The 137,771-nt window shown below is 56.6% G+C and overlaps 22 non-coding genes across 22 annotated transcripts; all 22 read left to right on the top strand.

The window, feature by feature from the left end:
• Positions 1-3,795: 3,795 nt before the first annotated feature.
• LOC129137806 (U2 spliceosomal RNA) lies at positions 3,796-3,986 on the top strand. The gene has a single exon (XR_008540597.1). It is a non-coding gene; the product is annotated as a U2 spliceosomal RNA (small nuclear RNA).
• A 5,920-nt stretch (positions 3,987-9,906) lies between these two features.
• On the top strand, positions 9,907-10,097 carry LOC129137805 (U2 spliceosomal RNA). The gene has a single exon (XR_008540596.1). It is a non-coding gene; the product is annotated as a U2 spliceosomal RNA (small nuclear RNA).
• Positions 10,098-16,024: 5,927 nt separating this feature from the next.
• LOC129137804 (U2 spliceosomal RNA) lies at positions 16,025-16,215 on the top strand. The gene has a single exon (XR_008540595.1). It is a non-coding gene; the product is annotated as a U2 spliceosomal RNA (small nuclear RNA).
• Positions 16,216-22,125: 5,910 nt separating this feature from the next.
• Positions 22,126-22,316, top strand: LOC129137803 (U2 spliceosomal RNA). Its single transcript, XR_008540594.1, has one exon. It is a non-coding gene; the product is annotated as a U2 spliceosomal RNA (small nuclear RNA).
• A 5,913-nt stretch (positions 22,317-28,229) lies between these two features.
• On the top strand, positions 28,230-28,420 carry LOC129137802 (U2 spliceosomal RNA). The gene has a single exon (XR_008540593.1). It is a non-coding gene; the product is annotated as a U2 spliceosomal RNA (small nuclear RNA).
• A 5,904-nt stretch (positions 28,421-34,324) lies between these two features.
• LOC129137801 (U2 spliceosomal RNA) lies at positions 34,325-34,515 on the top strand. Its single transcript, XR_008540592.1, has one exon. It is a non-coding gene; the product is annotated as a U2 spliceosomal RNA (small nuclear RNA).
• Positions 34,516-40,426: 5,911 nt separating this feature from the next.
• Positions 40,427-40,617, top strand: LOC129137800 (U2 spliceosomal RNA). Its single transcript, XR_008540591.1, has one exon. It is a non-coding gene; the product is annotated as a U2 spliceosomal RNA (small nuclear RNA).
• A 5,914-nt stretch (positions 40,618-46,531) lies between these two features.
• On the top strand, positions 46,532-46,722 carry LOC134809003 (U2 spliceosomal RNA). The gene has a single exon (XR_010153428.1). It is a non-coding gene; the product is annotated as a U2 spliceosomal RNA (small nuclear RNA).
• A 5,921-nt stretch (positions 46,723-52,643) lies between these two features.
• Positions 52,644-52,834, top strand: LOC134809002 (U2 spliceosomal RNA). The gene has a single exon (XR_010153427.1). It is a non-coding gene; the product is annotated as a U2 spliceosomal RNA (small nuclear RNA).
• Positions 52,835-58,770: 5,936 nt separating this feature from the next.
• Positions 58,771-58,961, top strand: LOC134809001 (U2 spliceosomal RNA). The gene has a single exon (XR_010153426.1). It is a non-coding gene; the product is annotated as a U2 spliceosomal RNA (small nuclear RNA).
• A 5,911-nt stretch (positions 58,962-64,872) lies between these two features.
• Positions 64,873-65,063, top strand: LOC134809000 (U2 spliceosomal RNA). The gene has a single exon (XR_010153425.1). It is a non-coding gene; the product is annotated as a U2 spliceosomal RNA (small nuclear RNA).
• Positions 65,064-70,986: 5,923 nt separating this feature from the next.
• Positions 70,987-71,177, top strand: LOC134808999 (U2 spliceosomal RNA). Its single transcript, XR_010153424.1, has one exon. It is a non-coding gene; the product is annotated as a U2 spliceosomal RNA (small nuclear RNA).
• Positions 71,178-77,105: 5,928 nt separating this feature from the next.
• Positions 77,106-77,296, top strand: LOC134808998 (U2 spliceosomal RNA). Its single transcript, XR_010153423.1, has one exon. It is a non-coding gene; the product is annotated as a U2 spliceosomal RNA (small nuclear RNA).
• A 5,928-nt stretch (positions 77,297-83,224) lies between these two features.
• Positions 83,225-83,415, top strand: LOC134808997 (U2 spliceosomal RNA). Its single transcript, XR_010153422.1, has one exon. It is a non-coding gene; the product is annotated as a U2 spliceosomal RNA (small nuclear RNA).
• Positions 83,416-89,340: 5,925 nt separating this feature from the next.
• Positions 89,341-89,531, top strand: LOC129137799 (U2 spliceosomal RNA). The gene has a single exon (XR_008540590.1). It is a non-coding gene; the product is annotated as a U2 spliceosomal RNA (small nuclear RNA).
• Positions 89,532-95,457: 5,926 nt separating this feature from the next.
• LOC129137798 (U2 spliceosomal RNA) lies at positions 95,458-95,648 on the top strand. The gene has a single exon (XR_008540589.1). It is a non-coding gene; the product is annotated as a U2 spliceosomal RNA (small nuclear RNA).
• Positions 95,649-101,562: 5,914 nt separating this feature from the next.
• Positions 101,563-101,753, top strand: LOC129137797 (U2 spliceosomal RNA). Its single transcript, XR_008540588.1, has one exon. It is a non-coding gene; the product is annotated as a U2 spliceosomal RNA (small nuclear RNA).
• Positions 101,754-107,672: 5,919 nt separating this feature from the next.
• LOC129137796 (U2 spliceosomal RNA) lies at positions 107,673-107,863 on the top strand. Its single transcript, XR_008540587.1, has one exon. It is a non-coding gene; the product is annotated as a U2 spliceosomal RNA (small nuclear RNA).
• A 5,936-nt stretch (positions 107,864-113,799) lies between these two features.
• LOC129137795 (U2 spliceosomal RNA) lies at positions 113,800-113,990 on the top strand. The gene has a single exon (XR_008540586.1). It is a non-coding gene; the product is annotated as a U2 spliceosomal RNA (small nuclear RNA).
• Positions 113,991-119,901: 5,911 nt separating this feature from the next.
• On the top strand, positions 119,902-120,092 carry LOC129137794 (U2 spliceosomal RNA). The gene has a single exon (XR_008540585.1). It is a non-coding gene; the product is annotated as a U2 spliceosomal RNA (small nuclear RNA).
• A 5,923-nt stretch (positions 120,093-126,015) lies between these two features.
• Positions 126,016-126,206, top strand: LOC129137793 (U2 spliceosomal RNA). The gene has a single exon (XR_008540584.1). It is a non-coding gene; the product is annotated as a U2 spliceosomal RNA (small nuclear RNA).
• Positions 126,207-132,135: 5,929 nt separating this feature from the next.
• LOC134808996 (U2 spliceosomal RNA) lies at positions 132,136-132,326 on the top strand. The gene has a single exon (XR_010153421.1). It is a non-coding gene; the product is annotated as a U2 spliceosomal RNA (small nuclear RNA).
• The last annotated feature ends 5,445 nt before the right edge of the window (positions 132,327-137,771 follow it).

Raw genomic sequence — 137,771 nt, 5'->3', positions numbered from 1 at the left:
CACAGGATGAGTACCGGGGGCAGCCCCGTGATCAACAACTGCTGCAACAGGGGCCGTTTGTTCGACTCGCTAGTCTTCTGTGGCTCTATGCGGTACTCAAGAGCAGAAGACAGAAGATACAAAAACCACAAAAGGTAGCCGGGCGTGGTGCTGCCCGTCAATAATCCCAGCTACTCGGGAGGCTGAGACAGGAGAATCGCTTGAACCCGGGAGGCGGAAGTTTCAGCGAGCCGAGATCACGCCATTGCAGTCCAACCTGAGCGTCCGAGCGAGACTCTATCTCAGAAAATAAAGACAGAATGAAAGAGCCCGGCGCGGTGGCTTACGCCTGTAATCCCAGCGCTTTGGGAGGCCGAGGCGGGCGGATCGCCTGAGGTCAGGAGCTGGAGACCAGCCTGGCCGACATGGCGAAACCCCCTAAAAATACAAAAATGAGCCGGGCGTGGTGGCCTACGCCTGTAATCCCAGCTACCCAGGAGGCTGAGGCAGGAGAATCGCTGGAACCCGGGAGGTAGAGGCTGCAGTGAGCCGAGATCGCGCCACTGCACTCCAGCCTGGGCGACAGAGCAAGAGTTTGTCTGCCAAAAAAAAAAAAAAAAAAAAAAAAAAAAAAGCCAGGGTGAGCGGTGGCTCAAGCCTGTAATCGCAAGCAACACTTTGGGAGGCGGCAGCTGGGCGGATCACCGGAGGTCGGGAGTTGGAGACCAGCCTGACCAACATGGAGAAACCCCATGTGTACTAAAAATACAAACTTAGCCGGGCGTGGTGGCACATGCCTGTAGTCCCAGCTGCTCGGGAGGCTGAGGCAGGGGAATCGCTTGAACCCGGGAGGCGGAGGTTGCAGAGAGCCTAGATCGCGCCATTGGACTCCAGGCTGGGTAACAAGAGCGGAACCTCCGTCTGAAAAAAAAAAAAAAAAATTGGGAGAATTTTGCTCCCACTGCCGTCAAAATCCCATGTGTATTTCACACTTACAGCACAGCTCCATTAGAACTGACCACATTTCCAGGGCTCCCTAGATACCTGTGGCTAGCGGCTGCCATACTACACCGTGCTGGGCTGTAGAATGGGGATGACAAGACAGGGCGGCGGAGATTGGGTTGGCGTGAAGCGAGGGAAACACTCGGCCGCAGGACAAAACTAAAACAGCAAGGGGGCACCGAAAGACTCAGTAGTCCACATGAATATCTTGATTATGTTGTAGCCGAGATAATGTAGGGTCCACCCCTACCGGGTCTGTGGGTTTTCTCTTCGTGTGTGTGCGCGCGGAGACGAGAGATCGAAGAGATAAAGACAGAAGACAAAGAGATAGGAAGAAAGACAGCTGGGCCCGGGGGACCACTGCCACCAAAGCGCGGAGACAGACAGGTAGTGGCCCCGAATGCCTGGAGGCGCTGCTATTTATTGTAGTCAAGGCAAGGGGGCAGGGTAAGGAGTGCCAGTCATCTCCAGTGATCGATAGGTCACGCGAGTCACGTGTCCACTGGACAGGGGGCCTTTCCCTTTGTGGTAGCCGAGGTGGAGAGGGAGGACAGCAAACGTCAGCGTTTCTTCTATGCACTTATCAGAAAGATCGAAGACTGTGGTACTCCTACTAATTGTGCTACTGCTGTCTTCTAAGAACTTAAAAGGAGGAGCCAGGTGTACAGGCGGAACATGAAAGTGAAGAAGGAGCGTGCCCACTGAAGCACAGCATCACAGGGAGACGTTGGAGCCTCCGGCTGACTGCGGGCCGGCCTGGCTAATGTCAGACCTCCCACAAGAGGTGGTGGAGCGGAGCGTTCTCTGTCTCCCCTGGAGAGAGGGAGATTCCCTTTCCCGGCCTGCTAAGTAACGGGTGCCTTCCCAGGCACTGGGGCCACCGCTAGACCAAGGCCTGCTAAGTAACCAGGGCCTTCCCAGGCACTGGCATTACCGCTAGGCCAAGGAGCCCTCCAGCGGCCCTTCTCTGGGCGTGAATGAGGGCTCACACTCTTGTCTCCTGGTCACCTCTCACTGTGGCCCTTCAGCTCCTAACTCTGTGTGGCCTGGTTTCCCCCAGGGTAATCATAATGGAACAGAGATCATTATGGTAATAGAACAAAGAGTAATGCTACAAACTAATGATTAATAATAGTCAGATATAATCCTATCCGTTTCCTATCTCTAGTAAAACTTTTCTTATTCTAATAATTTTCTTTACTATACTGGAACAGCTTGTGCCTTCAGGCTCTTGCCTGGGCACCTGGGTGGCTTGCGGCCCACAAGATAAGATATATTGCGTTGAACTATAGTTTATGTTGATTGCTGAATGATTTAGGGCGGGGGGGTGGGCACCCTCTGAAATTCTGCCCTGGAGGAGAGGCCTCACCCTAACCCTGGCCGTGGCTAATAATAAGGCCCACCTCTTAGGGCCGTGGAGTGAAATAAGTTTTCCAGGTAATGCGCAGTAGAGCCCTCAGCCCTCCGCTGAAGTTGCGTTAGGAAGGAGGAAGGGAGAGGTAAATGCTGAGCCCGCAGGCGGCAGTCTGTGCCTCGGAGAGAAACTTTATCCCAACCTTGCTGGGGGCCTTGACGCCCACCTTGCCCCAAGAGCACCCCGGCAGTCACCCCTGCCCTCTGGGGTCCTGCCACCCCGAGCCCGACCTTCCCCCTTTTCCCCCGCGCCGGGCCAATAGCCTCCTAACTGCGTCGTGCTCATCACGGTCTGCCGTGCTCATCACCTTTGCGTCGTTTCTTCGCTCCACAAACGTTTGCTGAGCGCCTTCCACACGCCAGGCGCCAGACTCGCGCGGGGAAACAGGGATAAGCACTGAGGAGGGGTCCCAGCCCTCAGCGATGGGATTTCAGAGCGGGAGATAAAGGGTTGCCCAGAAGGGTGGTGAGTGGAATAGCTGATATAAACAACGGGGGCGCGATGAAATACACAGGAGGGCTGCTAGTCACATACGGGGCGGGTGCCGAGGGCCCTTGACTAAGGGAGGCTTCCTGGACGCGTGACACCCAAGCGGAGTCCTGACGACCTGCGTCAGAAGTAGCCAGGCGAGGAGGAGGGGAAGGGAATCCACGTCCCGAGCAGGGAGGCAGCTTTCCCTACACAGCACAGGACACGGTCCGCGCACAGAAGCCGCAGGAGACGCAGGCACAGGGGCTGGGGAGAATCCTTGCTGGGCCCTCGCCGCCTCCCTCTGCTGGGTGTCTGGTGCCAGCCTCCTGCCTGGCCGAGGAACTCCAGCCCCTGCTCCCGGAAGCCCCTCCAGGCCTTCGGCTTCCCTGACTGGGCATGGGCCCCTCGTCCCCTCGGGTACGGGGCCGGTCTCCCCGCCCGCGGGCGGCGAAGTAAAGGCCCAGCGCAGCCCGCGCTCCTGCCCTGGGGCCTCGTCTTTCTCCAGGAAAACGTGGACCGCTCTCCGCCGACAGGTCTCTTCCACAGACCCCTGTCGCCTTCGCCCCCAGTCTCTTCCGGTTCTGTCTTTTCGCTGGCTCGATACGAACAAGGAAGTCGCCCCCAGCGGAGCCCCGGCTCCCCCAGGCAGAGGCGGCCCCGGGGGCGGAGTCAACGGCGGAGGCCACGCCCTCCGTGAAAGGGCGGGGCATGCAAATTCGAAATGAAAGCCCGGGAACGCCGGAAGAAGCACGGGTGTAAGATTTCCCTTTTCAAAGGCGGAGAATAAGAAATCAGCCCGAGAGTGTAAGGGCGTCAATAGCGCTGTGGACGAGACAGAGGGAATGGGGCAAGGAGCGAGGCTGGGGCTCTCACCGCGACTTGAATGTGGATGAGAGTGGGACGGTGACGGCGGGCGCGAAGGCGACCGCATCGCTTCTCGGCCTTTTGGCTAAGATCAAGTGTAGTATCTGTTCTTATCAGTTTAATATCTGATACGTCCTCTATCCGAGGACAATATATTAAATGGATTTTTGGAGCAGGGAGATGGAATAGGAGCTTGCTCCGTCCACTCCACGCATCGACCTGGTATTGCAGTACCTCCAGGAACGGTGCACCCCCTCCGGGGATACAACGTGTTTCCTAAAAGCAGAGAGAGGTAAGAGACAGTAGCAGCTGCGGGGCGGCTTGCACGCCGAGTGCCTGTGACGCGCCGGCTTGACTTAACCGCTTCCCTGAAGTACCAGTGAGGGAGGTTCCTGATCTGCAGGCGGTGGGCGGTAGACGGTAGGCTTATGCGGCACGCTTCCGTTTCCACCGTGACTACTGCGCTTTGGGAAGGCCACGACCTCCTCCTTTGGGGAGGTCCTTAGGATCTCAGCTTGGCAGTCGAGTGGGTGGCGACCTTTTAAAGGAATGGGATCCACCCGGAATTGAACTTCTTTCTCCTCTCTCTCTCTCTCTCTCTCTCTCTCTCTCTCTCTCTCTCTTTCTCTCTCTCTCTCTCTCTTTCTCTCTCTCTCTCTGTCTCTTTCTCTCTCTCTTCACCCCCCCCCCCGCCTCTCCTCCGTTCTCTCTTTTGGTTTCCCCCACCCCCTCCCAAGTTCTGGGGTACATGTGCAGGACGTGCAGGTTTGGAACATAGATACACGTGTGCCACGGTGCTTTGCTGCACCTATCCACCAGTCGTCTAGGTTTGAAGCCCCGCACGCGTTGGCCATTTGTCCTAATGCTCTCTCTCCCCTTGCCCCCCACGCCCCGTCAGGGCCCGGCGTGTGATGTTCCCCTCCCTGTGTCCCATGTGTTCTCACTGTTCAACTCCCACTTAGGAGCGAGAACATGCGGTGTTTGGTTTTCGCTTCCTGTGTCAGTTTGCTGAGAATGAGGCCTTCCAGCTTCATCCACGTTCCCGCAGAGGACATGAACTCATCCTTTTTTATGGCTGCGTAGTAATTCCATGGTGTATACGTGCCACACTTTCTTTATCCAGCCTATCATTCATGGGCATTCGAGTTGGTTCCAAGTCTTTGCTATTGTAAATAGTGCTGCAGTAAACATACGTGTCCACGTGTCTTCCTAGTAGGAACTTCTTCCTCTTCAGCCCGCTGGGTAGCTGGCACTTTAAGGCAGGTGCCAACGCACCGGCAGCAAGCTTCCTTTTTTGCCCGGGAAAAACTGAGGTGCAGGTAGTATAAGCCATTTATCACGGAACGCACAGGAGCAGAGCTCGAGTCCAAGCATCGTGGCTCCACCCGTCATGCTTGATGCATCTTTAGGCTCCGCTCTAGGTATGCGTATCCTTTACGGGATCAGCCACCGGCAGTTGCCTTGCGACCACGATGACAAACCTCTGCCGGCTCTTTTGGGTCTCATCCCTGTATCTATTATACGTTGCATCCCAACATAAAGATCGGAATGTTCCTTTCGCTGACCCAGTCTCTCACCCTTTCCAAACTCCAGAAACCTTGTCTGTCCTCGGAAGAACTCCCCCTGCTTCTTTCTCTAAAGGCTGTCTTCAGGCCGGGCACAGTGGGGGGATCGCTTGAGCCCAGAAGGCCGCAGTGAGGTGAGATCGCGCCATTGCACTGCAGCCCCGGCGGCAGAGCCGGAGCCCCGTCTCGAAAGAAACAAACAAAAACCAACCGACCAACCAACAAACAAACACAGACAAAGAAAGAAAGAGCCCAGGCAACCTAGTGAAAACCTGTTCGGGCTGGGGCGTATCTGTACCCCAGCTGTTCCAGAGGCTGAGGCCAGGAGGATGGGTGGACGCTGGGAGGTGGATGCTGCAGTGAGCGGTGATCGCACCACTGCACTCCAGCCTGGGTGACAGAGCCAGACCCCGTCCCAAATAAATAAACATGAAAATAGAGGAACCAGTTTGTAGAAAGCGGGAGAGGGTCCCATTGAACTTCAAGCCTTCGAGCAACAGCTGTGGCTGGACAGGTTGGACCAGCAGGCTGGAGCAGTCGCCATCTTGGCAGGGATCATTGACCCTGATCTATCGCCGGGAGGAGGAAGAGCTGATCTTACGCAGGGAGGGCAGGTGGACTATGCGTGGACTCTGGTGATCTGTTTGGGTGCCAGGTGTTACTCCCAGGGCCACCCGTAACTGTGAATGTGCAGGAACCCTGACTTGAGAAGGGCCTGGCCACGGGGGGCTTAGGCCCCTGGGGAATGAGAGTTTGGTTCCCGGTACCCAGGGAAACCACCAGCATCGGCAGAGGTGATAGCTGGGGAGGAGCGGGGATTTGGACGAGAGACACAGGATGAGTACCGGGGGCAGCCCCGTGATCAACAACTGCTGCAACAGGGGCCGTTTGTTCGACTCGCTAGTCTTCTGTGGCTCTATGCGGTACTCAAGAGCAGAAGACAGAAGATACAAAAACCACAAAAGGTAGCCGGGCGTGGTGCTGCCCGTCAATAATCCCAGCTACTCGGGAGGCTGAGACAGGAGAATCGCTTGAACCCGGGAGGCGGAAGTTTCAGCGAGCCGAGATCACGCCATTGCAGTCCAACCTGAGCGTCCGAGCGAGACTCTATCTCAGAAAATAAAGACAGAATGAAAGAGCCCGGCGCGGTGGCTTACGCCTGTAATCCCAGCGCTTTGGGAGGCCGAGGCGGGCGGATCGCCTGAGGTCAGGAGCTGGAGACCAGCCTGGCCGACATGGCGAAACCCCCTAAAAATACAAAAATGAGCCGGGCGTGGTGGCCTACGCCTGTAATCCCAGCTACCCAGGAGGCTGAGGCAGGAGAATCGCTGGAACCCGGGAGGTAGAGGCTGCAGTGAGCCGAGATCGCGCCACTGCACTCCAGCCTGGGCGACAGAGCAAGAGTTTGTCTGCCAAAAAAAAAAAAAAAGCCAGGGTGAGCGGTGGCTCAAGCCTGTAATCGCAAGCAACACTTTGGGAGGCGGCAGCTGGGCGGATCACCGGAGGTCGGGAGTTGGAGACCAGCCTGACCAACATGGAGAAACCCCATGTGTACTAAAAATACAAACTTAGCCGGGCGTGGTGGCACATGCCTGTAGTCCCAGCTGCTCGGGAGGCTGAGGCAGGGGAATCGCTTGAACCCGGGAGGCGGAGGTTGCAGAGAGCCTAGATCGCGCCATTGGACTCCAGGCTGGGTAACAAGAGCGGAACCTCCGTCTGAAAAAAAAAAAAAAAAATTGGGAGAATTTTGCTCCCACTGCCGTCAAAATCCCATGTGTATTTCACACTTACAGCACAGCTCCATTAGAACTGACCACATTTCCAGGGCTCCCTAGATACCTGTGGCTAGCGGCTGCCATACTACACCGTGCTGGGCTGTAGAATGGGGATGACAAGACAGGGCGGCGGAGATTGGGTTGGCGTGAAGCGAGGGAAACACTCGGCCGCAGGACAAAACTAAAACAGCAAGGGGGCACCGAAAGACTCAGTAGTCCACATGAATATCTTGATTATGTCGTGGCCGAGATAATGTAGGGTCCACCCCTACCGGGTCTGTGGGTTTTCTCTTCGTGTGTGTGCGCGCGGAGACGAGAGATCGAAGAGATAAAGACAGAAGACAAAGAGATAGGAAGAAAGACAGCTGGGCCCGGGGGACCACTGCCACCAAAGCGCGGAGACAGACAGGTAGTGGCCCCGAATGCCTGGAGGCGCTGCTATTTATTGTAGTCAAGGCAAGGGGGCAGGGTAAGGAGTGCCAGTCATCTCCAGTGATCGATAGGTCACGCGAGTCACGTGTCCACTGGACAGGGGGCCTTTCCCTTTGTGGTAGCCGAGGTGGAGAGGGAGGACAGCAAACGTCAGCGTTTCTTCTATGCACTTATCAGAAAGATCGAAGACTGTGGTACTCCTACTAATTGTGCTACTGCTGTCTTCTAAGAACTTAAAAGGAGGAGCCAGGTGTACAGGCGGAACATGAAAGTGAAGAAGGAGCGTGCCCACTGAAGCACAGCATCACAGGGAGACGTTGGAGCCTCCGGCTGACTGCGGGCCGGCCTGGCTAATGTCAGACCTCCCACAAGAGGTGGTGGAGCGGAGCGTTCTCTGTCTCCCCTGGAGAGAGGGAGATTCCCTTTCCCGGCCTGCTAAGTAACGGGTGCCTTCCCAGGCACTGGGGCCACCGCTAGACCAAGGCCTGCTAAGTAACCAGGGCCTTCCCAGGCACTGGCATTACCGCTAGGCCAAGGAGCCCTCCAGCGGCCCTTCTCTGGGCGTGAATGAGGGCTCACACTCTTGTCTCCTGGTCACCTCTCACTGTGGCCCTTCAGCTCCTAACTCTGTGTGGCCTGGTTTCCCCCAGGGTAATCATAATGGAACAGAGATCATTATGGTAATAGAACAAAGAGTAATGCTACAAACTAATGATTAATAATAGTCAGATATAATCCTATCCGTTTCCTATCTCTAGTAAAACTTTTCTTATTCTAATAATTTTCTTTACTATACTGGAACAGCTTGTGCCTTCAGGCTCTTGCCTGGGCACCTGGGTGGCTTGCGGCCCACAAGATAAGATATATTGCGTTGAACTATAGTTTATGTTGATTGCTGAATGATTTAGGGCGGGGGGGTGGGCACCCTCTGAAATTCTGCCCTGGAGGAGAGGCCTCACCCTAACCCTGGCCGTGGCTAATAATAAGGCCCACCTCTTAGGGCCGTGGAGTGAAATAAGTTTTCCAGGTAATGCGCAGTAGAGCCCTCAGCCCTCCGCTGAAGTTGCGTTAGGAAGGAGGAAGGGAGAGGTAAATGCTGAGCCCGCAGGCGGCAGTCTGTGCCTCGGAGAGAAACTTTATCCCAACCTTGCTGGGGGCCTTGACGCCCACCTTGCCCCAAGAGCACCCCGGCAGTCACCCCTGCCCTCTGGGGTCCTGCCACCCCGAGCCCGACCTTCCCCCTTTTCCCCCGCGCCGGGCCAATAGCCTCCTAACTGCGTCGTGCTCATCACGGTCTGCCGTGCTCATCACCTTTGCGTCGTTTCTTCGCTCCACAAACGTTTGCTGAGCGCCTTCCACACGCCAGGCGCCAGACTCGCGCGGGGAAACAGGGATAAGCACTGAGGAGGGGTCCCAGCCCTCAGCGATGGGATTTCAGAGCGGGAGATAAAGGGTTGCCCAGAAGGGTGGTGAGTGGAATAGCTGATATAAACAACGGGGGCGCGATGAAATACACAGGAGGGCTGCTAGTCACATACGGGGCGGGTGCCGAGGGCCCTTGACTAAGGGAGGCTTCCTGGACGCGTGACACCCAAGCGGAGTCCTGACGACCTGCGTCAGAAGTAGCCAGGCGAGGAGGAGGGGAAGGGAATCCACGTCCCGAGCAGGGAGGCAGCTTTCCCTACACAGCACAGGACACGGTCCGCGCACAGAAGCCGCAGGAGACGCAGGCACAGGGGCTGGGGAGAATCCTTGCTGGGCCCTCGCCGCCTCCCTCTGCTGGGTGTCTGGTGCCAGCCTCCTGCCTGGCCGAGGAACTCCAGCCCCTGCTCCCGGAAGCCCCTCCAGGCCTTCGGCTTCCCTGACTGGGCATGGGCCCCTCGTCCCCTCGGGTACGGGGCCGGTCTCCCCGCCCGCGGGCGGCGAAGTAAAGGCCCAGCGCAGCCCGCGCTCCTGCCCTGGGGCCTCGTCTTTCTCCAGGAAAACGTGGACCGCTCTCCGCCGACAGGTCTCTTCCACAGACCCCTGTCGCCTTCGCCCCCAGTCTCTTCCGGTTCTGTCTTTTCGCTGGCTCGATACGAACAAGGAAGTCGCCCCCAGCGGAGCCCCGGCTCCCCCAGGCAGAGGCGGCCCCGGGGGCGGAGTCAACGGCGGAGGCCACGCCCTCCGTGAAAGGGCGGGGCATGCAAATTCGAAATGAAAGCCCGGGAACGCCGGAAGAAGCACGGGTGTAAGATTTCCCTTTTCAAAGGCGGAGAATAAGAAATCAGCCCGAGAGTGTAAGGGCGTCAATAGCGCTGTGGACGAGACAGAGGGAATGGGGCAAGGAGCGAGGCTGGGGCTCTCACCGCGACTTGAATGTGGATGAGAGTGGGACGGTGACGGCGGGCGCGAAGGCGACCGCATCGCTTCTCGGCCTTTTGGCTAAGATCAAGTGTAGTATCTGTTCTTATCAGTTTAATATCTGATACGTCCTCTATCCGAGGACAATATATTAAATGGATTTTTGGAGCAGGGAGATGGAATAGGAGCTTGCTCCGTCCACTCCACGCATCGACCTGGTATTGCAGTACCTCCAGGAACGGTGCACCCCCTCCGGGGATACAACGTGTTTCCTAAAAGCAGAGAGAGGTAAGAGACAGTAGCAGCTGCGGGGCGGCTTGCACGCCGAGTGCCTGTGACGCGCCGGCTTGACTTAACCGCTTCCCTGAAGTACCAGTGAGGGAGGTTCCTGATCTGCAGGCGGTGGGCGGTAGACGGTAGGCTTATGCGGCACGCTTCCGTTTCCACCGTGACTACTGCGCTTTGGGAAGGCCACGACCTCCTCCTTTGGGGAGGTCCTTAGGATCTCAGCTTGGCAGTCGAGTGGGTGGCGACCTTTTAAAGGAATGGGATCCACCCGGAATTGAACTTCTTTCTCCTCTCTCTCTCTCTCTCTCTCTCTCTCTCTCTCTTTCTCTCTCTCTCTCTCTCTTTCTCTCTCTCTCTCTGTCTCTTTCTCTCTCTCTTCACCCCCCCCCCCGCCTCTCCTCCGTTCTCTCTTTTGGTTTCCCCCACCCCCTCCCAAGTTCTGGGGTACATGTGCAGGACGTGCAGGTTTGGAACATAGATACACGTGTGCCACGGTGCTTTGCTGCACCTATCCACCAGTCGTCTAGGTTTGAAGCCCCGCACGCGTTGGCCATTTGTCCTAATGCTCTCTCTCCCCTTGCCCCCCACGCCCCGTCAGGGCCCGGCGTGTGATGTTCCCCTCCCTGTGTCCCATGTGTTCTCACTGTTCAACTCCCACTTAGGAGCGAGAACATGCGGTGTTTGGTTTTCGCTTCCTGTGTCAGTTTGCTGAGAATGAGGCCTTCCAGCTTCATCCACGTTCCCGCAGAGGACATGAACTCATCCTTTTTTATGGCTGCGTAGTAATTCCATGGTGTATACGTGCCACACTTTCTTTATCCAGCCTATCATTCATGGGCATTCGAGTTGGTTCCAAGTCTTTGCTATTGTAAATAGTGCTGCAGTAAACATACGTGTCCACGTGTCTTCCTAGTAGGAACTTCTTCCTCTTCAGCCCGCTGGGTAGCTGGCACTTTAAGGCAGGTGCCAACGCACCGGCAGCAAGCTTCCTTTTTTGCCCGGGAAAAACTGAGGTGCAGGTAGTATAAGCCATTTATCACGGAACGCACAGGAGCAGAGCTCGAGTCCAAGCATCGTGGCTCCACCCGTCATGCTTGATGCATCTTTAGGCTCCGCTCTAGGTATGCGTATCCTTTACGGGATCAGCCACCGGCAGTTGCCTTGCGACCACGATGACAAACCTCTGCCGGCTCTTTTGGGTCTCATCCCTGTATCTATTATACGTTGCATCCCAACATAAAGATCGGAATGTTCCTTTCGCTGACCCAGTCTCTCACCCTTTCCAAACTCCAGAAACCTTGTCTGTCCTCGGAAGAACTCCCCCTGCTTCTTTCTCTAAAGGCTGTCTTCAGGCCGGGCACAGTGGGGGGATCGCTTGAGCCCAGAAGGCCGCAGTGAGGTGAGATCGCGCCATTGCACTGCAGCCCCGGCGGCAGAGCCGGAGCCCCGTCTCGAAAGAAACAAACAAAAACCAACCGACCAACCAACAAACAAACACAGACAAAGAAAGAAAGAGCCCAGGCAACCTAGTGAAAACCTGTTCGGGCTGGGGCGTATCTGTACCCCAGCTGTTCCAGAGGCTGAGGCCAGGAGGATGGGTGGACGCTGGGAGGTGGATGCTGCAGTGAGCGGTGATCGCACCACTGCACTCCAGCCTGGGTGACAGAGCCAGACCCCGTCCCAAATAAATAAACATGAAAATAGAGGAACCAGTTTGTAGAAAGCGGGAGAGGGTCCCATTGAACTTCAAGCCTTCGAGCAACAGCTGTGGCTGGACAGGTTGGACCAGCAGGCTGGAGCAGTCGCCATCTTGGCAGGGATCATTGACCCTGATCTATCGCCGGGAGGAGGAAGAGCTGATCTTACGCAGGGAGGGCAGGTGGACTATGCGTGGACTCTGGTGATCTGTTTGGGTGCCAGGTGTTACTCCCAGGGCCACCCGTAACTGTGAATGTGCAGGAACCCTGACTTGAGAAGGGCCTGGCCACGGGGGGCTTAGGCCCCTGGGGAATGAGAGTTTGGTTCCCGGTACCCAGGGAAACCACCAGCATCGGCAGAGGTGATAGCTGGGGAGGAGCGGGGATTTGGACGAGAGACACAGGATGAGTACCGGGGGCAGCCCCGTGATCAACAACTGCTGCAACAGGGGCCGTTTGTTCGACTCGCTAGTCTTCTGTGGCTCTATGCGGTACTCAAGAGCAGAAGACAGAAGATACAAAAACCACAAAAGGTAGCCGGGCGTGGTGCTGCCCGTCAATAATCCCAGCTACTCGGGAGGCTGAGACAGGAGAATCGCTTGAACCCGGGAGGCGGAAGTTTCAGCGAGCCGAGATCACGCCATTGCAGTCCAACCTGAGCGTCCGAGCGAGACTCTATCTCAGAAAATAAAGACAGAATGAAAGAGCCCGGCGCGGTGGCTTACGCCTGTAATCCCAGCGCTTTGGGAGGCCGAGGCGGGCGGATCGCCTGAGGTCAGGAGCTGGAGACCAGCCTGGCCGACATGGCGAAACCCCCTAAAAATACAAAAATGAGCCGGGCGTGGTGGCCTACGCCTGTAATCCCAGCTACCCAGGAGGCTGAGGCAGGAGAATCGCTGGAACCCGGGAGGTAGAGGCTGCAGTGAGCCGAGATCGCGCCACTGCACTCCAGCCTGGGCGACAGAGCAAGAGTTTGTCTGCCAAAAAAAAAAAAAAAAAAAAAAAAAAAAAAGCCAGGGTGAGCGGTGGCTCAAGCCTGTAATCGCAAGCAACACTTTGGGAGGCGGCAGCTGGGCGGATCACCGGAGGTCGGGAGTTGGAGACCAGCCTGACCAACATGGAGAAACCCCATGTGTACTAAAAATACAAACTTAGCCGGGCGTGGTGGCACATGCCTGTAGTCCCAGCTGCTCGGGAGGCTGAGGCAGGGGAATCGCTTGAACCCGGGAGGCGGAGGTTGCAGAGAGCCTAGATCGCGCCATTGGACTCCAGGCTGGGTAACAAGAGCGGAACCTCCGTCTGAAAAAAAAAAAAAAAAATTGGGAGAATTTTGCTCCCACTGCCGTCAAAATCCCATGTGTATTTCACACTTACAGCACAGCTCCATTAGAACTGACCACATTTCCAGGGCTCCCTAGATACCTGTGGCTAGCGGCTGCCATACTACACCGTGCTGGGCTGTAGAATGGGGATGACAAGACAGGGCGGCGGAGATTGGGTTGGCGTGAAGCGAGGGAAACACTCGGCCGCAGGACAAAACTAAAACAGCAAGGGGGCACCGAAAGACTCAGTAGTCCACATGAATATCTTGATTATGTCGTGGCCGAGATAATGTAGGGTCCACCCCTACCGGGTCTGTGGGTTTTCTCTTCGTGTGTGTGCGCGCGGAGACGAGAGATCGAAGAGATAAAGACAGAAGACAAAGAGATAGGAAGAAAGACAGCTGGGCCCGGGGGACCACTGCCACCAAAGCGCGGAGACAGACAGGTAGTGGCCCCGAATGCCTGGAGGCGCTGCTATTTATTGTAGTCAAGGCAAGGGGGCAGGGTAAGGAGTGCCAGTCATCTCCAGTGATCGATAGGTCACGCGAGTCACGTGTCCACTGGACAGGGGGCCTTTCCCTTTGTGGTAGCCGAGGTGGAGAGGGAGGACAGCAAACGTCAGCGTTTCTTCTATGCACTTATCAGAAAGATCGAAGACTGTGGTACTCCTACTAATTGTGCTACTGCTGTCTTCTAAGAACTTAAAAGGAGGAGCCAGGTGTACAGGCGGAACATGAAAGTGAAGAAGGAGCGTGCCCACTGAAGCACAGCATCACAGGGAGACGTTGGAGCCTCCGGCTGACTGCGGGCCGGCCTGGCTAATGTCAGACCTCCCACAAGAGGTGGTGGAGCGGAGCGTTCTCTGTCTCCCCTGGAGAGAGGGAGATTCCCTTTCCCGGCCTGCTAAGTAACGGGTGCCTTCCCAGGCACTGGGGCCACCGCTAGACCAAGGCCTGCTAAGTAACCAGGGCCTTCCCAGGCACTGGCATTACCGCTAGGCCAAGGAGCCCTCCAGCGGCCCTTCTCTGGGCGTGAATGAGGGCTCACACTCTTGTCTCCTGGTCACCTCTCACTGTGGCCCTTCAGCTCCTAACTCTGTGTGGCCTGGTTTCCCCCAGGGTAATCATAATGGAACAGAGATCATTATGGTAATAGAACAAAGAGTAATGCTACAAACTAATGATTAATAATAGTCAGATATAATCCTATCCGTTTCCTATCTCTAGTAAAACTTTTCTTATTCTAATAATTTTCTTTACTATACTGGAACAGCTTGTGCCTTCAGGCTCTTGCCTGGGCACCTGGGTGGCTTGCGGCCCACAAGATAAGATATATTGCGTTGAACTATAGTTTATGTTGATTGCTGAATGATTTAGGGCGGGGGGGTGGGCACCCTCTGAAATTCTGCCCTGGAGGAGAGGCCTCACCCTAACCCTGGCCGTGGCTAATAATAAGGCCCACCTCTTAGGGCCGTGGAGTGAAATAAGTTTTCCAGGTAATGCGCAGTAGAGCCCTCAGCCCTCCGCTGAAGTTGCGTTAGGAAGGAGGAAGGGAGAGGTAAATGCTGAGCCCGCAGGCGGCAGTCTGTGCCTCGGAGAGAAACTTTATCCCAACCTTGCTGGGGGCCTTGACGCCCACCTTGCCCCAAGAGCACCCCGGCAGTCACCCCTGCCCTCTGGGGTCCTGCCACCCCGAGCCCGACCTTCCCCCTTTTCCCCCGCGCCGGGCCAATAGCCTCCTAACTGCGTCGTGCTCATCACGGTCTGCCGTGCTCATCACCTTTGCGTCGTTTCTTCGCTCCACAAACGTTTGCTGAGCGCCTTCCACACGCCAGGCGCCAGACTCGCGCGGGGAAACAGGGATAAGCACTGAGGAGGGGTCCCAGCCCTCAGCGATGGGATTTCAGAGCGGGAGATAAAGGGTTGCCCAGAAGGGTGGTGAGTGGAATAGCTGATATAAACAACGGGGGCGCGATGAAATACACAGGAGGGCTGCTAGTCACATACGGGGCGGGTGCCGAGGGCCCTTGACTAAGGGAGGCTTCCTGGACGCGTGACACCCAAGCGGAGTCCTGACGACCTGCGTCAGAAGTAGCCAGGCGAGGAGGAGGGGAAGGGAATCCACGTCCCGAGCAGGGAGGCAGCTTTCCCTACACAGCACAGGACACGGTCCGCGCACAGAAGCCGCAGGAGACGCAGGCACAGGGGCTGGGGAGAATCCTTGCTGGGCCCTCGCCGCCTCCCTCTGCTGGGTGTCTGGTGCCAGCCTCCTGCCTGGCCGAGGAACTCCAGCCCCTGCTCCCGGAAGCCCCTCCAGGCCTTCGGCTTCCCTGACTGGGCATGGGCCCCTCGTCCCCTCGGGTACGGGGCCGGTCTCCCCGCCCGCGGGCGGCGAAGTAAAGGCCCAGCGCAGCCCGCGCTCCTGCCCTGGGGCCTCGTCTTTCTCCAGGAAAACGTGGACCGCTCTCCGCCGACAGGTCTCTTCCACAGACCCCTGTCGCCTTCGCCCCCAGTCTCTTCCGGTTCTGTCTTTTCGCTGGCTCGATACGAACAAGGAAGTCGCCCCCAGCGGAGCCCCGGCTCCCCCAGGCAGAGGCGGCCCCGGGGGCGGAGTCAACGGCGGAGGCCACGCCCTCCGTGAAAGGGCGGGGCATGCAAATTCGAAATGAAAGCCCGGGAACGCCGGAAGAAGCACGGGTGTAAGATTTCCCTTTTCAAAGGCGGAGAATAAGAAATCAGCCCGAGAGTGTAAGGGCGTCAATAGCGCTGTGGACGAGACAGAGGGAATGGGGCAAGGAGCGAGGCTGGGGCTCTCACCGCGACTTGAATGTGGATGAGAGTGGGACGGTGACGGCGGGCGCGAAGGCGACCGCATCGCTTCTCGGCCTTTTGGCTAAGATCAAGTGTAGTATCTGTTCTTATCAGTTTAATATCTGATACGTCCTCTATCCGAGGACAATATATTAAATGGATTTTTGGAGCAGGGAGATGGAATAGGAGCTTGCTCCGTCCACTCCACGCATCGACCTGGTATTGCAGTACCTCCAGGAACGGTGCACCCCCTCCGGGGATACAACGTGTTTCCTAAAAGCAGAGAGAGGTAAGAGACAGTAGCAGCTGCGGGGCGGCTTGCACGCCGAGTGCCTGTGACGCGCCGGCTTGACTTAACCGCTTCCCTGAAGTACCAGTGAGGGAGGTTCCTGATCTGCAGGCGGTGGGCGGTAGACGGTAGGCTTATGCGGCACGCTTCCGTTTCCACCGTGACTACTGCGCTTTGGGAAGGCCACGACCTCCTCCTTTGGGGAGGTCCTTAGGATCTCAGCTTGGCAGTCGAGTGGGTGGCGACCTTTTAAAGGAATGGGATCCACCCGGAATTGAACTTCTTTCTCCTCTCTCTCTCTCTCTCTCTCTCTCTCTCTCTTTCTCTCTCTCTCTCTCTCTTTCTCTCTCTCTCTCTGTCTCTTTCTCTCTCTCTTCACCCCCCCCCCCGCCTCTCCTCCGTTCTCTCTTTTGGTTTCCCCCACCCCCTCCCAAGTTCTGGGGTACATGTGCAGGACGTGCAGGTTTGGAACATAGATACACGTGTGCCACGGTGCTTTGCTGCACCTATCCACCAGTCGTCTAGGTTTGAAGCCCCGCACGCGTTGGCCATTTGTCCTAATGCTCTCTCTCCCCTTGCCCCCCACGCCCCGTCAGGGCCCGGCGTGTGATGTTCCCCTCCCTGTGTCCCATGTGTTCTCACTGTTCAACTCCCACTTAGGAGCGAGAACATGCGGTGTTTGGTTTTCGCTTCCTGTGTCAGTTTGCTGAGAATGAGGCCTTCCAGCTTCATCCACGTTCCCGCAGAGGACATGAACTCATCCTTTTTTATGGCTGCGTAGTAATTCCATGGTGTATACGTGCCACACTTTCTTTATCCAGCCTATCATTCATGGGCATTCGAGTTGGTTCCAAGTCTTTGCTATTGTAAATAGTGCTGCAGTAAACATACGTGTCCACGTGTCTTCCTAGTAGGAACTTCTTCCTCTTCAGCCCGCTGGGTAGCTGGCACTTTAAGGCAGGTGCCAACGCACCGGCAGCAAGCTTCCTTTTTTGCCCGGGAAAAACTGAGGTGCAGGTAGTATAAGCCATTTATCACGGAACGCACAGGAGCAGAGCTCGAGTCCAAGCATCGTGGCTCCACCCGTCATGCTTGATGCATCTTTAGGCTCCGCTCTAGGTATGCGTATCCTTTACGGGATCAGCCACCGGCAGTTGCCTTGCGACCACGATGACAAACCTCTGCCGGCTCTTTTGGGTCTCATCCCTGTATCTATTATACGTTGCATCCCAACATAAAGATCGGAATGTTCCTTTCGCTGACCCAGTCTCTCACCCTTTCCAAACTCCAGAAACCTTGTCTGTCCTCGGAAGAACTCCCCCTGCTTCTTTCTCTAAAGGCTGTCTTCAGGCCGGGCACAGTGGGGGGATCGCTTGAGCCCAGAAGGCCGCAGTGAGGTGAGATCGCGCCATTGCACTGCAGCCCCGGCGGCAGAGCCGGAGCCCCGTCTCGAAAGAAACAAACAAAAACCAACCGACCAACCAACAAACAAACACAGACAAAGAAAGAAAGAGCCCAGGCAACCTAGTGAAAACCTGTTCGGGCTGGGGCGTATCTGTACCCCAGCTGTTCCAGAGGCTGAGGCCAGGAGGATGGGTGGACGCTGGGAGGTGGATGCTGCAGTGAGCGGTGATCGCACCACTGCACTCCAGCCTGGGTGACAGAGCCAGACCCCGTCCCAAATAAATAAACATGAAAATAGAGGAACCAGTTTGTAGAAAGCGGGAGAGGGTCCCATTGAACTTCAAGCCTTCGAGCAACAGCTGTGGCTGGACAGGTTGGACCAGCAGGCTGGAGCAGTCGCCATCTTGGCAGGGATCATTGACCCTGATCTATCGCCGGGAGGAGGAAGAGCTGATCTTACGCAGGGAGGGCAGGTGGACTATGCGTGGACTCTGGTGATCTGTTTGGGTGCCAGGTGTTACTCCCAGGGCCACCCGTAACTGTGAATGTGCAGGAACCCTGACTTGAGAAGGGCCTGGCCACGGGGGGCTTAGGCCCCTGGGGAATGAGAGTTTGGTTCCCGGTACCCAGGGAAACCACCAGCATCGGCAGAGGTGATAGCTGGGGAGGAGCGGGGATTTGGACGAGAGACACAGGATGAGTACCGGGGGCAGCCCCGTGATCAACAACTGCTGCAACAGGGGCCGTTTGTTCGACTCGCTAGTCTTCTGTGGCTCTATGCGGTACTCAAGAGCAGAAGACAGAAGATACAAAAACCACAAAAGGTAGCCGGGCGTGGTGCTGCCCGTCAATAATCCCAGCTACTCGGGAGGCTGAGACAGGAGAATCGCTTGAACCCGGGAGGCGGAAGTTTCAGCGAGCCGAGATCACGCCATTGCAGTCCAACCTGAGCGTCCGAGCGAGACTCTATCTCAGAAAATAAAGACAGAATGAAAGAGCCCGGCGCGGTGGCTTACGCCTGTAATCCCAGCGCTTTGGGAGGCCGAGGCGGGCGGATCGCCTGAGGTCAGGAGCTGGAGACCAGCCTGGCCGACATGGCGAAACCCCCTAAAAATACAAAAATGAGCCGGGCGTGGTGGCCTACGCCTGTAATCCCAGCTACCCAGGAGGCTGAGGCAGGAGAATCGCTGGAACCCGGGAGGTAGAGGCTGCAGTGAGCCGAGATCGCGCCACTGCACTCCAGCCTGGGCGACAGAGCAAGAGTTTGTCTGCCAAAAAAAAAAAAAAAGCCAGGGTGAGCGGTGGCTCAAGCCTGTAATCGCAAGCAACACTTTGGGAGGCGGCAGCTGGGCGGATCACCGGAGGTCGGGAGTTGGAGACCAGCCTGACCAACATGGAGAAACCCCATGTGTACTAAAAATACAAACTTAGCCGGGCGTGGTGGCACATGCCTGTAGTCCCAGCTGCTCGGGAGGCTGAGGCAGGGGAATCGCTTGAACCCGGGAGGCGGAGGTTGCAGAGAGCCTAGATCGCGCCATTGGACTCCAGGCTGGGTAACAAGAGCGGAACCTCCGTCTGAAAAAAAAAAAAAAAAATTGGGAGAATTTTGCTCCCACTGCCGTCAAAATCCCATGTGTATTTCACACTTACAGCACAGCTCCATTAGAACTGACCACATTTCCAGGGCTCCCTAGATACCTGTGGCTAGCGGCTGCCATACTACACCGTGCTGGGCTGTAGAATGGGGATGACAAGACAGGGCGGCGGAGATTGGGTTGGCGTGAAGCGAGGGAAACACTCGGCCGCAGGACAAAACTAAAACAGCAAGGGGGCACCGAAAGACTCAGTAGTCCACATGAATATCTTGATTATGTCGTGGCCGAGATAATGTAGGGTCCACCCCTACCGGGTCTGTGGGTTTTCTCTTCGTGTGTGTGCGCGCGGAGACGAGAGATCGAAGAGATAAAGACAGAAGACAAAGAGATAGGAAGAAAGACAGCTGGGCCCGGGGGACCACTGCCACCAAAGCGCGGAGACAGACAGGTAGTGGCCCCGAATGCCTGGAGGCGCTGCTATTTATTGTAGTCAAGGCAAGGGGGCAGGGTAAGGAGTGCCAGTCATCTCCAGTGATCGATAGGTCACGCGAGTCACGTGTCCACTGGACAGGGGGCCTTTCCCTTTGTGGTAGCCGAGGTGGAGAGGGAGGACAGCAAACGTCAGCGTTTCTTCTATGCACTTATCAGAAAGATCGAAGACTGTGGTACTCCTACTAATTGTGCTACTGCTGTCTTCTAAGAACTTAAAAGGAGGAGCCAGGTGTACAGGCGGAACATGAAAGTGAAGAAGGAGCGTGCCCACTGAAGCACAGCATCACAGGGAGACGTTGGAGCCTCCGGCTGACTGCGGGCCGGCCTGGCTAATGTCAGACCTCCCACAAGAGGTGGTGGAGCGGAGCGTTCTCTGTCTCCCCTGGAGAGAGGGAGATTCCCTTTCCCGGCCTGCTAAGTAACGGGTGCCTTCCCAGGCACTGGGGCCACCGCTAGACCAAGGCCTGCTAAGTAACCAGGGCCTTCCCAGGCACTGGCATTACCGCTAGGCCAAGGAGCCCTCCAGCGGCCCTTCTCTGGGCGTGAATGAGGGCTCACACTCTTGTCTCCTGGTCACCTCTCACTGTGGCCCTTCAGCTCCTAACTCTGTGTGGCCTGGTTTCCCCCAGGGTAATCATAATGGAACAGAGATCATTATGGTAATAGAACAAAGAGTAATGCTACAAACTAATGATTAATAATAGTCAGATATAATCCTATCCGTTTCCTATCTCTAGTAAAACTTTTCTTATTCTAATAATTTTCTTTACTATACTGGAACAGCTTGTGCCTTCAGGCTCTTGCCTGGGCACCTGGGTGGCTTGCGGCCCACAAGATAAGATATATTGCGTTGAACTATAGTTTATGTTGATTGCTGAATGATTTAGGGCGGGGGGGTGGGCACCCTCTGAAATTCTGCCCTGGAGGAGAGGCCTCACCCTAACCCTGGCCGTGGCTAATAATAAGGCCCACCTCTTAGGGCCGTGGAGTGAAATAAGTTTTCCAGGTAATGCGCAGTAGAGCCCTCAGCCCTCCGCTGAAGTTGCGTTAGGAAGGAGGAAGGGAGAGGTAAATGCTGAGCCCGCAGGCGGCAGTCTGTGCCTCGGAGAGAAACTTTATCCCAACCTTGCTGGGGGCCTTGACGCCCACCTTGCCCCAAGAGCACCCCGGCAGTCACCCCTGCCCTCTGGGGTCCTGCCACCCCGAGCCCGACCTTCCCCCTTTTCCCCCGCGCCGGGCCAATAGCCTCCTAACTGCGTCGTGCTCATCACGGTCTGCCGTGCTCATCACCTTTGCGTCGTTTCTTCGCTCCACAAACGTTTGCTGAGCGCCTTCCACACGCCAGGCGCCAGACTCGCGCGGGGAAACAGGGATAAGCACTGAGGAGGGGTCCCAGCCCTCAGCGATGGGATTTCAGAGCGGGAGATAAAGGGTTGCCCAGAAGGGTGGTGAGTGGAATAGCTGATATAAACAACGGGGGCGCGATGAAATACACAGGAGGGCTGCTAGTCACATACGGGGCGGGTGCCGAGGGCCCTTGACTAAGGGAGGCTTCCTGGACGCGTGACACCCAAGCGGAGTCCTGACGACCTGCGTCAGAAGTAGCCAGGCGAGGAGGAGGGGAAGGGAATCCACGTCCCGAGCAGGGAGGCAGCTTTCCCTACACAGCACAGGACACGGTCCGCGCACAGAAGCCGCAGGAGACGCAGGCACAGGGGCTGGGGAGAATCCTTGCTGGGCCCTCGCCGCCTCCCTCTGCTGGGTGTCTGGTGCCAGCCTCCTGCCTGGCCGAGGAACTCCAGCCCCTGCTCCCGGAAGCCCCTCCAGGCCTTCGGCTTCCCTGACTGGGCATGGGCCCCTCGTCCCCTCGGGTACGGGGCCGGTCTCCCCGCCCGCGGGCGGCGAAGTAAAGGCCCAGCGCAGCCCGCGCTCCTGCCCTGGGGCCTCGTCTTTCTCCAGGAAAACGTGGACCGCTCTCCGCCGACAGGTCTCTTCCACAGACCCCTGTCGCCTTCGCCCCCAGTCTCTTCCGGTTCTGTCTTTTCGCTGGCTCGATACGAACAAGGAAGTCGCCCCCAGCGGAGCCCCGGCTCCCCCAGGCAGAGGCGGCCCCGGGGGCGGAGTCAACGGCGGAGGCCACGCCCTCCGTGAAAGGGCGGGGCATGCAAATTCGAAATGAAAGCCCGGGAACGCCGGAAGAAGCACGGGTGTAAGATTTCCCTTTTCAAAGGCGGAGAATAAGAAATCAGCCCGAGAGTGTAAGGGCGTCAATAGCGCTGTGGACGAGACAGAGGGAATGGGGCAAGGAGCGAGGCTGGGGCTCTCACCGCGACTTGAATGTGGATGAGAGTGGGACGGTGACGGCGGGCGCGAAGGCGACCGCATCGCTTCTCGGCCTTTTGGCTAAGATCAAGTGTAGTATCTGTTCTTATCAGTTTAATATCTGATACGTCCTCTATCCGAGGACAATATATTAAATGGATTTTTGGAGCAGGGAGATGGAATAGGAGCTTGCTCCGTCCACTCCACGCATCGACCTGGTATTGCAGTACCTCCAGGAACGGTGCACCCCCTCCGGGGATACAACGTGTTTCCTAAAAGCAGAGAGAGGTAAGAGACAGTAGCAGCTGCGGGGCGGCTTGCACGCCGAGTGCCTGTGACGCGCCGGCTTGACTTAACCGCTTCCCTGAAGTACCAGTGAGGGAGGTTCCTGATCTGCAGGCGGTGGGCGGTAGACGGTAGGCTTATGCGGCACGCTTCCGTTTCCACCGTGACTACTGCGCTTTGGGAAGGCCACGACCTCCTCCTTTGGGGAGGTCCTTAGGATCTCAGCTTGGCAGTCGAGTGGGTGGCGACCTTTTAAAGGAATGGGATCCACCCGGAATTGAACTTCTTTCTCCTCTCTCTCTCTCTCTCTCTCTCTCTCTCTCTCTCTTTCTCTCTCTCTCTCTCTCTTTCTCTCTCTCTCTCTGTCTCTTTCTCTCTCTCTTCACCCCCCCCCCGCCTCTCCTCCGTTCTCTCTTTTGGTTTCCCCCACCCCCTCCCAAGTTCTGGGGTACATGTGCAGGACGTGCAGGTTTGGAACATAGATACACGTGTGCCACGGTGCTTTGCTGCACCTATCCACCAGTCGTCTAGGTTTGAAGCCCCGCACGCGTTGGCCATTTGTCCTAATGCTCTCTCTCCCCTTGCCCCCCACGCCCCGTCAGGGCCCGGCGTGTGATGTTCCCCTCCCTGTGTCCCATGTGTTCTCACTGTTCAACTCCCACTTAGGAGCGAGAACATGCGGTGTTTGGTTTTCGCTTCCTGTGTCAGTTTGCTGAGAATGAGGCCTTCCAGCTTCATCCACGTTCCCGCAGAGGACATGAACTCATCCTTTTTTATGGCTGCGTAGTAATTCCATGGTGTATACGTGCCACACTTTCTTTATCCAGCCTATCATTCATGGGCATTCGAGTTGGTTCCAAGTCTTTGCTATTGTAAATAGTGCTGCAGTAAACATACGTGTCCACGTGTCTTCCTAGTAGGAACTTCTTCCTCTTCAGCCCGCTGGGTAGCTGGCACTTTAAGGCAGGTGCCAACGCACCGGCAGCAAGCTTCCTTTTTTGCCCGGGAAAAACTGAGGTGCAGGTAGTATAAGCCATTTATCACGGAACGCACAGGAGCAGAGCTCGAGTCCAAGCATCGTGGCTCCACCCGTCATGCTTGATGCATCTTTAGGCTCCGCTCTAGGTATGCGTATCCTTTACGGGATCAGCCACCGGCAGTTGCCTTGCGACCACGATGACAAACCTCTGCCGGCTCTTTTGGGTCTCATCCCTGTATCTATTATACGTTGCATCCCAACATAAAGATCGGAATGTTCCTTTCGCTGACCCAGTCTCTCACCCTTTCCAAACTCCAGAAACCTTGTCTGTCCTCGGAAGAACTCCCCCTGCTTCTTTCTCTAAAGGCTGTCTTCAGGCCGGGCACAGTGGGGGGATCGCTTGAGCCCAGAAGGCCGCAGTGAGGTGAGATCGCGCCATTGCACTGCAGCCCCGGCGGCAGAGCCGGAGCCCCGTCTCGAAAGAAACAAACAAAAACCAACCGACCAACCAACAAACAAACACAGACAAAGAAAGAAAGAGCCCAGGCAACCTAGTGAAAACCTGTTCGGGCTGGGGCGTATCTGTACCCCAGCTGTTCCAGAGGCTGAGGCCAGGAGGATGGGTGGACGCTGGGAGGTGGATGCTGCAGTGAGCGGTGATCGCACCACTGCACTCCAGCCTGGGTGACAGAGCCAGACCCCGTCCCAAATAAATAAACATGAAAATAGAGGAACCAGTTTGTAGAAAGCGGGAGAGGGTCCCATTGAACTTCAAGCCTTCGAGCAACAGCTGTGGCTGGACAGGTTGGACCAGCAGGCTGGAGCAGTCGCCATCTTGGCAGGGATCATTGACCCTGATCTATCGCCGGGAGGAGGAAGAGCTGATCTTACGCAGGGAGGGCAGGTGGACTATGCGTGGACTCTGGTGATCTGTTTGGGTGCCAGGTGTTACTCCCAGGGCCACCCGTAACTGTGAATGTGCAGGAACCCTGACTTGAGAAGGGCCTGGCCACGGGGGGCTTAGGCCCCTGGGGAATGAGAGTTTGGTTCCCGGTACCCAGGGAAACCACCAGCATCGGCAGAGGTGATAGCTGGGGAGGAGCGGGGATTTGGACGAGAGACACAGGATGAGTACCGGGGGCAGCCCCGTGATCAACAACTGCTGCAACAGGGGCCGTTTGTTCGACTCGCTAGTCTTCTGTGGCTCTATGCGGTACTCAAGAGCAGAAGACAGAAGATACAAAAACCACAAAAGGTAGCCGGGCGTGGTGCTGCCCGTCAATAATCCCAGCTACTCGGGAGGCTGAGACAGGAGAATCGCTTGAACCCGGGAGGCGGAAGTTTCAGCGAGCCGAGATCACGCCATTGCAGTCCAACCTGAGCGTCCGAGCGAGACTCTATCTCAGAAAATAAAGACAGAATGAAAGAGCCCGGCGCGGTGGCTTACGCCTGTAATCCCAGCGCTTTGGGAGGCCGAGGCGGGCGGATCGCCTGAGGTCAGGAGCTGGAGACCAGCCTGGCCGACATGGCGAAACCCCCTAAAAATACAAAAATGAGCCGGGCGTGGTGGCCTACGCCTGTAATCCCAGCTACCCAGGAGGCTGAGGCAGGAGAATCGCTGGAACCCGGGAGGTAGAGGCTGCAGTGAGCCGAGATCGCGCCACTGCACTCCAGCCTGGGCGACAGAGCAAGAGTTTGTCTGCCAAAAAAAAAAAAAAAGCCAGGGTGAGCGGTGGCTCAAGCCTGTAATCGCAAGCAACACTTTGGGAGGCGGCAGCTGGGCGGATCACCGGAGGTCGGGAGTTGGAGACCAGCCTGACCAACATGGAGAAACCCCATGTGTACTAAAAATACAAACTTAGCCGGGCGTGGTGGCACATGCCTGTAGTCCCAGCTGCTCGGGAGGCTGAGGCAGGGGAATCGCTTGAACCCGGGAGGCGGAGGTTGCAGAGAGCCTAGATCGCGCCATTGGACTCCAGGCTGGGTAACAAGAGCGGAACCTCCGTCTGAAAAAAAAAAAAAAAAATTGGGAGAATTTTGCTCCCACTGCCGTCAAAATCCCATGTGTATTTCACACTTACAGCACAGCTCCATTAGAACTGACCACATTTCCAGGGCTCCCTAGATACCTGTGGCTAGCGGCTGCCATACTACACCGTGCTGGGCTGTAGAATGGGGATGACAAGACAGGGCGGCGGAGATTGGGTTGGCGTGAAGCGAGGGAAACACTCGGCCGCAGGACAAAACTAAAACAGCAAGGGGGCACCGAAAGACTCAGTAGTCCACATGAATATCTTGATTATGTCGTGGCCGAGATAATGTAGGGTCCACCCCTACCGGGTCTGTGGGTTTTCTCTTCGTGTGTGTGCGCGCGGAGACGAGAGATCGAAGAGATAAAGACAGAAGACAAAGAGATAGGAAGAAAGACAGCTGGGCCCGGGGGACCACTGCCACCAAAGCGCGGAGACAGACAGGTAGTGGCCCCGAATGCCTGGAGGCGCTGCTATTTATTGTAGTCAAGGCAAGGGGGCAGGGTAAGGAGTGCCAGTCATCTCCAGTGATCGATAGGTCACGCGAGTCACGTGTCCACTGGACAGGGGGCCTTTCCCTTTGTGGTAGCCGAGGTGGAGAGGGAGGACAGCAAACGTCAGCGTTTCTTCTATGCACTTATCAGAAAGATCGAAGACTGTGGTACTCCTACTAATTGTGCTACTGCTGTCTTCTAAGAACTTAAAAGGAGGAGCCAGGTGTACAGGCGGAACATGAAAGTGAAGAAGGAGCGTGCCCACTGAAGCACAGCATCACAGGGAGACGTTGGAGCCTCCGGCTGACTGCGGGCCGGCCTGGCTAATGTCAGACCTCCCACAAGAGGTGGTGGAGCGGAGCGTTCTCTGTCTCCCCTGGAGAGAGGGAGATTCCCTTTCCCGGCCTGCTAAGTAACGGGTGCCTTCCCAGGCACTGGGGCCACCGCTAGACCAAGGCCTGCTAAGTAACCAGGGCCTTCCCAGGCACTGGCATTACCGCTAGGCCAAGGAGCCCTCCAGCGGCCCTTCTCTGGGCGTGAATGAGGGCTCACACTCTTGTCTCCTGGTCACCTCTCACTGTGGCCCTTCAGCTCCTAACTCTGTGTGGCCTGGTTTCCCCCAGGGTAATCATAATGGAACAGAGATCATTATGGTAATAGAACAAAGAGTAATGCTACAAACTAATGATTAATAATAGTCAGATATAATCCTATCCGTTTCCTATCTCTAGTAAAACTTTTCTTATTCTAATAATTTTCTTTACTATACTGGAACAGCTTGTGCCTTCAGGCTCTTGCCTGGGCACCTGGGTGGCTTGCGGCCCACAAGATAAGATATATTGCGTTGAACTATAGTTTATGTTGATTGCTGAATGATTTAGGGCGGGGGGGTGGGCACCCTCTGAAATTCTGCCCTGGAGGAGAGGCCTCACCCTAACCCTGGCCGTGGCTAATAATAAGGCCCACCTCTTAGGGCCGTGGAGTGAAATAAGTTTTCCAGGTAATGCGCAGTAGAGCCCTCAGCCCTCCGCTGAAGTTGCGTTAGGAAGGAGGAAGGGAGAGGTAAATGCTGAGCCCGCAGGCGGCAGTCTGTGCCTCGGAGAGAAACTTTATCCCAACCTTGCTGGGGGCCTTGACGCCCACCTTGCCCCAAGAGCACCCCGGCAGTCACCCCTGCCCTCTGGGGTCCTGCCACCCCGAGCCCGACCTTCCCCCTTTTCCCCCGCGCCGGGCCAATAGCCTCCTAACTGCGTCGTGCTCATCACGGTCTGCCGTGCTCATCACCTTTGCGTCGTTTCTTCGCTCCACAAACGTTTGCTGAGCGCCTTCCACACGCCAGGCGCCAGACTCGCGCGGGGAAACAGGGATAAGCACTGAGGAGGGGTCCCAGCCCTCAGCGATGGGATTTCAGAGCGGGAGATAAAGGGTTGCCCAGAAGGGTGGTGAGTGGAATAGCTGATATAAACAACGGGGGCGCGATGAAATACACAGGAGGGCTGCTAGTCACATACGGGGCGGGTGCCGAGGGCCCTTGACTAAGGGAGGCTTCCTGGACGCGTGACACCCAAGCGGAGTCCTGACGACCTGCGTCAGAAGTAGCCAGGCGAGGAGGAGGGGAAGGGAATCCACGTCCCGAGCAGGGAGGCAGCTTTCCCTACACAGCACAGGACACGGTCCGCGCACAGAAGCCGCAGGAGACGCAGGCACAGGGGCTGGGGAGAATCCTTGCTGGGCCCTCGCCGCCTCCCTCTGCTGGGTGTCTGGTGCCAGCCTCCTGCCTGGCCGAGGAACTCCAGCCCCTGCTCCCGGAAGCCCCTCCAGGCCTTCGGCTTCCCTGACTGGGCATGGGCCCCTCGTCCCCTCGGGTACGGGGCCGGTCTCCCCGCCCGCGGGCGGCGAAGTAAAGGCCCAGCGCAGCCCGCGCTCCTGCCCTGGGGCCTCGTCTTTCTCCAGGAAAACGTGGACCGCTCTCCGCCGACAGGTCTCTTCCACAGACCCCTGTCGCCTTCGCCCCCAGTCTCTTCCGGTTCTGTCTTTTCGCTGGCTCGATACGAACAAGGAAGTCGCCCCCAGCGGAGCCCCGGCTCCCCCAGGCAGAGGCGGCCCCGGGGGCGGAGTCAACGGCGGAGGCCACGCCCTCCGTGAAAGGGCGGGGCATGCAAATTCGAAATGAAAGCCCGGGAACGCCGGAAGAAGCACGGGTGTAAGATTTCCCTTTTCAAAGGCGGAGAATAAGAAATCAGCCCGAGAGTGTAAGGGCGTCAATAGCGCTGTGGACGAGACAGAGGGAATGGGGCAAGGAGCGAGGCTGGGGCTCTCACCGCGACTTGAATGTGGATGAGAGTGGGACGGTGACGGCGGGCGCGAAGGCGACCGCATCGCTTCTCGGCCTTTTGGCTAAGATCAAGTGTAGTATCTGTTCTTATCAGTTTAATATCTGATACGTCCTCTATCCGAGGACAATATATTAAATGGATTTTTGGAGCAGGGAGATGGAATAGGAGCTTGCTCCGTCCACTCCACGCATCGACCTGGTATTGCAGTACCTCCAGGAACGGTGCACCCCCTCCGGGGATACAACGTGTTTCCTAAAAGCAGAGAGAGGTAAGAGACAGTAGCAGCTGCGGGGCGGCTTGCACGCCGAGTGCCTGTGACGCGCCGGCTTGACTTAACCGCTTCCCTGAAGTACCAGTGAGGGAGGTTCCTGATCTGCAGGCGGTGGGCGGTAGACGGTAGGCTTATGCGGCACGCTTCCGTTTCCACCGTGACTACTGCGCTTTGGGAAGGCCACGACCTCCTCCTTTGGGGAGGTCCTTAGGATCTCAGCTTGGCAGTCGAGTGGGTGGCGACCTTTTAAAGGAATGGGATCCACCCGGAATTGAACTTCTTTCTCCTCTCTCTCTCTCTCTCTCTCTCTTTCTCTCTCTCTCTCTCTCTTTCTCTCTCTCTCTGTCTCTTTCTCTCTCTCTTCACCCCCCCCCCGCCTCTCCTCCGTTCTCTCTTTTGGTTTCCCCCACCCCCTCCCAAGTTCTGGGGTACATGTGCAGGACGTGCAGGTTTGGAACATAGATACACGTGTGCCACGGTGCTTTGCTGCACCTATCCACCAGTCGTCTAGGTTTGAAGCCCCGCACGCGTTGGCCATTTGTCCTAATGCTCTCTCTCCCCTTGCCCCCCACGCCCCGTCAGGGCCCGGCGTGTGATGTTCCCCTCCCTGTGTCCCATGTGTTCTCACTGTTCAACTCCCACTTAGGAGCGAGAACATGCGGTGTTTGGTTTTCGCTTCCTGTGTCAGTTTGCTGAGAATGAGGCCTTCCAGCTTCATCCACGTTCCCGCAGAGGACATGAACTCATCCTTTTTTATGGCTGCGTAGTAATTCCATGGTGTATACGTGCCACACTTTCTTTATCCAGCCTATCATTCATGGGCATTCGAGTTGGTTCCAAGTCTTTGCTATTGTAAATAGTGCTGCAGTAAACATACGTGTCCACGTGTCTTCCTAGTAGGAACTTCTTCCTCTTCAGCCCGCTGGGTAGCTGGCACTTTAAGGCAGGTGCCAACGCACCGGCAGCAAGCTTCCTTTTTTGCCCGGGAAAAACTGAGGTGCAGGTAGTATAAGCCATTTATCACGGAACGCACAGGAGCAGAGCTCGAGTCCAAGCATCGTGGCTCCACCCGTCATGCTTGATGCATCTTTAGGCTCCGCTCTAGGTATGCGTATCCTTTACGGGATCAGCCACCGGCAGTTGCCTTGCGACCACGATGACAAACCTCTGCCGGCTCTTTTGGGTCTCATCCCTGTATCTATTATACGTTGCATCCCAACATAAAGATCGGAATGTTCCTTTCGCTGACCCAGTCTCTCACCCTTTCCAAACTCCAGAAACCTTGTCTGTCCTCGGAAGAACTCCCCCTGCTTCTTTCTCTAAAGGCTGTCTTCAGGCCGGGCACAGTGGGGGGATCGCTTGAGCCCAGAAGGCCGCAGTGAGGTGAGATCGCGCCATTGCACTGCAGCCCCGGCGGCAGAGCCGGAGCCCCGTCTCGAAAGAAACAAACAAAAACCAACCGACCAACCAACAAACAAACACAGACAAAGAAAGAAAGAGCCCAGGCAACCTAGTGAAAACCTGTTCGGGCTGGGGCGTATCTGTACCCCAGCTGTTCCAGAGGCTGAGGCCAGGAGGATGGGTGGACGCTGGGAGGTGGATGCTGCAGTGAGCAGTGATCGCACCACTGCACTCCAGCCTGGGTGACAGAGCCAGACCCCGTCCCAAATAAATAAACATGAAAATAGAGGAACCAGTTTGTAGAAAGCGGGAGAGGGTCCCATTGAACTTCAAGCCTTCGAGCAACAGCTGTGGCTGGACAGGTTGGACCAGCAGGCTGGAGCAGTCGCCATCTTGGCAGGGATCATTGACCCTGATCTATCGCCGGGAGGAGGAAGAGCTGATCTTACGCAGGGAGGGCAGGTGGACTATGCGTGGACTCTGGTGATCTGTTTGGGTGCCAGGTGTTACTCCCAGGGCCACCCGTAACTGTGAATGTGCAGGAACCCTGACTTGAGAAGGGCCTGGCCACGGGGGGCTTAGGCCCCTGGGGAATGAGAGTTTGGTTCCCGGTACCCAGGGAAACCACCAGCATCGGCAGAGGTGATAGCTGGGGAGGAGCGGGGATTTGGACGAGAGACACAGGATGAGTACCGGGGGCAGCCCCGTGATCAACAACTGCTGCAACAGGGGCCGTTTGTTCGACTCGCTAGTCTTCTGTGGCTCTATGCGGTACTCAAGAGCAGAAGACAGAAGATACAAAAACCACAAAAGGTAGCCGGGCGTGGTGCTGCCCGTCAATAATCCCAGCTACTCGGGAGGCTGAGACAGGAGAATCGCTTGAACCCGGGAGGCGGAAGTTTCAGCGAGCCGAGATCACGCCATTGCAGTCCAACCTGAGCGTCCGAGCGAGACTCTATCTCAGAAAATAAAGACAGAATGAAAGAGCCCGGCGCGGTGGCTTACGCCTGTAATCCCAGCGCTTTGGGAGGCCGAGGCGGGCGGATCGCCTGAGGTCAGGAGCTGGAGACCAGCCTGGCCGACATGGCGAAACCCCCTAAAAATACAAAAATGAGCCGGGCGTGGTGGCCTACGCCTGTAATCCCAGCTACCCAGGAGGCTGAGGCAGGAGAATCGCTGGAACCCGGGAGGTAGAGGCTGCAGTGAGCCGAGATCGCGCCACTGCACTCCAGCCTGGGCGACAGAGCAAGAGTTTGTCTGCCAAAAAAAAAAAAAAAAAAAAGCCAGGGTGAGCGGTGGCTCAAGCCTGTAATCGCAAGCAACACTTTGGGAGGCGGCAGCTGGGCGGATCACCGGAGGTCGGGAGTTGGAGACCAGCCTGACCAACATGGAGAAACCCCATGTGTACTAAAAATACAAACTTAGCCGGGCGTGGTGGCACATGCCTGTAGTCCCAGCTGCTCGGGAGGCTGAGGCAGGGGAATCGCTTGAACCCGGGAGGCGGAGGTTGCAGAGAGCCTAGATCGCGCCATTGGACTCCAGGCTGGGTAACAAGAGCGGAACCTCCGTCTGAAAAAAAAAAAAAAAAATTGGGAGAATTTTGCTCCCACTGCCGTCAAAATCCCATGTGTATTTCACACTTACAGCACAGCTCCATTAGAACTGACCACATTTCCAGGGCTCCCTAGATACCTGTGGCTAGCGGCTGCCATACTACACCGTGCTGGGCTGTAGAATGGGGATGACAAGACAGGGCGGCGGAGATTGGGTTGGCGTGAAGCGAGGGAAACACTCGGCCGCAGGACAAAACTAAAACAGCAAGGGGGCACCGAAAGACTCAGTAGTCCACATGAATATCTTGATTATGTTGTAGCCGAGATAATGTAGGGTCCACCCCTACCGGGTCTGTGGGTTTTCTCTTCGTGTGTGTGCGCGCGGAGACGAGAGATCGAAGAGATAAAGACAGAAGACAAAGAGATAGGAAGAAAGACAGCTGGGCCCGGGGGACCACTGCCACCAAAGCGCGGAGACAGACAGGTAGTGGCCCCGAATGCCTGGAGGCGCTGCTATTTATTGTAGTCAAGGCAAGGGGGCAGGGTAAGGAGTGCCAGTCATCTCCAGTGATCGATAGGTCACGCGAGTCACGTGTCCACTGGACAGGGGGCCTTTCCCTTTGTGGTAGCCGAGGTGGAGAGGGAGGACAGCAAACGTCAGCGTTTCTTCTATGCACTTATCAGAAAGATCGAAGACTGTGGTACTCCTACTAATTGTGCTACTGCTGTCTTCTAAGAACTTAAAAGGAGGAGCCAGGTGTACAGGCGGAACATGAAAGTGAAGAAGGAGCGTGCCCACTGAAGCACAGCATCACAGGGAGACGTTGGAGCCTCCGGCTGACTGCGGGCCGGCCTGGCTAATGTCAGACCTCCCACAAGAGGTGGTGGAGCGGAGCGTTCTCTGTCTCCCCTGGAGAGAGGGAGATTCCCTTTCCCGGCCTGCTAAGTAACGGGTGCCTTCCCAGGCACTGGGGCCACCGCTAGACCAAGGCCTGCTAAGTAACCAGGGCCTTCCCAGGCACTGGCATTACCGCTAGGCCAAGGAGCCCTCCAGCGGCCCTTCTCTGGGCGTGAATGAGGGCTCACACTCTTGTCTCCTGGTCACCTCTCACTGTGGCCCTTCAGCTCCTAACTCTGTGTGGCCTGGTTTCCCCCAGGGTAATCATAATGGAACAGAGATCATTATGGTAATAGAACAAAGAGTAATGCTACAAACTAATGATTAATAATAGTCAGATATAATCCTATCCGTTTCCTATCTCTAGTAAAACTTTTCTTATTCTAATAATTTTCTTTACTATACTGGAACAGCTTGTGCCTTCAGGCTCTTGCCTGGGCACCTGGGTGGCTTGCGGCCCACAAGATAAGATATATTGCGTTGAACTATAGTTTATGTTGATTGCTGAATGATTTAGGGCGGGGGGGTGGGCACCCTCTGAAATTCTGCCCTGGAGGAGAGGCCTCACCCTAACCCTGGCCGTGGCTAATAATAAGGCCCACCTCTTAGGGCCGTGGAGTGAAATAAGTTTTCCAGGTAATGCGCAGTAGAGCCCTCAGCCCTCCGCTGAAGTTGCGTTAGGAAGGAGGAAGGGAGAGGTAAATGCTGAGCCCGCAGGCGGCAGTCTGTGCCTCGGAGAGAAACTTTATCCCAACCTTGCTGGGGGCCTTGACGCCCACCTTGCCCCAAGAGCACCCCGGCAGTCACCCCTGCCCTCTGGGGTCCTGCCACCCCGAGCCCGACCTTCCCCCTTTTCCCCCGCGCCGGGCCAATAGCCTCCTAACTGCGTCGTGCTCATCACGGTCTGCCGTGCTCATCACCTTTGCGTCGTTTCTTCGCTCCACAAACGTTTGCTGAGCGCCTTCCACACGCCAGGCGCCAGACTCGCGCGGGGAAACAGGGATAAGCACTGAGGAGGGGTCCCAGCCCTCAGCGATGGGATTTCAGAGCGGGAGATAAAGGGTTGCCCAGAAGGGTGGTGAGTGGAATAGCTGATATAAACAACGGGGGCGCGATGAAATACACAGGAGGGCTGCTAGTCACATACGGGGCGGGTGCCGAGGGCCCTTGACTAAGGGAGGCTTCCTGGACGCGTGACACCCAAGCGGAGTCCTGACGACCTGCGTCAGAAGTAGCCAGGCGAGGAGGAGGGGAAGGGAATCCACGTCCCGAGCAGGGAGGCAGCTTTCCCTACACAGCACAGGACACGGTCCGCGCACAGAAGCCGCAGGAGACGCAGGCACAGGGGCTGGGGAGAATCCTTGCTGGGCCCTCGCCGCCTCCCTCTGCTGGGTGTCTGGTGCCAGCCTCCTGCCTGGCCGAGGAACTCCAGCCCCTGCTCCCGGAAGCCCCTCCAGGCCTTCGGCTTCCCTGACTGGGCATGGGCCCCTCGTCCCCTCGGGTACGGGGCCGGTCTCCCCGCCCGCGGGCGGCGAAGTAAAGGCCCAGCGCAGCCCGCGCTCCTGCCCTGGGGCCTCGTCTTTCTCCAGGAAAACGTGGACCGCTCTCCGCCGACAGGTCTCTTCCACAGACCCCTGTCGCCTTCGCCCCCAGTCTCTTCCGGTTCTGTCTTTTCGCTGGCTCGATACGAACAAGGAAGTCGCCCCCAGCGGAGCCCCGGCTCCCCCAGGCAGAGGCGGCCCCGGGGGCGGAGTCAACGGCGGAGGCCACGCCCTCCGTGAAAGGGCGGGGCATGCAAATTCGAAATGAAAGCCCGGGAACGCCGGAAGAAGCACGGGTGTAAGATTTCCCTTTTCAAAGGCGGAGAATAAGAAATCAGCCCGAGAGTGTAAGGGCGTCAATAGCGCTGTGGACGAGACAGAGGGAATGGGGCAAGGAGCGAGGCTGGGGCTCTCACCGCGACTTGAATGTGGATGAGAGTGGGACGGTGACGGCGGGCGCGAAGGCGACCGCATCGCTTCTCGGCCTTTTGGCTAAGATCAAGTGTAGTATCTGTTCTTATCAGTTTAATATCTGATACGTCCTCTATCCGAGGACAATATATTAAATGGATTTTTGGAGCAGGGAGATGGAATAGGAGCTTGCTCCGTCCACTCCACGCATCGACCTGGTATTGCAGTACCTCCAGGAACGGTGCACCCCCTCCGGGGATACAACGTGTTTCCTAAAAGCAGAGAGAGGTAAGAGACAGTAGCAGCTGCGGGGCGGCTTGCACGCCGAGTGCCTGTGACGCGCCGGCTTGACTTAACCGCTTCCCTGAAGTACCAGTGAGGGAGGTTCCTGATCTGCAGGCGGTGGGCGGTAGACGGTAGGCTTATGCGGCACGCTTCCGTTTCCACCGTGACTACTGCGCTTTGGGAAGGCCACGACCTCCTCCTTTGGGGAGGTCCTTAGGATCTCAGCTTGGCAGTCGAGTGGGTGGCGACCTTTTAAAGGAATGGGATCCACCCGGAATTGAACTTCTTTCTCCTCTCTCTCTCTCTCTCTCTCTCTCTCTCTCTTTCTCTCTCTCTCTCTCTCTTTCTCTCTCTCTCTCTGTCTCTTTCTCTCTCTCTTCACCCCCCCCCCCCGCCTCTCCTCCGTTCTCTCTTTTGGTTTCCCCCACCCCCTCCCAAGTTCTGGGGTACATGTGCAGGACGTGCAGGTTTGGAACATAGATACACGTGTGCCACGGTGCTTTGCTGCACCTATCCACCAGTCGTCTAGGTTTGAAGCCCCGCACGCGTTGGCCATTTGTCCTAATGCTCTCTCTCCCCTTGCCCCCCACGCCCCGTCAGGGCCCGGCGTGTGATGTTCCCCTCCCTGTGTCCCATGTGTTCTCACTGTTCAACTCCCACTTAGGAGCGAGAACATGCGGTGTTTGGTTTTCGCTTCCTGTGTCAGTTTGCTGAGAATGAGGCCTTCCAGCTTCATCCACGTTCCCGCAGAGGACATGAACTCATCCTTTTTTATGGCTGCGTAGTAATTCCATGGTGTATACGTGCCACACTTTCTTTATCCAGCCTATCATTCATGGGCATTCGAGTTGGTTCCAAGTCTTTGCTATTGTAAATAGTGCTGCAGTAAACATACGTGTCCACGTGTCTTCCTAGTAGGAACTTCTTCCTCTTCAGCCCGCTGGGTAGCTGGCACTTTAAGGCAGGTGCCAACGCACCGGCAGCAAGCTTCCTTTTTTGCCCGGGAAAAACTGAGGTGCAGGTAGTATAAGCCATTTATCACGGAACGCACAGGAGCAGAGCTCGAGTCCAAGCATCGTGGCTCCACCCGTCATGCTTGATGCATCTTTAGGCTCCGCTCTAGGTATGCGTATCCTTTACGGGATCAGCCACCGGCAGTTGCCTTGCGACCACGATGACAAACCTCTGCCGGCTCTTTTGGGTCTCATCCCTGTATCTATTATACGTTGCATCCCAACATAAAGATCGGAATGTTCCTTTCGCTGACCCAGTCTCTCACCCTTTCCAAACTCCAGAAACCTTGTCTGTCCTCGGAAGAACTCCCCCTGCTTCTTTCTCTAAAGGCTGTCTTCAGGCCGGGCACAGTGGGGGGATCGCTTGAGCCCAGAAGGCCGCAGTGAGGTGAGATCGCGCCATTGCACTGCAGCCCCGGCGGCAGAGCCGGAGCCCCGTCTCGAAAGAAACAAACAAAAACCAACCGACCAACCAACAAACAAACACAGACAAAGAAAGAAAGAGCCCAGGCAACCTAGTGAAAACCTGTTCGGGCTGGGGCGTATCTGTACCCCAGCTGTTCCAGAGGCTGAGGCCAGGAGGATGGGTGGACGCTGGGAGGTGGATGCTGCAGTGAGCGGTGATCGCACCACTGCACTCCAGCCTGGGTGACAGAGCCAGACCCCGTCCCAAATAAATAAACATGAAAATAGAGGAACCAGTTTGTAGAAAGCGGGAGAGGGTCCCATTGAACTTCAAGCCTTCGAGCAACAGCTGTGGCTGGACAGGTTGGACCAGCAGGCTGGAGCAGTCGCCATCTTGGCAGGGATCATTGACCCTGATCTATCGCCGGGAGGAGGAAGAGCTGATCTTACGCAGGGAGGGCAGGTGGACTATGCGTGGACTCTGGTGATCTGTTTGGGTGCCAGGTGTTACTCCCAGGGCCACCCGTAACTGTGAATGTGCAGGAACCCTGACTTGAGAAGGGCCTGGCCACGGGGGGCTTAGGCCCCTGGGGAATGAGAGTTTGGTTCCCGGTACCCAGGGAAACCACCAGCATCGGCAGAGGTGATAGCTGGGGAGGAGCGGGGATTTGGACGAGAGACACAGGATGAGTACCGGGGGCAGCCCCGTGATCAACAACTGCTGCAACAGGGGCCGTTTGTTCGACTCGCTAGTCTTCTGTGGCTCTATGCGGTACTCAAGAGCAGAAGACAGAAGATACAAAAACCACAAAAGGTAGCCGGGCGTGGTGCTGCCCGTCAATAATCCCAGCTACTCGGGAGGCTGAGACAGGAGAATCGCTTGAACCCGGGAGGCGGAAGTTTCAGCGAGCCGAGATCACGCCATTGCAGTCCAACCTGAGCGTCCGAGCGAGACTCTATCTCAGAAAATAAAGACAGAATGAAAGAGCCCGGCGCGGTGGCTTACGCCTGTAATCCCAGCGCTTTGGGAGGCCGAGGCGGGCGGATCGCCTGAGGTCAGGAGCTGGAGACCAGCCTGGCCGACATGGCGAAACCCCCTAAAAATACAAAAATGAGCCGGGCGTGGTGGCCTACGCCTGTAATCCCAGCTACCCAGGAGGCTGAGGCAGGAGAATCGCTGGAACCCGGGAGGTAGAGGCTGCAGTGAGCCGAGATCGCGCCACTGCACTCCAGCCTGGGCGACAGAGCAAGAGTTTGTCTGCCAAAAAAAAAAAAAAAGCCAGGGTGAGCGGTGGCTCAAGCCTGTAATCGCAAGCAACACTTTGGGAGGCGGCAGCTGGGCGGATCACCGGAGGTCGGGAGTTGGAGACCAGCCTGACCAACATGGAGAAACCCCATGTGTACTAAAAATACAAACTTAGCCGGGCGTGGTGGCACATGCCTGTAGTCCCAGCTGCTCGGGAGGCTGAGGCAGGGGAATCGCTTGAACCCGGGAGGCGGAGGTTGCAGAGAGCCTAGATCGCGCCATTGGACTCCAGGCTGGGTAACAAGAGCGGAACCTCCGTCTGAAAAAAAAAAAAAAAAATTGGGAGAATTTTGCTCCCACTGCCGTCAAAATCCCATGTGTATTTCACACTTACAGCACAGCTCCATTAGAACTGACCACATTTCCAGGGCTCCCTAGATACCTGTGGCTAGCGGCTGCCATACTACACCGTGCTGGGCTGTAGAATGGGGATGACAAGACAGGGCGGCGGAGATTGGGTTGGCGTGAAGCGAGGGAAACACTCGGCCGCAGGACAAAACTAAAACAGCAAGGGGGCACCGAAAGACTCAGTAGTCCACATGAATATCTTGATTATGTCGTGGCCGAGATAATGTAGGGTCCACCCCTACCGGGTCTGTGGGTTTTCTCTTCGTGTGTGTGCGCGCGGAGACGAGAGATCGAAGAGATAAAGACAGAAGACAAAGAGATAGGAAGAAAGACAGCTGGGCCCGGGGGACCACTGCCACCAAAGCGCGGAGACAGACAGGTAGTGGCCCCGAATGCCTGGAGGCGCTGCTATTTATTGTAGTCAAGGCAAGGGGGCAGGGTAAGGAGTGCCAGTCATCTCCAGTGATCGATAGGTCACGCGAGTCACGTGTCCACTGGACAGGGGGCCTTTCCCTTTGTGGTAGCCGAGGTGGAGAGGGAGGACAGCAAACGTCAGCGTTTCTTCTATGCACTTATCAGAAAGATCGAAGACTGTGGTACTCCTACTAATTGTGCTACTGCTGTCTTCTAAGAACTTAAAAGGAGGAGCCAGGTGTACAGGCGGAACATGAAAGTGAAGAAGGAGCGTGCCCACTGAAGCACAGCATCACAGGGAGACGTTGGAGCCTCCGGCTGACTGCGGGCCGGCCTGGCTAATGTCAGACCTCCCACAAGAGGTGGTGGAGCGGAGCGTTCTCTGTCTCCCCTGGAGAGAGGGAGATTCCCTTTCCCGGCCTGCTAAGTAACGGGTGCCTTCCCAGGCACTGGGGCCACCGCTAGACCAAGGCCTGCTAAGTAACCAGGGCCTTCCCAGGCACTGGCATTACCGCTAGGCCAAGGAGCCCTCCAGCGGCCCTTCTCTGGGCGTGAATGAGGGCTCACACTCTTGTCTCCTGGTCACCTCTCACTGTGGCCCTTCAGCTCCTAACTCTGTGTGGCCTGGTTTCCCCCAGGGTAATCATAATGGAACAGAGATCATTATGGTAATAGAACAAAGAGTAATGCTACAAACTAATGATTAATAATAGTCAGATATAATCCTATCCGTTTCCTATCTCTAGTAAAACTTTTCTTATTCTAATAATTTTCTTTACTATACTGGAACAGCTTGTGCCTTCAGGCTCTTGCCTGGGCACCTGGGTGGCTTGCGGCCCACAAGATAAGATATATTGCGTTGAACTATAGTTTATGTTGATTGCTGAATGATTTAGGGCGGGGGGGTGGGCACCCTCTGAAATTCTGCCCTGGAGGAGAGGCCTCACCCTAACCCTGGCCGTGGCTAATAATAAGGCCCACCTCTTAGGGCCGTGGAGTGAAATAAGTTTTCCAGGTAATGCGCAGTAGAGCCCTCAGCCCTCCGCTGAAGTTGCGTTAGGAAGGAGGAAGGGAGAGGTAAATGCTGAGCCCGCAGGCGGCAGTCTGTGCCTCGGAGAGAAACTTTATCCCAACCTTGCTGGGGGCCTTGACGCCCACCTTGCCCCAAGAGCACCCCGGCAGTCACCCCTGCCCTCTGGGGTCCTGCCACCCCGAGCCCGACCTTCCCCCTTTTCCCCCGCGCCGGGCCAATAGCCTCCTAACTGCGTCGTGCTCATCACGGTCTGCCGTGCTCATCACCTTTGCGTCGTTTCTTCGCTCCACAAACGTTTGCTGAGCGCCTTCCACACGCCAGGCGCCAGACTCGCGCGGGGAAACAGGGATAAGCACTGAGGAGGGGTCCCAGCCCTCAGCGATGGGATTTCAGAGCGGGAGATAAAGGGTTGCCCAGAAGGGTGGTGAGTGGAATAGCTGATATAAACAACGGGGGCGCGATGAAATACACAGGAGGGCTGCTAGTCACATACGGGGCGGGTGCCGAGGGCCCTTGACTAAGGGAGGCTTCCTGGACGCGTGACACCCAAGCGGAGTCCTGACGACCTGCGTCAGAAGTAGCCAGGCGAGGAGGAGGGGAAGGGAATCCACGTCCCGAGCAGGGAGGCAGCTTTCCCTACACAGCACAGGACACGGTCCGCGCACAGAAGCCGCAGGAGACGCAGGCACAGGGGCTGGGGAGAATCCTTGCTGGGCCCTCGCCGCCTCCCTCTGCTGGGTGTCTGGTGCCAGCCTCCTGCCTGGCCGAGGAACTCCAGCCCCTGCTCCCGGAAGCCCCTCCAGGCCTTCGGCTTCCCTGACTGGGCATGGGCCCCTCGTCCCCTCGGGTACGGGGCCGGTCTCCCCGCCCGCGGGCGGCGAAGTAAAGGCCCAGCGCAGCCCGCGCTCCTGCCCTGGGGCCTCGTCTTTCTCCAGGAAAACGTGGACCGCTCTCCGCCGACAGGTCTCTTCCACAGACCCCTGTCGCCTTCGCCCCCAGTCTCTTCCGGTTCTGTCTTTTCGCTGGCTCGATACGAACAAGGAAGTCGCCCCCAGCGGAGCCCCGGCTCCCCCAGGCAGAGGCGGCCCCGGGGGCGGAGTCAACGGCGGAGGCCACGCCCTCCGTGAAAGGGCGGGGCATGCAAATTCGAAATGAAAGCCCGGGAACGCCGGAAGAAGCACGGGTGTAAGATTTCCCTTTTCAAAGGCGGAGAATAAGAAATCAGCCCGAGAGTGTAAGGGCGTCAATAGCGCTGTGGACGAGACAGAGGGAATGGGGCAAGGAGCGAGGCTGGGGCTCTCACCGCGACTTGAATGTGGATGAGAGTGGGACGGTGACGGCGGGCGCGAAGGCGACCGCATCGCTTCTCGGCCTTTTGGCTAAGATCAAGTGTAGTATCTGTTCTTATCAGTTTAATATCTGATACGTCCTCTATCCGAGGACAATATATTAAATGGATTTTTGGAGCAGGGAGATGGAATAGGAGCTTGCTCCGTCCACTCCACGCATCGACCTGGTATTGCAGTACCTCCAGGAACGGTGCACCCCCTCCGGGGATACAACGTGTTTCCTAAAAGCAGAGAGAGGTAAGAGACAGTAGCATCTGCGGGGCGGCTTGCACGCCGAGTGCCTGTGACGCGCCGGCTTGACTTAACCGCTTCCCTGAAGTACCAGTGAGGGAGGTTCCTGATCTGCAGGCGGTGGGCGGTAGACGGTAGGCTTATGCGGCACGCTTCCGTTTCCACCGTGACTACTGCGCTTTGGGAAGGCCACGACCTCCTCCTTTGGGGAGGTCCTTAGGATCTCAGCTTGGCAGTCGAGTGGGTGGCGACCTTTTAAAGGAATGGGATCCACCCGGAATTGAACTTCTTTCTCCTCTCTCTCTCTCTCTCTCTCTCTTTCTCTCTCTCTCTCTCTCTTTCTCTCTCTCTCTGTCTCTTTCTCTCTCTCTTCACCCCCCCCCCGCCTCTCCTCCGTTCTCTCTTTTGGTTTCCCCCACCCCCTCCCAAGTTCTGGGGTACATGTGCAGGACGTGCAGGTTTGGAACATAGATACACGTGTGCCACGGTGCTTTGCTGCACCTATCCACCAGTCGTCTAGGTTTGAAGCCCCGCACGCGTTGGCCATTTGTCCTAATGCTCTCTCTCCCCTTGCCCCCCACGCCCCGTCAGGGCCCGGCGTGTGATGTTCCCCTCCCTGTGTCCCATGTGTTCTCACTGTTCAACTCCCACTTAGGAGCGAGAACATGCGGTGTTTGGTTTTCGCTTCCTGTGTCAGTTTGCTGAGAATGAGGCCTTCCAGCTTCATCCACGTTCCCGCAGAGGACATGAACTCATCCTTTTTTATGGCTGCGTAGTAATTCCATGGTGTATACGTGCCACACTTTCTTTATCCAGCCTATCATTCATGGGCATTCGAGTTGGTTCCAAGTCTTTGCTATTGTAAATAGTGCTGCAGTAAACATACGTGTCCACGTGTCTTCCTAGTAGGAACTTCTTCCTCTTCAGCCCGCTGGGTAGCTGGCACTTTAAGGCAGGTGCCAACGCACCGGCAGCAAGCTTCCTTTTTTGCCCGGGAAAAACTGAGGTGCAGGTAGTATAAGCCATTTATCACGGAACGCACAGGAGCAGAGCTCGAGTCCAAGCATCGTGGCTCCACCCGTCATGCTTGATGCATCTTTAGGCTCCGCTCTAGGTATGCGTATCCTTTACGGGATCAGCCACCGGCAGTTGCCTTGCGACCACGATGACAAACCTCTGCCGGCTCTTTTGGGTCTCATCCCTGTATCTATTATACGTTGCATCCCAACATAAAGATCGGAATGTTCCTTTCGCTGACCCAGTCTCTCACCCTTTCCAAACTCCAGAAACCTTGTCTGTCCTCGGAAGAACTCCCCCTGCTTCTTTCTCTAAAGGCTGTCTTCAGGCCGGGCACAGTGGGGGGATCGCTTGAGCCCAGAAGGCCGCAGTGAGGTGAGATCGCGCCATTGCACTGCAGCCCCGGCGGCAGAGCCGGAGCCCCGTCTCGAAAGAAACAAACAAAAACCAACCGACCAACCAACAAACAAACACAGACAAAGAAAGAAAGAGCCCAGGCAACCTAGTGAAAACCTGTTCGGGCTGGGGCGTATCTGTACCCCAGCTGTTCCAGAGGCTGAGGCCAGGAGGATGGGTGGACGCTGGGAGGTGGATGCTGCAGTGAGCGGTGATCGCACCACTGCACTCCAGCCTGGGTGACAGAGCCAGACCCCGTCCCAAATAAATAAACATGAAAATAGAGGAACCAGTTTGTAGAAAGCGGGAGAGGGTCCCATTGAACTTCAAGCCTTCGAGCAACAGCTGTGGCTGGACAGGTTGGACCAGCAGGCTGGAGCAGTCGCCATCTTGGCAGGGATCATTGACCCTGATCTATCGCCGGGAGGAGGAAGAGCTGATCTTACGCAGGGAGGGCAGGTGGACTATGCGTGGACTCTGGTGATCTGTTTGGGTGCCAGGTGTTACTCCCAGGGCCACCCGTAACTGTGAATGTGCAGGAACCCTGACTTGAGAAGGGCCTGGCCACGGGGGGCTTAGGCCCCTGGGGAATGAGAGTTTGGTTCCCGGTACCCAGGGAAACCACCAGCATCGGCAGAGGTGATAGCTGGGGAGGAGCGGGGATTTGGACGAGAGACACAGGATGAGTACCGGGGGCAGCCCCGTGATCAACAACTGCTGCAACAGGGGCCGTTTGTTCGACTCGCTAGTCTTCTGTGGCTCTATGCGGTACTCAAGAGCAGAAGACAGAAGATACAAAAACCACAAAAGGTAGCCGGGCGTGGTGCTGCCCGTCAATAATCCCAGCTACTCGGGAGGCTGAGACAGGAGAATCGCTTGAACCCGGGAGGCGGAAGTTTCAGCGAGCCGAGATCACGCCATTGCAGTCCAACCTGAGCGTCCGAGCGAGACTCTATCTCAGAAAATAAAGACAGAATGAAAGAGCCCGGCGCGGTGGCTTACGCCTGTAATCCCAGCGCTTTGGGAGGCCGAGGCGGGCGGATCGCCTGAGGTCAGGAGCTGGAGACCAGCCTGGCCGACATGGCGAAACCCCCTAAAAATACAAAAATGAGCCGGGCGTGGTGGCCTACGCCTGTAATCCCAGCTACCCAGGAGGCTGAGGCAGGAGAATCGCTGGAACCCGGGAGGTAGAGGCTGCAGTGAGCCGAGATCGCGCCACTGCACTCCAGCCTGGGCGACAGAGCAAGAGTTTGTCTGCCAAAAAAAAAAAAAAAAAAAAAAAAAAAAAAGCCAGGGTGAGCGGTGGCTCAAGCCTGTAATCGCAAGCAACACTTTGGGAGGCGGCAGCTGGGCGGATCACCGGAGGTCGGGAGTTGGAGACCAGCCTGACCAACATGGAGAAACCCCATGTGTACTAAAAATACAAACTTAGCCGGGCGTGGTGGCACATGCCTGTAGTCCCAGCTGCTCGGGAGGCTGAGGCAGGGGAATCGCTTGAACCCGGGAGGCGGAGGTTGCAGAGAGCCTAGATCGCGCCATTGGACTCCAGGCTGGGTAACAAGAGCGGAACCTCCGTCTGAAAAAAAAAAAAAAAAATTGGGAGAATTTTGCTCCCACTGCCGTCAAAATCCCATGTGTATTTCACACTTACAGCACAGCTCCATTAGAACTGACCACATTTCCAGGGCTCCCTAGATACCTGTGGCTAGCGGCTGCCATACTACACCGTGCTGGGCTGTAGAATGGGGATGACAAGACAGGGCGGCGGAGATTGGGTTGGCGTGAAGCGAGGGAAACACTCGGCCGCAGGACAAAACTAAAACAGCAAGGGGGCACCGAAAGACTCAGTAGTCCACATGAATATCTTGATTATGTTGTAGCCGAGATAATGTAGGGTCCACCCCTACCGGGTCTGTGGGTTTTCTCTTCGTGTGTGTGCGCGCGGAGACGAGAGATCGAAGAGATAAAGACAGAAGACAAAGAGATAGGAAGAAAGACAGCTGGGCCCGGGGGACCACTGCCACCAAAGCGCGGAGACAGACAGGTAGTGGCCCCGAATGCCTGGAGGCGCTGCTATTTATTGTAGTCAAGGCAAGGGGGCAGGGTAAGGAGTGCCAGTCATCTCCAGTGATCGATAGGTCACGCGAGTCACGTGTCCACTGGACAGGGGGCCTTTCCCTTTGTGGTAGCCGAGGTGGAGAGGGAGGACAGCAAACGTCAGCGTTTCTTCTATGCACTTATCAGAAAGATCGAAGACTGTGGTACTCCTACTAATTGTGCTACTGCTGTCTTCTAAGAACTTAAAAGGAGGAGCCAGGTGTACAGGCGGAACATGAAAGTGAAGAAGGAGCGTGCCCACTGAAGCACAGCATCACAGGGAGACGTTGGAGCCTCCGGCTGACTGCGGGCCGGCCTGGCTAATGTCAGACCTCCCACAAGAGGTGGTGGAGCGGAGCGTTCTCTGTCTCCCCTGGAGAGAGGGAGATTCCCTTTCCCGGCCTGCTAAGTAACGGGTGCCTTCCCAGGCACTGGGGCCACCGCTAGACCAAGGCCTGCTAAGTAACCAGGGCCTTCCCAGGCACTGGCATTACCGCTAGGCCAAGGAGCCCTCCAGCGGCCCTTCTCTGGGCGTGAATGAGGGCTCACACTCTTGTCTCCTGGTCACCTCTCACTGTGGCCCTTCAGCTCCTAACTCTGTGTGGCCTGGTTTCCCCCAGGGTAATCATAATGGAACAGAGATCATTATGGTAATAGAACAAAGAGTAATGCTACAAACTAATGATTAATAATAGTCAGATATAATCCTATCCGTTTCCTATCTCTAGTAAAACTTTTCTTATTCTAATAATTTTCTTTACTATACTGGAACAGCTTGTGCCTTCAGGCTCTTGCCTGGGCACCTGGGTGGCTTGCGGCCCACAAGATAAGATATATTGCGTTGAACTATAGTTTATGTTGATTGCTGAATGATTTAGGGCGGGGGGGTGGGCACCCTCTGAAATTCTGCCCTGGAGGAGAGGCCTCACCCTAACCCTGGCCGTGGCTAATAATAAGGCCCACCTCTTAGGGCCGTGGAGTGAAATAAGTTTTCCAGGTAATGCGCAGTAGAGCCCTCAGCCCTCCGCTGAAGTTGCGTTAGGAAGGAGGAAGGGAGAGGTAAATGCTGAGCCCGCAGGCGGCAGTCTGTGCCTCGGAGAGAAACTTTATCCCAACCTTGCTGGGGGCCTTGACGCCCACCTTGCCCCAAGAGCACCCCGGCAGTCACCCCTGCCCTCTGGGGTCCTGCCACCCCGAGCCCGACCTTCCCCCTTTTCCCCCGCGCCGGGCCAATAGCCTCCTAACTGCGTCGTGCTCATCACGGTCTGCCGTGCTCATCACCTTTGCGTCGTTTCTTCGCTCCACAAACGTTTGCTGAGCGCCTTCCACACGCCAGGCGCCAGACTCGCGCGGGGAAACAGGGATAAGCACTGAGGAGGGGTCCCAGCCCTCAGCGATGGGATTTCAGAGCGGGAGATAAAGGGTTGCCCAGAAGGGTGGTGAGTGGAATAGCTGATATAAACAACGGGGGCGCGATGAAATACACAGGAGGGCTGCTAGTCACATACGGGGCGGGTGCCGAGGGCCCTTGACTAAGGGAGGCTTCCTGGACGCGTGACACCCAAGCGGAGTCCTGACGACCTGCGTCAGAAGTAGCCAGGCGAGGAGGAGGGGAAGGGAATCCACGTCCCGAGCAGGGAGGCAGCTTTCCCTACACAGCACAGGACACGGTCCGCGCACAGAAGCCGCAGGAGACGCAGGCACAGGGGCTGGGGAGAATCCTTGCTGGGCCCTCGCCGCCTCCCTCTGCTGGGTGTCTGGTGCCAGCCTCCTGCCTGGCCGAGGAACTCCAGCCCCTGCTCCCGGAAGCCCCTCCAGGCCTTCGGCTTCCCTGACTGGGCATGGGCCCCTCGTCCCCTCGGGTACGGGGCCGGTCTCCCCGCCCGCGGGCGGCGAAGTAAAGGCCCAGCGCAGCCCGCGCTCCTGCCCTGGGGCCTCGTCTTTCTCCAGGAAAACGTGGACCGCTCTCCGCCGACAGGTCTCTTCCACAGACCCCTGTCGCCTTCGCCCCCAGTCTCTTCCGGTTCTGTCTTTTCGCTGGCTCGATACGAACAAGGAAGTCGCCCCCAGCGGAGCCCCGGCTCCCCCAGGCAGAGGCGGCCCCGGGGGCGGAGTCAACGGCGGAGGCCACGCCCTCCGTGAAAGGGCGGGGCATGCAAATTCGAAATGAAAGCCCGGGAACGCCGGAAGAAGCACGGGTGTAAGATTTCCCTTTTCAAAGGCGGAGAATAAGAAATCAGCCCGAGAGTGTAAGGGCGTCAATAGCGCTGTGGACGAGACAGAGGGAATGGGGCAAGGAGCGAGGCTGGGGCTCTCACCGCGACTTGAATGTGGATGAGAGTGGGACGGTGACGGCGGGCGCGAAGGCGACCGCATCGCTTCTCGGCCTTTTGGCTAAGATCAAGTGTAGTATCTGTTCTTATCAGTTTAATATCTGATACGTCCTCTATCCGAGGACAATATATTAAATGGATTTTTGGAGCAGGGAGATGGAATAGGAGCTTGCTCCGTCCACTCCACGCATCGACCTGGTATTGCAGTACCTCCAGGAACGGTGCACCCCCTCCGGGGATACAACGTGTTTCCTAAAAGCAGAGAGAGGTAAGAGACAGTAGCAGCTGCGGGGCGGCTTGCACGCCGAGTGCCTGTGACGCGCCGGCTTGACTTAACCGCTTCCCTGAAGTACCAGTGAGGGAGGTTCCTGATCTGCAGGCGGTGGGCGGTAGACGGTAGGCTTATGCGGCACGCTTCCGTTTCCACCGTGACTACTGCGCTTTGGGAAGGCCACGACCTCCTCCTTTGGGGAGGTCCTTAGGATCTCAGCTTGGCAGTCGAGTGGGTGGCGACCTTTTAAAGGAATGGGATCCACCCGGAATTGAACTTCTTTCTCTCTCTCTCTCTCTCTCTCTCTCTCTCTCTCTCTCTCTCTCTCTTTCTCTCTCTCTCTCTCTCTTTCTCTCTCTCTCTCTGTCTCTTTCTCTCTCTCTTCACCCCCCCCCCCGCCTCTCCTCCGTTCTCTCTTTTGGTTTCCCCCACCCCCTCCCAAGTTCTGGGGTACATGTGCAGGACGTGCAGGTTTGGAACATAGATACACGTGTGCCACGGTGCTTTGCTGCACCTATCCACCAGTCGTCTAGGTTTGAAGCCCCGCACGCGTTGGCCATTTGTCCTAATGCTCTCTCTCCCCTTGCCCCCCACGCCCCGTCAGGGCCCGGCGTGTGATGTTCCCCTCCCTGTGTCCCATGTGTTCTCACTGTTCAACTCCCACTTAGGAGCGAGAACATGCGGTGTTTGGTTTTCGCTTCCTGTGTCAGTTTGCTGAGAATGAGGCCTTCCAGCTTCATCCACGTTCCCGCAGAGGACATGAACTCATCCTTTTTTATGGCTGCGTAGTAATTCCATGGTGTATACGTGCCACACTTTCTTTATCCAGCCTATCATTCATGGGCATTCGAGTTGGTTCCAAGTCTTTGCTATTGTAAATAGTGCTGCAGTAAACATACGTGTCCACGTGTCTTCCTAGTAGGAACTTCTTCCTCTTCAGCCCGCTGGGTAGCTGGCACTTTAAGGCAGGTGCCAACGCACCGGCAGCAAGCTTCCTTTTTTGCCCGGGAAAAACTGAGGTGCAGGTAGTATAAGCCATTTATCACGGAACGCACAGGAGCAGAGCTCGAGTCCAAGCATCGTGGCTCCACCCGTCATGCTTGATGCATCTTTAGGCTCCGCTCTAGGTATGCGTATCCTTTACGGGATCAGCCACCGGCAGTTGCCTTGCGACCACGATGACAAACCTCTGCCGGCTCTTTTGGGTCTCATCCCTGTATCTATTATACGTTGCATCCCAACATAAAGATCGGAATGTTCCTTTCGCTGACCCAGTCTCTCACCCTTTCCAAACTCCAGAAACCTTGTCTGTCCTCGGAAGAACTCCCCCTGCTTCTTTCTCTAAAGGCTGTCTTCAGGCCGGGCACAGTGGGGGGATCGCTTGAGCCCAGAAGGCCGCAGTGAGGTGAGATCGCGCCATTGCACTGCAGCCCCGGCGGCAGAGCCGGAGCCCCGTCTCGAAAGAAACAAACAAAAACCAACCGACCAACCAACAAACAAACACAGACAAAGAAAGAAAGAGCCCAGGCAACCTAGTGAAAACCTGTTCGGGCTGGGGCGTATCTGTACCCCAGCTGTTCCAGAGGCTGAGGCCAGGAGGATGGGTGGACGCTGGGAGGTGGATGCTGCAGTGAGCGGTGATCGCACCACTGCACTCCAGCCTGGGTGACAGAGCCAGACCCCGTCCCAAATAAATAAACATGAAAATAGAGGAACCAGTTTGTAGAAAGCGGGAGAGGGTCCCATTGAACTTCAAGCCTTCGAGCAACAGCTGTGGCTGGACAGGTTGGACCAGCAGGCTGGAGCAGTCGCCATCTTGGCAGGGATCATTGACCCTGATCTATCGCCGGGAGGAGGAAGAGCTGATCTTACGCAGGGAGGGCAGGTGGACTATGCGTGGACTCTGGTGATCTGTTTGGGTGCCAGGTGTTACTCCCAGGGCCACCCGTAACTGTGAATGTGCAGGAACCCTGACTTGAGAAGGGCCTGGCCACGGGGGGCTTAGGCCCCTGGGGAATGAGAGTTTGGTTCCCGGTACCCAGGGAAACCACCAGCATCGGCAGAGGTGATAGCTGGGGAGGAGCGGGGATTTGGACGAGAGACACAGGATGAGTACCGGGGGCAGCCCCGTGATCAACAACTGCTGCAACAGGGGCCGTTTGTTCGACTCGCTAGTCTTCTGTGGCTCTATGCGGTACTCAAGAGCAGAAGACAGAAGATACAAAAACCACAAAAGGTAGCCGGGCGTGGTGCTGCCCGTCAATAATCCCAGCTACTCGGGAGGCTGAGACAGGAGAATCGCTTGAACCCGGGAGGCGGAAGTTTCAGCGAGCCGAGATCACGCCATTGCAGTCCAACCTGAGCGTCCGAGCGAGACTCTATCTCAGAAAATAAAGACAGAATGAAAGAGCCCGGCGCGGTGGCTTACGCCTGTAATCCCAGCGCTTTGGGAGGCCGAGGCGGGCGGATCGCCTGAGGTCAGGAGCTGGAGACCAGCCTGGCCGACATGGCGAAACCCCCTAAAAATACAAAAATGAGCCGGGCGTGGTGGCCTACGCCTGTAATCCCAGCTACCCAGGAGGCTGAGGCAGGAGAATCGCTGGAACCCGGGAGGTAGAGGCTGCAGTGAGCCGAGATCGCGCCACTGCACTCCAGCCTGGGCGACAGAGCAAGAGTTTGTCTGCCAAAAAAAAAAAAAAAGCCAGGGTGAGCGGTGGCTCAAGCCTGTAATCGCAAGCAACACTTTGGGAGGCGGCAGCTGGGCGGATCACCGGAGGTCGGGAGTTGGAGACCAGCCTGACCAACATGGAGAAACCCCATGTGTACTAAAAATACAAACTTAGCCGGGCGTGGTGGCACATGCCTGTAGTCCCAGCTGCTCGGGAGGCTGAGGCAGGGGAATCGCTTGAACCCGGGAGGCGGAGGTTGCAGAGAGCCTAGATCGCGCCATTGGACTCCAGGCTGGGTAACAAGAGCGGAACCTCCGTCTGAAAAAAAAAAAAAAAAATTGGGAGAATTTTGCTCCCACTGCCGTCAAAATCCCATGTGTATTTCACACTTACAGCACAGCTCCATTAGAACTGACCACATTTCCAGGGCTCCCTAGATACCTGTGGCTAGCGGCTGCCATACTACACCGTGCTGGGCTGTAGAATGGGGATGACAAGACAGGGCGGCGGAGATTGGGTTGGCGTGAAGCGAGGGAAACACTCGGCCGCAGGACAAAACTAAAACAGCAAGGGGGCACCGAAAGACTCAGTAGTCCACATGAATATCTTGATTATGTTGTAGCCGAGATAATGTAGGGTCCACCCCTACCGGGTCTGTGGGTTTTCTCTTCGTGTGTGTGCGCGCGGAGACGAGAGATCGAAGAGATAAAGACAGAAGACAAAGAGATAGGAAGAAAGACAGCTGGGCCCGGGGGACCACTGCCACCAAAGCGCGGAGACAGACAGGTAGTGGCCCCGAATGCCTGGAGGCGCTGCTATTTATTGTAGTCAAGGCAAGGGGGCAGGGTAAGGAGTGCCAGTCATCTCCAGTGATCGATAGGTCACGCGAGTCACGTGTCCACTGGACAGGGGGCCTTTCCCTTTGTGGTAGCCGAGGTGGAGAGGGAGGACAGCAAACGTCAGCGTTTCTTCTATGCACTTATCAGAAAGATCGAAGACTGTGGTACTCCTACTAATTGTGCTACTGCTGTCTTCTAAGAACTTAAAAGGAGGAGCCAGGTGTACAGGCGGAACATGAAAGTGAAGAAGGAGCGTGCCCACTGAAGCACAGCATCACAGGGAGACGTTGGAGCCTCCGGCTGACTGCGGGCCGGCCTGGCTAATGTCAGACCTCCCACAAGAGGTGGTGGAGCGGAGCGTTCTCTGTCTCCCCTGGAGAGAGGGAGATTCCCTTTCCCGGCCTGCTAAGTAACGGGTGCCTTCCCAGGCACTGGGGCCACCGCTAGACCAAGGCCTGCTAAGTAACCAGGGCCTTCCCAGGCACTGGCATTACCGCTAGGCCAAGGAGCCCTCCAGCGGCCCTTCTCTGGGCGTGAATGAGGGCTCACACTCTTGTCTCCTGGTCACCTCTCACTGTGGCCCTTCAGCTCCTAACTCTGTGTGGCCTGGTTTCCCCCAGGGTAATCATAATGGAACAGAGATCATTATGGTAATAGAACAAAGAGTAATGCTACAAACTAATGATTAATAATAGTCAGATATAATCCTATCCGTTTCCTATCTCTAGTAAAACTTTTCTTATTCTAATAATTTTCTTTACTATACTGGAACAGCTTGTGCCTTCAGGCTCTTGCCTGGGCACCTGGGTGGCTTGCGGCCCACAAGATAAGATATATTGCGTTGAACTATAGTTTATGTTGATTGCTGAATGATTTAGGGCGGGGGGGTGGGCACCCTCTGAAATTCTGCCCTGGAGGAGAGGCCTCACCCTAACCCTGGCCGTGGCTAATAATAAGGCCCACCTCTTAGGGCCGTGGAGTGAAATAAGTTTTCCAGGTAATGCGCAGTAGAGCCCTCAGCCCTCCGCTGAAGTTGCGTTAGGAAGGAGGAAGGGAGAGGTAAATGCTGAGCCCGCAGGCGGCAGTCTGTGCCTCGGAGAGAAACTTTATCCCAACCTTGCTGGGGGCCTTGACGCCCACCTTGCCCCAAGAGCACCCCGGCAGTCACCCCTGCCCTCTGGGGTCCTGCCACCCCGAGCCCGACCTTCCCCCTTTTCCCCCGCGCCGGGCCAATAGCCTCCTAACTGCGTCGTGCTCATCACGGTCTGCCGTGCTCATCACCTTTGCGTCGTTTCTTCGCTCCACAAACGTTTGCTGAGCGCCTTCCACACGCCAGGCGCCAGACTCGCGCGGGGAAACAGGGATAAGCACTGAGGAGGGGTCCCAGCCCTCAGCGATGGGATTTCAGAGCGGGAGATAAAGGGTTGCCCAGAAGGGTGGTGAGTGGAATAGCTGATATAAACAACGGGGGCGCGATGAAATACACAGGAGGGCTGCTAGTCACATACGGGGCGGGTGCCGAGGGCCCTTGACTAAGGGAGGCTTCCTGGACGCGTGACACCCAAGCGGAGTCCTGACGACCTGCGTCAGAAGTAGCCAGGCGAGGAGGAGGGGAAGGGAATCCACGTCCCGAGCAGGGAGGCAGCTTTCCCTACACAGCACAGGACACGGTCCGCGCACAGAAGCCGCAGGAGACGCAGGCACAGGGGCTGGGGAGAATCCTTGCTGGGCCCTCGCCGCCTCCCTCTGCTGGGTGTCTGGTGCCAGCCTCCTGCCTGGCCGAGGAACTCCAGCCCCTGCTCCCGGAAGCCCCTCCAGGCCTTCGGCTTCCCTGACTGGGCATGGGCCCCTCGTCCCCTCGGGTACGGGGCCGGTCTCCCCGCCCGCGGGCGGCGAAGTAAAGGCCCAGCGCAGCCCGCGCTCCTGCCCTGGGGCCTCGTCTTTCTCCAGGAAAACGTGGACCGCTCTCCGCCGACAGGTCTCTTCCACAGACCCCTGTCGCCTTCGCCCCCAGTCTCTTCCGGTTCTGTCTTTTCGCTGGCTCGATACGAACAAGGAAGTCGCCCCCAGCGGAGCCCCGGCTCCCCCAGGCAGAGGCGGCCCCGGGGGCGGAGTCAACGGCGGAGGCCACGCCCTCCGTGAAAGGGCGGGGCATGCAAATTCGAAATGAAAGCCCGGGAACGCCGGAAGAAGCACGGGTGTAAGATTTCCCTTTTCAAAGGCGGAGAATAAGAAATCAGCCCGAGAGTGTAAGGGCGTCAATAGCGCTGTGGACGAGACAGAGGGAATGGGGCAAGGAGCGAGGCTGGGGCTCTCACCGCGACTTGAATGTGGATGAGAGTGGGACGGTGACGGCGGGCGCGAAGGCGACCGCATCGCTTCTCGGCCTTTTGGCTAAGATCAAGTGTAGTATCTGTTCTTATCAGTTTAATATCTGATACGTCCTCTATCCGAGGACAATATATTAAATGGATTTTTGGAGCAGGGAGATGGAATAGGAGCTTGCTCCGTCCACTCCACGCATCGACCTGGTATTGCAGTACCTCCAGGAACGGTGCACCCCCTCCGGGGATACAACGTGTTTCCTAAAAGCAGAGAGAGGTAAGAGACAGTAGCAGCTGCGGGGCGGCTTGCACGCCGAGTGCCTGTGACGCGCCGGCTTGACTTAACCGCTTCCCTGAAGTACCAGTGAGGGAGGTTCCTGATCTGCAGGCGGTGGGCGGTAGACGGTAGGCTTATGCGGCACGCTTCCGTTTCCACCGTGACTACTGCGCTTTGGGAAGGCCACGACCTCCTCCTTTGGGGAGGTCCTTAGGATCTCAGCTTGGCAGTCGAGTGGGTGGCGACCTTTTAAAGGAATGGGATCCACCCGGAATTGAACTTCTTTCTCCTCTCTCTCTCTCTCTCTCTCTCTCTCTCTCTCTCTCTCTCTTTCTCTCTCTCTCTCTCTCTTTCTCTCTCTCTCTCTGTCTCTTTCTCTCTCTCTTCACCCCCCCCCCCGCCTCTCCTCCGTTCTCTCTTTTGGTTTCCCCCACCCCCTCCCAAGTTCTGGGGTACATGTGCAGGACGTGCAGGTTTGGAACATAGATACACGTGTGCCACGGTGCTTTGCTGCACCTATCCACCAGTCGTCTAGGTTTGAAGCCCCGCACGCGTTGGCCATTTGTCCTAATGCTCTCTCTCCCCTTGCCCCCCACGCCCCGTCAGGGCCCGGCGTGTGATGTTCCCCTCCCTGTGTCCCATGTGTTCTCACTGTTCAACTCCCACTTAGGAGCGAGAACATGCGGTGTTTGGTTTTCGCTTCCTGTGTCAGTTTGCTGAGAATGAGGCCTTCCAGCTTCATCCACGTTCCCGCAGAGGACATGAACTCATCCTTTTTTATGGCTGCGTAGTAATTCCATGGTGTATACGTGCCACACTTTCTTTATCCAGCCTATCATTCATGGGCATTCGAGTTGGTTCCAAGTCTTTGCTATTGTAAATAGTGCTGCAGTAAACATACGTGTCCACGTGTCTTCCTAGTAGGAACTTCTTCCTCTTCAGCCCGCTGGGTAGCTGGCACTTTAAGGCAGGTGCCAACGCACCGGCAGCAAGCTTCCTTTTTTGCCCGGGAAAAACTGAGGTGCAGGTAGTATAAGCCATTTATCACGGAACGCACAGGAGCAGAGCTCGAGTCCAAGCATCGTGGCTCCACCCGTCATGCTTGATGCATCTTTAGGCTCCGCTCTAGGTATGCGTATCCTTTACGGGATCAGCCACCGGCAGTTGCCTTGCGACCACGATGACAAACCTCTGCCGGCTCTTTTGGGTCTCATCCCTGTATCTATTATACGTTGCATCCCAACATAAAGATCGGAATGTTCCTTTCGCTGACCCAGTCTCTCACCCTTTCCAAACTCCAGAAACCTTGTCTGTCCTCGGAAGAACTCCCCCTGCTTCTTTCTCTAAAGGCTGTCTTCAGGCCGGGCACAGTGGGGGGATCGCTTGAGCCCAGAAGGCCGCAGTGAGGTGAGATCGCGCCATTGCACTGCAGCCCCGGCGGCAGAGCCGGAGCCCCGTCTCGAAAGAAACAAACAAAAACCAACCGACCAACCAACAAACAAACACAGACAAAGAAAGAAAGAGCCCAGGCAACCTAGTGAAAACCTGTTCGGGCTGGGGCGTATCTGTACCCCAGCTGTTCCAGAGGCTGAGGCCAGGAGGATGGGTGGACGCTGGGAGGTGGATGCTGCAGTGAGCGGTGATCGCACCACTGCACTCCAGCCTGGGTGACAGAGCCAGACCCCGTCCCAAATAAATAAACATGAAAATAGAGGAACCAGTTTGTAGAAAGCGGGAGAGGGTCCCATTGAACTTCAAGCCTTCGAGCAACAGCTGTGGCTGGACAGGTTGGACCAGCAGGCTGGAGCAGTCGCCATCTTGGCAGGGATCATTGACCCTGATCTATCGCCGGGAGGAGGAAGAGCTGATCTTACGCAGGGAGGGCAGGTGGACTATGCGTGGACTCTGGTGATCTGTTTGGGTGCCAGGTGTTACTCCCAGGGCCACCCGTAACTGTGAATGTGCAGGAACCCTGACTTGAGAAGGGCCTGGCCACGGGGGGCTTAGGCCCCTGGGGAATGAGAGTTTGGTTCCCGGTACCCAGGGAAACCACCAGCATCGGCAGAGGTGATAGCTGGGGAGGAGCGGGGATTTGGACGAGAGACACAGGATGAGTACCGGGGGCAGCCCCGTGATCAACAACTGCTGCAACAGGGGCCGTTTGTTCGACTCGCTAGTCTTCTGTGGCTCTATGCGGTACTCAAGAGCAGAAGACAGAAGATACAAAAACCACAAAAGGTAGCCGGGCGTGGTGCTGCCCGTCAATAATCCCAGCTACTCGGGAGGCTGAGACAGGAGAATCGCTTGAACCCGGGAGGCGGAAGTTTCAGCGAGCCGAGATCACGCCATTGCAGTCCAACCTGAGCGTCCGAGCGAGACTCTATCTCAGAAAATAAAGACAGAATGAAAGAGCCCGGCGCGGTGGCTTACGCCTGTAATCCCAGCGCTTTGGGAGGCCGAGGCGGGCGGATCGCCTGAGGTCAGGAGCTGGAGACCAGCCTGGCCGACATGGCGAAACCCCCTAAAAATACAAAAATGAGCCGGGCGTGGTGGCCTACGCCTGTAATCCCAGCTACCCAGGAGGCTGAGGCAGGAGAATCGCTGGAACCCGGGAGGTAGAGGCTGCAGTGAGCCGAGATCGCGCCACTGCACTCCAGCCTGGGCGACAGAGCAAGAGTTTGTCTGCCAAAAAAAAAAAAAAAAAAAAAAAAAAAAAAGCCAGGGTGAGCGGTGGCTCAAGCCTGTAATCGCAAGCAACACTTTGGGAGGCGGCAGCTGGGCGGATCACCGGAGGTCGGGAGTTGGAGACCAGCCTGACCAACATGGAGAAACCCCATGTGTACTAAAAATACAAACTTAGCCGGGCGTGGTGGCACATGCCTGTAGTCCCAGCTGCTCGGGAGGCTGAGGCAGGGGAATCGCTTGAACCCGGGAGGCGGAGGTTGCAGAGAGCCTAGATCGCGCCATTGGACTCCAGGCTGGGTAACAAGAGCGGAACCTCCGTCTGAAAAAAAAAAAAAAAAAATTGGGAGAATTTTGCTCCCACTGCCGTCAAAATCCCATGTGTATTTCACACTTACAGCACAGCTCCATTAGAACTGACCACATTTCCAGGGCTCCCTAGATACCTGTGGCTAGCGGCTGCCATACTACACCGTGCTGGGCTGTAGAATGGGGATGACAAGACAGGGCGGCGGAGATTGGGTTGGCGTGAAGCGAGGGAAACACTCGGCCGCAGGACAAAACTAAAACAGCAAGGGGGCACCGAAAGACTCAGTAGTCCACATGAATATCTTGATTATGTTGTAGCCGAGATAATGTAGGGTCCACCCCTACCGGGTCTGTGGGTTTTCTCTTCGTGTGTGTGCGCGCGGAGACGAGAGATCGAAGAGATAAAGACAGAAGACAAAGAGATAGGAAGAAAGACAGCTGGGCCCGGGGGACCACTGCCACCAAAGCGCGGAGACAGACAGGTAGTGGCCCCGAATGCCTGGAGGCGCTGCTATTTATTGTAGTCAAGGCAAGGGGGCAGGGTAAGGAGTGCCAGTCATCTCCAGTGATCGATAGGTCACGCGAGTCACGTGTCCACTGGACAGGGGGCCTTTCCCTTTGTGGTAGCCGAGGTGGAGAGGGAGGACAGCAAACGTCAGCGTTTCTTCTATGCACTTATCAGAAAGATCGAAGACTGTGGTACTCCTACTAATTGTGCTACTGCTGTCTTCTAAGAACTTAAAAGGAGGAGCCAGGTGTACAGGCGGAACATGAAAGTGAAGAAGGAGCGTGCCCACTGAAGCACAGCATCACAGGGAGACGTTGGAGCCTCCGGCTGACTGCGGGCCGGCCTGGCTAATGTCAGACCTCCCACAAGAGGTGGTGGAGCGGAGCGTTCTCTGTCTCCCCTGGAGAGAGGGAGATTCCCTTTCCCGGCCTGCTAAGTAACGGGTGCCTTCCCAGGCACTGGGGCCACCGCTAGACCAAGGCCTGCTAAGTAACCAGGGCCTTCCCAGGCACTGGCATTACCGCTAGGCCAAGGAGCCCTCCAGCGGCCCTTCTCTGGGCGTGAATGAGGGCTCACACTCTTGTCTCCTGGTCACCTCTCACTGTGGCCCTTCAGCTCCTAACTCTGTGTGGCCTGGTTTCCCCCAGGGTAATCATAATGGAACAGAGATCATTATGGTAATAGAACAAAGAGTAATGCTACAAACTAATGATTAATAATAGTCAGATATAATCCTATCCGTTTCCTATCTCTAGTAAAACTTTTCTTATTCTAATAATTTTCTTTACTATACTGGAACAGCTTGTGCCTTCAGGCTCTTGCCTGGGCACCTGGGTGGCTTGCGGCCCACAAGATAAGATATATTGCGTTGAACTATAGTTTATGTTGATTGCTGAATGATTTAGGGCGGGGGGGTGGGCACCCTCTGAAATTCTGCCCTGGAGGAGAGGCCTCACCCTAACCCTGGCCGTGGCTAATAATAAGGCCCACCTCTTAGGGCCGTGGAGTGAAATAAGTTTTCCAGGTAATGCGCAGTAGAGCCCTCAGCCCTCCGCTGAAGTTGCGTTAGGAAGGAGGAAGGGAGAGGTAAATGCTGAGCCCGCAGGCGGCAGTCTGTGCCTCGGAGAGAAACTTTATCCCAACCTTGCTGGGGGCCTTGACGCCCACCTTGCCCCAAGAGCACCCCGGCAGTCACCCCTGCCCTCTGGGGTCCTGCCACCCCGAGCCCGACCTTCCCCCTTTTCCCCCGCGCCGGGCCAATAGCCTCCTAACTGCGTCGTGCTCATCACGGTCTGCCGTGCTCATCACCTTTGCGTCGTTTCTTCGCTCCACAAACGTTTGCTGAGCGCCTTCCACACGCCAGGCGCCAGACTCGCGCGGGGAAACAGGGATAAGCACTGAGGAGGGGTCCCAGCCCTCAGCGATGGGATTTCAGAGCGGGAGATAAAGGGTTGCCCAGAAGGGTGGTGAGTGGAATAGCTGATATAAACAACGGGGGCGCGATGAAATACACAGGAGGGCTGCTAGTCACATACGGGGCGGGTGCCGAGGGCCCTTGACTAAGGGAGGCTTCCTGGACGCGTGACACCCAAGCGGAGTCCTGACGACCTGCGTCAGAAGTAGCCAGGCGAGGAGGAGGGGAAGGGAATCCACGTCCCGAGCAGGGAGGCAGCTTTCCCTACACAGCACAGGACACGGTCCGCGCACAGAAGCCGCAGGAGACGCAGGCACAGGGGCTGGGGAGAATCCTTGCTGGGCCCTCGCCGCCTCCCTCTGCTGGGTGTCTGGTGCCAGCCTCCTGCCTGGCCGAGGAACTCCAGCCCCTGCTCCCGGAAGCCCCTCCAGGCCTTCGGCTTCCCTGACTGGGCATGGGCCCCTCGTCCCCTCGGGTACGGGGCCGGTCTCCCCGCCCGCGGGCGGCGAAGTAAAGGCCCAGCGCAGCCCGCGCTCCTGCCCTGGGGCCTCGTCTTTCTCCAGGAAAACGTGGACCGCTCTCCGCCGACAGGTCTCTTCCACAGACCCCTGTCGCCTTCGCCCCCAGTCTCTTCCGGTTCTGTCTTTTCGCTGGCTCGATACGAACAAGGAAGTCGCCCCCAGCGGAGCCCCGGCTCCCCCAGGCAGAGGCGGCCCCGGGGGCGGAGTCAACGGCGGAGGCCACGCCCTCCGTGAAAGGGCGGGGCATGCAAATTCGAAATGAAAGCCCGGGAACGCCGGAAGAAGCACGGGTGTAAGATTTCCCTTTTCAAAGGCGGAGAATAAGAAATCAGCCCGAGAGTGTAAGGGCGTCAATAGCGCTGTGGACGAGACAGAGGGAATGGGGCAAGGAGCGAGGCTGGGGCTCTCACCGCGACTTGAATGTGGATGAGAGTGGGACGGTGACGGCGGGCGCGAAGGCGACCGCATCGCTTCTCGGCCTTTTGGCTAAGATCAAGTGTAGTATCTGTTCTTATCAGTTTAATATCTGATACGTCCTCTATCCGAGGACAATATATTAAATGGATTTTTGGAGCAGGGAGATGGAATAGGAGCTTGCTCCGTCCACTCCACGCATCGACCTGGTATTGCAGTACCTCCAGGAACGGTGCACCCCCTCCGGGGATACAACGTGTTTCCTAAAAGCAGAGAGAGGTAAGAGACAGTAGCAGCTGCGGGGCGGCTTGCACGCCGAGTGCCTGTGACGCGCCGGCTTGACTTAACCGCTTCCCTGAAGTACCAGTGAGGGAGGTTCCTGATCTGCAGGCGGTGGGCGGTAGACGGTAGGCTTATGCGGCACGCTTCCGTTTCCACCGTGACTACTGCGCTTTGGGAAGGCCACGACCTCCTCCTTTGGGGAGGTCCTTAGGATCTCAGCTTGGCAGTCGAGTGGGTGGCGACCTTTTAAAGGAATGGGATCCACCCGGAATTGAACTTCTTTCTCCTCTCTCTCTCTCTCTCTCTCTCTCTCTCTCTTTCTCTCTCTCTCTCTCTCTTTCTCTCTCTCTCTCTGTCTCTTTCTCTCTCTCTTCACCCCCCCCCCCCGCCTCTCCTCCGTTCTCTCTTTTGGTTTCCCCCACCCCCTCCCAAGTTCTGGGGTACATGTGCAGGACGTGCAGGTTTGGAACATAGATACACGTGTGCCACGGTGCTTTGCTGCACCTATCCACCAGTCGTCTAGGTTTGAAGCCCCGCACGCGTTGGCCATTTGTCCTAATGCTCTCTCTCCCCTTGCCCCCCACGCCCCGTCAGGGCCCGGCGTGTGATGTTCCCCTCCCTGTGTCCCATGTGTTCTCACTGTTCAACTCCCACTTAGGAGCGAGAACATGCGGTGTTTGGTTTTCGCTTCCTGTGTCAGTTTGCTGAGAATGAGGCCTTCCAGCTTCATCCACGTTCCCGCAGAGGACATGAACTCATCCTTTTTTATGGCTGCGTAGTAATTCCATGGTGTATACGTGCCACACTTTCTTTATCCAGCCTATCATTCATGGGCATTCGAGTTGGTTCCAAGTCTTTGCTATTGTAAATAGTGCTGCAGTAAACATACGTGTCCACGTGTCTTCCTAGTAGGAACTTCTTCCTCTTCAGCCCGCTGGGTAGCTGGCACTTTAAGGCAGGTGCCAACGCACCGGCAGCAAGCTTCCTTTTTTGCCCGGGAAAAACTGAGGTGCAGGTAGTATAAGCCATTTATCACGGAACGCACAGGAGCAGAGCTCGAGTCCAAGCATCGTGGCTCCACCCGTCATGCTTGATGCATCTTTAGGCTCCGCTCTAGGTATGCGTATCCTTTACGGGATCAGCCACCGGCAGTTGCCTTGCGACCACGATGACAAACCTCTGCCGGCTCTTTTGGGTCTCATCCCTGTATCTATTATACGTTGCATCCCAACATAAAGATCGGAATGTTCCTTTCGCTGACCCAGTCTCTCACCCTTTCCAAACTCCAGAAACCTTGTCTGTCCTCGGAAGAACTCCCCCTGCTTCTTTCTCTAAAGGCTGTCTTCAGGCCGGGCACAGTGGGGGGATCGCTTGAGCCCAGAAGGCCGCAGTGAGGTGAGATCGCGCCATTGCACTGCAGCCCCGGCGGCAGAGCCGGAGCCCCGTCTCGAAAGAAACAAACAAAAACCAACCGACCAACCAACAAACAAACACAGACAAAGAAAGAAAGAGCCCAGGCAACCTAGTGAAAACCTGTTCGGGCTGGGGCGTATCTGTACCCCAGCTGTTCCAGAGGCTGAGGCCAGGAGGATGGGTGGACGCTGGGAGGTGGATGCTGCAGTGAGCGGTGATCGCACCACTGCACTCCAGCCTGGGTGACAGAGCCAGACCCCGTCCCAAATAAATAAACATGAAAATAGAGGAACCAGTTTGTAGAAAGCGGGAGAGGGTCCCATTGAACTTCAAGCCTTCGAGCAACAGCTGTGGCTGGACAGGTTGGACCAGCAGGCTGGAGCAGTCGCCATCTTGGCAGGGATCATTGACCCTGATCTATCGCCGGGAGGAGGAAGAGCTGATCTTACGCAGGGAGGGCAGGTGGACTATGCGTGGACTCTGGTGATCTGTTTGGGTGCCAGGTGTTACTCCCAGGGCCACCCGTAACTGTGAATGTGCAGGAACCCTGACTTGAGAAGGGCCTGGCCACGGGGGGCTTAGGCCCCTGGGGAATGAGAGTTTGGTTCCCGGTACCCAGGGAAACCACCAGCATCGGCAGAGGTGATAGCTGGGGAGGAGCGGGGATTTGGACGAGAGACACAGGATGAGTACCGGGGGCAGCCCCGTGATCAACAACTGCTGCAACAGGGGCCGTTTGTTCGACTCGCTAGTCTTCTGTGGCTCTATGCGGTACTCAAGAGCAGAAGACAGAAGATACAAAAACCACAAAAGGTAGCCGGGCGTGGTGCTGCCCGTCAATAATCCCAGCTACTCGGGAGGCTGAGACAGGAGAATCGCTTGAACCCGGGAGGCGGAAGTTTCAGCGAGCCGAGATCACGCCATTGCAGTCCAACCTGAGCGTCCGAGCGAGACTCTATCTCAGAAAATAAAGACAGAATGAAAGAGCCCGGCGCGGTGGCTTACGCCTGTAATCCCAGCGCTTTGGGAGGCCGAGGCGGGCGGATCGCCTGAGGTCAGGAGCTGGAGACCAGCCTGGCCGACATGGCGAAACCCCCTAAAAATACAAAAATGAGCCGGGCGTGGTGGCCTACGCCTGTAATCCCAGCTACCCAGGAGGCTGAGGCAGGAGAATCGCTGGAACCCGGGAGGTAGAGGCTGCAGTGAGCCGAGATCGCGCCACTGCACTCCAGCCTGGGCGACAGAGCAAGAGTTTGTCTGCCAAAAAAAAAAAAAAAGCCAGGGTGAGCGGTGGCTCAAGCCTGTAATCGCAAGCAACACTTTGGGAGGCGGCAGCTGGGCGGATCACCGGAGGTCGGGAGTTGGAGACCAGCCTGACCAACATGGAGAAACCCCATGTGTACTAAAAATACAAACTTAGCCGGGCGTGGTGGCACATGCCTGTAGTCCCAGCTGCTCGGGAGGCTGAGGCAGGGGAATCGCTTGAACCCGGGAGGCGGAGGTTGCAGAGAGCCTAGATCGCGCCATTGGACTCCAGGCTGGGTAACAAGAGCGGAACCTCCGTCTGAAAAAAAAAAAAAAAAATTGGGAGAATTTTGCTCCCACTGCCGTCAAAATCCCATGTGTATTTCACACTTACAGCACAGCTCCATTAGAACTGACCACATTTCCAGGGCTCCCTAGATACCTGTGGCTAGCGGCTGCCATACTACACCGTGCTGGGCTGTAGAATGGGGATGACAAGACAGGGCGGCGGAGATTGGGTTGGCGTGAAGCGAGGGAAACACTCGGCCGCAGGACAAAACTAAAACAGCAAGGGGGCACCGAAAGACTCAGTAGTCCACATGAATATCTTGATTATGTCGTGGCCGAGATAATGTAGGGTCCACCCCTACCGGGTCTGTGGGTTTTCTCTTCGTGTGTGTGCGCGCGGAGACGAGAGATCGAAGAGATAAAGACAGAAGACAAAGAGATAGGAAGAAAGACAGCTGGGCCCGGGGGACCACTGCCACCAAAGCGCGGAGACAGACAGGTAGTGGCCCCGAATGCCTGGAGGCGCTGCTATTTATTGTAGTCAAGGCAAGGGGGCAGGGTAAGGAGTGCCAGTCATCTCCAGTGATCGATAGGTCACGCGAGTCACGTGTCCACTGGACAGGGGGCCTTTCCCTTTGTGGTAGCCGAGGTGGAGAGGGAGGACAGCAAACGTCAGCGTTTCTTCTATGCACTTATCAGAAAGATCGAAGACTGTGGTACTCCTACTAATTGTGCTACTGCTGTCTTCTAAGAACTTAAAAGGAGGAGCCAGGTGTACAGGCGGAACATGAAAGTGAAGAAGGAGCGTGCCCACTGAAGCACAGCATCACAGGGAGACGTTGGAGCCTCCGGCTGACTGCGGGCCGGCCTGGCTAATGTCAGACCTCCCACAAGAGGTGGTGGAGCGGAGCGTTCTCTGTCTCCCCTGGAGAGAGGGAGATTCCCTTTCCCGGCCTGCTAAGTAACGGGTGCCTTCCCAGGCACTGGGGCCACCGCTAGACCAAGGCCTGCTAAGTAACCAGGGCCTTCCCAGGCACTGGCATTACCGCTAGGCCAAGGAGCCCTCCAGCGGCCCTTCTCTGGGCGTGAATGAGGGCTCACACTCTTGTCTCCTGGTCACCTCTCACTGTGGCCCTTCAGCTCCTAACTCTGTGTGGCCTGGTTTCCCCCAGGGTAATCATAATGGAACAGAGATCATTATGGTAATAGAACAAAGAGTAATGCTACAAACTAATGATTAATAATAGTCAGATATAATCCTATCCGTTTCCTATCTCTAGTAAAACTTTTCTTATTCTAATAATTTTCTTTACTATACTGGAACAGCTTGTGCCTTCAGGCTCTTGCCTGGGCACCTGGGTGGCTTGCGGCCCACAAGATAAGATATATTGCGTTGAACTATAGTTTATGTTGATTGCTGAATGATTTAGGGCGGGGGGGTGGGCACCCTCTGAAATTCTGCCCTGGAGGAGAGGCCTCACCCTAACCCTGGCCGTGGCTAATAATAAGGCCCACCTCTTAGGGCCGTGGAGTGAAATAAGTTTTCCAGGTAATGCGCAGTAGAGCCCTCAGCCCTCCGCTGAAGTTGCGTTAGGAAGGAGGAAGGGAGAGGTAAATGCTGAGCCCGCAGGCGGCAGTCTGTGCCTCGGAGAGAAACTTTATCCCAACCTTGCTGGGGGCCTTGACGCCCACCTTGCCCCAAGAGCACCCCGGCAGTCACCCCTGCCCTCTGGGGTCCTGCCACCCCGAGCCCGACCTTCCCCCTTTTCCCCCGCGCCGGGCCAATAGCCTCCTAACTGCGTCGTGCTCATCACGGTCTGCCGTGCTCATCACCTTTGCGTCGTTTCTTCGCTCCACAAACGTTTGCTGAGCGCCTTCCACACGCCAGGCGCCAGACTCGCGCGGGGAAACAGGGATAAGCACTGAGGAGGGGTCCCAGCCCTCAGCGATGGGATTTCAGAGCGGGAGATAAAGGGTTGCCCAGAAGGGTGGTGAGTGGAATAGCTGATATAAACAACGGGGGCGCGATGAAATACACAGGAGGGCTGCTAGTCACATACGGGGCGGGTGCCGAGGGCCCTTGACTAAGGGAGGCTTCCTGGACGCGTGACACCCAAGCGGAGTCCTGACGACCTGCGTCAGAAGTAGCCAGGCGAGGAGGAGGGGAAGGGAATCCACGTCCCGAGCAGGGAGGCAGCTTTCCCTACACAGCACAGGACACGGTCCGCGCACAGAAGCCGCAGGAGACGCAGGCACAGGGGCTGGGGAGAATCCTTGCTGGGCCCTCGCCGCCTCCCTCTGCTGGGTGTCTGGTGCCAGCCTCCTGCCTGGCCGAGGAACTCCAGCCCCTGCTCCCGGAAGCCCCTCCAGGCCTTCGGCTTCCCTGACTGGGCATGGGCCCCTCGTCCCCTCGGGTACGGGGCCGGTCTCCCCGCCCGCGGGCGGCGAAGTAAAGGCCCAGCGCAGCCCGCGCTCCTGCCCTGGGGCCTCGTCTTTCTCCAGGAAAACGTGGACCGCTCTCCGCCGACAGGTCTCTTCCACAGACCCCTGTCGCCTTCGCCCCCAGTCTCTTCCGGTTCTGTCTTTTCGCTGGCTCGATACGAACAAGGAAGTCGCCCCCAGCGGAGCCCCGGCTCCCCCAGGCAGAGGCGGCCCCGGGGGCGGAGTCAACGGCGGAGGCCACGCCCTCCGTGAAAGGGCGGGGCATGCAAATTCGAAATGAAAGCCCGGGAACGCCGGAAGAAGCACGGGTGTAAGATTTCCCTTTTCAAAGGCGGAGAATAAGAAATCAGCCCGAGAGTGTAAGGGCGTCAATAGCGCTGTGGACGAGACAGAGGGAATGGGGCAAGGAGCGAGGCTGGGGCTCTCACCGCGACTTGAATGTGGATGAGAGTGGGACGGTGACGGCGGGCGCGAAGGCGACCGCATCGCTTCTCGGCCTTTTGGCTAAGATCAAGTGTAGTATCTGTTCTTATCAGTTTAATATCTGATACGTCCTCTATCCGAGGACAATATATTAAATGGATTTTTGGAGCAGGGAGATGGAATAGGAGCTTGCTCCGTCCACTCCACGCATCGACCTGGTATTGCAGTACCTCCAGGAACGGTGCACCCCCTCCGGGGATACAACGTGTTTCCTAAAAGCAGAGAGAGGTAAGAGACAGTAGCAGCTGCGGGGCGGCTTGCACGCCGAGTGCCTGTGACGCGCCGGCTTGACTTAACCGCTTCCCTGAAGTACCAGTGAGGGAGGTTCCTGATCTGCAGGCGGTGGGCGGTAGACGGTAGGCTTATGCGGCACGCTTCCGTTTCCACCGTGACTACTGCGCTTTGGGAAGGCCACGACCTCCTCCTTTGGGGAGGTCCTTAGGATCTCAGCTTGGCAGTCGAGTGGGTGGCGACCTTTTAAAGGAATGGGATCCACCCGGAATTGAACTTCTTTCTCCTCTCTCTCTCTCTCTCTCTCTCTCTCTCTCTCTCTCTCTTTCTCTCTCTCTCTCTCTCTTTCTCTCTCTCTCTCTGTCTCTTTCTCTCTCTCTTCACCCCCCCCCCCGCCTCTCCTCCGTTCTCTCTTTTGGTTTCCCCCACCCCCTCCCAAGTTCTGGGGTACATGTGCAGGACGTGCAGGTTTGGAACATAGATACACGTGTGCCACGGTGCTTTGCTGCACCTATCCACCAGTCGTCTAGGTTTGAAGCCCCGCACGCGTTGGCCATTTGTCCTAATGCTCTCTCTCCCCTTGCCCCCCACGCCCCGTCAGGGCCCGGCGTGTGATGTTCCCCTCCCTGTGTCCCATGTGTTCTCACTGTTCAACTCCCACTTAGGAGCGAGAACATGCGGTGTTTGGTTTTCGCTTCCTGTGTCAGTTTGCTGAGAATGAGGCCTTCCAGCTTCATCCACGTTCCCGCAGAGGACATGAACTCATCCTTTTTTATGGCTGCGTAGTAATTCCATGGTGTATACGTGCCACACTTTCTTTATCCAGCCTATCATTCATGGGCATTCGAGTTGGTTCCAAGTCTTTGCTATTGTAAATAGTGCTGCAGTAAACATACGTGTCCACGTGTCTTCCTAGTAGGAACTTCTTCCTCTTCAGCCCGCTGGGTAGCTGGCACTTTAAGGCAGGTGCCAACGCACCGGCAGCAAGCTTCCTTTTTTGCCCGGGAAAAACTGAGGTGCAGGTAGTATAAGCCATTTATCACGGAACGCACAGGAGCAGAGCTCGAGTCCAAGCATCGTGGCTCCACCCATCATGCTTGATGCATCTTTAGGCTCCGCTCTAGGTATGCGTATCCTTTACGGGATCAGCCACCGGCAGTTGCCTTGCGACCACGATGACAAACCTCTGCCGGCTCTTTTGGGTCTCATCCCTGTATCTATTATACGTTGCATCCCAACATAAAGATCGGAATGTTCCTTTCGCTGACCCAGTCTCTCACCCTTTCCAAACTCCAGAAACCTTGTCTGTCCTCGGAAGAACTCCCCCTGCTTCTTTCTCTAAAGGCTGTCTTCAGGCCGGGCACAGTGGGGGGATCGCTTGAGCCCAGAAGGCCGCAGTGAGGTGAGATCGCGCCATTGCACTGCAGCCCCGGCGGCAGAGCCGGAGCCCCGTCTCGAAAGAAACAAACAAAAACCAACCGACCAACCAACAAACAAACACAGACAAAGAAAGAAAGAGCCCAGGCAACCTAGTGAAAACCTGTTCGGGCTGGGGCGTATCTGTACCCCAGCTGTTCCAGAGGCTGAGGCCAGGAGGATGGGTGGACGCTGGGAGGTGGATGCTGCAGTGAGCGGTGATCGCACCACTGCACTCCAGCCTGGGTGACAGAGCCAGACCCCGTCCCAAATAAATAAACATGAAAATAGAGGAACCAGTTTGTAGAAAGCGGGAGAGGGTCCCATTGAACTTCAAGCCTTCGAGCAACAGCTGTGGCTGGACAGGTTGGACCAGCAGGCTGGAGCAGTCGCCATCTTGGCAGGGATCATTGACCCTGATCTATCGCCGGGAGGAGGAAGAGCTGATCTTACGCAGGGAGGGCAGGTGGACTATGCGTGGACTCTGGTGATCTGTTTGGGTGCCAGGTGTTACTCCCAGGGCCACCCGTAACTGTGAATGTGCAGGAACCCTGACTTGAGAAGGGCCTGGCCACGGGGGGCTTAGGCCCCTGGGGAATGAGAGTTTGGTTCCCGGTACCCAGGGAAACCACCAGCATCGGCAGAGGTGATAGCTGGGGAGGAGCGGGGATTTGGACGAGAGACACAGGATGAGTACCGGGGGCAGCCCCGTGATCAACAACTGCTGCAACAGGGGCCGTTTGTTCGACTCGCTAGTCTTCTGTGGCTCTATGCGGTACTCAAGAGCAGAAGACAGAAGATACAAAAACCACAAAAGGTAGCCGGGCGTGGTGCTGCCCGTCAATAATCCCAGCTACTCGGGAGGCTGAGACAGGAGAATCGCTTGAACCCGGGAGGCGGAAGTTTCAGCGAGCCGAGATCACGCCATTGCAGTCCAACCTGAGCGTCCGAGCGAGACTCTATCTCAGAAAATAAAGACAGAATGAAAGAGCCCGGCGCGGTGGCTTACGCCTGTAATCCCAGCGCTTTGGGAGGCCGAGGCGGGCGGATCGCCTGAGGTCAGGAGCTGGAGACCAGCCTGGCCGACATGGCGAAACCCCCTAAAAATACAAAAATGAGCCGGGCGTGGTGGCCTACGCCTGTAATCCCAGCTACCCAGGAGGCTGAGGCAGGAGAATCGCTGGAACCCGGGAGGTAGAGGCTGCAGTGAGCCGAGATCGCGCCACTGCACTCCAGCCTGGGCGACAGAGCAAGAGTTTGTCTGCCAAAAAAAAAAAAAAAAAAAAGCCAGGGTGAGCGGTGGCTCAAGCCTGTAATCGCAAGCAACACTTTGGGAGGCGGCAGCTGGGCGGATCACCGGAGGTCGGGAGTTGGAGACCAGCCTGACCAACATGGAGAAACCCCATGTGTACTAAAAATACAAACTTAGCCGGGCGTGGTGGCACATGCCTGTAGTCCCAGCTGCTCGGGAGGCTGAGGCAGGGGAATCGCTTGAACCCGGGAGGCGGAGGTTGCAGAGAGCCTAGATCGCGCCATTGGACTCCAGGCTGGGTAACAAGAGCGGAACCTCCGTCTGAAAAAAAAAAAAAAAAATTGGGAGAATTTTGCTCCCACTGCCGTCAAAATCCCATGTGTATTTCACACTTACAGCACAGCTCCATTAGAACTGACCACATTTCCAGGGCTCCCTAGATACCTGTGGCTAGCGGCTGCCATACTACACCGTGCTGGGCTGTAGAATGGGGATGACAAGACAGGGCGGCGGAGATTGGGTTGGCGTGAAGCGAGGGAAACACTCGGCCGCAGGACAAAACTAAAACAGCAAGGGGGCACCGAAAGACTCAGTAGTCCACATGAATATCTTGATTATGTTGTAGCCGAGATAATGTAGGGTCCACCCCTACCGGGTCTGTGGGTTTTCTCTTCGTGTGTGTGCGCGCGGAGACGAGAGATCGAAGAGATAAAGACAGAAGACAAAGAGATAGGAAGAAAGACAGCTGGGCCCGGGGGACCACTGCCACCAAAGCGCGGAGACAGACAGGTAGTGGCCCCGAATGCCTGGAGGCGCTGCTATTTATTGTAGTCAAGGCAAGGGGGCAGGGTAAGGAGTGCCAGTCATCTCCAGTGATCGATAGGTCACGCGAGTCACGTGTCCACTGGACAGGGGGCCTTTCCCTTTGTGGTAGCCGAGGTGGAGAGGGAGGACAGCAAACGTCAGCGTTTCTTCTATGCACTTATCAGAAAGATCGAAGACTGTGGTACTCCTACTAATTGTGCTACTGCTGTCTTCTAAGAACTTAAAAGGAGGAGCCAGGTGTACAGGCGGAACATGAAAGTGAAGAAGGAGCGTGCCCACTGAAGCACAGCATCACAGGGAGACGTTGGAGCCTCCGGCTGACTGCGGGCCGGCCTGGCTAATGTCAGACCTCCCACAAGAGGTGGTGGAGCGGAGCGTTCTCTGTCTCCCCTGGAGAGAGGGAGATTCCCTTTCCCGGCCTGCTAAGTAACGGGTGCCTTCCCAGGCACTGGGGCCACCGCTAGACCAAGGCCTGCTAAGTAACCAGGGCCTTCCCAGGCACTGGCATTACCGCTAGGCCAAGGAGCCCTCCAGCGGCCCTTCTCTGGGCGTGAATGAGGGCTCACACTCTTGTCTCCTGGTCACCTCTCACTGTGGCCCTTCAGCTCCTAACTCTGTGTGGCCTGGTTTCCCCCAGGGTAATCATAATGGAACAGAGATCATTATGGTAATAGAACAAAGAGTAATGCTACAAACTAATGATTAATAATAGTCAGATATAATCCTATCCGTTTCCTATCTCTAGTAAAACTTTTCTTATTCTAATAATTTTCTTTACTATACTGGAACAGCTTGTGCCTTCAGGCTCTTGCCTGGGCACCTGGGTGGCTTGCGGCCCACAAGATAAGATATATTGCGTTGAACTATAGTTTATGTTGATTGCTGAATGATTTAGGGCGGGGGGGTGGGCACCCTCTGAAATTCTGCCCTGGAGGAGAGGCCTCACCCTAACCCTGGCCGTGGCTAATAATAAGGCCCACCTCTTAGGGCCGTGGAGTGAAATAAGTTTTCCAGGTAATGCGCAGTAGAGCCCTCAGCCCTCCGCTGAAGTTGCGTTAGGAAGGAGGAAGGGAGAGGTAAATGCTGAGCCCGCAGGCGGCAGTCTGTGCCTCGGAGAGAAACTTTATCCCAACCTTGCTGGGGGCCTTGACGCCCACCTTGCCCCAAGAGCACCCCGGCAGTCACCCCTGCCCTCTGGGGTCCTGCCACCCCGAGCCCGACCTTCCCCCTTTTCCCCCGCGCCGGGCCAATAGCCTCCTAACTGCGTCGTGCTCATCACGGTCTGCCGTGCTCATCACCTTTGCGTCGTTTCTTCGCTCCACAAACGTTTGCTGAGCGCCTTCCACACGCCAGGCGCCAGACTCGCGCGGGGAAACAGGGATAAGCACTGAGGAGGGGTCCCAGCCCTCAGCGATGGGATTTCAGAGCGGGAGATAAAGGGTTGCCCAGAAGGGTGGTGAGTGGAATAGCTGATATAAACAACGGGGGCGCGATGAAATACACAGGAGGGCTGCTAGTCACATACGGGGCGGGTGCCGAGGGCCCTTGACTAAGGGAGGCTTCCTGGACGCGTGACACCCAAGCGGAGTCCTGACGACCTGCGTCAGAAGTAGCCAGGCGAGGAGGAGGGGAAGGGAATCCACGTCCCGAGCAGGGAGGCAGCTTTCCCTACACAGCACAGGACACGGTCCGCGCACAGAAGCCGCAGGAGACGCAGGCACAGGGGCTGGGGAGAATCCTTGCTGGGCCCTCGCCGCCTCCCTCTGCTGGGTGTCTGGTGCCAGCCTCCTGCCTGGCCGAGGAACTCCAGCCCCTGCTCCCGGAAGCCCCTCCAGGCCTTCGGCTTCCCTGACTGGGCATGGGCCCCTCGTCCCCTCGGGTACGGGGCCGGTCTCCCCGCCCGCGGGCGGCGAAGTAAAGGCCCAGCGCAGCCCGCGCTCCTGCCCTGGGGCCTCGTCTTTCTCCAGGAAAACGTGGACCGCTCTCCGCCGACAGGTCTCTTCCACAGACCCCTGTCGCCTTCGCCCCCAGTCTCTTCCGGTTCTGTCTTTTCGCTGGCTCGATACGAACAAGGAAGTCGCCCCCAGCGGAGCCCCGGCTCCCCCAGGCAGAGGCGGCCCCGGGGGCGGAGTCAACGGCGGAGGCCACGCCCTCCGTGAAAGGGCGGGGCATGCAAATTCGAAATGAAAGCCCGGGAACGCCGGAAGAAGCACGGGTGTAAGATTTCCCTTTTCAAAGGCGGAGAATAAGAAATCAGCCCGAGAGTGTAAGGGCGTCAATAGCGCTGTGGACGAGACAGAGGGAATGGGGCAAGGAGCGAGGCTGGGGCTCTCACCGCGACTTGAATGTGGATGAGAGTGGGACGGTGACGGCGGGCGCGAAGGCGACCGCATCGCTTCTCGGCCTTTTGGCTAAGATCAAGTGTAGTATCTGTTCTTATCAGTTTAATATCTGATACGTCCTCTATCCGAGGACAATATATTAAATGGATTTTTGGAGCAGGGAGATGGAATAGGAGCTTGCTCCGTCCACTCCACGCATCGACCTGGTATTGCAGTACCTCCAGGAACGGTGCACCCCCTCCGGGGATACAACGTGTTTCCTAAAAGCAGAGAGAGGTAAGAGACAGTAGCAGCTGCGGGGCGGCTTGCACGCCGAGTGCCTGTGACGCGCCGGCTTGACTTAACCGCTTCCCTGAAGTACCAGTGAGGGAGGTTCCTGATCTGCAGGCGGTGGGCGGTAGACGGTAGGCTTATGCGGCACGCTTCCGTTTCCACCGTGACTACTGCGCTTTGGGAAGGCCACGACCTCCTCCTTTGGGGAGGTCCTTAGGATCTCAGCTTGGCAGTCGAGTGGGTGGCGACCTTTTAAAGGAATGGGATCCACCCGGAATTGAACTTCTTTCTCCTCTCTCTCTCTCTCTCTCTCTCTCTCTCTCTCTCTTTCTCTCTCTCTCTCTCTCTTTCTCTCTCTCTCTCTGTCTCTTTCTCTCTCTCTTCACCCCCCCCCCGCCTCTCCTCCGTTCTCTCTTTTGGTTTCCCCCACCCCCTCCCAAGTTCTGGGGTACATGTGCAGGACGTGCAGGTTTGGAACATAGATACACGTGTGCCACGGTGCTTTGCTGCACCTATCCACCAGTCGTCTAGGTTTGAAGCCCCGCACGCGTTGGCCATTTGTCCTAATGCTCTCTCTCCCCTTGCCCCCCACGCCCCGTCAGGGCCCGGCGTGTGATGTTCCCCTCCCTGTGTCCCATGTGTTCTCACTGTTCAACTCCCACTTAGGAGCGAGAACATGCGGTGTTTGGTTTTCGCTTCCTGTGTCAGTTTGCTGAGAATGAGGCCTTCCAGCTTCATCCACGTTCCCGCAGAGGACATGAACTCATCCTTTTTTATGGCTGCGTAGTAATTCCATGGTGTATACGTGCCACACTTTCTTTATCCAGCCTATCATTCATGGGCATTCGAGTTGGTTCCAAGTCTTTGCTATTGTAAATAGTGCTGCAGTAAACATACGTGTCCACGTGTCTTCCTAGTAGGAACTTCTTCCTCTTCAGCCCGCTGGGTAGCTGGCACTTTAAGGCAGGTGCCAACGCACCGGCAGCAAGCTTCCTTTTTTGCCCGGGAAAAACTGAGGTGCAGGTAGTATAAGCCATTTATCACGGAACGCACAGGAGCAGAGCTCGAGTCCAAGCATCGTGGCTCCACCCGTCATGCTTGATGCATCTTTAGGCTCCGCTCTAGGTATGCGTATCCTTTACGGGATCAGCCACCGGCAGTTGCCTTGCGACCACGATGACAAACCTCTGCCGGCTCTTTTGGGTCTCATCCCTGTATCTATTATACGTTGCATCCCAACATAAAGATCGGAATGTTCCTTTCGCTGACCCAGTCTCTCACCCTTTCCAAACTCCAGAAACCTTGTCTGTCCTCGGAAGAACTCCCCCTGCTTCTTTCTCTAAAGGCTGTCTTCAGGCCGGGCACAGTGGGGGGATCGCTTGAGCCCAGAAGGCCGCAGTGAGGTGAGATCGCGCCATTGCACTGCAGCCCCGGCGGCAGAGCCGGAGCCCCGTCTCGAAAGAAACAAACAAAAACCAACCGACCAACCAACAAACAAACACAGACAAAGAAAGAAAGAGCCCAGGCAACCTAGTGAAAACCTGTTCGGGCTGGGGCGTATCTGTACCCCAGCTGTTCCAGAGGCTGAGGCCAGGAGGATGGGTGGACGCTGGGAGGTGGATGCTGCAGTGAGCGGTGATCGCACCACTGCACTCCAGCCTGGGTGACAGAGCCAGACCCCGTCCCAAATAAATAAACATGAAAATAGAGGAACCAGTTTGTAGAAAGCGGGAGAGGGTCCCATTGAACTTCAAGCCTTCGAGCAACAGCTGTGGCTGGACAGGTTGGACCAGCAGGCTGGAGCAGTCGCCATCTTGGCAGGGATCATTGACCCTGATCTATCGCCGGGAGGAGGAAGAGCTGATCTTACGCAGGGAGGGCAGGTGGACTATGCGTGGACTCTGGTGATCTGTTTGGGTGCCAGGTGTTACTCCCAGGGCCACCCGTAACTGTGAATGTGCAGGAACCCTGACTTGAGAAGGGCCTGGCCACGGGGGGCTTAGGCCCCTGGGGAATGAGAGTTTGGTTCCCGGTACCCAGGGAAACCACCAGCATCGGCAGAGGTGATAGCTGGGGAGGAGCGGGGATTTGGACGAGAGACACAGGATGAGTACCGGGGGCAGCCCCGTGATCAACAACTGCTGCAACAGGGGCCGTTTGTTCGACTCGCTAGTCTTCTGTGGCTCTATGCGGTACTCAAGAGCAGAAGACAGAAGATACAAAAACCACAAAAGGTAGCCGGGCGTGGTGCTGCCCGTCAATAATCCCAGCTACTCGGGAGGCTGAGACAGGAGAATCGCTTGAACCCGGGAGGCGGAAGTTTCAGCGAGCCGAGATCACGCCATTGCAGTCCAACCTGAGCGTCCGAGCGAGACTCTATCTCAGAAAATAAAGACAGAATGAAAGAGCCCGGCGCGGTGGCTTACGCCTGTAATCCCAGCGCTTTGGGAGGCCGAGGCGGGCGGATCGCCTGAGGTCAGGAGCTGGAGACCAGCCTGGCCGACATGGCGAAACCCCCTAAAAATACAAAAATGAGCCGGGCGTGGTGGCCTACGCCTGTAATCCCAGCTACCCAGGAGGCTGAGGCAGGAGAATCGCTGGAACCCGGGAGGTAGAGGCTGCAGTGAGCCGAGATCGCGCCACTGCACTCCAGCCTGGGCGACAGAGCAAGAGTTTGTCTGCCAAAAAAAAAAAAAAAAAAAAAAAAAAAAAAGCCAGGGTGAGCGGTGGCTCAAGCCTGTAATCGCAAGCAACACTTTGGGAGGCGGCAGCTGGGCGGATCACCGGAGGTCGGGAGTTGGAGACCAGCCTGACCAACATGGAGAAACCCCATGTGTACTAAAAATACAAACTTAGCCGGGCGTGGTGGCACATGCCTGTAGTCCCAGCTGCTCGGGAGGCTGAGGCAGGGGAATCGCTTGAACCCGGGAGGCGGAGGTTGCAGAGAGCCTAGATCGCGCCATTGGACTCCAGGCTGGGTAACAAGAGCGGAACCTCCGTCTGAAAAAAAAAAAAAAAAATTGGGAGAATTTTGCTCCCACTGCCGTCAAAATCCCATGTGTATTTCACACTTACAGCACAGCTCCATTAGAACTGACCACATTTCCAGGGCTCCCTAGATACCTGTGGCTAGCGGCTGCCATACTACACCGTGCTGGGCTGTAGAATGGGGATGACAAGACAGGGCGGCGGAGATTGGGTTGGCGTGAAGCGAGGGAAACACTCGGCCGCAGGACAAAACTAAAACAGCAAGGGGGCACCGAAAGACTCAGTAGTCCACATGAATATCTTGATTATGTTGTAGCCGAGATAATGTAGGGTCCACCCCTACCGGGTCTGTGGGTTTTCTCTTCGTGTGTGTGCGCGCGGAGACGAGAGATCGAAGAGATAAAGACAGAAGACAAAGAGATAGGAAGAAAGACAGCTGGGCCCGGGGGACCACTGCCACCAAAGCGCGGAGACAGACAGGTAGTGGCCCCGAATGCCTGGAGGCGCTGCTATTTATTGTAGTCAAGGCAAGGGGGCAGGGTAAGGAGTGCCAGTCATCTCCAGTGATCGATAGGTCACGCGAGTCACGTGTCCACTGGACAGGGGGCCTTTCCCTTTGTGGTAGCCGAGGTGGAGAGGGAGGACAGCAAACGTCAGCGTTTCTTCTATGCACTTATCAGAAAGATCGAAGACTGTGGTACTCCTACTAATTGTGCTACTGCTGTCTTCTAAGAACTTAAAAGGAGGAGCCAGGTGTACAGGCGGAACATGAAAGTGAAGAAGGAGCGTGCCCACTGAAGCACAGCATCACAGGGAGACGTTGGAGCCTCCGGCTGACTGCGGGCCGGCCTGGCTAATGTCAGACCTCCCACAAGAGGTGGTGGAGCGGAGCGTTCTCTGTCTCCCCTGGAGAGAGGGAGATTCCCTTTCCCGGCCTGCTAAGTAACGGGTGCCTTCCCAGGCACTGGGGCCACCGCTAGACCAAGGCCTGCTAAGTAACCAGGGCCTTCCCAGGCACTGGCATTACCGCTAGGCCAAGGAGCCCTCCAGCGGCCCTTCTCTGGGCGTGAATGAGGGCTCACACTCTTGTCTCCTGGTCACCTCTCACTGTGGCCCTTCAGCTCCTAACTCTGTGTGGCCTGGTTTCCCCCAGGGTAATCATAATGGAACAGAGATCATTATGGTAATAGAACAAAGAGTAATGCTACAAACTAATGATTAATAATAGTCAGATATAATCCTATCCGTTTCCTATCTCTAGTAAAACTTTTCTTATTCTAATAATTTTCTTTACTATACTGGAACAGCTTGTGCCTTCAGGCTCTTGCCTGGGCACCTGGGTGGCTTGCGGCCCACAAGATAAGATATATTGCGTTGAACTATAGTTTATGTTGATTGCTGAATGATTTAGGGCGGGGGGGTGGGCACCCTCTGAAATTCTGCCCTGGAGGAGAGGCCTCACCCTAACCCTGGCCGTGGCTAATAATAAGGCCCACCTCTTAGGGCCGTGGAGTGAAATAAGTTTTCCAGGTAATGCGCAGTAGAGCCCTCAGCCCTCCGCTGAAGTTGCGTTAGGAAGGAGGAAGGGAGAGGTAAATGCTGAGCCCGCAGGCGGCAGTCTGTGCCTCGGAGAGAAACTTTATCCCAACCTTGCTGGGGGCCTTGACGCCCACCTTGCCCCAAGAGCACCCCGGCAGTCACCCCTGCCCTCTGGGGTCCTGCCACCCCGAGCCCGACCTTCCCCCTTTTCCCCCGCGCCGGGCCAATAGCCTCCTAACTGCGTCGTGCTCATCACGGTCTGCCGTGCTCATCACCTTTGCGTCGTTTCTTCGCTCCACAAACGTTTGCTGAGCGCCTTCCACACGCCAGGCGCCAGACTCGCGCGGGGAAACAGGGATAAGCACTGAGGAGGGGTCCCAGCCCTCAGCGATGGGATTTCAGAGCGGGAGATAAAGGGTTGCCCAGAAGGGTGGTGAGTGGAATAGCTGATATAAACAACGGGGGCGCGATGAAATACACAGGAGGGCTGCTAGTCACATACGGGGCGGGTGCCGAGGGCCCTTGACTAAGGGAGGCTTCCTGGACGCGTGACACCCAAGCGGAGTCCTGACGACCTGCGTCAGAAGTAGCCAGGCGAGGAGGAGGGGAAGGGAATCCACGTCCCGAGCAGGGAGGCAGCTTTCCCTACACAGCACAGGACACGGTCCGCGCACAGAAGCCGCAGGAGACGCAGGCACAGGGGCTGGGGAGAATCCTTGCTGGGCCCTCGCCGCCTCCCTCTGCTGGGTGTCTGGTGCCAGCCTCCTGCCTGGCCGAGGAACTCCAGCCCCTGCTCCCGGAAGCCCCTCCAGGCCTTCGGCTTCCCTGACTGGGCATGGGCCCCTCGTCCCCTCGGGTACGGGGCCGGTCTCCCCGCCCGCGGGCGGCGAAGTAAAGGCCCAGCGCAGCCCGCGCTCCTGCCCTGGGGCCTCGTCTTTCTCCAGGAAAACGTGGACCGCTCTCCGCCGACAGGTCTCTTCCACAGACCCCTGTCGCCTTCGCCCCCAGTCTCTTCCGGTTCTGTCTTTTCGCTGGCTCGATACGAACAAGGAAGTCGCCCCCAGCGGAGCCCCGGCTCCCCCAGGCAGAGGCGGCCCCGGGGGCGGAGTCAACGGCGGAGGCCACGCCCTCCGTGAAAGGGCGGGGCATGCAAATTCGAAATGAAAGCCCGGGAACGCCGGAAGAAGCACGGGTGTAAGATTTCCCTTTTCAAAGGCGGAGAATAAGAAATCAGCCCGAGAGTGTAAGGGCGTCAATAGCGCTGTGGACGAGACAGAGGGAATGGGGCAAGGAGCGAGGCTGGGGCTCTCACCGCGACTTGAATGTGGATGAGAGTGGGACGGTGACGGCGGGCGCGAAGGCGACCGCATCGCTTCTCGGCCTTTTGGCTAAGATCAAGTGTAGTATCTGTTCTTATCAGTTTAATATCTGATACGTCCTCTATCCGAGGACAATATATTAAATGGATTTTTGGAGCAGGGAGATGGAATAGGAGCTTGCTCCGTCCACTCCACGCATCGACCTGGTATTGCAGTACCTCCAGGAACGGTGCACCCCCTCCGGGGATACAACGTGTTTCCTAAAAGCAGAGAGAGGTAAGAGACAGTAGCAGCTGCGGGGCGGCTTGCACGCCGAGTGCCTGTGACGCGCCGGCTTGACTTAACCGCTTCCCTGAAGTACCAGTGAGGGAGGTTCCTGATCTGCAGGCGGTGGGCGGTAGACGGTAGGCTTATGCGGCACGCTTCCGTTTCCACCGTGACTACTGCGCTTTGGGAAGGCCACGACCTCCTCCTTTGGGGAGGTCCTTAGGATCTCAGCTTGGCAGTCGAGTGGGTGGCGACCTTTTAAAGGAATGGGATCCACCCGGAATTGAACTTCTTTCTCCTCTCTCTCTCTCTCTCTCTCTCTCTCTTTCTCTCTCTCTCTCTCTCTCTCTCTCTCTTTCTCTCTCTCTCTGTCTCTTTCTCTCTCTCTTCACCCCCCCCCCGCCTCTCCTCCGTTCTCTCTTTTGGTTTCCCCCACCCCCTCCCAAGTTCTGGGGTACATGTGCAGGACGTGCAGGTTTGGAACATAGATACACGTGTGCCACGGTGCTTTGCTGCACCTATCCACCAGTCGTCTAGGTTTGAAGCCCCGCACGCGTTGGCCATTTGTCCTAATGCTCTCTCTCCCCTTGCCCCCCACGCCCCGTCAGGGCCCGGCGTGTGATGTTCCCCTCCCTGTGTCCCATGTGTTCTCACTGTTCAACTCCCACTTAGGAGCGAGAACATGCGGTGTTTGGTTTTCGCTTCCTGTGTCAGTTTGCTGAGAATGAGGCCTTCCAGCTTCATCCACGTTCCCGCAGAGGACATGAACTCATCCTTTTTTATGGCTGCGTAGTAATTCCATGGTGTATACGTGCCACACTTTCTTTATCCAGCCTATCATTCATGGGCATTCGAGTTGGTTCCAAGTCTTTGCTATTGTAAATAGTGCTGCAGTAAACATACGTGTCCACGTGTCTTCCTAGTAGGAACTTCTTCCTCTTCAGCCCGCTGGGTAGCTGGCACTTTAAGGCAGGTGCCAACGCACCGGCAGCAAGCTTCCTTTTTTGCCCGGGAAAAACTGAGGTGCAGGTAGTATAAGCCATTTATCACGGAACGCACAGGAGCAGAGCTCGAGTCCAAGCATCGTGGCTCCACCCGTCATGCTTGATGCATCTTTAGGCTCCGCTCTAGGTATGCGTATCCTTTACGGGATCAGCCACCGGCAGTTGCCTTGCGACCACGATGACAAACCTCTGCCGGCTCTTTTGGGTCTCATCCCTGTATCTATTATACGTTGCATCCCAACATAAAGATCGGAATGTTCCTTTCGCTGACCCAGTCTCTCACCCTTTCCAAACTCCAGAAACCTTGTCTGTCCTCGGAAGAACTCCCCCTGCTTCTTTCTCTAAAGGCTGTCTTCAGGCCGGGCACAGTGGGGGGATCGCTTGAGCCCAGAAGGCCGCAGTGAGGTGAGATCGCGCCATTGCACTGCAGCCCCGGCGGCAGAGCCGGAGCCCCGTCTCGAAAGAAACAAACAAAAACCAACCGACCAACCAACAAACAAACACAGACAAAGAAAGAAAGAGCCCAGGCAACCTAGTGAAAACCTGTTCGGGCTGGGGCGTATCTGTACCCCAGCTGTTCCAGAGGCTGAGGCCAGGAGGATGGGTGGACGCTGGGAGGTGGATGCTGCAGTGAGCGGTGATCGCACCACTGCACTCCAGCCTGGGTGACAGAGCCAGACCCCGTCCCAAATAAATAAACATGAAAATAGAGGAACCAGTTTGTAGAAAGCGGGAGAGGGTCCCATTGAACTTCAAGCCTTCGAGCAACAGCTGTGGCTGGACAGGTTGGACCAGCAGGCTGGAGCAGTCGCCATCTTGGCAGGGATCATTGACCCTGATCTATCGCCGGGAGGAGGAAGAGCTGATCTTACGCAGGGAGGGCAGGTGGACTATGCGTGGACTCTGGTGATCTGTTTGGGTGCCAGGTGTTACTCCCAGGGCCACCCGTAACTGTGAATGTGCAGGAACCCTGACTTGAGAAGGGCCTGGCCACGGGGGGCTTAGGCCCCTGGGGAATGAGAGTTTGGTTCCCGGTACCCAGGGAAACCACCAGCATCGGCAGAGGTGATAGCTGGGGAGGAGCGGGGATTTGGACGAGAGACACAGGATGAGTACCGGGGGCAGCCCCGTGATCAACAACTGCTGCAACAGGGGCCGTTTGTTCGACTCGCTAGTCTTCTGTGGCTCTATGCGGTACTCAAGAGCAGAAGACAGAAGATACAAAAACCACAAAAGGTAGCCGGGCGTGGTGCTGCCCGTCAATAATCCCAGCTACTCGGGAGGCTGAGACAGGAGAATCGCTTGAACCCGGGAGGCGGAAGTTTCAGCGAGCCGAGATCACGCCATTGCAGTCCAACCTGAGCGTCCGAGCGAGACTCTATCTCAGAAAATAAAGACAGAATGAAAGAGCCCGGCGCGGTGGCTTACGCCTGTAATCCCAGCGCTTTGGGAGGCCGAGGCGGGCGGATCGCCTGAGGTCAGGAGCTGGAGACCAGCCTGGCCGACATGGCGAAACCCCCTAAAAATACAAAAATGAGCCGGGCGTGGTGGCCTACGCCTGTAATCCCAGCTACCCAGGAGGCTGAGGCAGGAGAATCGCTGGAACCCGGGAGGTAGAGGCTGCAGTGAGCCGAGATCGCGCCACTGCACTCCAGCCTGGGCGACAGAGCAAGAGTTTGTCTGCCAAAAAAAAAAAAAAAAAAAAAAAAAAAAAAGCCAGGGTGAGCGGTGGCTCAAGCCTGTAATCGCAAGCAACACTTTGGGAGGCGGCAGCTGGGCGGATCACCGGAGGTCGGGAGTTGGAGACCAGCCTGACCAACATGGAGAAACCCCATGTGTACTAAAAATACAAACTTAGCCGGGCGTGGTGGCACATGCCTGTAGTCCCAGCTGCTCGGGAGGCTGAGGCAGGGGAATCGCTTGAACCCGGGAGGCGGAGGTTGCAGAGAGCCTAGATCGCGCCATTGGACTCCAGGCTGGGTAACAAGAGCGGAACCTCCGTCTGAAAAAAAAAAAAAAAAATTGGGAGAATTTTGCTCCCACTGCCGTCAAAATCCCATGTGTATTTCACACTTACAGCACAGCTCCATTAGAACTGACCACATTTCCAGGGCTCCCTAGATACCTGTGGCTAGCGGCTGCCATACTACACCGTGCTGGGCTGTAGAATGGGGATGACAAGACAGGGCGGCGGAGATTGGGTTGGCGTGAAGCGAGGGAAACACTCGGCCGCAGGACAAAACTAAAACAGCAAGGGGGCACCGAAAGACTCAGTAGTCCACATGAATATCTTGATTATGTTGTGGCCGAGATAATGTAGGGTCCACCCCTACCGGGTCTGTGGGTTTTCTCTTCGTGTGTGTGCGCGCGGAGACGAGAGATCGAAGAGATAAAGACAGAAGACAAAGAGATAGGAAGAAAGACAGCTGGGCCCGGGGGACCACTGCCACCAAAGCGCGGAGACAGACAGGTAGTGGCCCCGAATGCCTGGAGGCGCTGCTATTTATTGTAGTCAAGGCAAGGGGGCAGGGTAAGGAGTGCCAGTCATCTCCAGTGATCGATAGGTCACGCGAGTCACGTGTCCACTGGACAGGGGGCCTTTCCCTTTGTGGTAGCCGAGGTGGAGAGGGAGGACAGCAAACGTCAGCGTTTCTTCTATGCACTTATCAGAAAGATCGAAGACTGTGGTACTCCTACTAATTGTGCTACTGCTGTCTTCTAAGAACTTAAAAGGAGGAGCCAGGTGTACAGGCGGAACATGAAAGTGAAGAAGGAGCGTGCCCACTGAAGCACAGCATCACAGGGAGACGTTGGAGCCTCCGGCTGACTGCGGGCCGGCCTGGCTAATGTCAGACCTCCCACAAGAGGTGGTGGAGCGGAGCGTTCTCTGTCTCCCCTGGAGAGAGGGAGATTCCCTTTCCCGGCCTGCTAAGTAACGGGTGCCTTCCCAGGCACTGGGGCCACCGCTAGACCAAGGCCTGCTAAGTAACCAGGGCCTTCCCAGGCACTGGCATTACCGCTAGGCCAAGGAGCCCTCCAGCGGCCCTTCTCTGGGCGTGAATGAGGGCTCACACTCTTGTCTCCTGGTCACCTCTCACTGTGGCCCTTCAGCTCCTAACTCTGTGTGGCCTGGTTTCCCCCAGGGTAATCATAATGGAACAGAGATCATTATGGTAATAGAACAAAGAGTAATGCTACAAACTAATGATTAATAATAGTCAGATATAATCCTATCCGTTTCCTATCTCTAGTAAAACTTTTCTTATTCTAATAATTTTCTTTACTATACTGGAACAGCTTGTGCCTTCAGGCTCTTGCCTGGGCACCTGGGTGGCTTGCGGCCCACAAGATAAGATATATTGCGTTGAACTATAGTTTATGTTGATTGCTGAATGATTTAGGGCGGGGGGGTGGGCACCCTCTGAAATTCTGCCCTGGAGGAGAGGCCTCACCCTAACCCTGGCCGTGGCTAATAATAAGGCCCACCTCTTAGGGCCGTGGAGTGAAATAAGTTTTCCAGGTAATGCGCAGTAGAGCCCTCAGCCCTCCGCTGAAGTTGCGTTAGGAAGGAGGAAGGGAGAGGTAAATGCTGAGCCCGCAGGCGGCAGTCTGTGCCTCGGAGAGAAACTTTATCCCAACCTTGCTGGGGGCCTTGACGCCCACCTTGCCCCAAGAGCACCCCGGCAGTCACCCCTGCCCTCTGGGGTCCTGCCACCCCGAGCCCGACCTTCCCCCTTTTCCCCCGCGCCGGGCCAATAGCCTCCTAACTGCGTCGTGCTCATCACGGTCTGCCGTGCTCATCACCTTTGCGTCGTTTCTTCGCTCCACAAACGTTTGCTGAGCGCCTTCCACACGCCAGGCGCCAGACTCGCGCGGGGAAACAGGGATAAGCACTGAGGAGGGGTCCCAGCCCTCAGCGATGGGATTTCAGAGCGGGAGATAAAGGGTTGCCCAGAAGGGTGGTGAGTGGAATAGCTGATATAAACAACGGGGGCGCGATGAAATACACAGGAGGGCTGCTAGTCACATACGGGGCGGGTGCCGAGGGCCCTTGACTAAGGGAGGCTTCCTGGACGCGTGACACCCAAGCGGAGTCCTGACGACCTGCGTCAGAAGTAGCCAGGCGAGGAGGAGGGGAAGGGAATCCACGTCCCGAGCAGGGAGGCAGCTTTCCCTACACAGCACAGGACACGGTCCGCGCACAGAAGCCGCAGGAGACGCAGGCACAGGGGCTGGGGAGAATCCTTGCTGGGCCCTCGCCGCCTCCCTCTGCTGGGTGTCTGGTGCCAGCCTCCTGCCTGGCCGAGGAACTCCAGCCCCTGCTCCCGGAAGCCCCTCCAGGCCTTCGGCTTCCCTGACTGGGCATGGGCCCCTCGTCCCCTCGGGTACGGGGCCGGTCTCCCCGCCCGCGGGCGGCGAAGTAAAGGCCCAGCGCAGCCCGCGCTCCTGCCCTGGGGCCTCGTCTTTCTCCAGGAAAACGTGGACCGCTCTCCGCCGACAGGTCTCTTCCACAGACCCCTGTCGCCTTCGCCCCCAGTCTCTTCCGGTTCTGTCTTTTCGCTGGCTCGATACGAACAAGGAAGTCGCCCCCAGCGGAGCCCCGGCTCCCCCAGGCAGAGGCGGCCCCGGGGGCGGAGTCAACGGCGGAGGCCACGCCCTCCGTGAAAGGGCGGGGCATGCAAATTCGAAATGAAAGCCCGGGAACGCCGGAAGAAGCACGGGTGTAAGATTTCCCTTTTCAAAGGCGGAGAATAAGAAATCAGCCCGAGAGTGTAAGGGCGTCAATAGCGCTGTGGACGAGACAGAGGGAATGGGGCAAGGAGCGAGGCTGGGGCTCTCACCGCGACTTGAATGTGGATGAGAGTGGGACGGTGACGGCGGGCGCGAAGGCGACCGCATCGCTTCTCGGCCTTTTGGCTAAGATCAAGTGTAGTATCTGTTCTTATCAGTTTAATATCTGATACGTCCTCTATCCGAGGACAATATATTAAATGGATTTTTGGAGCAGGGAGATGGAATAGGAGCTTGCTCCGTCCACTCCACGCATCGACCTGGTATTGCAGTACCTCCAGGAACGGTGCACCCCCTCCGGGGATACAACGTGTTTCCTAAAAGCAGAGAGAGGTAAGAGACAGTAGCAGCTGCGGGGCGGCTTGCACGCCGAGTGCCTGTGACGCGCCGGCTTGACTTAACCGCTTCCCTGAAGTACCAGTGAGGGAGGTTCCTGATCTGCAGGCGGTGGGCGGTAGACGGTAGGCTTATGCGGCACGCTTCCGTTTCCACCGTGACTACTGCGCTTTGGGAAGGCCACGACCTCCTCCTTTGGGGAGGTCCTTAGGATCTCAGCTTGGCAGTCGAGTGGGTGGCGACCTTTTAAAGGAATGGGATCCACCCGGAATTGAACTTCTTTCTCTCTCTCTCTCTCTCTCTCTCTCTCTCTCTCTTTCTCTCTCTCTCTCTCTCTTTCTCTCTCTCTCTCTGTCTCTTTCTCTCTCTCTTCACCCCCCCCCCGCCTCTCCTCCGTTCTCTCTTTTGGTTTCCCCCACCCCCTCCCAAGTTCTGGGGTACATGTGCAGGACGTGCAGGTTTGGAACATAGATACACGTGTGCCACGGTGCTTTGCTGCACCTATCCACCAGTCGTCTAGGTTTGAAGCCCCGCACGCGTTGGCCATTTGTCCTAATGCTCTCTCTCCCCTTGCCCCCCACGCCCCGTCAGGGCCCGGCGTGTGATGTTCCCCTCCCTGTGTCCCATGTGTTCTCACTGTTCAACTCCCACTTAGGAGCGAGAACATGCGGTGTTTGGTTTTCGCTTCCTGTGTCAGTTTGCTGAGAATGAGGCCTTCCAGCTTCATCCACGTTCCCGCAGAGGACATGAACTCATCCTTTTTTATGGCTGCGTAGTAATTCCATGGTGTATACGTGCCACACTTTCTTTATCCAGCCTATCATTCATGGGCATTCGAGTTGGTTCCAAGTCTTTGCTATTGTAAATAGTGCTGCAGTAAACATACGTGTCCACGTGTCTTCCTAGTAGGAACTTCTTCCTCTTCAGCCCGCTGGGTAGCTGGCACTTTAAGGCAGGTGCCAACGCACCGGCAGCAAGCTTCCTTTTTTGCCCGGGAAAAACTGAGGTGCAGGTAGTATAAGCCATTTATCACGGAACGCACAGGAGCAGAGCTCGAGTCCAAGCATCGTGGCTCCACCCGTCATGCTTGATGCATCTTTAGGCTCCGCTCTAGGTATGCGTATCCTTTACGGGATCAGCCACCGGCAGTTGCCTTGCGACCACGATGACAAACCTCTGCCGGCTCTTTTGGGTCTCATCCCTGTATCTATTATACGTTGCATCCCAACATAAAGATCGGAATGTTCCTTTCGCTGACCCAGTCTCTCACCCTTTCCAAACTCCAGAAACCTTGTCTGTCCTCGGAAGAACTCCCCCTGCTTCTTTCTCTAAAGGCTGTCTTCAGGCCGGGCACAGTGGGGGGATCGCTTGAGCCCAGAAGGCCGCAGTGAGGTGAGATCGCGCCATTGCACTGCAGCCCCGGCGGCAGAGCCGGAGCCCCGTCTCGAAAGAAACAAACAAAAACCAACCGACCAACCAACAAACAAACACAGACAAAGAAAGAAAGAGCCCAGGCAACCTAGTGAAAACCTGTTCGGGCTGGGGCGTATCTGTACCCCAGCTGTTCCAGAGGCTGAGGCCAGGAGGATGGGTGGACGCTGGGAGGTGGATGCTGCAGTGAGCGGTGATCGCACCACTGCACTCCAGCCTGGGTGACAGAGCCAGACCCCGTCCCAAATAAATAAACATGAAAATAGAGGAACCAGTTTGTAGAAAGCGGGAGAGGGTCCCATTGAACTTCAAGCCTTCGAGCAACAGCTGTGGCTGGACAGGTTGGACCAGCAGGCTGGAGCAGTCGCCATCTTGGCAGGGATCATTGACCCTGATCTATCGCCGGGAGGAGGAAGAGCTGATCTTACGCAGGGAGGGCAGGTGGACTATGCGTGGACTCTGGTGATCTGTTTGGGTGCCAGGTGTTACTCCCAGGGCCACCCGTAACTGTGAATGTGCAGGAACCCTGACTTGAGAAGGGCCTGGCCACGGGGGGCTTAGGCCCCTGGGGAATGAGAGTTTGGTTCCCGGTACCCAGGGAAACCACCAGCATCGGCAGAGGTGATAGCTGGGGAGGAGCGGGGATTTGGACGAGAGACACAGGATGAGTACCGGGGGCAGCCCCGTGATCAACAACTGCTGCAACAGGGGCCGTTTGTTCGACTCGCTAGTCTTCTGTGGCTCTATGCGGTACTCAAGAGCAGAAGACAGAAGATACAAAAACCACAAAAGGTAGCCGGGCGTGGTGCTGCCCGTCAATAATCCCAGCTACTCGGGAGGCTGAGACAGGAGAATCGCTTGAACCCGGGAGGCGGAAGTTTCAGCGAGCCGAGATCACGCCATTGCAGTCCAACCTGAGCGTCCGAGCGAGACTCTATCTCAGAAAATAAAGACAGAATGAAAGAGCCCGGCGCGGTGGCTTACGCCTGTAATCCCAGCGCTTTGGGAGGCCGAGGCGGGCGGATCGCCTGAGGTCAGGAGCTGGAGACCAGCCTGGCCGACATGGCGAAACCCCCTAAAAATACAAAAATGAGCCGGGCGTGGTGGCCTACGCCTGTAATCCCAGCTACCCAGGAGGCTGAGGCAGGAGAATCGCTGGAACCCGGGAGGTAGAGGCTGCAGTGAGCCGAGATCGCGCCACTGCACTCCAGCCTGGGCGACAGAGCAAGAGTTTGTCTGCCAAAAAAAAAAAAAAAAAAAAAAAAAAAAAAAAGCCAGGGTGAGCGGTGGCTCAAGCCTGTAATCGCAAGCAACACTTTGGGAGGCGGCAGCTGGGCGGATCACCGGAGGTCGGGAGTTGGAGACCAGCCTGACCAACATGGAGAAACCCCATGTGTACTAAAAATACAAACTTAGCCGGGCGTGGTGGCACATGCCTGTAGTCCCAGCTGCTCGGGAGGCTGAGGCAGGGGAATCGCTTGAACCCGGGAGGCGGAGGTTGCAGAGAGCCTAGATCGCGCCATTGGACTCCAGGCTGGGTAACAAGAGCGGAACCTCCGTCTGAAAAAAAAAAAAAAAAATTGGGAGAATTTTGCTCCCACTGCCGTCAAAATCCCATGTGTATTTCACACTTACAGCACAGCTCCATTAGAACTGACCACATTTCCAGGGCTCCCTAGATACCTGTGGCTAGCGGCTGCCATACTACACCGTGCTGGGCTGTAGAATGGGGATGACAAGACAGGGCGGCGGAGATTGGGTTGGCGTGAAGCGAGGGAAACACTCGGCCGCAGGACAAAACTAAAACAGCAAGGGGGCACCGAAAGACTCAGTAGTCCACATGAATATCTTGATTATGTTGTAGCCGAGATAATGTAGGGTCCACCCCTACCGGGTCTGTGGGTTTTCTCTTCGTGTGTGTGCGCGCGGAGACGAGAGATCGAAGAGATAAAGACAGAAGACAAAGAGATAGGAAGAAAGACAGCTGGGCCCGGGGGACCACTGCCACCAAAGCGCGGAGACAGACAGGTAGTGGCCCCGAATGCCTGGAGGCGCTGCTATTTATTGTAGTCAAGGCAAGGGGGCAGGGTAAGGAGTGCCAGTCATCTCCAGTGATCGATAGGTCACGCGAGTCACGTGTCCACTGGACAGGGGGCCTTTCCCTTTGTGGTAGCCGAGGTGGAGAGGGAGGACAGCAAACGTCAGCGTTTCTTCTATGCACTTATCAGAAAGATCGAAGACTGTGGTACTCCTACTAATTGTGCTACTGCTGTCTTCTAAGAACTTAAAAGGAGGAGCCAGGTGTACAGGCGGAACATGAAAGTGAAGAAGGAGCGTGCCCACTGAAGCACAGCATCACAGGGAGACGTTGGAGCCTCCGGCTGACTGCGGGCCGGCCTGGCTAATGTCAGACCTCCCACAAGAGGTGGTGGAGCGGAGCGTTCTCTGTCTCCCCTGGAGAGAGGGAGATTCCCTTTCCCGGCCTGCTAAGTAACGGGTGCCTTCCCAGGCACTGGGGCCACCGCTAGACCAAGGCCTGCTAAGTAACCAGGGCCTTCCCAGGCACTGGCATTACCGCTAGGCCAAGGAGCCCTCCAGCGGCCCTTCTCTGGGCGTGAATGAGGGCTCACACTCTTGTCTCCTGGTCACCTCTCACTGTGGCCCTTCAGCTCCTAACTCTGTGTGGCCTGGTTTCCCCCAGGGTAATCATAATGGAACAGAGATCATTATGGTAATAGAACAAAGAGTAATGCTACAAACTAATGATTAATAATAGTCAGATATAATCCTATCCGTTTCCTATCTCTAGTAAAACTTTTCTTATTCTAATAATTTTCTTTACTATACTGGAACAGCTTGTGCCTTCAGGCTCTTGCCTGGGCACCTGGGTGGCTTGCGGCCCACAAGATAAGATATATTGCGTTGAACTATAGTTTATGTTGATTGCTGAATGATTTAGGGCGGGGGGGTGGGCACCCTCTGAAATTCTGCCCTGGAGGAGAGGCCTCACCCTAACCCTGGCCGTGGCTAATAATAAGGCCCACCTCTTAGGGCCGTGGAGTGAAATAAGTTTTCCAGGTAATGCGCAGTAGAGCCCTCAGCCCTCCGCTGAAGTTGCGTTAGGAAGGAGGAAGGGAGAGGTAAATGCTGAGCCCGCAGGCGGCAGTCTGTGCCTCGGAGAGAAACTTTATCCCAACCTTGCTGGGGGCCTTGACGCCCACCTTGCCCCAAGAGCACCCCGGCAGTCACCCCTGCCCTCTGGGGTCCTGCCACCCCGAGCCCGACCTTCCCCCTTTTCCCCCGCGCCGGGCCAATAGCCTCCTAACTGCGTCGTGCTCATCACGGTCTGCCGTGCTCATCACCTTTGCGTCGTTTCTTCGCTCCACAAACGTTTGCTGAGCGCCTTCCACACGCCAGGCGCCAGACTCGCGCGGGGAAACAGGGATAAGCACTGAGGAGGGGTCCCAGCCCTCAGCGATGGGATTTCAGAGCGGGAGATAAAGGGTTGCCCAGAAGGGTGGTGAGTGGAATAGCTGATATAAACAACGGGGGCGCGATGAAATACACAGGAGGGCTGCTAGTCACATACGGGGCGGGTGCCGAGGGCCCTTGACTAAGGGAGGCTTCCTGGACGCGTGACACCCAAGCGGAGTCCTGACGACCTGCGTCAGAAGTAGCCAGGCGAGGAGGAGGGGAAGGGAATCCACGTCCCGAGCAGGGAGGCAGCTTTCCCTACACAGCACAGGACACGGTCCGCGCACAGAAGCCGCAGGAGACGCAGGCACAGGGGCTGGGGAGAATCCTTGCTGGGCCCTCGCCGCCTCCCTCTGCTGGGTGTCTGGTGCCAGCCTCCTGCCTGGCCGAGGAACTCCAGCCCCTGCTCCCGGAAGCCCCTCCAGGCCTTCGGCTTCCCTGACTGGGCATGGGCCCCTCGTCCCCTCGGGTACGGGGCCGGTCTCCCCGCCCGCGGGCGGCGAAGTAAAGGCCCAGCGCAGCCCGCGCTCCTGCCCTGGGGCCTCGTCTTTCTCCAGGAAAACGTGGACCGCTCTCCGCCGACAGGTCTCTTCCACAGACCCCTGTCGCCTTCGCCCCCAGTCTCTTCCGGTTCTGTCTTTTCGCTGGCTCGATACGAACAAGGAAGTCGCCCCCAGCGGAGCCCCGGCTCCCCCAGGCAGAGGCGGCCCCGGGGGCGGAGTCAACGGCGGAGGCCACGCCCTCCGTGAAAGGGCGGGGCATGCAAATTCGAAATGAAAGCCCGGGAACGCCGGAAGAAGCACGGGTGTAAGATTTCCCTTTTCAAAGGCGGAGAATAAGAAATCAGCCCGAGAGTGTAAGGGCGTCAATAGCGCTGTGGACGAGACAGAGGGAATGGGGCAAGGAGCGAGGCTGGGGCTCTCACCGCGACTTGAATGTGGATGAGAGTGGGACGGTGACGGCGGGCGCGAAGGCGACCGCATCGCTTCTCGGCCTTTTGGCTAAGATCAAGTGTAGTATCTGTTCTTATCAGTTTAATATCTGATACGTCCTCTATCCGAGGACAATATATTAAATGGATTTTTGGAGCAGGGAGATGGAATAGGAGCTTGCTCCGTCCACTCCACGCATCGACCTGGTATTGCAGTACCTCCAGGAACGGTGCACCCCCTCCGGGGATACAACGTGTTTCCTAAAAGCAGAGAGAGGTAAGAGACAGTAGCAGCTGCGGGGCGGCTTGCACGCCGAGTGCCTGTGACGCGCCGGCTTGACTTAACCGCTTCCCTGAAGTACCAGTGAGGGAGGTTCCTGATCTGCAGGCGGTGGGCGGTAGACGGTAGGCTTATGCGGCACGCTTCCGTTTCCACCGTGACTACTGCGCTTTGGGAAGGCCACGACCTCCTCCTTTGGGGAGGTCCTTAGGATCTCAGCTTGGCAGTCGAGTGGGTGGCGACCTTTTAAAGGAATGGGATCCACCCGGAATTGAACTTCTTTCTCCTCTCTCTCTCTCTCTCTCTCTCTCTCTCTCTTTCTCTCTCTCTCTCTCTCTTTCTCTCTCTCTCTCTGTCTCTTTCTCTCTCTCTTCACCCCCCCCCCCCGCCTCTCCTCCGTTCTCTCTTTTGGTTTCCCCCACCCCCTCCCAAGTTCTGGGGTACATGTGCAGGACGTGCAGGTTTGGAACATAGATACACGTGTGCCACGGTGCTTTGCTGCACCTATCCACCAGTCGTCTAGGTTTGAAGCCCCGCACGCGTTGGCCATTTGTCCTAATGCTCTCTCTCCCCTTGCCCCCCACGCCCCGTCAGGGCCCGGCGTGTGATGTTCCCCTCCCTGTGTCCCATGTGTTCTCACTGTTCAACTCCCACTTAGGAGCGAGAACATGCGGTGTTTGGTTTTCGCTTCCTGTGTCAGTTTGCTGAGAATGAGGCCTTCCAGCTTCATCCACGTTCCCGCAGAGGACATGAACTCATCCTTTTTTATGGCTGCGTAGTAATTCCATGGTGTATACGTGCCACACTTTCTTTATCCAGCCTATCATTCATGGGCATTCGAGTTGGTTCCAAGTCTTTGCTATTGTAAATAGTGCTGCAGTAAACATACGTGTCCACGTGTCTTCCTAGTAGGAACTTCTTCCTCTTCAGCCCGCTGGGTAGCTGGCACTTTAAGGCAGGTGCCAACGCACCGGCAGCAAGCTTCCTTTTTTGCCCGGGAAAAACTGAGGTGCAGGTAGTATAAGCCATTTATCACGGAACGCACAGGAGCAGAGCTCGAGTCCAAGCATCGTGGCTCCACCCGTCATGCTTGATGCATCTTTAGGCTCCGCTCTAGGTATGCGTATCCTTTACGGGATCAGCCACCGGCAGTTGCCTTGCGACCACGATGACAAACCTCTGCCGGCTCTTTTGGGTCTCATCCCTGTATCTATTATACGTTGCATCCCAACATAAAGATCGGAATGTTCCTTTCGCTGACCCAGTCTCTCACCCTTTCCAAACTCCAGAAACCTTGTCTGTCCTCGGAAGAACTCCCCCTGCTTCTTTCTCTAAAGGCTGTCTTCAGGCCGGGCACAGTGGGGGGATCGCTTGAGCCCAGAAGGCCGCAGTGAGGTGAGATCGCGCCATTGCACTGCAGCCCCGGCGGCAGAGCCGGAGCCCCGTCTCGAAAGAAACAAACAAAAACCAACCGACCAACCAACAAACAAACACAGACAAAGAAAGAAAGAGCCCAGGCAACCTAGTGAAAACCTGTTCGGGCTGGGGCGTATCTGTACCCCAGCTGTTCCAGAGGCTGAGGCCAGGAGGATGGGTGGACGCTGGGAGGTGGATGCTGCAGTGAGCGGTGATCGCACCACTGCACTCCAGCCTGGGTGACAGAGCCAGACCCCGTCCCAAATAAATAAACATGAAAATAGAGGAACCAGTTTGTAGAAAGCGGGAGAGGGTCCCATTGAACTTCAAGCCTTCGAGCAACAGCTGTGGCTGGACAGGTTGGACCAGCAGGCTGGAGCAGTCGCCATCTTGGCAGGGATCATTGACCCTGATCTATCGCCGGGAGGAGGAAGAGCTGATCTTACGCAGGGAGGGCAGGTGGACTATGCGTGGACTCTGGTGATCTGTTTGGGTGCCAGGTGTTACTCCCAGGGCCACCCGTAACTGTGAATGTGCAGGAACCCTGACTTGAGAAGGGCCTGGCCACGGGGGGCTTAGGCCCCTGGGGAATGAGAGTTTGGTTCCCGGTACCCAGGGAAACCACCAGCATCGGCAGAGGTGATAGCTGGGGAGGAGCGGGGATTTGGACGAGAGACACAGGATGAGTACCGGGGGCAGCCCCGTGATCAACAACTGCTGCAACAGGGGCCGTTTGTTCGACTCGCTAGTCTTCTGTGGCTCTATGCGGTACTCAAGAGCAGAAGACAGAAGATACAAAAACCACAAAAGGTAGCCGGGCGTGGTGCTGCCCGTCAATAATCCCAGCTACTCGGGAGGCTGAGACAGGAGAATCGCTTGAACCCGGGAGGCGGAAGTTTCAGCGAGCCGAGATCACGCCATTGCAGTCCAACCTGAGCGTCCGAGCGAGACTCTATCTCAGAAAATAAAGACAGAATGAAAGAGCCCGGCGCGGTGGCTTACGCCTGTAATCCCAGCGCTTTGGGAGGCCGAGGCGGGCGGATCGCCTGAGGTCAGGAGCTGGAGACCAGCCTGGCCGACATGGCGAAACCCCCTAAAAATACAAAAATGAGCCGGGCGTGGTGGCCTACGCCTGTAATCCCAGCTACCCAGGAGGCTGAGGCAGGAGAATCGCTGGAACCCGGGAGGTAGAGGCTGCAGTGAGCCGAGATCGCGCCACTGCACTCCAGCCTGGGCGACAGAGCAAGAGTTTGTCTGCCAAAAAAAAAAAAAAAAAAAAAAAAAAAAAAGCCAGGGTGAGCGGTGGCTCAAGCCTGTAATCGCAAGCAACACTTTGGGAGGCGGCAGCTGGGCGGATCACCGGAGGTCGGGAGTTGGAGACCAGCCTGACCAACATGGAGAAACCCCATGTGTACTAAAAATACAAACTTAGCCGGGCGTGGTGGCACATGCCTGTAGTCCCAGCTGCTCGGGAGGCTGAGGCAGGGGAATCGCTTGAACCCGGGAGGCGGAGGTTGCAGAGAGCCTAGATCGCGCCATTGGACTCCAGGCTGGGTAACAAGAGCGGAACCTCCGTCTGAAAAAAAAAAAAAAAAATTGGGAGAATTTTGCTCCCACTGCCGTCAAAATCCCATGTGTATTTCACACTTACAGCACAGCTCCATTAGAACTGACCACATTTCCAGGGCTCCCTAGATACCTGTGGCTAGCGGCTGCCATACTACACCGTGCTGGGCTGTAGAATGGGGATGACAAGACAGGGCGGCGGAGATTGGGTTGGCGTGAAGCGAGGGAAACACTCGGCCGCAGGACAAAACTAAAACAGCAAGGGGGCACCGAAAGACTCAGTAGTCCACATGAATATCTTGATTATGTCGTGGCCGAGATAATGTAGGGTCCACCCCTACCGGGTCTGTGGGTTTTCTCTTCGTGTGTGTGCGCGCGGAGACGAGAGATCGAAGAGATAAAGACAGAAGACAAAGAGATAGGAAGAAAGACAGCTGGGCCCGGGGGACCACTGCCACCAAAGCGCGGAGACAGACAGGTAGTGGCCCCGAATGCCTGGAGGCGCTGCTATTTATTGTAGTCAAGGCAAGGGGGCAGGGTAAGGAGTGCCAGTCATCTCCAGTGATCGATAGGTCACGCGAGTCACGTGTCCACTGGACAGGGGGCCTTTCCCTTTGTGGTAGCCGAGGTGGAGAGGGAGGACAGCAAACGTCAGCGTTTCTTCTATGCACTTATCAGAAAGATCGAAGACTGTGGTACTCCTACTAATTGTGCTACTGCTGTCTTCTAAGAACTTAAAAGGAGGAGCCAGGTGTACAGGCGGAACATGAAAGTGAAGAAGGAGCGTGCCCACTGAAGCACAGCATCACAGGGAGACGTTGGAGCCTCCGGCTGACTGCGGGCCGGCCTGGCTAATGTCAGACCTCCCACAAGAGGTGGTGGAGCGGAGCGTTCTCTGTCTCCCCTGGAGAGAGGGAGATTCCCTTTCCCGGCCTGCTAAGTAACGGGTGCCTTCCCAGGCACTGGGGCCACCGCTAGACCAAGGCCTGCTAAGTAACCAGGGCCTTCCCAGGCACTGGCATTACCGCTAGGCCAAGGAGCCCTCCAGCGGCCCTTCTCTGGGCGTGAATGAGGGCTCACACTCTTGTCTCCTGGTCACCTCTCACTGTGGCCCTTCAGCTCCTAACTCTGTGTGGCCTGGTTTCCCCCAGGGTAATCATAATGGAACAGAGATCATTATGGTAATAGAACAAAGAGTAATGCTACAAACTAATGATTAATAATAGTCAGATATAATCCTATCCGTTTCCTATCTCTAGTAAAACTTTTCTTATTCTAATAATTTTCTTTACTATACTGGAACAGCTTGTGCCTTCAGGCTCTTGCCTGGGCACCTGGGTGGCTTGCGGCCCACAAGATAAGATATATTGCGTTGAACTATAGTTTATGTTGATTGCTGAATGATTTAGGGCGGGGGGGTGGGCACCCTCTGAAATTCTGCCCTGGAGGAGAGGCCTCACCCTAACCCTGGCCGTGGCTAATAATAAGGCCCACCTCTTAGGGCCGTGGAGTGAAATAAGTTTTCCAGGTAATGCGCAGTAGAGCCCTCAGCCCTCCGCTGAAGTTGCGTTAGGAAGGAGGAAGGGAGAGGTAAATGCTGAGCCCGCAGGCGGCAGTCTGTGCCTCGGAGAGAAACTTTATCCCAACCTTGCTGGGGGCCTTGACGCCCACCTTGCCCCAAGAGCACCCCGGCAGTCACCCCTGCCCTCTGGGGTCCTGCCACCCCGAGCCCGACCTTCCCCCTTTTCCCCCGCGCCGGGCCAATAGCCTCCTAACTGCGTCGTGCTCATCACGGTCTGCCGTGCTCATCACCTTTGCGTCGTTTCTTCGCTCCACAAACGTTTGCTGAGCGCCTTCCACACGCCAGGCGCCAGACTCGCGCGGGGAAACAGGGATAAGCACTGAGGAGGGGTCCCAGCCCTCAGCGATGGGATTTCAGAGCGGGAGATAAAGGGTTGCCCAGAAGGGTGGTGAGTGGAATAGCTGATATAAACAACGGGGGCGCGATGAAATACACAGGAGGGCTGCTAGTCACATACGGGGCGGGTGCCGAGGGCCCTTGACTAAGGGAGGCTTCCTGGACGCGTGACACCCAAGCGGAGTCCTGACGACCTGCGTCAGAAGTAGCCAGGCGAGGAGGAGGGGAAGGGAATCCACGTCCCGAGCAGGGAGGCAGCTTTCCCTACACAGCACAGGACACGGTCCGCGCACAGAAGCCGCAGGAGACGCAGGCACAGGGGCTGGGGAGAATCCTTGCTGGGCCCTCGCCGCCTCCCTCTGCTGGGTGTCTGGTGCCAGCCTCCTGCCTGGCCGAGGAACTCCAGCCCCTGCTCCCGGAAGCCCCTCCAGGCCTTCGGCTTCCCTGACTGGGCATGGGCCCCTCGTCCCCTCGGGTACGGGGCCGGTCTCCCCGCCCGCGGGCGGCGAAGTAAAGGCCCAGCGCAGCCCGCGCTCCTGCCCTGGGGCCTCGTCTTTCTCCAGGAAAACGTGGACCGCTCTCCGCCGACAGGTCTCTTCCACAGACCCCTGTCGCCTTCGCCCCCAGTCTCTTCCGGTTCTGTCTTTTCGCTGGCTCGATACGAACAAGGAAGTCGCCCCCAGCGGAGCCCCGGCTCCCCCAGGCAGAGGCGGCCCCGGGGGCGGAGTCAACGGCGGAGGCCACGCCCTCCGTGAAAGGGCGGGGCATGCAAATTCGAAATGAAAGCCCGGGAACGCCGGAAGAAGCACGGGTGTAAGATTTCCCTTTTCAAAGGCGGAGAATAAGAAATCAGCCCGAGAGTGTAAGGGCGTCAATAGCGCTGTGGACGAGACAGAGGGAATGGGGCAAGGAGCGAGGCTGGGGCTCTCACCGCGACTTGAATGTGGATGAGAGTGGGACGGTGACGGCGGGCGCGAAGGCGACCGCATCGCTTCTCGGCCTTTTGGCTAAGATCAAGTGTAGTATCTGTTCTTATCAGTTTAATATCTGATACGTCCTCTATCCGAGGACAATATATTAAATGGATTTTTGGAGCAGGGAGATGGAATAGGAGCTTGCTCCGTCCACTCCACGCATCGACCTGGTATTGCAGTACCTCCAGGAACGGTGCACCCCCTCCGGGGATACAACGTGTTTCCTAAAAGCAGAGAGAGGTAAGAGACAGTAGCATCTGCGGGGCGGCTTGCACGCCGAGTGCCTGTGACGCGCCGGCTTGACTTAACCGCTTCCCTGAAGTACCAGTGAGGGAGGTTCCTGATCTGCAGGCGGTGGGCGGTAGACGGTAGGCTTATGCGGCACGCTTCCGTTTCCACCGTGACTACTGCGCTTTGGGAAGGCCACGACCTCCTCCTTTGGGGAGGTCCTTAGGATCTCAGCTTGGCAGTCGAGTGGGTGGCGACCTTTTAAAGGAATGGGATCCACCCGGAATTGAACTTCTTTCTCCTCTCTCTCTCTCTCTCTCTCTCTTTCTCTCTCTCTCTCTCTCTTTCTCTCTCTCTCTGTCTCTTTCTCTCTCTCTTCACCCCCCCCCCGCCTCTCCTCCGTTCTCTCTTTTGGTTTCCCCCACCCCCTCCCAAGTTCTGGGGTACATGTGCAGGACGTGCAGGTTTGGAACATAGATACACGTGTGCCACGGTGCTTTGCTGCACCTATCCACCAGTCGTCTAGGTTTGAAGCCCCGCACGCGTTGGCCATTTGTCCTAATGCTCTCTCTCCCCTTGCCCCCCACGCCCCGTCAGGGCCCGGCGTGTGATGTTCCCCTCCCTGTGTCCCATGTGTTCTCACTGTTCAACTCCCACTTAGGAGCGAGAACATGCGGTGTTTGGTTTTCGCTTCCTGTGTCAGTTTGCTGAGAATGAGGCCTTCCAGCTTCATCCACGTTCCCGCAGAGGACATGAACTCATCCTTTTTTATGGCTGCGTAGTAATTCCATGGTGTATACGTGCCACACTTTCTTTATCCAGCCTATCATTCATGGGCATTCGAGTTGGTTCCAAGTCTTTGCTATTGTAAATAGTGCTGCAGTAAACATACGTGTCCACGTGTCTTCCTAGTAGGAACTTCTTCCTCTTCAGCCCGCTGGGTAGCTGGCACTTTAAGGCAGGTGCCAACGCACCGGCAGCAAGCTTCCTTTTTTGCCCGGGAAAAACTGAGGTGCAGGTAGTATAAGCCATTTATCACGGAACGCACAGGAGCAGAGCTCGAGTCCAAGCATCGTGGCTCCACCCGTCATGCTTGATGCATCTTTAGGCTCCGCTCTAGGTATGCGTATCCTTTACGGGATCAGCCACCGGCAGTTGCCTTGCGACCACGATGACAAACCTCTGCCGGCTCTTTTGGGTCTCATCCCTGTATCTATTATACGTTGCATCCCAACATAAAGATCGGAATGTTCCTTTCGCTGACCCAGTCTCTCACCCTTTCCAAACTCCAGAAACCTTGTCTGTCCTCGGAAGAACTCCCCCTGCTTCTTTCTCTAAAGGCTGTCTTCAGGCCGGGCACAGTGGGGGGATCGCTTGAGCCCAGAAGGCCGCAGTGAGGTGAGATCGCGCCATTGCACTGCAGCCCCGGCGGCAGAGCCGGAGCCCCGTCTCGAAAGAAACAAACAAAAACCAACCGACCAACCAACAAACAAACACAGACAAAGAAAGAAAGAGCCCAGGCAACCTAGTGAAAACCTGTTCGGGCTGGGGCGTATCTGTACCCCAGCTGTTCCAGAGGCTGAGGCCAGGAGGATGGGTGGACGCTGGGAGGTGGATGCTGCAGTGAGCGGTGATCGCACCACTGCACTCCAGCCTGGGTGACAGAGCCAGACCCCGTCCCAAATAAATAAACATGAAAATAGAGGAACCAGTTTGTAGAAAGCGGGAGAGGGTCCCATTGAACTTCAAGCCTTCGAGCAACAGCTGTGGCTGGACAGGTTGGACCAGCAGGCTGGAGCAGTCGCCATCTTGGCAGGGATCATTGACCCTGATCTATCGCCGGGAGGAGGAAGAGCTGATCTTACGCAGGGAGGGCAGGTGGACTATGCGTGGACTCTGGTGATCTGTTTGGGTGCCAGGTGTTACTCCCAGGGCCACCCGTAACTGTGAATGTGCAGGAACCCTGACTTGAGAAGGGCCTGGCCACGGGGGGCTTAGGCCCCTGGGGAATGAGAGTTTGGTTCCCGGTACCCAGGGAAACCACCAGCATCGGCAGAGGTGATAGCTGGGGAGGAGCGGGGATTTGGACGAGAGACACAGGATGAGTACCGGGGGCAGCCCCGTGATCAACAACTGCTGCAACAGGGGCCGTTTGTTCGACTCGCTAGTCTTCTGTGGCTCTATGCGGTACTCAAGAGCAGAAGACAGAAGATACAAAAACCACAAAAGGTAGCCGGGCGTGGTGCTGCCCGTCAATAATCCCAGCTACTCGGGAGGCTGAGACAGGAGAATCGCTTGAACCCGGGAGGCGGAAGTTTCAGCGAGCCGAGATCACGCCATTGCAGTCCAACCTGAGCGTCCGAGCGAGACTCTATCTCAGAAAATAAAGACAGAATGAAAGAGCCCGGCGCGGTGGCTTACGCCTGTAATCCCAGCGCTTTGGGAGGCCGAGGCGGGCGGATCGCCTGAGGTCAGGAGCTGGAGACCAGCCTGGCCGACATGGCGAAACCCCCTAAAAATACAAAAATGAGCCGGGCGTGGTGGCCTACGCCTGTAATCCCAGCTACCCAGGAGGCTGAGGCAGGAGAATCGCTGGAACCCGGGAGGTAGAGGCTGCAGTGAGCCGAGATCGCGCCACTGCACTCCAGCCTGGGCGACAGAGCAAGAGTTTGTCTGCCAAAAAAAAAAAAAAAAAAAAAAAAAAAAAAGCCAGGGTGAGCGGTGGCTCAAGCCTGTAATCGCAAGCAACACTTTGGGAGGCGGCAGCTGGGCGGATCACCGGAGGTCGGGAGTTGGAGACCAGCCTGACCAACATGGAGAAACCCCATGTGTACTAAAAATACAAACTTAGCCGGGCGTGGTGGCACATGCCTGTAGTCCCAGCTGCTCGGGAGGCTGAGGCAGGGGAATCGCTTGAACCCGGGAGGCGGAGGTTGCAGAGAGCCTAGATCGCGCCATTGGACTCCAGGCTGGGTAACAAGAGCGGAACCTCCGTCTGAAAAAAAAAAAAAAAAATTGGGAGAATTTTGCTCCCACTGCCGTCAAAATCCCATGTGTATTTCACACTTACAGCACAGCTCCATTAGAACTGACCACATTTCCAGGGCTCCCTAGATACCTGTGGCTAGCGGCTGCCATACTACACCGTGCTGGGCTGTAGAATGGGGATGACAAGACAGGGCGGCGGAGATTGGGTTGGCGTGAAGCGAGGGAAACACTCGGCCGCAGGACAAAACTAAAACAGCAAGGGGGCACCGAAAGACTCAGTAGTCCACATGAATATCTTGATTATGTTGTAGCCGAGATAATGTAGGGTCCACCCCTACCGGGTCTGTGGGTTTTCTCTTCGTGTGTGTGCGCGCGGAGACGAGAGATCGAAGAGATAAAGACAGAAGACAAAGAGATAGGAAGAAAGACAGCTGGGCCCGGGGGACCACTGCCACCAAAGCGCGGAGACAGACAGGTAGTGGCCCCGAATGCCTGGAGGCGCTGCTATTTATTGTAGTCAAGGCAAGGGGGCAGGGTAAGGAGTGCCAGTCATCTCCAGTGATCGATAGGTCACGCGAGTCACGTGTCCACTGGACAGGGGGCCTTTCCCTTTGTGGTAGCCGAGGTGGAGAGGGAGGACAGCAAACGTCAGCGTTTCTTCTATGCACTTATCAGAAAGATCGAAGACTGTGGTACTCCTACTAATTGTGCTACTGCTGTCTTCTAAGAACTTAAAAGGAGGAGCCAGGTGTACAGGCGGAACATGAAAGTGAAGAAGGAGCGTGCCCACTGAAGCACAGCATCACAGGGAGACGTTGGAGCCTCCGGCTGACTGCGGGCCGGCCTGGCTAATGTCAGACCTCCCACAAGAGGTGGTGGAGCGGAGCGTTCTCTGTCTCCCCTGGAGAGAGGGAGATTCCCTTTCCCGGCCTGCTAAGTAACGGGTGCCTTCCCAGGCACTGGGGCCACCGCTAGACCAAGGCCTGCTAAGTAACCAGGGCCTTCCCAGGCACTGGCATTACCGCTAGGCCAAGGAGCCCTCCAGCGGCCCTTCTCTGGGCGTGAATGAGGGCTCACACTCTTGTCTCCTGGTCACCTCTCACTGTGGCCCTTCAGCTCCTAACTCTGTGTGGCCTGGTTTCCCCCAGGGTAATCATAATGGAACAGAGATCATTATGGTAATAGAACAAAGAGTAATGCTACAAACTAATGATTAATAATAGTCAGATATAATCCTATCCGTTTCCTATCTCTAGTAAAACTTTTCTTATTCTAATAATTTTCTTTACTATACTGGAACAGCTTGTGCCTTCAGGCTCTTGCCTGGGCACCTGGGTGGCTTGCGGCCCACAAGATAAGATATATTGCGTTGAACTATAGTTTATGTTGATTGCTGAATGATTTAGGGCGGGGGGGTGGGCACCCTCTGAAATTCTGCCCTGGAGGAGAGGCCTCACCCTAACCCTGGCCGTGGCTAATAATAAGGCCCACCTCTTAGGGCCGTGGAGTGAAATAAGTTTTCCAGGTAATGCGCAGTAGAGCCCTCAGCCCTCCGCTGAAGTTGCGTTAGGAAGGAGGAAGGGAGAGGTAAATGCTGAGCCCGCAGGCGGCAGTCTGTGCCTCGGAGAGAAACTTTATCCCAACCTTGCTGGGGGCCTTGACGCCCACCTTGCCCCAAGAGCACCCCGGCAGTCACCCCTGCCCTCTGGGGTCCTGCCACCCCGAGCCCGACCTTCCCCCTTTTCCCCCGCGCCGGGCCAATAGCCTCCTAACTGCGTCGTGCTCATCACGGTCTGCCGTGCTCATCACCTTTGCGTCGTTTCTTCGCTCCACAAACGTTTGCTGAGCGCCTTCCACACGCCAGGCGCCAGACTCGCGCGGGGAAACAGGGATAAGCACTGAGGAGGGGTCCCAGCCCTCAGCGATGGGATTTCAGAGCGGGAGATAAAGGGTTGCCCAGAAGGGTGGTGAGTGGAATAGCTGATATAAACAACGGGGGCGCGATGAAATACACAGGAGGGCTGCTAGTCACATACGGGGCGGGTGCCGAGGGCCCTTGACTAAGGGAGGCTTCCTGGACGCGTGACACCCAAGCGGAGTCCTGACGACCTGCGTCAGAAGTAGCCAGGCGAGGAGGAGGGGAAGGGAATCCACGTCCCGAGCAGGGAGGCAGCTTTCCCTACACAGCACAGGACACGGTCCGCGCACAGAAGCCGCAGGAGACGCAGGCACAGGGGCTGGGGAGAATCCTTGCTGGGCCCTCGCCGCCTCCCTCTGCTGGGTGTCTGGTGCCAGCCTCCTGCCTGGCCGAGGAACTCCAGCCCCTGCTCCCGGAAGCCCCTCCAGGCCTTCGGCTTCCCTGACTGGGCATGGGCCCCTCGTCCCCTCGGGTACGGGGCCGGTCTCCCCGCCCGCGGGCGGCGAAGTAAAGGCCCAGCGCAGCCCGCGCTCCTGCCCTGGGGCCTCGTCTTTCTCCAGGAAAACGTGGACCGCTCTCCGCCGACAGGTCTCTTCCACAGACCCCTGTCGCCTTCGCCCCCAGTCTCTTCCGGTTCTGTCTTTTCGCTGGCTCGATACGAACAAGGAAGTCGCCCCCAGCGGAGCCCCGGCTCCCCCAGGCAGAGGCGGCCCCGGGGGCGGAGTCAACGGCGGAGGCCACGCCCTCCGTGAAAGGGCGGGGCATGCAAATTCGAAATGAAAGCCCGGGAACGCCGGAAGAAGCACGGGTGTAAGATTTCCCTTTTCAAAGGCGGAGAATAAGAAATCAGCCCGAGAGTGTAAGGGCGTCAATAGCGCTGTGGACGAGACAGAGGGAATGGGGCAAGGAGCGAGGCTGGGGCTCTCACCGCGACTTGAATGTGGATGAGAGTGGGACGGTGACGGCGGGCGCGAAGGCGACCGCATCGCTTCTCGGCCTTTTGGCTAAGATCAAGTGTAGTATCTGTTCTTATCAGTTTAATATCTGATACGTCCTCTATCCGAGGACAATATATTAAATGGATTTTTGGAGCAGGGAGATGGAATAGGAGCTTGCTCCGTCCACTCCACGCATCGACCTGGTATTGCAGTACCTCCAGGAACGGTGCACCCCCTCCGGGGATACAACGTGTTTCCTAAAAGCAGAGAGAGGTAAGAGACAGTAGCAGCTGCGGGGCGGCTTGCACGCCGAGTGCCTGTGACGCGCCGGCTTGACTTAACCGCTTCCCTGAAGTACCAGTGAGGGAGGTTCCTGATCTGCAGGCGGTGGGCGGTAGACGGTAGGCTTATGCGGCACGCTTCCGTTTCCACCGTGACTACTGCGCTTTGGGAAGGCCACGACCTCCTCCTTTGGGGAGGTCCTTAGGATCTCAGCTTGGCAGTCGAGTGGGTGGCGACCTTTTAAAGGAATGGGATCCACCCGGAATTGAACTTCTTTCTCTCTCTCTCTCTCTCTCTCTCTCTCTCTCTCTCTCTCTCTCTTTCTCTCTCTCTCTCTCTCTTTCTCTCTCTCTCTCTGTCTCTTTCTCTCTCTCTTCACCCCCCCCCCCGCCTCTCCTCCGTTCTCTCTTTTGGTTTCCCCCACCCCCTCCCAAGTTCTGGGGTACATGTGCAGGACGTGCAGGTTTGGAACATAGATACACGTGTGCCACGGTGCTTTGCTGCACCTATCCACCAGTCGTCTAGGTTTGAAGCCCCGCACGCGTTGGCCATTTGTCCTAATGCTCTCTCTCCCCTTGCCCCCCACGCCCCGTCAGGGCCCGGCGTGTGATGTTCCCCTCCCTGTGTCCCATGTGTTCTCACTGTTCAACTCCCACTTAGGAGCGAGAACATGCGGTGTTTGGTTTTCGCTTCCTGTGTCAGTTTGCTGAGAATGAGGCCTTCCAGCTTCATCCACGTTCCCGCAGAGGACATGAACTCATCCTTTTTTATGGCTGCGTAGTAATTCCATGGTGTATACGTGCCACACTTTCTTTATCCAGCCTATCATTCATGGGCATTCGAGTTGGTTCCAAGTCTTTGCTATTGTAAATAGTGCTGCAGTAAACATACGTGTCCACGTGTCTTCCTAGTAGGAACTTCTTCCTCTTCAGCCCGCTGGGTAGCTGGCACTTTAAGGCAGGTGCCAACGCACCGGCAGCAAGCTTCCTTTTTTGCCCGGGAAAAACTGAGGTGCAGGTAGTATAAGCCATTTATCACGGAACGCACAGGAGCAGAGCTCGAGTCCAAGCATCGTGGCTCCACCCGTCATGCTTGATGCATCTTTAGGCTCCGCTCTAGGTATGCGTATCCTTTACGGGATCAGCCACCGGCAGTTGCCTTGCGACCACGATGACAAACCTCTGCCGGCTCTTTTGGGTCTCATCCCTGTATCTATTATACGTTGCATCCCAACATAAAGATCGGAATGTTCCTTTCGCTGACCCAGTCTCTCACCCTTTCCAAACTCCAGAAACCTTGTCTGTCCTCGGAAGAACTCCCCCTGCTTCTTTCTCTAAAGGCTGTCTTCAGGCCGGGCACAGTGGGGGGATCGCTTGAGCCCAGAAGGCCGCAGTGAGGTGAGATCGCGCCATTGCACTGCAGCCCCGGCGGCAGAGCCGGAGCCCCGTCTCGAAAGAAACAAACAAAAACCAACCGACCAACCAACAAACAAACACAGACAAAGAAAGAAAGAGCCCAGGCAACCTAGTGAAAACCTGTTCGGGCTGGGGCGTATCTGTACCCCAGCTGTTCCAGAGGCTGAGGCCAGGAGGATGGGTGGACGCTGGGAGGTGGATGCTGCAGTGAGCGGTGATCGCACCACTGCACTCCAGCCTGGGTGACAGAGCCAGACCCCGTCCCAAATAAATAAACATGAAAATAGAGGAACCAGTTTGTAGAAAGCGGGAGAGGGTCCCATTGAACTTCAAGCCTTCGAGCAACAGCTGTGGCTGGACAGGTTGGACCAGCAGGCTGGAGCAGTCGCCATCTTGGCAGGGATCATTGACCCTGATCTATCGCCGGGAGGAGGAAGAGCTGATCTTACGCAGGGAGGGCAGGTGGACTATGCGTGGACTCTGGTGATCTGTTTGGGTGCCAGGTGTTACTCCCAGGGCCACCCGTAACTGTGAATGTGCAGGAACCCTGACTTGAGAAGGGCCTGGCCACGGGGGGCTTAGGCCCCTGGGGAATGAGAGTTTGGTTCCCGGTACCCAGGGAAACCACCAGCATCGGCAGAGGTGATAGCTGGGGAGGAGCGGGGATTTGGACGAGAGACACAGGATGAGTACCGGGGGCAGCCCCGTGATCAACAACTGCTGCAACAGGGGCCGTTTGTTCGACTCGCTAGTCTTCTGTGGCTCTATGCGGTACTCAAGAGCAGAAGACAGAAGATACAAAAACCACAAAAGGTAGCCGGGCGTGGTGCTGCCCGTCAATAATCCCAGCTACTCGGGAGGCTGAGACAGGAGAATCGCTTGAACCCGGGAGGCGGAAGTTTCAGCGAGCCGAGATCACGCCATTGCAGTCCAACCTGAGCGTCCGAGCGAGACTCTATCTCAGAAAATAAAGACAGAATGAAAGAGCCCGGCGCGGTGGCTTACGCCTGTAATCCCAGCGCTTTGGGAGGCCGAGGCGGGCGGATCGCCTGAGGTCAGGAGCTGGAGACCAGCCTGGCCGACATGGCGAAACCCCCTAAAAATACAAAAATGAGCCGGGCGTGGTGGCCTACGCCTGTAATCCCAGCTACCCAGGAGGCTGAGGCAGGAGAATCGCTGGAACCCGGGAGGTAGAGGCTGCAGTGAGCCGAGATCGCGCCACTGCACTCCAGCCTGGGCGACAGAGCAAGAGTTTGTCTGCCAAAAAAAAAAAAAAAGCCAGGGTGAGCGGTGGCTCAAGCCTGTAATCGCAAGCAACACTTTGGGAGGCGGCAGCTGGGCGGATCACCGGAGGTCGGGAGTTGGAGACCAGCCTGACCAACATGGAGAAACCCCATGTGTACTAAAAATACAAACTTAGCCGGGCGTGGTGGCACATGCCTGTAGTCCCAGCTGCTCGGGAGGCTGAGGCAGGGGAATCGCTTGAACCCGGGAGGCGGAGGTTGCAGAGAGCCTAGATCGCGCCATTGGACTCCAGGCTGGGTAACAAGAGCGGAACCTCCGTCTGAAAAAAAAAAAAAAAAATTGGGAGAATTTTGCTCCCACTGCCGTCAAAATCCCATGTGTATTTCACACTTACAGCACAGCTCCATTAGAACTGACCACATTTCCAGGGCTCCCTAGATACCTGTGGCTAGCGGCTGCCATACTACACCGTGCTGGGCTGTAGAATGGGGATGACAAGACAGGGCGGCGGAGATTGGGTTGGCGTGAAGCGAGGGAAACACTCGGCCGCAGGACAAAACTAAAACAGCAAGGGGGCACCGAAAGACTCAGTAGTCCACATGAATATCTTGATTATGTTGTAGCCGAGATAATGTAGGGTCCACCCCTACCGGGTCTGTGGGTTTTCTCTTCGTGTGTGTGCGCGCGGAGACGAGAGATCGAAGAGATAAAGACAGAAGACAAAGAGATAGGAAGAAAGACAGCTGGGCCCGGGGGACCACTGCCACCAAAGCGCGGAGACAGACAGGTAGTGGCCCCGAATGCCTGGAGGCGCTGCTATTTATTGTAGTCAAGGCAAGGGGGCAGGGTAAGGAGTGCCAGTCATCTCCAGTGATCGATAGGTCACGCGAGTCACGTGTCCACTGGACAGGGGGCCTTTCCCTTTGTGGTAGCCGAGGTGGAGAGGGAGGACAGCAAACGTCAGCGTTTCTTCTATGCACTTATCAGAAAGATCGAAGACTGTGGTACTCCTACTAATTGTGCTACTGCTGTCTTCTAAGAACTTAAAAGGAGGAGCCAGGTGTACAGGCGGAACATGAAAGTGAAGAAGGAGCGTGCCCACTGAAGCACAGCATCACAGGGAGACGTTGGAGCCTCCGGCTGACTGCGGGCCGGCCTGGCTAATGTCAGACCTCCCACAAGAGGTGGTGGAGCGGAGCGTTCTCTGTCTCCCCTGGAGAGAGGGAGATTCCCTTTCCCGGCCTGCTAAGTAACGGGTGCCTTCCCAGGCACTGGGGCCACCGCTAGACCAAGGCCTGCTAAGTAACCAGGGCCTTCCCAGGCACTGGCATTACCGCTAGGCCAAGGAGCCCTCCAGCGGCCCTTCTCTGGGCGTGAATGAGGGCTCACACTCTTGTCTCCTGGTCACCTCTCACTGTGGCCCTTCAGCTCCTAACTCTGTGTGGCCTGGTTTCCCCCAGGGTAATCATAATGGAACAGAGATCATTATGGTAATAGAACAAAGAGTAATGCTACAAACTAATGATTAATAATAGTCAGATATAATCCTATCCGTTTCCTATCTCTAGTAAAACTTTTCTTATTCTAATAATTTTCTTTACTATACTGGAACAGCTTGTGCCTTCAGGCTCTTGCCTGGGCACCTGGGTGGCTTGCGGCCCACAAGATAAGATATATTGCGTTGAACTATAGTTTATGTTGATTGCTGAATGATTTAGGGCGGGGGGGTGGGCACCCTCTGAAATTCTGCCCTGGAGGAGAGGCCTCACCCTAACCCTGGCCGTGGCTAATAATAAGGCCCACCTCTTAGGGCCGTGGAGTGAAATAAGTTTTCCAGGTAATGCGCAGTAGAGCCCTCAGCCCTCCGCTGAAGTTGCGTTAGGAAGGAGGAAGGGAGAGGTAAATGCTGAGCCCGCAGGCGGCAGTCTGTGCCTCGGAGAGAAACTTTATCCCAACCTTGCTGGGGGCCTTGACGCCCACCTTGCCCCAAGAGCACCCCGGCAGTCACCCCTGCCCTCTGGGGTCCTGCCACCCCGAGCCCGACCTTCCCCCTTTTCCCCCGCGCCGGGCCAATAGCCTCCTAACTGCGTCGTGCTCATCACGGTCTGCCGTGCTCATCACCTTTGCGTCGTTTCTTCGCTCCACAAACGTTTGCTGAGCGCCTTCCACACGCCAGGCGCCAGACTCGCGCGGGGAAACAGGGATAAGCACTGAGGAGGGGTCCCAGCCCTCAGCGATGGGATTTCAGAGCGGGAGATAAAGGGTTGCCCAGAAGGGTGGTGAGTGGAATAGCTGATATAAACAACGGGGGCGCGATGAAATACACAGGAGGGCTGCTAGTCACATACGGGGCGGGTGCCGAGGGCCCTTGACTAAGGGAGGCTTCCTGGACGCGTGACACCCAAGCGGAGTCCTGACGACCTGCGTCAGAAGTAGCCAGGCGAGGAGGAGGGGAAGGGAATCCACGTCCCGAGCAGGGAGGCAGCTTTCCCTACACAGCACAGGACACGGTCCGCGCACAGAAGCCGCAGGAGACGCAGGCACAGGGGCTGGGGAGAATCCTTGCTGGGCCCTCGCCGCCTCCCTCTGCTGGGTGTCTGGTGCCAGCCTCCTGCCTGGCCGAGGAACTCCAGCCCCTGCTCCCGGAAGCCCCTCCAGGCCTTCGGCTTCCCTGACTGGGCATGGGCCCCTCGTCCCCTCGGGTACGGGGCCGGTCTCCCCGCCCGCGGGCGGCGAAGTAAAGGCCCAGCGCAGCCCGCGCTCCTGCCCTGGGGCCTCGTCTTTCTCCAGGAAAACGTGGACCGCTCTCCGCCGACAGGTCTCTTCCACAGACCCCTGTCGCCTTCGCCCCCAGTCTCTTCCGGTTCTGTCTTTTCGCTGGCTCGATACGAACAAGGAAGTCGCCCCCAGCGGAGCCCCGGCTCCCCCAGGCAGAGGCGGCCCCGGGGGCGGAGTCAACGGCGGAGGCCACGCCCTCCGTGAAAGGGCGGGGCATGCAAATTCGAAATGAAAGCCCGGGAACGCCGGAAGAAGCACGGGTGTAAGATTTCCCTTTTCAAAGGCGGAGAATAAGAAATCAGCCCGAGAGTGTAAGGGCGTCAATAGCGCTGTGGACGAGACAGAGGGAATGGGGCAAGGAGCGAGGCTGGGGCTCTCACCGCGACTTGAATGTGGATGAGAGTGGGACGGTGACGGCGGGCGCGAAGGCGACCGCATCGCTTCTCGGCCTTTTGGCTAAGATCAAGTGTAGTATCTGTTCTTATCAGTTTAATATCTGATACGTCCTCTATCCGAGGACAATATATTAAATGGATTTTTGGAGCAGGGAGATGGAATAGGAGCTTGCTCCGTCCACTCCACGCATCGACCTGGTATTGCAGTACCTCCAGGAACGGTGCACCCCCTCCGGGGATACAACGTGTTTCCTAAAAGCAGAGAGAGGTAAGAGACAGTAGCAGCTGCGGGGCGGCTTGCACGCCGAGTGCCTGTGACGCGCCGGCTTGACTTAACCGCTTCCCTGAAGTACCAGTGAGGGAGGTTCCTGATCTGCAGGCGGTGGGCGGTAGACGGTAGGCTTATGCGGCACGCTTCCGTTTCCACCGTGACTACTGCGCTTTGGGAAGGCCACGACCTCCTCCTTTGGGGAGGTCCTTAGGATCTCAGCTTGGCAGTCGAGTGGGTGGCGACCTTTTAAAGGAATGGGATCCACCCGGAATTGAACTTCTTTCTCCTCTCTCTCTCTCTCTCTCTCTCTCTCTCTCTCTCTCTCTCTTTCTCTCTCTCTCTCTCTCTTTCTCTCTCTCTCTCTGTCTCTTTCTCTCTCTCTTCACCCCCCCCCCCGCCTCTCCTCCGTTCTCTCTTTTGGTTTCCCCCACCCCCTCCCAAGTTCTGGGGTACATGTGCAGGACGTGCAGGTTTGGAACATAGATACACGTGTGCCACGGTGCTTTGCTGCACCTATCCACCAGTCGTCTAGGTTTGAAGCCCCGCACGCGTTGGCCATTTGTCCTAATGCTCTCTCTCCCCTTGCCCCCCACGCCCCGTCAGGGCCCGGCGTGTGATGTTCCCCTCCCTGTGTCCCATGTGTTCTCACTGTTCAACTCCCACTTAGGAGCGAGAACATGCGGTGTTTGGTTTTCGCTTCCTGTGTCAGTTTGCTGAGAATGAGGCCTTCCAGCTTCATCCACGTTCCCGCAGAGGACATGAACTCATCCTTTTTTATGGCTGCGTAGTAATTCCATGGTGTATACGTGCCACACTTTCTTTATCCAGCCTATCATTCATGGGCATTCGAGTTGGTTCCAAGTCTTTGCTATTGTAAATAGTGCTGCAGTAAACATACGTGTCCACGTGTCTTCCTAGTAGGAACTTCTTCCTCTTCAGCCCGCTGGGTAGCTGGCACTTTAAGGCAGGTGCCAACGCACCGGCAGCAAGCTTCCTTTTTTGCCCGGGAAAAACTGAGGTGCAGGTAGTATAAGCCATTTATCACGGAACGCACAGGAGCAGAGCTCGAGTCCAAGCATCGTGGCTCCACCCGTCATGCTTGATGCATCTTTAGGCTCCGCTCTAGGTATGCGTATCCTTTACGGGATCAGCCACCGGCAGTTGCCTTGCGACCACGATGACAAACCTCTGCCGGCTCTTTTGGGTCTCATCCCTGTATCTATTATACGTTGCATCCCAACATAAAGATCGGAATGTTCCTTTCGCTGACCCAGTCTCTCACCCTTTCCAAACTCCAGAAACCTTGTCTGTCCTCGGAAGAACTCCCCCTGCTTCTTTCTCTAAAGGCTGTCTTCAGGCCGGGCACAGTGGGGGGATCGCTTGAGCCCAGAAGGCCGCAGTGAGGTGAGATCGCGCCATTGCACTGCAGCCCCGGCGGCAGAGCCGGAGCCCCGTCTCGAAAGAAACAAACAAAAACCAACCGACCAACCAACAAACAAACACAGACAAAGAAAGAAAGAGCCCAGGCAACCTAGTGAAAACCTGTTCGGGCTGGGGCGTATCTGTACCCCAGCTGTTCCAGAGGCTGAGGCCAGGAGGATGGGTGGACGCTGGGAGGTGGATGCTGCAGTGAGCGGTGATCGCACCACTGCACTCCAGCCTGGGTGACAGAGCCAGACCCCGTCCCAAATAAATAAACATGAAAATAGAGGAACCAGTTTGTAGAAAGCGGGAGAGGGTCCCATTGAACTTCAAGCCTTCGAGCAACAGCTGTGGCTGGACAGGTTGGACCAGCAGGCTGGAGCAGTCGCCATCTTGGCAGGGATCATTGACCCTGATCTATCGCCGGGAGGAGGAAGAGCTGATCTTACGCAGGGAGGGCAGGTGGACTATGCGTGGACTCTGGTGATCTGTTTGGGTGCCAGGTGTTACTCCCAGGGCCACCCGTAACTGTGAATGTGCAGGAACCCTGACTTGAGAAGGGCCTGGCCACGGGGGGCTTAGGCCCCTGGGGAATGAGAGTTTGGTTCCCGGTACCCAGGGAAACCACCAGCATCGGCAGAGGTGATAGCTGGGGAGGAGCGGGGATTTGGACGAGAGACACAGGATGAGTACCGGGGGCAGCCCCGTGATCAACAACTGCTGCAACAGGGGCCGTTTGTTCGACTCGCTAGTCTTCTGTGGCTCTATGCGGTACTCAAGAGCAGAAGACAGAAGATACAAAAACCACAAAAGGTAGCCGGGCGTGGTGCTGCCCGTCAATAATCCCAGCTACTCGGGAGGCTGAGACAGGAGAATCGCTTGAACCCGGGAGGCGGAAGTTTCAGCGAGCCGAGATCACGCCATTGCAGTCCAACCTGAGCGTCCGAGCGAGACTCTATCTCAGAAAATAAAGACAGAATGAAAGAGCCCGGCGCGGTGGCTTACGCCTGTAATCCCAGCGCTTTGGGAGGCCGAGGCGGGCGGATCGCCTGAGGTCAGGAGCTGGAGACCAGCCTGGCCGACATGGCGAAACCCCCTAAAAATACAAAAATGAGCCGGGCGTGGTGGCCTACGCCTGTAATCCCAGCTACCCAGGAGGCTGAGGCAGGAGAATCGCTGGAACCCGGGAGGTAGAGGCTGCAGTGAGCCGAGATCGCGCCACTGCACTCCAGCCTGGGCGACAGAGCAAGAGTTTGTCTGCCAAAAAAAAAAAAAAAAAAAAAAAAAAAAAAGCCAGGGTGAGCGGTGGCTCAAGCCTGTAATCGCAAGCAACACTTTGGGAGGCGGCAGCTGGGCGGATCACCGGAGGTCGGGAGTTGGAGACCAGCCTGACCAACATGGAGAAACCCCATGTGTACTAAAAATACAAACTTAGCCGGGCGTGGTGGCACATGCCTGTAGTCCCAGCTGCTCGGGAGGCTGAGGCAGGGGAATCGCTTGAACCCGGGAGGCGGAGGTTGCAGAGAGCCTAGATCGCGCCATTGGACTCCAGGCTGGGTAACAAGAGCGGAACCTCCGTCTGAAAAAAAAAAAAAAAAAATTGGGAGAATTTTGCTCCCACTGCCGTCAAAATCCCATGTGTATTTCACACTTACAGCACAGCTCCATTAGAACTGACCACATTTCCAGGGCTCCCTAGATACCTGTGGCTAGCGGCTGCCATACTACACCGTGCTGGGCTGTAGAATGGGGATGACAAGACAGGGCGGCGGAGATTGGGTTGGCGTGAAGCGAGGGAAACACTCGGCCGCAGGACAAAACTAAAACAGCAAGGGGGCACCGAAAGACTCAGTAGTCCACATGAATATCTTGATTATGTTGTAGCCGAGATAATGTAGGGTCCACCCCTACCGGGTCTGTGGGTTTTCTCTTCGTGTGTGTGCGCGCGGAGACGAGAGATCGAAGAGATAAAGACAGAAGACAAAGAGATAGGAAGAAAGACAGCTGGGCCCGGGGGACCACTGCCACCAAAGCGCGGAGACAGACAGGTAGTGGCCCCGAATGCCTGGAGGCGCTGCTATTTATTGTAGTCAAGGCAAGGGGGCAGGGTAAGGAGTGCCAGTCATCTCCAGTGATCGATAGGTCACGCGAGTCACGTGTCCACTGGACAGGGGGCCTTTCCCTTTGTGGTAGCCGAGGTGGAGAGGGAGGACAGCAAACGTCAGCGTTTCTTCTATGCACTTATCAGAAAGATCGAAGACTGTGGTACTCCTACTAATTGTGCTACTGCTGTCTTCTAAGAACTTAAAAGGAGGAGCCAGGTGTACAGGCGGAACATGAAAGTGAAGAAGGAGCGTGCCCACTGAAGCACAGCATCACAGGGAGACGTTGGAGCCTCCGGCTGACTGCGGGCCGGCCTGGCTAATGTCAGACCTCCCACAAGAGGTGGTGGAGCGGAGCGTTCTCTGTCTCCCCTGGAGAGAGGGAGATTCCCTTTCCCGGCCTGCTAAGTAACGGGTGCCTTCCCAGGCACTGGGGCCACCGCTAGACCAAGGCCTGCTAAGTAACCAGGGCCTTCCCAGGCACTGGCATTACCGCTAGGCCAAGGAGCCCTCCAGCGGCCCTTCTCTGGGCGTGAATGAGGGCTCACACTCTTGTCTCCTGGTCACCTCTCACTGTGGCCCTTCAGCTCCTAACTCTGTGTGGCCTGGTTTCCCCCAGGGTAATCATAATGGAACAGAGATCATTATGGTAATAGAACAAAGAGTAATGCTACAAACTAATGATTAATAATAGTCAGATATAATCCTATCCGTTTCCTATCTCTAGTAAAACTTTTCTTATTCTAATAATTTTCTTTACTATACTGGAACAGCTTGTGCCTTCAGGCTCTTGCCTGGGCACCTGGGTGGCTTGCGGCCCACAAGATAAGATATATTGCGTTGAACTATAGTTTATGTTGATTGCTGAATGATTTAGGGCGGGGGGGTGGGCACCCTCTGAAATTCTGCCCTGGAGGAGAGGCCTCACCCTAACCCTGGCCGTGGCTAATAATAAGGCCCACCTCTTAGGGCCGTGGAGTGAAATAAGTTTTCCAGGTAATGCGCAGTAGAGCCCTCAGCCCTCCGCTGAAGTTGCGTTAGGAAGGAGGAAGGGAGAGGTAAATGCTGAGCCCGCAGGCGGCAGTCTGTGCCTCGGAGAGAAACTTTATCCCAACCTTGCTGGGGGCCTTGACGCCCACCTTGCCCCAAGAGCACCCCGGCAGTCACCCCTGCCCTCTGGGGTCCTGCCACCCCGAGCCCGACCTTCCCCCTTTTCCCCCGCGCCGGGCCAATAGCCTCCTAACTGCGTCGTGCTCATCACGGTCTGCCGTGCTCATCACCTTTGCGTCGTTTCTTCGCTCCACAAACGTTTGCTGAGCGCCTTCCACACGCCAGGCGCCAGACTCGCGCGGGGAAACAGGGATAAGCACTGAGGAGGGGTCCCAGCCCTCAGCGATGGGATTTCAGAGCGGGAGATAAAGGGTTGCCCAGAAGGGTGGTGAGTGGAATAGCTGATATAAACAACGGGGGCGCGATGAAATACACAGGAGGGCTGCTAGTCACATACGGGGCGGGTGCCGAGGGCCCTTGACTAAGGGAGGCTTCCTGGACGCGTGACACCCAAGCGGAGTCCTGACGACCTGCGTCAGAAGTAGCCAGGCGAGGAGGAGGGGAAGGGAATCCACGTCCCGAGCAGGGAGGCAGCTTTCCCTACACAGCACAGGACACGGTCCGCGCACAGAAGCCGCAGGAGACGCAGGCACAGGGGCTGGGGAGAATCCTTGCTGGGCCCTCGCCGCCTCCCTCTGCTGGGTGTCTGGTGCCAGCCTCCTGCCTGGCCGAGGAACTCCAGCCCCTGCTCCCGGAAGCCCCTCCAGGCCTTCGGCTTCCCTGACTGGGCATGGGCCCCTCGTCCCCTCGGGTACGGGGCCGGTCTCCCCGCCCGCGGGCGGCGAAGTAAAGGCCCAGCGCAGCCCGCGCTCCTGCCCTGGGGCCTCGTCTTTCTCCAGGAAAACGTGGACCGCTCTCCGCCGACAGGTCTCTTCCACAGACCCCTGTCGCCTTCGCCCCCAGTCTCTTCCGGTTCTGTCTTTTCGCTGGCTCGATACGAACAAGGAAGTCGCCCCCAGCGGAGCCCCGGCTCCCCCAGGCAGAGGCGGCCCCGGGGGCGGAGTCAACGGCGGAGGCCACGCCCTCCGTGAAAGGGCGGGGCATGCAAATTCGAAATGAAAGCCCGGGAACGCCGGAAGAAGCACGGGTGTAAGATTTCCCTTTTCAAAGGCGGAGAATAAGAAATCAGCCCGAGAGTGTAAGGGCGTCAATAGCGCTGTGGACGAGACAGAGGGAATGGGGCAAGGAGCGAGGCTGGGGCTCTCACCGCGACTTGAATGTGGATGAGAGTGGGACGGTGACGGCGGGCGCGAAGGCGACCGCATCGCTTCTCGGCCTTTTGGCTAAGATCAAGTGTAGTATCTGTTCTTATCAGTTTAATATCTGATACGTCCTCTATCCGAGGACAATATATTAAATGGATTTTTGGAGCAGGGAGATGGAATAGGAGCTTGCTCCGTCCACTCCACGCATCGACCTGGTATTGCAGTACCTCCAGGAACGGTGCACCCCCTCCGGGGATACAACGTGTTTCCTAAAAGCAGAGAGAGGTAAGAGACAGTAGCAGCTGCGGGGCGGCTTGCACGCCGAGTGCCTGTGACGCGCCGGCTTGACTTAACCGCTTCCCTGAAGTACCAGTGAGGGAGGTTCCTGATCTGCAGGCGGTGGGCGGTAGACGGTAGGCTTATGCGGCACGCTTCCGTTTCCACCGTGACTACTGCGCTTTGGGAAGGCCACGACCTCCTCCTTTGGGGAGGTCCTTAGGATCTCAGCTTGGCAGTCGAGTGGGTGGCGACCTTTTAAAGGAATGGGATCCACCCGGAATTGAACTTCTTTCTCCTCTCTCTCTCTCTCTCTCTCTCTCTCTCTCTTTCTCTCTCTCTCTCTCTCTTTCTCTCTCTCTCTCTGTCTCTTTCTCTCTCTCTTCACCCCCCCCCCCCGCCTCTCCTCCGTTCTCTCTTTTGGTTTCCCCCACCCCCTCCCAAGTTCTGGGGTACATGTGCAGGACGTGCAGGTTTGGAACATAGATACACGTGTGCCACGGTGCTTTGCTGCACCTATCCACCAGTCGTCTAGGTTTGAAGCCCCGCACGCGTTGGCCATTTGTCCTAATGCTCTCTCTCCCCTTGCCCCCCACGCCCCGTCAGGGCCCGGCGTGTGATGTTCCCCTCCCTGTGTCCCATGTGTTCTCACTGTTCAACTCCCACTTAGGAGCGAGAACATGCGGTGTTTGGTTTTCGCTTCCTGTGTCAGTTTGCTGAGAATGAGGCCTTCCAGCTTCATCCACGTTCCCGCAGAGGACATGAACTCATCCTTTTTTATGGCTGCGTAGTAATTCCATGGTGTATACGTGCCACACTTTCTTTATCCAGCCTATCATTCATGGGCATTCGAGTTGGTTCCAAGTCTTTGCTATTGTAAATAGTGCTGCAGTAAACATACGTGTCCACGTGTCTTCCTAGTAGGAACTTCTTCCTCTTCAGCCCGCTGGGTAGCTGGCACTTTAAGGCAGGTGCCAACGCACCGGCAGCAAGCTTCCTTTTTTGCCCGGGAAAAACTGAGGTGCAGGTAGTATAAGCCATTTATCACGGAACGCACAGGAGCAGAGCTCGAGTCCAAGCATCGTGGCTCCACCCGTCATGCTTGATGCATCTTTAGGCTCCGCTCTAGGTATGCGTATCCTTTACGGGATCAGCCACCGGCAGTTGCCTTGCGACCACGATGACAAACCTCTGCCGGCTCTTTTGGGTCTCATCCCTGTATCTATTATACGTTGCATCCCAACATAAAGATCGGAATGTTCCTTTCGCTGACCCAGTCTCTCACCCTTTCCAAACTCCAGAAACCTTGTCTGTCCTCGGAAGAACTCCCCCTGCTTCTTTCTCTAAAGGCTGTCTTCAGGCCGGGCACAGTGGGGGGATCGCTTGAGCCCAGAAGGCCGCAGTGAGGTGAGATCGCGCCATTGCACTGCAGCCCCGGCGGCAGAGCCGGAGCCCCGTCTCGAAAGAAACAAACAAAAACCAACCGACCAACCAACAAACAAACACAGACAAAGAAAGAAAGAGCCCAGGCAACCTAGTGAAAACCTGTTCGGGCTGGGGCGTATCTGTACCCCAGCTGTTCCAGAGGCTGAGGCCAGGAGGATGGGTGGACGCTGGGAGGTGGATGCTGCAGTGAGCGGTGATCGCACCACTGCACTCCAGCCTGGGTGACAGAGCCAGACCCCGTCCCAAATAAATAAACATGAAAATAGAGGAACCAGTTTGTAGAAAGCGGGAGAGGGTCCCATTGAACTTCAAGCCTTCGAGCAACAGCTGTGGCTGGACAGGTTGGACCAGCAGGCTGGAGCAGTCGCCATCTTGGCAGGGATCATTGACCCTGATCTATCGCCGGGAGGAGGAAGAGCTGATCTTACGCAGGGAGGGCAGGTGGACTATGCGTGGACTCTGGTGATCTGTTTGGGTGCCAGGTGTTACTCCCAGGGCCACCCGTAACTGTGAATGTGCAGGAACCCTGACTTGAGAAGGGCCTGGCCACGGGGGGCTTAGGCCCCTGGGGAATGAGAGTTTGGTTCCCGGTACCCAGGGAAACCACCAGCATCGGCAGAGGTGATAGCTGGGGAGGAGCGGGGATTTGGACGAGAGACACAGGATGAGTACCGGGGGCAGCCCCGTGATCAACAACTGCTGCAACAGGGGCCGTTTGTTCGACTCGCTAGTCTTCTGTGGCTCTATGCGGTACTCAAGAGCAGAAGACAGAAGATACAAAAACCACAAAAGGTAGCCGGGCGTGGTGCTGCCCGTCAATAATCCCAGCTACTCGGGAGGCTGAGACAGGAGAATCGCTTGAACCCGGGAGGCGGAAGTTTCAGCGAGCCGAGATCACGCCATTGCAGTCCAACCTGAGCGTCCGAGCGAGACTCTATCTCAGAAAATAAAGACAGAATGAAAGAGCCCGGCGCGGTGGCTTACGCCTGTAATCCCAGCGCTTTGGGAGGCCGAGGCGGGCGGATCGCCTGAGGTCAGGAGCTGGAGACCAGCCTGGCCGACATGGCGAAACCCCCTAAAAATACAAAAATGAGCCGGGCGTGGTGGCCTACGCCTGTAATCCCAGCTACCCAGGAGGCTGAGGCAGGAGAATCGCTGGAACCCGGGAGGTAGAGGCTGCAGTGAGCCGAGATCGCGCCACTGCACTCCAGCCTGGGCGACAGAGCAAGAGTTTGTCTGCCAAAAAAAAAAAAAAAGCCAGGGTGAGCGGTGGCTCAAGCCTGTAATCGCAAGCAACACTTTGGGAGGCGGCAGCTGGGCGGATCACCGGAGGTCGGGAGTTGGAGACCAGCCTGACCAACATGGAGAAACCCCATGTGTACTAAAAATACAAACTTAGCCGGGCGTGGTGGCACATGCCTGTAGTCCCAGCTGCTCGGGAGGCTGAGGCAGGGGAATCGCTTGAACCCGGGAGGCGGAGGTTGCAGAGAGCCTAGATCGCGCCATTGGACTCCAGGCTGGGTAACAAGAGCGGAACCTCCGTCTGAAAAAAAAAAAAAAAAATTGGGAGAATTTTGCTCCCACTGCCGTCAAAATCCCATGTGTATTTCACACTTACAGCACAGCTCCATTAGAACTGACCACATTTCCAGGGCTCCCTAGATACCTGTGGCTAGCGGCTGCCATACTACACCGTGCTGGGCTGTAGAATGGGGATGACAAGACAGGGCGGCGGAGATTGGGTTGGCGTGAAGCGAGGGAAACACTCGGCCGCAGGACAAAACTAAAACAGCAAGGGGGCACCGAAAGACTCAGTAGTCCACATGAATATCTTGATTATGTCGTGGCCGAGATAATGTAGGGTCCACCCCTACCGGGTCTGTGGGTTTTCTCTTCGTGTGTGTGCGCGCGGAGACGAGAGATCGAAGAGATAAAGACAGAAGACAAAGAGATAGGAAGAAAGACAGCTGGGCCCGGGGGACCACTGCCACCAAAGCGCGGAGACAGACAGGTAGTGGCCCCGAATGCCTGGAGGCGCTGCTATTTATTGTAGTCAAGGCAAGGGGGCAGGGTAAGGAGTGCCAGTCATCTCCAGTGATCGATAGGTCACGCGAGTCACGTGTCCACTGGACAGGGGGCCTTTCCCTTTGTGGTAGCCGAGGTGGAGAGGGAGGACAGCAAACGTCAGCGTTTCTTCTATGCACTTATCAGAAAGATCGAAGACTGTGGTACTCCTACTAATTGTGCTACTGCTGTCTTCTAAGAACTTAAAAGGAGGAGCCAGGTGTACAGGCGGAACATGAAAGTGAAGAAGGAGCGTGCCCACTGAAGCACAGCATCACAGGGAGACGTTGGAGCCTCCGGCTGACTGCGGGCCGGCCTGGCTAATGTCAGACCTCCCACAAGAGGTGGTGGAGCGGAGCGTTCTCTGTCTCCCCTGGAGAGAGGGAGATTCCCTTTCCCGGCCTGCTAAGTAACGGGTGCCTTCCCAGGCACTGGGGCCACCGCTAGACCAAGGCCTGCTAAGTAACCAGGGCCTTCCCAGGCACTGGCATTACCGCTAGGCCAAGGAGCCCTCCAGCGGCCCTTCTCTGGGCGTGAATGAGGGCTCACACTCTTGTCTCCTGGTCACCTCTCACTGTGGCCCTTCAGCTCCTAACTCTGTGTGGCCTGGTTTCCCCCAGGGTAATCATAATGGAACAGAGATCATTATGGTAATAGAACAAAGAGTAATGCTACAAACTAATGATTAATAATAGTCAGATATAATCCTATCCGTTTCCTATCTCTAGTAAAACTTTTCTTATTCTAATAATTTTCTTTACTATACTGGAACAGCTTGTGCCTTCAGGCTCTTGCCTGGGCACCTGGGTGGCTTGCGGCCCACAAGATAAGATATATTGCGTTGAACTATAGTTTATGTTGATTGCTGAATGATTTAGGGCGGGGGGGTGGGCACCCTCTGAAATTCTGCCCTGGAGGAGAGGCCTCACCCTAACCCTGGCCGTGGCTAATAATAAGGCCCACCTCTTAGGGCCGTGGAGTGAAATAAGTTTTCCAGGTAATGCGCAGTAGAGCCCTCAGCCCTCCGCTGAAGTTGCGTTAGGAAGGAGGAAGGGAGAGGTAAATGCTGAGCCCGCAGGCGGCAGTCTGTGCCTCGGAGAGAAACTTTATCCCAACCTTGCTGGGGGCCTTGACGCCCACCTTGCCCCAAGAGCACCCCGGCAGTCACCCCTGCCCTCTGGGGTCCTGCCACCCCGAGCCCGACCTTCCCCCTTTTCCCCCGCGCCGGGCCAATAGCCTCCTAACTGCGTCGTGCTCATCACGGTCTGCCGTGCTCATCACCTTTGCGTCGTTTCTTCGCTCCACAAACGTTTGCTGAGCGCCTTCCACACGCCAGGCGCCAGACTCGCGCGGGGAAACAGGGATAAGCACTGAGGAGGGGTCCCAGCCCTCAGCGATGGGATTTCAGAGCGGGAGATAAAGGGTTGCCCAGAAGGGTGGTGAGTGGAATAGCTGATATAAACAACGGGGGCGCGATGAAATACACAGGAGGGCTGCTAGTCACATACGGGGCGGGTGCCGAGGGCCCTTGACTAAGGGAGGCTTCCTGGACGCGTGACACCCAAGCGGAGTCCTGACGACCTGCGTCAGAAGTAGCCAGGCGAGGAGGAGGGGAAGGGAATCCACGTCCCGAGCAGGGAGGCAGCTTTCCCTACACAGCACAGGACACGGTCCGCGCACAGAAGCCGCAGGAGACGCAGGCACAGGGGCTGGGGAGAATCCTTGCTGGGCCCTCGCCGCCTCCCTCTGCTGGGTGTCTGGTGCCAGCCTCCTGCCTGGCCGAGGAACTCCAGCCCCTGCTCCCGGAAGCCCCTCCAGGCCTTCGGCTTCCCTGACTGGGCATGGGCCCCTCGTCCCCTCGGGTACGGGGCCGGTCTCCCCGCCCGCGGGCGGCGAAGTAAAGGCCCAGCGCAGCCCGCGCTCCTGCCCTGGGGCCTCGTCTTTCTCCAGGAAAACGTGGACCGCTCTCCGCCGACAGGTCTCTTCCACAGACCCCTGTCGCCTTCGCCCCCAGTCTCTTCCGGTTCTGTCTTTTCGCTGGCTCGATACGAACAAGGAAGTCGCCCCCAGCGGAGCCCCGGCTCCCCCAGGCAGAGGCGGCCCCGGGGGCGGAGTCAACGGCGGAGGCCACGCCCTCCGTGAAAGGGCGGGGCATGCAAATTCGAAATGAAAGCCCGGGAACGCCGGAAGAAGCACGGGTGTAAGATTTCCCTTTTCAAAGGCGGAGAATAAGAAATCAGCCCGAGAGTGTAAGGGCGTCAATAGCGCTGTGGACGAGACAGAGGGAATGGGGCAAGGAGCGAGGCTGGGGCTCTCACCGCGACTTGAATGTGGATGAGAGTGGGACGGTGACGGCGGGCGCGAAGGCGACCGCATCGCTTCTCGGCCTTTTGGCTAAGATCAAGTGTAGTATCTGTTCTTATCAGTTTAATATCTGATACGTCCTCTATCCGAGGACAATATATTAAATGGATTTTTGGAGCAGGGAGATGGAATAGGAGCTTGCTCCGTCCACTCCACGCATCGACCTGGTATTGCAGTACCTCCAGGAACGGTGCACCCCCTCCGGGGATACAACGTGTTTCCTAAAAGCAGAGAGAGGTAAGAGACAGTAGCAGCTGCGGGGCGGCTTGCACGCCGAGTGCCTGTGACGCGCCGGCTTGACTTAACCGCTTCCCTGAAGTACCAGTGAGGGAGGTTCCTGATCTGCAGGCGGTGGGCGGTAGACGGTAGGCTTATGCGGCACGCTTCCGTTTCCACCGTGACTACTGCGCTTTGGGAAGGCCACGACCTCCTCCTTTGGGGAGGTCCTTAGGATCTCAGCTTGGCAGTCGAGTGGGTGGCGACCTTTTAAAGGAATGGGATCCACCCGGAATTGAACTTCTTTCTCCTCTCTCTCTCTCTCTCTCTCTCTCTCTCTCTCTCTCTCTTTCTCTCTCTCTCTCTCTCTTTCTCTCTCTCTCTCTGTCTCTTTCTCTCTCTCTTCACCCCCCCCCCCGCCTCTCCTCCGTTCTCTCTTTTGGTTTCCCCCACCCCCTCCCAAGTTCTGGGGTACATGTGCAGGACGTGCAGGTTTGGAACATAGATACACGTGTGCCACGGTGCTTTGCTGCACCTATCCACCAGTCGTCTAGGTTTGAAGCCCCGCACGCGTTGGCCATTTGTCCTAATGCTCTCTCTCCCCTTGCCCCCCACGCCCCGTCAGGGCCCGGCGTGTGATGTTCCCCTCCCTGTGTCCCATGTGTTCTCACTGTTCAACTCCCACTTAGGAGCGAGAACATGCGGTGTTTGGTTTTCGCTTCCTGTGTCAGTTTGCTGAGAATGAGGCCTTCCAGCTTCATCCACGTTCCCGCAGAGGACATGAACTCATCCTTTTTTATGGCTGCGTAGTAATTCCATGGTGTATACGTGCCACACTTTCTTTATCCAGCCTATCATTCATGGGCATTCGAGTTGGTTCCAAGTCTTTGCTATTGTAAATAGTGCTGCAGTAAACATACGTGTCCACGTGTCTTCCTAGTAGGAACTTCTTCCTCTTCAGCCCGCTGGGTAGCTGGCACTTTAAGGCAGGTGCCAACGCACCGGCAGCAAGCTTCCTTTTTTGCCCGGGAAAAACTGAGGTGCAGGTAGTATAAGCCATTTATCACGGAACGCACAGGAGCAGAGCTCGAGTCCAAGCATCGTGGCTCCACCCATCATGCTTGATGCATCTTTAGGCTCCGCTCTAGGTATGCGTATCCTTTACGGGATCAGCCACCGGCAGTTGCCTTGCGACCACGATGACAAACCTCTGCCGGCTCTTTTGGGTCTCATCCCTGTATCTATTATACGTTGCATCCCAACATAAAGATCGGAATGTTCCTTTCGCTGACCCAGTCTCTCACCCTTTCCAAACTCCAGAAACCTTGTCTGTCCTCGGAAGAACTCCCCCTGCTTCTTTCTCTAAAGGCTGTCTTCAGGCCGGGCACAGTGGGGGGATCGCTTGAGCCCAGAAGGCCGCAGTGAGGTGAGATCGCGCCATTGCACTGCAGCCCCGGCGGCAGAGCCGGAGCCCCGTCTCGAAAGAAACAAACAAAAACCAACCGACCAACCAACAAACAAACACAGACAAAGAAAGAAAGAGCCCAGGCAACCTAGTGAAAACCTGTTCGGGCTGGGGCGTATCTGTACCCCAGCTGTTCCAGAGGCTGAGGCCAGGAGGATGGGTGGACGCTGGGAGGTGGATGCTGCAGTGAGCGGTGATCGCACCACTGCACTCCAGCCTGGGTGACAGAGCCAGACCCCGTCCCAAATAAATAAACATGAAAATAGAGGAACCAGTTTGTAGAAAGCGGGAGAGGGTCCCATTGAACTTCAAGCCTTCGAGCAACAGCTGTGGCTGGACAGGTTGGACCAGCAGGCTGGAGCAGTCGCCATCTTGGCAGGGATCATTGACCCTGATCTATCGCCGGGAGGAGGAAGAGCTGATCTTACGCAGGGAGGGCAGGTGGACTATGCGTGGACTCTGGTGATCTGTTTGGGTGCCAGGTGTTACTCCCAGGGCCACCCGTAACTGTGAATGTGCAGGAACCCTGACTTGAGAAGGGCCTGGCCACGGGGGGCTTAGGCCCCTGGGGAATGAGAGTTTGGTTCCCGGTACCCAGGGAAACCACCAGCATCGGCAGAGGTGATAGCTGGGGAGGAGCGGGGATTTGGACGAGAGACACAGGATGAGTACCGGGGGCAGCCCCGTGATCAACAACTGCTGCAACAGGGGCCGTTTGTTCGACTCGCTAGTCTTCTGTGGCTCTATGCGGTACTCAAGAGCAGAAGACAGAAGATACAAAAACCACAAAAGGTAGCCGGGCGTGGTGCTGCCCGTCAATAATCCCAGCTACTCGGGAGGCTGAGACAGGAGAATCGCTTGAACCCGGGAGGCGGAAGTTTCAGCGAGCCGAGATCACGCCATTGCAGTCCAACCTGAGCGTCCGAGCGAGACTCTATCTCAGAAAATAAAGACAGAATGAAAGAGCCCGGCGCGGTGGCTTACGCCTGTAATCCCAGCGCTTTGGGAGGCCGAGGCGGGCGGATCGCCTGAGGTCAGGAGCTGGAGACCAGCCTGGCCGACATGGCGAAACCCCCTAAAAATACAAAAATGAGCCGGGCGTGGTGGCCTACGCCTGTAATCCCAGCTACCCAGGAGGCTGAGGCAGGAGAATCGCTGGAACCCGGGAGGTAGAGGCTGCAGTGAGCCGAGATCGCGCCACTGCACTCCAGCCTGGGCGACAGAGCAAGAGTTTGTCTGCCAAAAAAAAAAAAAAAAAAAAGCCAGGGTGAGCGGTGGCTCAAGCCTGTAATCGCAAGCAACACTTTGGGAGGCGGCAGCTGGGCGGATCACCGGAGGTCGGGAGTTGGAGACCAGCCTGACCAACATGGAGAAACCCCATGTGTACTAAAAATACAAACTTAGCCGGGCGTGGTGGCACATGCCTGTAGTCCCAGCTGCTCGGGAGGCTGAGGCAGGGGAATCGCTTGAACCCGGGAGGCGGAGGTTGCAGAGAGCCTAGATCGCGCCATTGGACTCCAGGCTGGGTAACAAGAGCGGAACCTCCGTCTGAAAAAAAAAAAAAAAAATTGGGAGAATTTTGCTCCCACTGCCGTCAAAATCCCATGTGTATTTCACACTTACAGCACAGCTCCATTAGAACTGACCACATTTCCAGGGCTCCCTAGATACCTGTGGCTAGCGGCTGCCATACTACACCGTGCTGGGCTGTAGAATGGGGATGACAAGACAGGGCGGCGGAGATTGGGTTGGCGTGAAGCGAGGGAAACACTCGGCCGCAGGACAAAACTAAAACAGCAAGGGGGCACCGAAAGACTCAGTAGTCCACATGAATATCTTGATTATGTTGTAGCCGAGATAATGTAGGGTCCACCCCTACCGGGTCTGTGGGTTTTCTCTTCGTGTGTGTGCGCGCGGAGACGAGAGATCGAAGAGATAAAGACAGAAGACAAAGAGATAGGAAGAAAGACAGCTGGGCCCGGGGGACCACTGCCACCAAAGCGCGGAGACAGACAGGTAGTGGCCCCGAATGCCTGGAGGCGCTGCTATTTATTGTAGTCAAGGCAAGGGGGCAGGGTAAGGAGTGCCAGTCATCTCCAGTGATCGATAGGTCACGCGAGTCACGTGTCCACTGGACAGGGGGCCTTTCCCTTTGTGGTAGCCGAGGTGGAGAGGGAGGACAGCAAACGTCAGCGTTTCTTCTATGCACTTATCAGAAAGATCGAAGACTGTGGTACTCCTACTAATTGTGCTACTGCTGTCTTCTAAGAACTTAAAAGGAGGAGCCAGGTGTACAGGCGGAACATGAAAGTGAAGAAGGAGCGTGCCCACTGAAGCACAGCATCACAGGGAGACGTTGGAGCCTCCGGCTGACTGCGGGCCGGCCTGGCTAATGTCAGACCTCCCACAAGAGGTGGTGGAGCGGAGCGTTCTCTGTCTCCCCTGGAGAGAGGGAGATTCCCTTTCCCGGCCTGCTAAGTAACGGGTGCCTTCCCAGGCACTGGGGCCACCGCTAGACCAAGGCCTGCTAAGTAACCAGGGCCTTCCCAGGCACTGGCATTACCGCTAGGCCAAGGAGCCCTCCAGCGGCCCTTCTCTGGGCGTGAATGAGGGCTCACACTCTTGTCTCCTGGTCACCTCTCACTGTGGCCCTTCAGCTCCTAACTCTGTGTGGCCTGGTTTCCCCCAGGGTAATCATAATGGAACAGAGATCATTATGGTAATAGAACAAAGAGTAATGCTACAAACTAATGATTAATAATAGTCAGATATAATCCTATCCGTTTCCTATCTCTAGTAAAACTTTTCTTATTCTAATAATTTTCTTTACTATACTGGAACAGCTTGTGCCTTCAGGCTCTTGCCTGGGCACCTGGGTGGCTTGCGGCCCACAAGATAAGATATATTGCGTTGAACTATAGTTTATGTTGATTGCTGAATGATTTAGGGCGGGGGGGTGGGCACCCTCTGAAATTCTGCCCTGGAGGAGAGGCCTCACCCTAACCCTGGCCGTGGCTAATAATAAGGCCCACCTCTTAGGGCCGTGGAGTGAAATAAGTTTTCCAGGTAATGCGCAGTAGAGCCCTCAGCCCTCCGCTGAAGTTGCGTTAGGAAGGAGGAAGGGAGAGGTAAATGCTGAGCCCGCAGGCGGCAGTCTGTGCCTCGGAGAGAAACTTTATCCCAACCTTGCTGGGGGCCTTGACGCCCACCTTGCCCCAAGAGCACCCCGGCAGTCACCCCTGCCCTCTGGGGTCCTGCCACCCCGAGCCCGACCTTCCCCCTTTTCCCCCGCGCCGGGCCAATAGCCTCCTAACTGCGTCGTGCTCATCACGGTCTGCCGTGCTCATCACCTTTGCGTCGTTTCTTCGCTCCACAAACGTTTGCTGAGCGCCTTCCACACGCCAGGCGCCAGACTCGCGCGGGGAAACAGGGATAAGCACTGAGGAGGGGTCCCAGCCCTCAGCGATGGGATTTCAGAGCGGGAGATAAAGGGTTGCCCAGAAGGGTGGTGAGTGGAATAGCTGATATAAACAACGGGGGCGCGATGAAATACACAGGAGGGCTGCTAGTCACATACGGGGCGGGTGCCGAGGGCCCTTGACTAAGGGAGGCTTCCTGGACGCGTGACACCCAAGCGGAGTCCTGACGACCTGCGTCAGAAGTAGCCAGGCGAGGAGGAGGGGAAGGGAATCCACGTCCCGAGCAGGGAGGCAGCTTTCCCTACACAGCACAGGACACGGTCCGCGCACAGAAGCCGCAGGAGACGCAGGCACAGGGGCTGGGGAGAATCCTTGCTGGGCCCTCGCCGCCTCCCTCTGCTGGGTGTCTGGTGCCAGCCTCCTGCCTGGCCGAGGAACTCCAGCCCCTGCTCCCGGAAGCCCCTCCAGGCCTTCGGCTTCCCTGACTGGGCATGGGCCCCTCGTCCCCTCGGGTACGGGGCCGGTCTCCCCGCCCGCGGGCGGCGAAGTAAAGGCCCAGCGCAGCCCGCGCTCCTGCCCTGGGGCCTCGTCTTTCTCCAGGAAAACGTGGACCGCTCTCCGCCGACAGGTCTCTTCCACAGACCCCTGTCGCCTTCGCCCCCAGTCTCTTCCGGTTCTGTCTTTTCGCTGGCTCGATACGAACAAGGAAGTCGCCCCCAGCGGAGCCCCGGCTCCCCCAGGCAGAGGCGGCCCCGGGGGCGGAGTCAACGGCGGAGGCCACGCCCTCCGTGAAAGGGCGGGGCATGCAAATTCGAAATGAAAGCCCGGGAACGCCGGAAGAAGCACGGGTGTAAGATTTCCCTTTTCAAAGGCGGAGAATAAGAAATCAGCCCGAGAGTGTAAGGGCGTCAATAGCGCTGTGGACGAGACAGAGGGAATGGGGCAAGGAGCGAGGCTGGGGCTCTCACCGCGACTTGAATGTGGATGAGAGTGGGACGGTGACGGCGGGCGCGAAGGCGACCGCATCGCTTCTCGGCCTTTTGGCTAAGATCAAGTGTAGTATCTGTTCTTATCAGTTTAATATCTGATACGTCCTCTATCCGAGGACAATATATTAAATGGATTTTTGGAGCAGGGAGATGGAATAGGAGCTTGCTCCGTCCACTCCACGCATCGACCTGGTATTGCAGTACCTCCAGGAACGGTGCACCCCCTCCGGGGATACAACGTGTTTCCTAAAAGCAGAGAGAGGTAAGAGACAGTAGCAGCTGCGGGGCGGCTTGCACGCCGAGTGCCTGTGACGCGCCGGCTTGACTTAACCGCTTCCCTGAAGTACCAGTGAGGGAGGTTCCTGATCTGCAGGCGGTGGGCGGTAGACGGTAGGCTTATGCGGCACGCTTCCGTTTCCACCGTGACTACTGCGCTTTGGGAAGGCCACGACCTCCTCCTTTGGGGAGGTCCTTAGGATCTCAGCTTGGCAGTCGAGTGGGTGGCGACCTTTTAAAGGAATGGGATCCACCCGGAATTGAACTTCTTTCTCTCTCTCTCTCTCTCTCTCTCTCTCTCTCTCTCTCTCTTTCTCTCTCTCTCTCTCTCTTTCTCTCTCTCTCTCTGTCTCTTTCTCTCTCTCTTCACCCCCCCCCCGCCTCTCCTCCGTTCTCTCTTTTGGTTTCCCCCACCCCCTCCCAAGTTCTGGGGTACATGTGCAGGACGTGCAGGTTTGGAACATAGATACACGTGTGCCACGGTGCTTTGCTGCACCTATCCACCAGTCGTCTAGGTTTGAAGCCCCGCACGCGTTGGCCATTTGTCCTAATGCTCTCTCTCCCCTTGCCCCCCACGCCCCGTCAGGGCCCGGCGTGTGATGTTCCCCTCCCTGTGTCCCATGTGTTCTCACTGTTCAACTCCCACTTAGGAGCGAGAACATGCGGTGTTTGGTTTTCGCTTCCTGTGTCAGTTTGCTGAGAATGAGGCCTTCCAGCTTCATCCACGTTCCCGCAGAGGACATGAACTCATCCTTTTTTATGGCTGCGTAGTAATTCCATGGTGTATACGTGCCACACTTTCTTTATCCAGCCTATCATTCATGGGCATTCGAGTTGGTTCCAAGTCTTTGCTATTGTAAATAGTGCTGCAGTAAACATACGTGTCCACGTGTCTTCCTAGTAGGAACTTCTTCCTCTTCAGCCCGCTGGGTAGCTGGCACTTTAAGGCAGGTGCCAACGCACCGGCAGCAAGCTTCCTTTTTTGCCCGGGAAAAACTGAGGTGCAGGTAGTATAAGCCATTTATCACGGAACGCACAGGAGCAGAGCTCGAGTCCAAGCATCGTGGCTCCACCCGTCATGCTTGATGCATCTTTAGGCTCCGCTCTAGGTATGCGTATCCTTTACGGGATCAGCCACCGGCAGTTGCCTTGCGACCACGATGACAAACCTCTGCCGGCTCTTTTGGGTCTCATCCCTGTATCTATTATACGTTGCATCCCAACATAAAGATCGGAATGTTCCTTTCGCTGACCCAGTCTCTCACCCTTTCCAAACTCCAGAAACCTTGTCTGTCCTCGGAAGAACTCCCCCTGCTTCTTTCTCTAAAGGCTGTCTTCAGGCCGGGCACAGTGGGGGGATCGCTTGAGCCCAGAAGGCCGCAGTGAGGTGAGATCGCGCCATTGCACTGCAGCCCCGGCGGCAGAGCCGGAGCCCCGTCTCGAAAGAAACAAACAAAAACCAACCGACCAACCAACAAACAAACACAGACAAAGAAAGAAAGAGCCCAGGCAACCTAGTGAAAACCTGTTCGGGCTGGGGCGTATCTGTACCCCAGCTGTTCCAGAGGCTGAGGCCAGGAGGATGGGTGGACGCTGGGAGGTGGATGCTGCAGTGAGCGGTGATCGCACCACTGCACTCCAGCCTGGGTGACAGAGCCAGACCCCGTCCCAAATAAATAAACATGAAAATAGAGGAACCAGTTTGTAGAAAGCGGGAGAGGGTCCCATTGAACTTCAAGCCTTCGAGCAACAGCTGTGGCTGGACAGGTTGGACCAGCAGGCTGGAGCAGTCGCCATCTTGGCAGGGATCATTGACCCTGATCTATCGCCGGGAGGAGGAAGAGCTGATCTTACGCAGGGAGGGCAGGTGGACTATGCGTGGACTCTGGTGATCTGTTTGGGTGCCAGGTGTTACTCCCAGGGCCACCCGTAACTGTGAATGTGCAGGAACCCTGACTTGAGAAGGGCCTGGCCACGGGGGGCTTAGGCCCCTGGGGAATGAGAGTTTGGTTCCCGGTACCCAGGGAAACCACCAGCATCGGCAGAGGTGATAGCTGGGGAGGAGCGGGGATTTGGACGAGAGACACAGGATGAGTACCGGGGGCAGCCCCGTGATCAACAACTGCTGCAACAGGGGCCGTTTGTTCGACTCGCTAGTCTTCTGTGGCTCTATGCGGTACTCAAGAGCAGAAGACAGAAGATACAAAAACCACAAAAGGTAGCCGGGCGTGGTGCTGCCCGTCAATAATCCCAGCTACTCGGGAGGCTGAGACAGGAGAATCGCTTGAACCCGGGAGGCGGAAGTTTCAGCGAGCCGAGATCACGCCATTGCAGTCCAACCTGAGCGTCCGAGCGAGACTCTATCTCAGAAAATAAAGACAGAATGAAAGAGCCCGGCGCGGTGGCTTACGCCTGTAATCCCAGCGCTTTGGGAGGCCGAGGCGGGCGGATCGCCTGAGGTCAGGAGCTGGAGACCAGCCTGGCCGACATGGCGAAACCCCCTAAAAATACAAAAATGAGCCGGGCGTGGTGGCCTACGCCTGTAATCCCAGCTACCCAGGAGGCTGAGGCAGGAGAATCGCTGGAACCCGGGAGGTAGAGGCTGCAGTGAGCCGAGATCGCGCCACTGCACTCCAGCCTGGGCGACAGAGCAAGAGTTTGTCTGCCAAAAAAAAAAAAAAAAAAAAAAAAAAAAAAGCCAGGGTGAGCGGTGGCTCAAGCCTGTAATCGCAAGCAACACTTTGGGAGGCGGCAGCTGGGCGGATCACCGGAGGTCGGGAGTTGGAGACCAGCCTGACCAACATGGAGAAACCCCATGTGTACTAAAAATACAAACTTAGCCGGGCGTGGTGGCACATGCCTGTAGTCCCAGCTGCTCGGGAGGCTGAGGCAGGGGAATCGCTTGAACCCGGGAGGCGGAGGTTGCAGAGAGCCTAGATCGCGCCATTGGACTCCAGGCTGGGTAACAAGAGCGGAACCTCCGTCTGAAAAAAAAAAAAAAAAATTGGGAGAATTTTGCTCCCACTGCCGTCAAAATCCCATGTGTATTTCACACTTACAGCACAGCTCCATTAGAACTGACCACATTTCCAGGGCTCCCTAGATACCTGTGGCTAGCGGCTGCCATACTACACCGTGCTGGGCTGTAGAATGGGGATGACAAGACAGGGCGGCGGAGATTGGGTTGGCGTGAAGCGAGGGAAACACTCGGCCGCAGGACAAAACTAAAACAGCAAGGGGGCACCGAAAGACTCAGTAGTCCACATGAATATCTTGATTATGTTGTAGCCGAGATAATGTAGGGTCCACCCCTACCGGGTCTGTGGGTTTTCTCTTCGTGTGTGTGCGCGCGGAGACGAGAGATCGAAGAGATAAAGACAGAAGACAAAGAGATAGGAAGAAAGACAGCTGGGCCCGGGGGACCACTGCCACCAAAGCGCGGAGACAGACAGGTAGTGGCCCCGAATGCCTGGAGGCGCTGCTATTTATTGTAGTCAAGGCAAGGGGGCAGGGTAAGGAGTGCCAGTCATCTCCAGTGATCGATAGGTCACGCGAGTCACGTGTCCACTGGACAGGGGGCCTTTCCCTTTGTGGTAGCCGAGGTGGAGAGGGAGGACAGCAAACGTCAGCGTTTCTTCTATGCACTTATCAGAAAGATCGAAGACTGTGGTACTCCTACTAATTGTGCTACTGCTGTCTTCTAAGAACTTAAAAGGAGGAGCCAGGTGTACAGGCGGAACATGAAAGTGAAGAAGGAGCGTGCCCACTGAAGCACAGCATCACAGGGAGACGTTGGAGCCTCCGGCTGACTGCGGGCCGGCCTGGCTAATGTCAGACCTCCCACAAGAGGTGGTGGAGCGGAGCGTTCTCTGTCTCCCCTGGAGAGAGGGAGATTCCCTTTCCCGGCCTGCTAAGTAACGGGTGCCTTCCCAGGCACTGGGGCCACCGCTAGACCAAGGCCTGCTAAGTAACCAGGGCCTTCCCAGGCACTGGCATTACCGCTAGGCCAAGGAGCCCTCCAGCGGCCCTTCTCTGGGCGTGAATGAGGGCTCACACTCTTGTCTCCTGGTCACCTCTCACTGTGGCCCTTCAGCTCCTAACTCTGTGTGGCCTGGTTTCCCCCAGGGTAATCATAATGGAACAGAGATCATTATGGTAATAGAACAAAGAGTAATGCTACAAACTAATGATTAATAATAGTCAGATATAATCCTATCCGTTTCCTATCTCTAGTAAAACTTTTCTTATTCTAATAATTTTCTTTACTATACTGGAACAGCTTGTGCCTTCAGGCTCTTGCCTGGGCACCTGGGTGGCTTGCGGCCCACAAGATAAGATATATTGCGTTGAACTATAGTTTATGTTGATTGCTGAATGATTTAGGGCGGGGGGGTGGGCACCCTCTGAAATTCTGCCCTGGAGGAGAGGCCTCACCCTAACCCTGGCCGTGGCTAATAATAAGGCCCACCTCTTAGGGCCGTGGAGTGAAATAAGTTTTCCAGGTAATGCGCAGTAGAGCCCTCAGCCCTCCGCTGAAGTTGCGTTAGGAAGGAGGAAGGGAGAGGTAAATGCTGAGCCCGCAGGCGGCAGTCTGTGCCTCGGAGAGAAACTTTATCCCAACCTTGCTGGGGGCCTTGACGCCCACCTTGCCCCAAGAGCACCCCGGCAGTCACCCCTGCCCTCTGGGGTCCTGCCACCCCGAGCCCGACCTTCCCCCTTTTCCCCCGCGCCGGGCCAATAGCCTCCTAACTGCGTCGTGCTCATCACGGTCTGCCGTGCTCATCACCTTTGCGTCGTTTCTTCGCTCCACAAACGTTTGCTGAGCGCCTTCCACACGCCAGGCGCCAGACTCGCGCGGGGAAACAGGGATAAGCACTGAGGAGGGGTCCCAGCCCTCAGCGATGGGATTTCAGAGCGGGAGATAAAGGGTTGCCCAGAAGGGTGGTGAGTGGAATAGCTGATATAAACAACGGGGGCGCGATGAAATACACAGGAGGGCTGCTAGTCACATACGGGGCGGGTGCCGAGGGCCCTTGACTAAGGGAGGCTTCCTGGACGCGTGACACCCAAGCGGAGTCCTGACGACCTGCGTCAGAAGTAGCCAGGCGAGGAGGAGGGGAAGGGAATCCACGTCCCGAGCAGGGAGGCAGCTTTCCCTACACAGCACAGGACACGGTCCGCGCACAGAAGCCGCAGGAGACGCAGGCACAGGGGCTGGGGAGAATCCTTGCTGGGCCCTCGCCGCCTCCCTCTGCTGGGTGTCTGGTGCCAGCCTCCTGCCTGGCCGAGGAACTCCAGCCCCTGCTCCCGGAAGCCCCTCCAGGCCTTCGGCTTCCCTGACTGGGCATGGGCCCCTCGTCCCCTCGGGTACGGGGCCGGTCTCCCCGCCCGCGGGCGGCGAAGTAAAGGCCCAGCGCAGCCCGCGCTCCTGCCCTGGGGCCTCGTCTTTCTCCAGGAAAACGTGGACCGCTCTCCGCCGACAGGTCTCTTCCACAGACCCCTGTCGCCTTCGCCCCCAGTCTCTTCCGGTTCTGTCTTTTCGCTGGCTCGATACGAACAAGGAAGTCGCCCCCAGCGGAGCCCCGGCTCCCCCAGGCAGAGGCGGCCCCGGGGGCGGAGTCAACGGCGGAGGCCACGCCCTCCGTGAAAGGGCGGGGCATGCAAATTCGAAATGAAAGCCCGGGAACGCCGGAAGAAGCACGGGTGTAAGATTTCCCTTTTCAAAGGCGGAGAATAAGAAATCAGCCCGAGAGTGTAAGGGCGTCAATAGCGCTGTGGACGAGACAGAGGGAATGGGGCAAGGAGCGAGGCTGGGGCTCTCACCGCGACTTGAATGTGGATGAGAGTGGGACGGTGACGGCGGGCGCGAAGGCGACCGCATCGCTTCTCGGCCTTTTGGCTAAGATCAAGTGTAGTATCTGTTCTTATCAGTTTAATATCTGATACGTCCTCTATCCGAGGACAATATATTAAATGGATTTTTGGAGCAGGGAGATGGAATAGGAGCTTGCTCCGTCCACTCCACGCATCGACCTGGTATTGCAGTACCTCCAGGAACGGTGCACCCCCTCCGGGGATACAACGTGTTTCCTAAAAGCAGAGAGAGGTAAGAGACAGTAGCAGCTGCGGGGCGGCTTGCACGCCGAGTGCCTGTGACGCGCCGGCTTGACTTAACCGCTTCCCTGAAGTACCAGTGAGGGAGGTTCCTGATCTGCAGGCGGTGGGCGGTAGACGGTAGGCTTATGCGGCACGCTTCCGTTTCCACCGTGACTACTGCGCTTTGGGAAGGCCACGACCTCCTCCTTTGGGGAGGTCCTTAGGATCTCAGCTTGGCAGTCGAGTGGGTGGCGACCTTTTAAAGGAATGGGATCCACCCGGAATTGAACTTCTTTCTCCTCTCTCTCTCTCTCTCTCTCTCTCTCTTTCTCTCTCTCTCTCTCTCTCTCTCTCTCTTTCTCTCTCTCTCTGTCTCTTTCTCTCTCTCTTCACCCCCCCCCCGCCTCTCCTCCGTTCTCTCTTTTGGTTTCCCCCACCCCCTCCCAAGTTCTGGGGTACATGTGCAGGACGTGCAGGTTTGGAACATAGATACACGTGTGCCACGGTGCTTTGCTGCACCTATCCACCAGTCGTCTAGGTTTGAAGCCCCGCACGCGTTGGCCATTTGTCCTAATGCTCTCTCTCCCCTTGCCCCCCACGCCCCGTCAGGGCCCGGCGTGTGATGTTCCCCTCCCTGTGTCCCATGTGTTCTCACTGTTCAACTCCCACTTAGGAGCGAGAACATGCGGTGTTTGGTTTTCGCTTCCTGTGTCAGTTTGCTGAGAATGAGGCCTTCCAGCTTCATCCACGTTCCCGCAGAGGACATGAACTCATCCTTTTTTATGGCTGCGTAGTAATTCCATGGTGTATACGTGCCACACTTTCTTTATCCAGCCTATCATTCATGGGCATTCGAGTTGGTTCCAAGTCTTTGCTATTGTAAATAGTGCTGCAGTAAACATACGTGTCCACGTGTCTTCCTAGTAGGAACTTCTTCCTCTTCAGCCCGCTGGGTAGCTGGCACTTTAAGGCAGGTGCCAACGCACCGGCAGCAAGCTTCCTTTTTTGCCCGGGAAAAACTGAGGTGCAGGTAGTATAAGCCATTTATCACGGAACGCACAGGAGCAGAGCTCGAGTCCAAGCATCGTGGCTCCACCCGTCATGCTTGATGCATCTTTAGGCTCCGCTCTAGGTATGCGTATCCTTTACGGGATCAGCCACCGGCAGTTGCCTTGCGACCACGATGACAAACCTCTGCCGGCTCTTTTGGGTCTCATCCCTGTATCTATTATACGTTGCATCCCAACATAAAGATCGGAATGTTCCTTTCGCTGACCCAGTCTCTCACCCTTTCCAAACTCCAGAAACCTTGTCTGTCCTCGGAAGAACTCCCCCTGCTTCTTTCTCTAAAGGCTGTCTTCAGGCCGGGCACAGTGGGGGGATCGCTTGAGCCCAGAAGGCCGCAGTGAGGTGAGATCGCGCCATTGCACTGCAGCCCCGGCGGCAGAGCCGGAGCCCCGTCTCGAAAGAAACAAACAAAAACCAACCGACCAACCAACAAACAAACACAGACAAAGAAAGAAAGAGCCCAGGCAACCTAGTGAAAACCTGTTCGGGCTGGGGCGTATCTGTACCCCAGCTGTTCCAGAGGCTGAGGCCAGGAGGATGGGTGGACGCTGGGAGGTGGATGCTGCAGTGAGCGGTGATCGCACCACTGCACTCCAGCCTGGGTGACAGAGCCAGACCCCGTCCCAAATAAATAAACATGAAAATAGAGGAACCAGTTTGTAGAAAGCGGGAGAGGGTCCCATTGAACTTCAAGCCTTCGAGCAACAGCTGTGGCTGGACAGGTTGGACCAGCAGGCTGGAGCAGTCGCCATCTTGGCAGGGATCATTGACCCTGATCTATCGCCGGGAGGAGGAAGAGCTGATCTTACGCAGGGAGGGCAGGTGGACTATGCGTGGACTCTGGTGATCTGTTTGGGTGCCAGGTGTTACTCCCAGGGCCACCCGTAACTGTGAATGTGCAGGAACCCTGACTTGAGAAGGGCCTGGCCACGGGGGGCTTAGGCCCCTGGGGAATGAGAGTTTGGTTCCCGGTACCCAGGGAAACCACCAGCATCGGCAGAGGTGATAGCTGGGGAGGAGCGGGGATTTGGACGAGAGACACAGGATGAGTACCGGGGGCAGCCCCGTGATCAACAACTGCTGCAACAGGGGCCGTTTGTTCGACTCGCTAGTCTTCTGTGGCTCTATGCGGTACTCAAGAGCAGAAGACAGAAGATACAAAAACCACAAAAGGTAGCCGGGCGTGGTGCTGCCCGTCAATAATCCCAGCTACTCGGGAGGCTGAGACAGGAGAATCGCTTGAACCCGGGAGGCGGAAGTTTCAGCGAGCCGAGATCACGCCATTGCAGTCCAACCTGAGCGTCCGAGCGAGACTCTATCTCAGAAAATAAAGACAGAATGAAAGAGCCCGGCGCGGTGGCTTACGCCTGTAATCCCAGCGCTTTGGGAGGCCGAGGCGGGCGGATCGCCTGAGGTCAGGAGCTGGAGACCAGCCTGGCCGACATGGCGAAACCCCCTAAAAATACAAAAATGAGCCGGGCGTGGTGGCCTACGCCTGTAATCCCAGCTACCCAGGAGGCTGAGGCAGGAGAATCGCTGGAACCCGGGAGGTAGAGGCTGCAGTGAGCCGAGATCGCGCCACTGCACTCCAGCCTGGGCGACAGAGCAAGAGTTTGTCTGCCAAAAAAAAAAAAAAAAAAAAAAAAAAAAAAGCCAGGGTGAGCGGTGGCTCAAGCCTGTAATCGCAAGCAACACTTTGGGAGGCGGCAGCTGGGCGGATCACCGGAGGTCGGGAGTTGGAGACCAGCCTGACCAACATGGAGAAACCCCATGTGTACTAAAAATACAAACTTAGCCGGGCGTGGTGGCACATGCCTGTAGTCCCAGCTGCTCGGGAGGCTGAGGCAGGGGAATCGCTTGAACCCGGGAGGCGGAGGTTGCAGAGAGCCTAGATCGCGCCATTGGACTCCAGGCTGGGTAACAAGAGCGGAACCTCCGTCTGAAAAAAAAAAAAAAAAATTGGGAGAATTTTGCTCCCACTGCCGTCAAAATCCCATGTGTATTTCACACTTACAGCACAGCTCCATTAGAACTGACCACATTTCCAGGGCTCCCTAGATACCTGTGGCTAGCGGCTGCCATACTACACCGTGCTGGGCTGTAGAATGGGGATGACAAGACAGGGCGGCGGAGATTGGGTTGGCGTGAAGCGAGGGAAACACTCGGCCGCAGGACAAAACTAAAACAGCAAGGGGGCACCGAAAGACTCAGTAGTCCACATGAATATCTTGATTATGTTGTGGCCGAGATAATGTAGGGTCCACCCCTACCGGGTCTGTGGGTTTTCTCTTCGTGTGTGTGCGCGCGGAGACGAGAGATCGAAGAGATAAAGACAGAAGACAAAGAGATAGGAAGAAAGACAGCTGGGCCCGGGGGACCACTGCCACCAAAGCGCGGAGACAGACAGGTAGTGGCCCCGAATGCCTGGAGGCGCTGCTATTTATTGTAGTCAAGGCAAGGGGGCAGGGTAAGGAGTGCCAGTCATCTCCAGTGATCGATAGGTCACGCGAGTCACGTGTCCACTGGACAGGGGGCCTTTCCCTTTGTGGTAGCCGAGGTGGAGAGGGAGGACAGCAAACGTCAGCGTTTCTTCTATGCACTTATCAGAAAGATCGAAGACTGTGGTACTCCTACTAATTGTGCTACTGCTGTCTTCTAAGAACTTAAAAGGAGGAGCCAGGTGTACAGGCGGAACATGAAAGTGAAGAAGGAGCGTGCCCACTGAAGCACAGCATCACAGGGAGACGTTGGAGCCTCCGGCTGACTGCGGGCCGGCCTGGCTAATGTCAGACCTCCCACAAGAGGTGGTGGAGCGGAGCGTTCTCTGTCTCCCCTGGAGAGAGGGAGATTCCCTTTCCCGGCCTGCTAAGTAACGGGTGCCTTCCCAGGCACTGGGGCCACCGCTAGACCAAGGCCTGCTAAGTAACCAGGGCCTTCCCAGGCACTGGCATTACCGCTAGGCCAAGGAGCCCTCCAGCGGCCCTTCTCTGGGCGTGAATGAGGGCTCACACTCTTGTCTCCTGGTCACCTCTCACTGTGGCCCTTCAGCTCCTAACTCTGTGTGGCCTGGTTTCCCCCAGGGTAATCATAATGGAACAGAGATCATTATGGTAATAGAACAAAGAGTAATGCTACAAACTAATGATTAATAATAGTCAGATATAATCCTATCCGTTTCCTATCTCTAGTAAAACTTTTCTTATTCTAATAATTTTCTTTACTATACTGGAACAGCTTGTGCCTTCAGGCTCTTGCCTGGGCACCTGGGTGGCTTGCGGCCCACAAGATAAGATATATTGCGTTGAACTATAGTTTATGTTGATTGCTGAATGATTTAGGGCGGGGGGGTGGGCACCCTCTGAAATTCTGCCCTGGAGGAGAGGCCTCACCCTAACCCTGGCCGTGGCTAATAATAAGGCCCACCTCTTAGGGCCGTGGAGTGAAATAAGTTTTCCAGGTAATGCGCAGTAGAGCCCTCAGCCCTCCGCTGAAGTTGCGTTAGGAAGGAGGAAGGGAGAGGTAAATGCTGAGCCCGCAGGCGGCAGTCTGTGCCTCGGAGAGAAACTTTATCCCAACCTTGCTGGGGGCCTTGACGCCCACCTTGCCCCAAGAGCACCCCGGCAGTCACCCCTGCCCTCTGGGGTCCTGCCACCCCGAGCCCGACCTTCCCCCTTTTCCCCCGCGCCGGGCCAATAGCCTCCTAACTGCGTCGTGCTCATCACGGTCTGCCGTGCTCATCACCTTTGCGTCGTTTCTTCGCTCCACAAACGTTTGCTGAGCGCCTTCCACACGCCAGGCGCCAGACTCGCGCGGGGAAACAGGGATAAGCACTGAGGAGGGGTCCCAGCCCTCAGCGATGGGATTTCAGAGCGGGAGATAAAGGGTTGCCCAGAAGGGTGGTGAGTGGAATAGCTGATATAAACAACGGGGGCGCGATGAAATACACAGGAGGGCTGCTAGTCACATACGGGGCGGGTGCCGAGGGCCCTTGACTAAGGGAGGCTTCCTGGACGCGTGACACCCAAGCGGAGTCCTGACGACCTGCGTCAGAAGTAGCCAGGCGAGGAGGAGGGGAAGGGAATCCACGTCCCGAGCAGGGAGGCAGCTTTCCCTACACAGCACAGGACACGGTCCGCGCACAGAAGCCGCAGGAGACGCAGGCACAGGGGCTGGGGAGAATCCTTGCTGGGCCCTCGCCGCCTCCCTCTGCTGGGTGTCTGGTGCCAGCCTCCTGCCTGGCCGAGGAACTCCAGCCCCTGCTCCCGGAAGCCCCTCCAGGCCTTCGGCTTCCCTGACTGGGCATGGGCCCCTCGTCCCCTCGGGTACGGGGCCGGTCTCCCCGCCCGCGGGC

The sequence above is a fragment of the Pan troglodytes genome, chromosome 19, assembly GCF_028858775.2.
Source record: "Pan troglodytes isolate AG18354 chromosome 19, NHGRI_mPanTro3-v2.0_pri, whole genome shotgun sequence".
Classification (NCBI taxonomy): domain Eukaryota; kingdom Metazoa; phylum Chordata; class Mammalia; order Primates; family Hominidae; genus Pan; species Pan troglodytes.
This window is presented reverse-complemented; position numbering and strand designations above follow the sequence as displayed.